Genomic DNA, 144,179 nt, shown 5'->3' on the forward strand with positions numbered 1-144,179 from the left:
ATATCCCGCACTTAGATAGACTTGTGGATGATATCATGTCTCGCACTTATTGTTCAACTTAGAAAGTGTGCCTAATGTACGCCCCCTGTCCTGCTCTCATGCTTGATTGCAGGCGCTTTACTAATAACCACCATATCACACTATTATGCTTACTCTCCCTTATATACCATCATTCAACTAGAACACAGCTGTACTATGACACATTCGGTCCAGCTGTTCTCATAATAACGACCCCACAAACTCCACATCATCCTAATAAAACACAACTACCTGAGCACTTTACGGCTAGCTTAAGCGTCTCCTCAGGCCTAACGCAGACAGAACTCAGTCTGGGTGTCCACCCTCCAGACTGAACACATCCAACTGATCTCCTCCGCACCACACCTACCGCTAAGAAGCAGCTATCATGCAACAACCACACCAGCTGCACATATATCCGGTGCACCCATGCACCATACCACACACTCTCTCTCTCTCTACTGACTGAACTGCGGTTCCCGAGGACGTTCAACCTACCAGCGCTTTGAAATCATACCAGTTGATACATAAGGCACTATATAAATGCCAAATAACATAACATATTATTTCAAAGATTTCAAGAAAAATCAATTCTCTCAAAAGAAGTGTGGTACACTGTCCTGCTCGGGGGCGCAAGCATGAAAATCGGAGCGCACGCGTGCGAAAGCCGTGCAAGCACCCGTTTGTCGATTCATGGAAGGCGCTGGGCATGGCTTGCCTGTGATCTGTGCTGAATCCGCGTGTGGCGCACACTTCATTGCGACATCCTGAAGGCTGTGCGCGAGAGGGCCAGTGAAGGCGCACACAGGCCAGCGCACACACCTAAAAAGGGGGCGGAACACACGGAATGGGGAACAACACGTGAAAATGTGGGCGTTACGGGGGAACTACCGCTGCCAAATCCTTGCAACCCCCACACGCGCGCTAACAACACGTATTCATGGAATCAAACTGGGGAAACCCGTGCACCACAAAAGATGCGCTAATCCGGAAACACATACGCCAGACATAAGCTGACGTAAGCACCGCTACGCAGAATAAAAGTGCGCGCAAACAACAAACAAGCTCATACCGATACAATGAATATACCGTTCCTCGCAGCAGTGGTCGTGGGACACCGCAGGAGGAGGATAGCCGGGCCCTGCATTTTTTTTAACCGGGACCAGCCTTTTTGGGATGCCTAATGACCAGGTCTATGGCAGGTACAGGTTTCCACCCTATATCATCCTAGAACTGGTCGCTGAGTGGGAGGATGACCTCACATCAATCACTCTGTGCTCCAAATTACTGAGCCCCTTGGAAAAGGTGCTCAATGTACTACATTTCTTGGCCACTTAGTCATTTTAGCGGACAAGTGCCATAGTTAGGGGCGTCTCACAGCCCACGCAGTCACGCTGCCTACACCAGGTTTTGGCGATCATGACTGCACGCCCCTCAGTCCGCAGGCACATATACATGCCCAGAACACCCGCAAAAAGGCAGGCCGTGGTCCAGGACTTTTACGGGGTGGCACACTTCCCCAAGTGCTAGGTGCCATTGATTGCACCCATGTGGCTCTATGTCCTCCTAAGGCCACTGAGCACATGTATCGCAACCGCAAGCACGGGCATTCCATCAACATGCAGGTTGTATGGGATGCCAAGAGAATCATCACCTCTGTATATGCCAACTATCCGGAGTCCGCCCATGATAGTTTCATATTCAGAATGTCACCCCTAAACCGGAACCTGGAAGCTAGGAGGAATGGCGACACATGGCTCATTGGTGAGTACAAATGCCTCTGCACATGCATGCATGTCACACACAGAGAAACGGCAAAACCCAACTAATGACAACCATTATCACCTCCCCAAGGGACAGTGCCTACCCTCTGAGCACCTACATGATGACGCCAATATGGAACCCCACCACACCACCCGAGGTAAGATACAACGCAGCCCATATTGCAACCCAGGGCATAGTGGAACGCACATTCGGAGTGCTGAAGTCACGTTTCCACTTCTTTGACCATTCTGGCGGCCAGCTGCTATATGCGCCCCCAGTAGTGAGCAGGATTATTGTGTCAGCATGTGTCCTGCACAACGTTGCAACCCGGCAGGGCGTGCCAGTGGACATGGTGGTACCCCTACATCCCCAACCACATACACGGCCGCTGTGCATGGGAGGGGAAAGGGCACGTGGTGAAGCAGCCCGTACCCAGCTTGTGGCAACATTTTCACCTAAAATCCCACCCCTGCAGAGTGCACACAGGCCTGGCACATGCCAGGTGACAATCGATGATGACTGAGGGACAGTCAACTGTCACAACCATACCACCCTGAGATTGTTTCCCTGGAAGTGCTACATTGTGTGCATCCCTACCTACTTAAACAGAGCCAATGCTGTGTCAGTAAAAGGCACACAATCATGCTGCATGAAGGACTAGCCCTTTGTAAAACACAACACCCAAATACTGGTATGTCACCCAATCCCTCCCAAACCCCATGTCACCCGCCTGAGACACCATGGCATGGCATGCAATGTGAAAGCAACCAAATGAATGCATAACACATGACACAACTGTCACAAAGTGCACCGTCACAAATGGAAACAGTCCACAGACAATTCCCTCTCACATATGAAAAACAAACTGCACACATGAACATATACTTACCAGCATGACAAAACATGAATACAGGACCCAACAGTGGCAATGTCTGACAGTGGCCAATCACAATACTCCAAGTGTGACAACCTAACAAAGCCAGCACATCAACCCCTCCCATCTTCAGTGTGTTGCTGGTAGGTAAATGTGGCAGGGTACTTCATACAACATGAACTGCATCTGCAATGGAGACAGGAAAGGTAAGACATGAAGAAGCTACATGTAAATATGCATAATGAGCAATATTGAAGACAATACACTAATCAACCATGCAGTACATAAATTATCACTAATCCCCACTAGGGGTGTATAAACAGTTTGGACTACAGACTGGCCACACAACTGATGGAAGCCCATTGCCACTGTGTAAGTTACTGTCACACGGTACCACCCTTGTGAGTCCATGGAAAGGGGAAGCAGGAGTGGCATATGTGTTTGGACCCCAAGCCTCAAACACAAACACAAGACAAGCCTGCATGGGCCGAGCTGGAACACACAGTGGATGCCTATGGGTGCCACACAAAGCAACACACTGTAACATGAATGCACAATAGACAAAAAAGAGGGGAACAAAATTAAAAATGCCCATGGGTCGACTGGGGGGGGGGGACCACCCAGGAGGAAGGAGGTGTAGGGTGCACCGCAACACCCACATGCATGCATGGATGTTGAAAAAAAATAAACCCTCCATGGGCTCATGGCCTGCACAGCTAGCCGATCATGGGAGAACTGCCGTCGCTGTTGTCACCCTCTGGTGCTACATGAGAAGGTATGCATGGTATGGGAGGCAGACCACGCAAAGCCCTGGCATGCTCCTCCATGGCAGCAAGCATGCGGGTTTGAAAGGTTTGGTTCTGCAGGATAGTCCGGAGGTCACCATCCAGCACATCAGGGGTAGCACAGAGTTCTGCCTGCAAAGCCTCACGTGATGCACGGATCTCCTCATGGGTTGCCTGGAGCTCAGCTGAGATTGTGCGTGTTAGCTGCTCTAGCTGCTGTTCTGACCATGTACTCTCCGGGACACCTCGAGTGCACCCAGAGTAGATATGAGGGAGGTGTTATCTTCCCTCAGGGCATCCCTGTGGGCCCGTGCCTCTGCAGATATGGCTGTGCGCCGACCTCCCGTTGGTGGCCAACATGTCCTGCCTGTGTGAGCGGCACATGGACCGCGTTGCCTGCTGCTGGAGCTCCACCTGCCTTTCGGGGGGGGAGAATGGAAGTGGCCACCCTATCCACAGCCTGAGCCATTATCTCACAAGATGCCCCCTGTTTTTGTGCAATTGCATACATGGAGTTCTCCCACACAGTATTGCCCGGTAGCGCACGGCCACCGCGTTGCCAGACACGAAACCTGTTGGCCCCAAGGTGATGTGCACCTTGCTGCGCTGGCTCTGCCTGAGGCTGCAGGACTGCATTCCTCCTTTGATCTGCTGCCCCAGGAACAGGAGCAAATATTGCGGAGTGTGACCCTGCATCCGTAACTGCCACAGGCGGGCATTCCAACACTGAATGGGTCATCGAGGGGTCTACCCCCAGTGCAGGTACGTTGGACAGAACAGCATCCCTGCCAGAAACACTCACCTGCAACGGCACATTTGTGTCAATGTCTGATTCAGCACCTGAGCCATAGAGATCCTCAGAGGTGTACCCAGAAATACCCGTGGACAGGATGGTCTGTAGGGCCAATGGATTTTCATGGTGCACCACCTAACGTCCTCCTCCACTGGTGCTTGGTTGGGGCTCTGAGTACTCCTGCCCCTGCACCATCACCTCCTCCTCCACAGCATCCAGTGCCTCATCACCTGCACAAAATGAAAAGAGGAGTCATGAAGCCACGCATGAACAGCATAGCCGACAAACATAGGTATCACAATATACACATCCAATACATTAATCAGACATGTCACGCATGACACTCGGGCATGCATACAGTGGCAATGAAGTGGAAGGGGACCCTGAAAGCAGACAGTGATGACTCCAAAATGGAAAAGCAACACATGTGCTGCATGGTGCATAGCACCTGCATCACACATAAGCCTGTGAGTGGCATGGATCATCCACAAACATGACACATGCCAGCACAGAGATGGAATGTAGCATAGCCATGGCAGAACTGACAAGGACATCCAGACGGGAGTTAATCACTAATGTCCCCCATCCATGTCAAACGAATATCATCAAACATAACATGCAAAAGAGTGGGACAAAACACACGTGTCACACGCTGCAAAAAACGCCAGTGTGTTCAAATACAGTCATGGGAGGCACATGGATACATCAATGGTAGGTCACTTGGACATGACACAAGTCAATTGTCATGTTGAAGGTTCAAACAGGGCTCAGAAGTGAGCGGGTGCAGTACATGCGTAGGTGCGCTGCAGTCAATTAGCCTGATTGATGGAATCATTTGCGTGAAAAGCACACATTTGTTTGCCTTTCTAGGGGAAAATCCCTGTCTGAAGTATGGTGATTTTTTGGGCATAAAGGCACGCAAATCTGTGTTATTCATGCAAATGATTCCATCAATCGGGCAGAATATAGATAAAAAAACTGTAATAACAATGTTGTGGCATGATAGCAGTTTAAGGGCAAGTGCAGTCATCATGTGCAAAGTGTTTGCAGTGGTCAGTAGGGATACAGTGAACCCCAAACCCAAGGGGGGGTGGCTTTGAGGCACTACATGGGTCACATATGGCAGTTATGACTACACAGCCTGACCCTGGCACTCAATCACAACACATCACCCAAGCAACATACACATGGTCTGGACACACCTGCATGGGCACTCACCGGACATTTTCTCAAGATCTGGTAGGTCTCCCACGCCTTGGATCTGATCCTCTGTGATGAACCCACCAGCGATTGCCTCATGTTCTTTGAGTTCATCCTCCTCTGGTGGTGATCCACTGCCAGTCACCAGAGTAGAGGCGTAATTAGAAGCCAGCTTGTTTTTTGCTCATAGTTTGAGGTCATTCCAACGCTTTGAGCAATCATCAGCTTTGAGCTTCAAAAATCCCAAGGAACTAATATGGCCTGCTGTGCACTGCTAGTGGGCCCTACGCTGAACAGCCATAGTGTTGCACCATGCTGTCACATGCATGCCGCAGCCATGTTCCAACACGTAGCCCACAAGTAATTCTAGTTCCACATTGTGCTTCCTTGACATGCTGTAGGTGCGAGCCGTGTCTGGGGTCCCAGCCTGTTCCGCAAGAGCATGCTTCTTCCTCTTGAAGATACTTAAATTAAAACCTACTAAGGACTTGGCTTTTCCTATACCAGCATGTACCGCTATTCGCTTAGCAGCCAACCTCGCCCCTTTTTAAAACATTTTTTTAAACAAATCCCTATCAGAGGGATATGTTCCCTGCTCACTTAAGCGAGCGGTGGTAAAACCGCTATTAAAAAAGCCCAAGTTGGACCCCATAATATTAAAAAATTACCGTCCTGTGGCCAATCTATGCTGGCCTACTAGGATCCTTGAAAAAATTGTCTGTAATCAATTTCAGCAGTTCGTCAACAATAAAGACATCCTGGAGGAACATCAATCGGGATTTCGCCCTAATTATGGGACAGAGACTGCCTTATTGGCAGTCCAGAATGACTTACTAGAAGCTGCGGACAGAGGAAGCAACACAATATTGTTGATGCTCGATTTGTCGGCAGAATTCGACACAATCAACGACAAAATTATACTCCAACGGATTGGAAGTATAGGCAGAGCAGCTAAAGTTGTGGTGGATTGGTTCGATTCCTTCCTACAAGATAGAACTCAGCAGGTGACCCTGGAAGCATTCCTCTCAGAGTTAATACAACTGAGATGTGGAGTCGCCCAGGGCTCAGCGCTGTCACCTCTGATTTTCAACCTATATATTTGACCACTGTTTGACATCCTGAGGAAACACGGTCTGCGTTACCACTCTTACGCTGACGACACGCAGATTTATGTGGAAACAGATAACCTGCCGGAGGCATTTAAAAGGATAGACCGGTGTATGCAGGATGTCAAAAAAATGGATGGCTTGCAACCAGTTACAGCTCAATGCAGCCAAAACGGAAGTAATCCTGTTTCGATCAGAGTATGAAAATAGAGAGGAAGGAATCCACATAACTCCTCAGTTCTTGGGTGAAAACATCCCATTCTCGAGGAAGGTAAAAAATCTTGGTTGCATCTGGCAAGAAAACTTGGCCAGTGAAGCACAAGTTGGGGCAAAAATAAAAGCGGTATATCATGCCCTGCGTCTGCTTAGGAACTTACTTCCGTTTTTAACACCCCAAGATCAGCCAGTGGTGGTGGGAGCCTTGGTAAACGCTCATCTTGACTATTGTAACAGTCTCATGACAGGGATTCCTAGGAAACAAATGTCAAGACTACAAAGGGCCCAGAATGTGGCAGTGAGGTTAACCGCCCACTTGGGCAAAAGAGATCACGTTTCCACATCTCGGAAAGCACTCTACTGGCTGATGGTGGAGGACCGTATTAAATTTAAGGTGGCGTGTCTGGTTTATAAATGTTACCACAAACTTGCACCCAGATACCTGAATACGAGAATCCACCAGTATTACCCTACCAGAGACCTCCTTTCAGGAGACAAACTCCTGCTATGTGTCCCTTGGACAAAATACACTTCTAAAGGTGACAGGAGGTTCTCCGTATTTGGCCCTAAGCTGTGGAATCAACTGCCTGTTGGCATTCGTTCTTGTACAACACTGGCAAAGTTCAGAAAAGAATTAAAAACATTCCTATTCAAATGAACCTAAGTAACTATGGTGACCTCAAGCCCCCACTATTAAATCTATAATATATAGTGAACATCTGCGCTCAAATGCAATTGCTGCTTGGTGCACGTTAGGAACGAATCAAAATCTTAAGAGGTGGTGTGGACCCTGAGTGGATTACGCTGCTCCGATCTGTAGGGGCTGAAGCGCAGGACTGGCCACTGGAAGCAGGCAATGGCACGATGACCAAAGGTCTCACTTCAGGCATTGGCTGCTGGGTGCTGTTGCCAGGACCAAACAGCACAACTGCCTTGGTGTGAGGGGCCGGGACCAACACTGTCCTGGATGGGTGACTCAGAGCCAGGGTGGAGTGAACTGCAGCTGCCCCTGCAGCCTCTTCACCCTGGCTGCTCAGGGCAGCAGATGACATTGCTGCTCCAGATCCACGTGGCCTGGTGACAGCAACTTTCACTGCCACACGTGGCTTGGACTTCGTGACACGGAAGTCGGCCTGTGAGTCATTCCGTGCCTGTTCGGTGACCAATCCGGGCCGGGCTAGCAGGGCCTAAGCTGGGATGGTGTCAGCTGCATCTCCCTGAGCCATTCGGGGGGTGTGGGGGGGGCATAGGTGTCGCTGAATGGTCCTGGACACATTGCCCTCTTGAGCCACCCTGCCCACGTTGCCCACCACTGCCACCTTGGCCACCCTCACCACCCTGCTCATCCTGGACATGTCCCCTACCGCAGACACCTCTTGGAGGTCGGCCACCTTTGCCTCCCTTACCACTTGGTGTCCTCCCAACCATGGCACTGATGTACTTGTGCGAATGGGAGGTGCAGAAAAAAATTGTCCTGGGCAATTGGGGTGAAGCGGGCAGGGTACTAGATGGAATAGGTACCCCTGTGCTCCTGCAAGGCTGTCTGTGACCGCTGGGGTAAAATGACGGATCACGCAACGCTCAGGCACCCCAAAAACAAACGTGCATGCGACCCCTCGGTAGCCCACATGCGTGGAGTAAAGGACCCGCAGTATGCTGTGGCACCCAGAAACACAAAAACGCGTACACGTGGTACACGCAGGCTACAATGACCTCTGAATGGGTACGCGACACACGGGGGCATCCACAGTGGAAAAATGTGTGCGACTCACCGTCTGCCTGGAAAATGAATGGAAAAAACACGTGCGTGTGCGCGTTGGCAACACCCCCGCCAAAAGAAGAATTGAGCTCTGCCGCAGTAAACAAGGAGTATGCACTGCAACCGTTGTGAAGTAATAGCGTGTCAACCCACAAGAAGAACAAGAATCACACGCTTGCTCTCCACAAAAAGCACGTACAAGAAAATGGCATCCCACGCGGACCTTTAACCCCTGCACATAGCAACGCCTATGCGTGCCACGTCACTTACACGCTTACGCGCTAAGATCCTTTCCTCGATTTTCATGCAAACGTGCTGATTTTCACGTGCGGATTCACTCTGCATCAAGCTGGCCACACGACAACACACGGAAGACCACGCTCTTGCCCAGAAGGCCATTTTCCTGCCCCCCAGAGCCCCGAGCAGCCTCCCATGAGCCATCTGCTGCTGCCTGCCTGCTGCCCACGTTCCCTGCTATTTGGTGCCTGCACATCAGCCATCTGCAGGGGTCCAATTGCTGTGACCACCCCTGTTGGAACAGAAGACTCCCGACTGCTGTTCCATCGCTCCACAGCCCAGCCACAGGACCTAGTTGCCCACTCACACCTGCCTCGGGGGTTGCCATGTCGGGGAAAACACCATCTGAGACCACTGGCAACCCCCAGCCAGAGAGGCAGAGGGCTGTCGGCTTCTCAGCCACAGAAATTGGCATCCCGGTGGAGCAAGTCCTGGGGCCTTATGATGCCATCTTCAGATGACCGTGCGCCGACAAGGATAGACGGAAGAGGACTTGGTCGGACATTGGGGTTGCCATCAACACGGAGGGGGTGGCAACCTGCGACTTGAACCACATCCAGAAGCGCTGGGAGGACTTCAGGTCCAGGACCCTCATGAAGGCCCGGCGCCTCTTGCGTGCAGCGGATGCAGGGGGGTGCCAGGTCCAACTTACCATCGACCAGATGAGGGTCCTGGAATGCATCAACCCAGTCCTTCACCACCAGGCCCTAGAGAGGCAGACCCATCAGGAGTCGAGTGGTGAGTGTCTGGGCTGTCCCATTCCACACAGTGCATGTTGAGGTGTGGCAGTAGTGTGCAGCTTGGACATATGTCTGACATGGCCCATGTATGGATGTGTGTGTGGGGGTACATGGCTGTGCTGCATGTGAGTCCAGTCATGTGTGATGCACATCAATGGTGTATGTGTTCCAATGCATGATGCCCAACTGCATGTGGAGATGCACACATGTTTGCATTTCTGTGTATGTACTATGCCATGGTTGGGGTGTGACACATGGATGCTGGTCCCACCTTCATGTACGTGCACAGTGGGCATGTGTGTGACTGTGAGACGCCATGGATGCATGTGTCCCGGACATATTGGTACCTGATTGGCAGGTGTGACATAGTTGCCGACGATTGCACTGTGACAGGTGGTGGAGATGTACACACTGGTGGCGTGTGTGCATGTGATCAGCACTCCCCATGTTGCTTGTGACATCATGCTAACCTTTGGATGTTCATGCAGTTACGTGTGTACGGATGCTGATACCTGCTGCACGATCCCAGTTTATTTGTGCATGTGTGTGGGTTCAAATGACATGAGTGTTGGGGAGTGTGATGCCATCTGTGATGTCTGACACTGACACTCATGTGCAACTGTCGTGTGTAGCAGACCATTGTACGGTGAACTGATGCCTGTGTTCTGTCTCTCCCTGTCTGCAGTGTCGACTGATGACGAGGGCGGAGACGGTGCTGTGGAGTCCAGCGGCAGGGATACCACAGCCAGCTGGAGAGGCAAGGCCCAGCTCTCCTCCCAGGTTCTAATATCTTCCGGGAGTGAGCAGTCTGGTGCCGCGCCCATGGTCCGGGCTGCCGAGGGGAGGTCCAATAGGCCAAGGTTGGAGGTGGACTCCTCGGCAGCAGAAGCGGCAGCTGAGCCCCCACACGGGTGTACTGAGGAAGACGGCACCGAGTCATCCAGGTTGGTGGGGGATGTGGTTGAGGTGGAGGCCGTAACAGCTCCAGGCATGGGGCCTGGAGGGGGTGGTTCCACTGGTGCGGGAGGTGCAGTCCAGGGTCAGGGGCAGGAGGCAGCACAGGTCGCTGCAGAGGTGCCTGTGTGTAATCCTGTGCCTGATCCTGTGACTGCATCATCCCTCACCAGCAGGGATGCCTGTGTCCAGGCCCGTACGCAGGTAGGGGATGCGTTTACATCAACTGGCCGTCCTCTCCCTGTGGACGTGGCAATCCGTGACCATGTGCAGCCTGTCCTAGTCGGTATGGCGTTGCGCACGCGTGGTATTCGGGATGACGTGCATGGTTCTAGGCAGCACAGTGCACGTCATTTCAAATACCTGCTTGGCTGCCTCGACTTGCTAGGACAGGTCACTGGCACAGGATTCATCCGTGTGCTGGACGCTCTTATGACCCCCTCCTCAACTGCATCCCCTGTGTGCCAGTCATCCTCCGTGCCGTCTTCCCGCCTATGTATCACCTGGGCCCCCTCTGGAGCTCCCCCTGAGCCCACGGCCAGGCTGGTGGAGAGCACATCCCTGTCACAGTCGGGAGTCAGGGGTCCAGCAGGGGTGGTCACGCCACCAACTGGACCCCAGCAAATGGAGGATGTGCAGGCATCAGCAAGTAGGGTACATGCACAACGGCGCCAGGGGATTCCATCAGCCCGCAGGCCGTCGTGGTGGCAGAGGAATTTGGCATTGAGGCAGCAGCAGGCTCGGCGTGTGAGGCGTCATCACTCGGGGCCAACAACATCCCGGGGGCAGGGATCGGCCGACGGGCAGGAGTACCCAGGACTGGAAGTGTCTTCCATGTGGCAGCGGTTGGCCCAGCAAATCGATGCAGAGCGGCAGCGGGCGGAGAGGGCACGGCTCACGATGGTCAGGGTGGAGAACTCCATGCACCGGGCATTGAGGCGGGCTGAGAGCTTAGTGGCAACTCGCAGGGACTTGGAGGAGTCCATGGCAACATCCCTGCGAGCCCTCGAGCCCAGGGAACAGGCCCGCCACCAGGACATCGACGTTGAGTTCCATGATGCCCTGGCCCGGAACATCAAGAAGTGAGCCGTCGGACTAGCCCGCCGCCTTTGTGCATAGTTATTTAGGCATAGGTTTCCTTACTTTTTATTTATGATTTGGAGTCCACAGACTTTGCTCCTCCTTTTTGTATATAGTTCTGGTTTTGATAGGATTTGAGATAGGTTTAATGGTTTTTTATGGTTTTCAATTTTGATTTATTTTAATGGACTTTGGCGATGGACGACTTTACAGATTTTGTTTCTTGGATTGTTCTTTTTCCGTGGATTCTCTTTTCTTTTTGGTATTACTTTGATAATTTGTTCATTTGCATGTGTGGTTTTGAATTTGTCATTTTGTTATCTTTTTAATACATTTCACGAATCTTCATTATTGGTGCGGTTACTCATTAGTTTTGTGCATGTGTCACTGTCCATTGCCTCTGTCATGTGTCACCACTGTATGGCACAGTTGGACATGTCTTTGGGTGCATGTGTTTGCTTTATTGAAGGTAAAGGCCTTGTGCTTTTACTGGGGAGTGGGTACAATATGTGGTTGTTTGTTTGGACTGGGGTGCTGCGGTGTGCGGTGGGATTTGGGTTGGCATTTCTGACATGGGACTCTATTCTGACAGCACGTTGAGTGTGGGGGCATGAGTCAGGCCCTGCTGGCAGGTTGCCGTCAATGGGGGTGTGGTGGGAGGAGTCGGGTACCCCGGAATACACGTACCCCGCTCGCGCCAGCGAAATCGCCTGGCCAGCTCACTTGCGTACCCCGGAATACACATACCACGCTCGCGACTGCAAAATCGCGTGAAAAGCTCACTCGCCTACCCCGGAATACAGGTACCCCGCTCCCGCCAGCGAAATCGTGTGGACAGCTCACTCGTGTACCCCAGATTTGCGCACCAGTGTGGTGAGGAGCCACATGCACCCCCTGCAGGCCGCCCATACCACAGGGCCCCCTCAGAACCCCTGACCTTGCCCTGTAGGCAGCCCATCCACCCTAACCATGCCCTGCAGGCAGCCCACACCACAGGGGACCACCCTACACCCCTGGGCATGTCCCGCAGACAGCCCACTCCACATAGGCCCCCCTGTGATGCTGGAAATGCACTGGAGGAACAGGGCCTCCCTGTCCTTGCTCTGTAGTCCTTTTTCATGTGTGTACTGCATTGTTTTCTGCCCAGCAGTCCATGTGGGACATCTGGCAGTGCAGCTCTTCCTGTTTTTGGTTTGGTGTACAGACCCATGGGATACCCTTATGGCACCCATGGGTGGGGGTTCAATCCTGTGCACCTAGTGTATGTTTTTGGGCACCTGTGTGTGGCCCACAGAGCCGTGTATGGGCTGGTGGCAGCTCCATGCTGAATTTGACAGGTGCTCTGAGTATCCTCCATTTTGGGGATACTCAGGCCCTGGCATTGAAATCAGTTGATTCTTGATATGAAACAAGATGGCCCCTGTGGCCTCTTGCTTTCTATTGCCTGTTACCTTGTTTTCCAAAAGTCCTGGGAAGCCCGGACTCTGTCCCTGCCCCCTGACTGGCTTTTGGGTGGAAGTTCCATATATGGTGTTGTTGTGAAGTCCAGGCCAGACTGGTTGGAGCCTTCCCAGTGAATGTATGTTGTGGGTACGCCCTGTGGGTGGGACCTGGGTGAATGGAGTGTGTGACAAATATGCACTTCTTGTTGTGGATGTCTAGTTTCTGGTGTTTGACACAATGGGCCTCATTACGAGGTTGGAGGTAGCCATGGAGCTATTAGCCATGGTGCTACTAGCACCATGGCTACCCCCTTATTGCATTCCCGGTCCGGGTTCTCGGAATAGGGATTTACCGGGTCATTCCAACCTTGGAGGACCCGGTAAGTCCCCATTCTGAGAACCATTCCCCATTCCCATTCGAGCCCCCCTAGGGAATGGGGATGGGGCTAATAACGGGCCCGCTAGCAGCGGGCCCGTCATTGGCTGCCTGGTCCCTTAGCGGCTCCTGCTAAGGGACCTCGTAATGCGACGGTAAGGGGTTAACGGCAACGGCACCCTTACCGTTGCCGTTAACCCCTTACAGCCGACCTCGTAATGAGGCACAATGACTGAGACAGCCCTACCCGAAACTGGTATGAATGCAGTGTGGAGTGTTGAATGTCTGGGTACTTGTCCCAATAAACATAACTTGTTGAGTGTCTGGAGAGAAGTGAATGGCCTGACTGCACTACGCACCTGATTGGCTGCCTGTCTGCATGAATGCCCTTCTGACCGATTGGTTGCCTGAGTGTGACCCAGCAGAATGAATGGGAGATCAGTTAGGCCAAACTACGAAGAGTAACTGGAGTAAAACTGAAGCTTGACCTTGAAGCCCTGCTGGAAGAGAAGAATTGCTGTTGCTCTCCTTCATCAATCTGAAAGCTGCTGTGTCAAGGACTGACCCATAGAGGACCTGGTAAGGCGCCCTCTTCCCGATCGTGCACCAGCTGATCTTTGCCAAAGCTCCCTGGTAGACAGACCTATGACTGGCTGCCAACTGGAGACGGGGACTGCCGCAGAATCACAAGGAGAAGCGCCCGGACACTGTTGTCCGTCGCCGACCGCCATCACCGACCGGAGCCGCCGTGCTCCCTTTGCCTAAGTAACATTTGATCCAAGGACGCTCTCGCCTGCACCATCGACTGCTTTGTCCCGCCGGAGAAAGTCGAGGCCGCCGATGCACCAAGGAGCATCCGGCGGTGGGTTTCCAGCCACCTGACGACCGTAGAGACACCGGACGACAACGCCCTTGCTGGGCCAAAGTTCTTCACAATCTCTTTGCGGCCCTGAACTATCGTCAGCGAGGTGCCCTGCACACCTCTTCCTTGCAAGACACTAACGCTCCGTTATCGAAGAGCACCGCTAGGAACGAAGCTGCCACCTTACCGTTGTCTTCAACCCTTTTTCCCCGTGGGATCTCGACGATCCGTGGCTCCTGCTTTAAAGGGAGCCACTCAAGAAAGATCCGTCGATGACCCGACGACAAACTCTGCTATTCCAGGTACATTGGGATGTAGAACTATTTTAGAAGGAAATAAGACTTCTAGAACAATATGTGGACTGGGCTTGTGATATATCTTTACTTTACAGGTTGCCCAGGTGGGGGGATCTCCACACAGAACTGTGTCTAGTGTTAGGGGCCAGTATTCTGCCAATTGTTCTAACCAACTGCTTTCCTCCTATGTCTATTGTTGGTTACCTCTATTAATTGATTTGTGTGACATTTAACCAGAGTACAGTTGATGCACTTTAATAGAATCTAATAATAATTGTGGTACCACTTAGAACTGTATATATTTGCCAGTGTAGATTCACTAAGCACAAAGTGAGTTATTGTGATTGTATATAACCTTGAACTTAATTATATAAAGACTGTGTATTAACTAAAACAGTGTGTGGACATTCCTTTGTGGGGGCTTGGGGACTACACTATACTTAAGAACCAGCCTGCATCACCTCCTGAGAAGCTAGGCCTTGATTGCTCGACTACGTTACCAATAATAGAGAATCTTGGATGGGGTCCTCTGTGCCTCTCCTCTACCATATAGAGACCTGAAGTACAGACCCCCCCTCCAGTCTTTACACCCCCCCTACACCCCTGACCATGCCTCGCAGCCAACCCATCACCCCTGACCATGACCCGCAGGCAGCCCACACCACAGGGGGGACTTTTTCCACGCAATTTGCCTGATGCGTATTCAAGGGGGTGCATGAGTTTATTTTCACGCATTTTGGCTGCCGCGAGCGGCGTACACGTATTGAAGGGGGTGCGCAGGGAGATTTTCACGCGTTTTGGCTGCCGTGAGCGGGGTACGCGCATTCAAGGGGGTGCACAAGTACATTTTCATGCGTTTTGTCTGCCGCGAGCGGGGTAGCATAGTTTTTCACGCGATTACAGTGTAGGGGGCCTGTAAGCTGGTCCTGGGTTACCACGGCCCTTTGCACCATACTGGGGATTTCTATGGCTTTTTCTTGCGCAAGGGGTGTTTTTGGGGCTGTAACTGGGGCTGCTGGATGTTCGCTGTGCCACGGTTGCAAATGGCTTGGGAAATCCATGAATACGAAGTGCGCCAGAATGCTGTTTGGCGCACACGACTGGTGCACCCTCCCTCTCTGTGCTCCCCGCGTGCTCTACTTCTGCGCTGAATTCTATGAATTACCCCCAATGTGTTAGAATTGCAATTGTCAATTTCCTCTTGATTCTAAGTATAGATCATGTAGAAATGAATAATTGAATGGTCACTTCAAACAGGATGGTTAACTATATTGAACCTTCATTTTAAAGCTGTAATCAAGCATGCAGATGTACTTAGAAGAAACCAGTTTGCATTGAAAGACAACATGTTAGAACTGCAATTGCCAAATGTTCTCTTAATTCTAAGTATAGGTCATGTAGGAATGGACAGTTGAATGGTCACTTCAGACATGATAGTGAAAGTCTACCTTTCCTAACTAGATATTTTGGAGAACAACGATAACTGTTCTTTCCGCTTTTCTATGTTGATCTTTGTTTTAGGTTTTGATTTTAGCATCTTATGTATTGTTTTGTATTTACATTTTGTATACAAACCTCGTTTCAGATATAATTCATAATTGTTTACTTTATCGATGCTGTGTATCACATTATGTAACTTACTATTGAAAGGTTGAAATTGTCAAATCAACCATATCAATAAAAAAAAGAGAGCCATGACACCTTTACGCAATACTCTCCATCCATTAAGAAACAGGTATTACAGATAATGGCTGAATACCTGCAAGACGAATATCTGAAAAGAAAATTGTGTTGTACAGCAGACATTAAGAAAATATATAAGCTCACCTTCACCAATGACACTCCGCCCACTTCCCTGTCCCTCGGCTTGGCTTTATTCCTAAACAATGGATTCGAAAAACCCACCACCCAGTTGCCCATGAGGGACGTACCCCTACACTTGTACCACCAAAACAGGAACAAGGAACGGACGGACAGCCTGGGGCTATCACGGCTGCACATTATATTGAGCATTTTGTGTATGTCCCCTTTTCAAGACAAGAAGTTAACACCATTAAGCTGTCTATCCCTGACATCAGGAAGAACCCCACAGGGTTCTATAAGGAAATGCATTCAGTTTTGGCTTCTTAATTATTTACCTTAAAAGAAATAGATGTGTTATTTCCTGTCTTTTTACCTTCCGATTTATGGAAACAAATCAAACATAAATGATGATGACGCATTTGGTGGCACATGGCCAGAACTCATGGCCGCCTATGTGCAGATAAAAGCAGGTGAGAAACTGCCAGAGAAAATACTAGCATTACATAACGTCATCCTGGCCAATTTTTACGACTTTAGTACCCGAGAAACAGATATGTGACAAATTATCGGCCTTCATGCAAGGAAAAGCTGACGGAGTAACAGAGTATTTTAACAGATTTTAGCAGGTATTTGTTGATTACAGTGGACAAGATTTAAGCATTGAATCAGGGAAAAAGGTTGTTTGTTGAAAAGTTTGTACATGCTCTTTTTTTTCTGAAATTGTCTCAAATCATGATTTGGAGAGTGCCTGGCAAACCAAGATACCATCCGAAATACTACTTATGGCTCAGTACTATGAGAGAAGGGGAGTTGGCCCTTAGGCAGCTAGTTGCAGAGGTAAGAAGTGATGTGTGAGGCGTGCTGGTACAAGCGTCGAGATGTCATGCTGTTGGTGCACACTTGGAAAATCAATATCGAGTGCCAGTGATCAAGGTAGATGCCTGGGTAATGAAAAGGCATACTGGTGCAGGCATCAAAATATCTTGGTGCTAGTGTCCAGCGGTCTATTCAAGATCGAGTGTCTGTGGTCAACTCGTTGTTTGTGATTGTTATTTTATTACTATTTATTGTTGCGGCTTGAATGTGAGACTAAGAAATCAACAACGGGCCGGTGCCTGTGCAGAGGTAAGTTTCGGTTACAATCAAAAGACTGGTGTCTCACGAGGGTTGGGTCTCCCGTGATGTAGACGCAGTGAGTAGTGGCAACTAGCTTGCAGGACCGCTAAGGCTGGTGGTTCCCATGTGTTTAGTGGAAATGGGAGCAGTCTGAAGCAAAAGCTTACCTCTGCAGTCGAGCTGTGTCGGCGACTGATGGAGCTGTTTGATACGCGCGCATGCGTATATAGATCGAATGAGTTAAAGGCGTGCTTAAATGGCGCATGCGTGGAGCGGGTAGTGTTACCGTATCTGCGCATGCTCGTTGTGGGGAACCGGACTAGTAGTCTTTGGGATTGACGGTGAACCTCCAGGGCGTCAGGGAAGGGGCACGTTAAATGTAGTAAGGGTCCATGACGATCAGTCTCAACAACAAATAAATAAGTCAATGAAAAACAAACTGCAGGTTCATACACTTCTTGGTTTGTAGTAACTGGGGTTTCTGAGAAAAACCTTTTCGATAAGTTCAGGTACTTGAAACACAGCATGAAGGAACAGGAAATACTGTTAATACTATAAGTACTTCAAACATAAATTTGCATGTGATTATTGTGGCATACAGGCAACATGTCAAACAATGGTCCAGGGTTTTTTTTTGGACGAACAGATTTGATTCTATAAGTGCTTCAAACGTAAAGTTGCATAAGTTGCATACAGGCAACATGTCAAAAAAGTACATACATTTGCTGGTTCACGATAAAGTAAGTTCTCAGCAAGGCAGAACAATATAGACTTTTCAAAGGGAGCATTGAAAGACAGATGTTTCTGCTAATCAAGGATGGTATGGAGATCTGGTGGTCTGGACAAAACTCAGGTGGGAGCTGTACAAGGCCCTTAGGTGAGGAGACTGAGTCATTTATTAAAGAAAAGGTTCCACTCGATGGATATGTTTAGACCGTTTTTGACAGAGTCAAGGTGGTATATCCATTTCTGCTCAAGTTTTCCAAGTGGCAGATCGTGATCACCTCTGCGGAAAGGGTTGTTTACGATCTGCAAGATGACCCAGAAAATGTCATTATGGCTGTGTTTCTTCTGCTTGAAGCTAGCTACTAGGGGTTTGTCATCGACGAGATTCTTGACACAGGAGCGGTGTTCACAGATTCTTTGTTTAATTTCTCTTTTACATTTACCAATGTAGATCAGGTTGCAGGGACATTTGATGGCATATATTGACCATTTTGTTTTGCAGTTGCTGAAGTTAGGAAATGTCCATCTGGTCTCTTTTAAGTCGATGTGTTTGATGTTTTTGGTTAAGCAGTAAACTGAGCAGTTGCCGCATTTGAAGTTGCCTTTTACGAAGGGGAGATCCCACAGCGTGGTCTGCCTTGTCTTTTCTTTTGTTTTGTCTTCATATGTGTGCACTAGGCGATCTTTTAGATTTCTATTGCGTTTAAATGCAAATCTGGGTCTTTCTGGTTTGAAGACGTCTGTGTTCAATGTATCCCAGTGGCTGAGAATGCTCTTCTTGATACGGTTGCTAAAGGACGTGAAGGTGGTTACGCATGTCATCCTTGTTGTTTGTATTTCTTTGGCTGTTGGAGTGAGGCACTGTTCTCTGTCAGTGTGTTTTACTCTTCTGCGAGCTTGACGTATGACGTGTCCGGGGTAGCCTCATTCTTTAAGACGTATGCTGAGATCGCTACTCGTGGAGTCCTATTCGTTGTTGGTACTGCAGTTTCTTCGTAGTCTGAGGAATTGACCGAAGGGTAGGTTCATCTTTAGGCCTTTAGGGTGGAAGCTGCTGTAGTCCAGAAGGGTGTTCGTGGATGTGGGTTTCCTGTATAGGGTCATGGCTAGACCGTTGTTAGGATCTTTGTAAATGTGAAGATCCAGGAAAGGTATCTTGTTTTGGTTTTGCTCGAAAGTGAATTGGCTACAGGGATTGCGTTTGTTGAGCCAGTCTACAAAAATGAGCAGTTGATCATACGTATCCTTCAAAGTCATAAAGACCTCGTCAATGTATCTACACCAACAACCAATAGAGTTTTTGAAGGGATTGGAGGTATGGTAAATGGAATGTTGTTCAAAAGAGTCCATAAAAAGATTTGCCACGTCTGGGGTGAAAGTTTCCCCCATGCTCGTACCGTGACACTGCTGGTAAAAGGTTTCTTCAAAAATTAAGTGGTTTTCTGTTAATGCTATCCTTGTGCATTCTAGCAGAAAACAGGTGGGTGGGTCTAGGTGGGTTCTTTTATCTAAGTAGTTTGCCAAGACTTCTATACATTCCATTTGTGGAACGCTAGTGTAGAGTGACTCTACGTCAAGGGTCACTAATAAATCATTGCTGTCCACAGTTAGGGTTCTTAGCTTTTTTATCATTGCAGTAGTGTCTTGCATGTAAGATGGCATACGACTGATGAAAGGTCTTAAGAAATGATCGATGTAGATCGATAAAGGTTCTAATATTGAGCCGATCCCTGCTACTATCGGTCGACCTGGTGGGTTCTCTGCGATTTTGTGTATTTTTGGGAGCAGGTAGAAGGCTGGAATAATCGGATGATGGTTTACCAGGAATGCCTTTTCATCGTCGTCTATCCAACCCTCTTGCCAGGCATGGCACATTAGGCTTTCGATTTCGGCCAGTAGTCTGGTGGTTGGATTGGCAGGAATTTGTCTGTAAAACTTTGTGTTGGACAGTTGTCTGGTCACTTCGTTGTTATAGAGGAGGCGACTCCAGAGGACAATGCCTCCCCCTTTATCAACTGGTTTGATCAGGAAGTTGTGTTCTCCTTCTAGTGATTTTAGTGCCTCGCGTTGTGATTTAGTAAGATTGTCTTTGTAGTGGATGGTATTAGATCTAAACATTTCTCGCATCTCAAGTAAAATGCGATTTTCAAAACTGAGGATCTCCGGACATACCATCGATGACAGAAGTGTAAAGGATGACAGAGGTTTTAGACCTGTTGTTTCTGGTGGATCTTTTTCCGGCTGTCCTTGAAGAAATAGCGGAGGCGGATGGTTCTGAAAAATTTCCTAAGTTCTACTTCTGTGCTGAACTGGTCGGGTTTTGTGTTTGGTATAAAGCTAAGACCTTTACTGAGAAGATTGATTTTGTCGGGCGATAAGATGTGATCGCTGAGATTGAAAATTGGAATTACCATGTTTGCGTTGGTGGGACCCATTGTCGGGTGAGCATTTGGTGGGGCCCTTGGTGTTTCGGCCGTCCGCGCTTGCTTCGCCCTTGAAAAAACTGCTGCTGTGGTTGGTTGGTTCCTTGGTTTGCCCTTGCTTGTCCACTTGTTGTAGAATCGTAGTCGCTGCTGTGAGAGCTGTTTGAGAAAGTTACGAATTTCTTGTTCCTTCTTGGGTTTCGTCTATTATTAGATGTTGTTTGGTTTAGTTGGTCGTAGAAACCGGGTACTAAGTAAGGATAGGTTTTCTCTTCTTTATAGTTTTTTATATCGTTTTGTAATTTCCAAAGTTTTTTATCAATTGTGAATTTTTTTAATTTGGCTATCTCTTCTATTTTCTCCAGGTGGGTTTTGATTTCTGTAATTACGCAGTCTGTTTTGATTTTGTCTTCAAGGGTTTTTAATTCTTCTTGTTGGTTCTTACTTTCCTCGTCTGCTGTCTCGATCACTAAGATAATCCAGTCATGTGAACATTTGTTACCGACTCTGCTGAATTTCTTCATGAACCGGGGGTTATCAAGGAAGACTTGTGGGATGTTCTTGACCTGTAAACCATCGGGTATCACGCCGGCTTTTAGATATTCGAGCATCAGTTGGCCATGAGACTCTGTCCGGATTAGTTTTTTCTTTTTCTGTAGTAGGATGTCTAGATCATTTGGGCCAGGATTGTTGGCTGGTCCTGTTGGTGTTGTAGTAATACCCAAAAGTGATGGGGTGTCTAACAGTTTTTTATAGAGTTCGTCAGAAAAACAAAAGATATTAACATTCTCCATTGAGTGCTATTTGATAAATAGATAAGCCCAACAACCAAAGGGTTGTCCAAAGGGGTGTATAAGGTAAGGCAAGGAACCCTCTTTTTTTATAAGGGGGCTTGACTCCAGAGGGTAAGGCGAAAGTTTTGAGAAAGGAGTGGAGTCAGCAGCTACCCTGGTCATTGACGCTTTGGTAGGATTCTTTTTTGGGAGGCAGTGGAGCTAAATTAGCACATATCTATTAGCTCTTAACATAAACACAAAGAAGTTAGATTCTTATTCAAACATAAAAGGTTGAGATTTATTAAATTTTCAAGAGTAAAAAAACCTTTTCAAGAGTAAAAAAGCGAAATATGCCATCCTTGGCACAGAAAAATATATTTTTTACACAAGGTTATGCAATGATTGTGCATATAGGTGGGTTAGTACATCAATAGTGACTGTAATTACATATACTGCTAGTGTTGCGGTAGTACGTAAAAATTGTCGACACACAGAGTTCAGGTGTTTCTAGTTCGGTGAGTAGATGGAGCGGCCAGCGGTTGAGAATGTGGAACCTGCTGGTGGATGCACCGGACTGTCTTCAGGACTGGGGGAGCTTTTGAGCACAGAGGTGCTTGTTAAGTGCCAGGCACCTGAAATTGGTGAGACAAAGGATGGAGTGTTATAGGGAAAGATTTTAAAAACAAGGGGTATTCGGAGAGAGACACTGCAGAAAAAAAGGAACCTACCTAGGGTAGTTGGAGCGTCATGGCTAGCATGGTTTGTTATGGGCCAGAATCTGGGTAAGTTGCTGGCGATTAGTTGAGTCGGAATCAACTAATCGCCAGCCACTTACCAAATCCTGAGCTGGTTGTCTCCCCTAGCTAAGGCGACTAGTGGCACCTGTGGGGAACACGGGCACGGGTTCTCCATCAGTTGGCATATTCTGTGCCACATCTTCCACCCAAGCAACAGCATACCCGGGCGTTCTTTCATTTCGAGTCTAGGCACCCAGATAATCTCCTTTAGGTAATACTGGGTGCAGTCCTGCCCAAACAGCCTAGATTCAGGAGTTTCTTCATCAGAGAGCCATTTGGTTACATATTGCAACTGACTAGCTACATAATAGGCCTCAAAGTTCGGCAGCTTGATGCCCCCTCTATCATGGAAGTTCTGTAGCTTCCATAGCGCCACTCTATTGCGAGTGCCGTGCCATAGGAAGTCCCTGCACATGCTGTTCAGTTTGACAAAAAACTTTTTGGGTATCAAGTATGGTATATTACTGAAGAAATGTAACAGCCAAGGCAGGACCACCATTTTGAGCATCGCCCCCCGTTCCATCATCGCCAGCGGCAGCTTCTCCCAAAACTTCATATTTGTGCGGATTTCTTTCACAGCCACCTCGGTGTTATGCAAGTGTTCCCTCTCCACTGTATGATATACATCTATTCCGAGGTAGCGGAAGGAATCAGCCGCCCAAGGTACGGACAACACTGGCAACCGTTCCAGAGAGGCTCCTATGTAGCTCCCCAATGGGAACATGCTCGATTTTGGGGGGTTCACCGCTATGCCGGACAGTTCTGCATACTTTTCCATGACCTCTAGAATATACTGAAGATTTTCTTCCGGATATTTCAAATACAGTAGTAAATCGTCAGCATACAAGGATATTAGGCGTTTCTCTCCCCCTGCTTCAATACCGACCATGTCATATTGTTGTCTGAGGTACACTGCCAGGGGCTCTAGGGCTAGAATGTATAACATCGGAGACCAGGGGCACCCTTGTCTGGTGCCTCTACTGAGTTGCCACCTCTCAGATATCACTGATCCTGTGCGTGCTCTGGCCAGTGGTTCACTGTACAATAATTTTGCCCATCTAACATAACCCGGCCCCATCCCGTATTCTTCCAGGGCCGCCAGCAATCATGGCCACCTCACTGAATCAAAAGCTTTGACTGCATCTAGGGACACCACCGCCATTTCCCCATCGCTCCTGTTTCCCTCTTCAATCACCCGGTGGAGTCGCCTGTGGTTGTGGGTTATATTTCTGTTGGGGACATAACCTGTCTGATCCGGGTGTATCAGTTTGCTGATAACCCTTTACAGCCTATTGGCCAGGACCGCCGTCAAGATCTTGCTGTCCTGGTTCAACATTGACAACGGCCTATAGGAGCCGCAGCTATGCCCTGGCTTGCTGGGCTTAGGGAGCGGCAAAATGAGTGCTTCTCTGAGCGATTCCGGTAGCCGACCCTTCTCAAAAGACTCATTGAGCATCTCTAGCATAGGGGGGAGTACTTCCACTTTATATATTTTGTAAAACTCACCAGGGAATCCGTCCGTGCCCGGGGTCTTGCAGGTGGGCAGCTGCTTCACCACCTCCTCTAATTCCTCTAAGGTAATCGGTGCGTCCAGCTCCTCCCTTTCTTCATCACTAATCTTAGGTAATTCCATGTCTTTTAGTGTTTCTCTAATCTCCTCCCGATTGTCCCCTCCTCTGTCCTCATATAATGTTCTATAATAGTCCAAGAATACCTCGTTGATTCCTTCCTGGGTGTCAACCACCTCCCCGTCTTCTCTAGTTATTGTCCTAATCAGGGGCCTGGGGGTTTCGCTCTTATATAACCACGCCAACAAGCGGCCAGTTTTATCCCCACCTGCATGTTGCCTCTCGACATACTTCTTGTAGTTAAGGTTGCAGAGCCTTTCCCAAAGCTCTGCGCACCTCTGCTGCAACTCGATTACAAGTTCCGCGTCCCCTCCTGCCCTGTTGCTTTCACGGTCCAGTCTCTCTTCCGCTTCCTCTAGTTCCGTTAGGACCCCACCCTGTAGGCCTTTCGACTTAGCAATAGCAGCACCCCGCAACACCACCTTAAAGGCTTCCCAGAGTGTGCACGCTGAATCTACGCTGCCTGTGTTTACCGGACACCCTTTTTATTAAACTGTGATGTAGTTTCATCTCTACCATGGAATGCAGCTTGTCAAGATGCTTTTGAAATGCTCAAAACTGCTTTGTATTCTGCTCCAGTATTGGGCAAATTATACTAAGGAATGTGTGTTATTTGTGCATGAAAAAGATGGTTGTGCTTTGGTAGCATTAAAGCAGGAACATGGGGGAAAGAGCAGCTATTTTCATTCCACGTTGCGCCCTGTTGCATGCGCTTTGCCACAATGGGCCTCATTACGAGTCGGCCGTGCCGGAATCCGGTGATTCCGTGATGACGGTTACTCCACTTCCGCGACCGCAAGGTTGCGGAAAGAAGGGATGATTACGGCACTTGGGTCGCGTGCAACACACCGAGGCGGAAACGGAGTCACCGCCGTCATGTAAACACCCACGCACATGGACTTTACGCCACAGAAAACGGTGCTAAACCCGTGTCTGCCCCCGCCGACACGGAAACACCGGAAGCGGAAACAGCATGACCGCGGGAAAAAAATGGAAATAGAGGGGCGGCCATTATATAAATCACAATCCACGGCCATCCTCAGACACCACAGGTCAGATTACCTCCCTGAGACTGACAACTCATCGAATGGCATCAAGGATACCAGCACGCAGACAGCGTAAGCTGCGCTTTAGTGAGGCTGGGCTCACAGTTCTGGTGGACCACATTGTTGAGCATCCGGAAATGCTCTTTAGTGCAGATCAGCGGCGCGCTACTCAGCAACGGCGCAAGGAGGTGTGGGCGGAGGCAGCATGCAAGTGCACAGCGGTCGGTGTGACCACATGCTCTGTGAAGGACTGCCATAAGAGGTGGGAGGACCTCAGGCTCCGGGTGCGCAACCTCATGACTGCACACCGCCAACACAGCACTGGCACTGGTGGAGGTCCTGCATCCCCTCTCAAGTTGCAACCGTGGGAGGAGAGCTGCAGCAGTGTCATGCACCTCGAAGGCATCCACGGCATAGGAGAGGCAGAGGCAGGAGTGAGCCCACCTGCACATGCTGGTAAGTGCACATAGTACAAAGCCATAAGTGTGAATGGGAGAGACCCAATGGACCCACTCACAATGCCCCCCCCCCAACAGGGCAGGAGTGACCCAATAGACCCACTCACAATGCCCCCCCCAACAGGGCAGGAGTGACCCAATGAACCCACTCACAATGCCCCCCCCCCCCAAACAGGGCAGGAGTGACCCAATGGACCCACTGACTGGCCAGATGACAAGTAACACATCCCCAAAGCATGAACCCTGGGAATGCACACAGTGCGTGCCTGAGTGGAAGCAGACCAACACACACCTGAGTGCATCAATAGTCACAAGTGTGTACATGCAAGTGGTAATGGATTATCATGTTGGATGCATGTGATGGACACATCTAGTAACATCACACCCTCTGTATCCCCACAGTCGAGACAAGTGACAGCGATGGCCAAGAGGCAACGTAGCGGCCACCTGCACACGCCCAACTTAGCACTTCTGCCCAGGAGGATGATGCTAGCTGCTCCAGCACACAAGCACCGGCTGCATCAGCCACACCGGCTACATCAGGCACACCGGCTACATCAGGCACACCGGCTACATCAGCCACACCGGCTACATCAGGCACACCAGCATACGCCACCATCCCCATGCAGGCACCCACCCTAGCCCCGGATGATGAATCGCAGCCCATCTGCACAGCTGAGGAGGCTGCATCAAGTGATGGAAGTGTCCCGGCCATACAGGCCGAAGCAGTACAACAGGGTGAGGGGGACAACATGGATGAGGTGTCACCCATCCATGGCCTACAGTTCAGCAACCAAGAACTGCGCTCCCCAACTCCCGCCATGGCTGAGCTCAGTACACGCTTGCAGCACTTTGAGCAACAACAGGCCACCCTGACGCAGCTGGTGGAATGTCAGCTGGAGGAGGCCAGGCTGCAGCGTGAGATCAATGCTACGTCGGTGCGGCGGCTCTCCAGGTCGATTGGACGATTTGCGGCCACCATTGTCACCCTGGCACGCCATGTCAGGGAAGGGAACAGTGTGCAATCCAGCATTGCTCAGTCAATGTTGGTAGCCCAGCAGGCATTTCAAGGGCACTTGCCCACAGTCACACTGACAGTCACCTCAGCCAGCACCACCCCATCCAGCTCTGCCACTGCCAGGACACGGAGGCGTTCTAGTCAGGTGACTGGAGCCGCCAGCAAGGACACGGCACTGCATAAGCGCCCCCGCAAATAGCGGCATGTGGGGATGCCAGTCAACATGAAATTTGGAGACACCATGGGTGTAGGGGGGTGTGTACGTTTGGGCGGTGGGTGGGCACGGGTGTACAGCTTACTACCCAATGCACTTTCTTACCTGGTTTATCTAAAATACAACACCTTTGAAAAGTACCATAATGAGTGGACATCTCTCATTTCATATGCAGTACAATTAAATGGTATTTCCGGTCCTACATTTTTATTGTCCCTATGGGTCGGCCATGTGTTTTTAAACATTAATCAGTCGATCGTAGTAAAATTTGCTATGGACCCTACCCGACCTTTCGTCCACTAAACAAACGATAAATCTCACTTTTACATAAATAGACAATTATCTCCATATTTATGGTTCTCTAGGGCTGCAAAGCACGCGGACAATATACAAAGATGGAGTGTAAAATTCAAGTTCTCAGGGATGGCTTTACACAGAATGTTGCAAAGTAAGAATGTATGCACGTTCACAGTGAAAGTCAGCTGCTTCGATTTATTGCTCGCGGGCCGGAGTGGCCCACGACTAGCAGTATAAGGTTCTATTGTTTGCTGACCTTGACAGACAGGCACAGTGCCTAAAGACTTCTTTTGAAGGAGGGGTGCAATAACGTAAGAGATGATAAGGTGAAATTTCAGAAACGAGACCGATTTTCATGTTTGTTCACTAAAAGAAAGATCGTTGGCACAGACGGAGTGGTATTTAGGGACTGCATTACACCGAGACAATGGAAAATGCAAATCTAATGTAAGTAACCCTATAGAAGATTTTATACCGGAATATATTAAAAATAGCGTAGCGTTAAAGGACGGTTAAGTTGTACTTGTTCGTTCAATGTGGCATTTTGTACCACGCACTATCAACGCCGAAGTGCTCCCCTGGCGCCCAGGCGGCTCTGAAAAAGGCGGAGGAGAGGGTGTGTCTTAGTGGGAATAACATAACATACTCCGTTACACTCTCCTCACTAGCAAATAGTTTCAGGCCCAATAAATAAAATGAATAATTTTAATGAAGATCGGCTGGAGAGACTAATTTATGTTTTTAATACAGGTACATCCTTCCATTCTGCCAATGCCATAATTTCCAGACCCCGGCCGACGGGTTCTTCAGCTGCCAGGTGCAGCTCCATGTCAACAACTTCACCACCCTGACCATTTTATGGGACGATCGGCAAGGACCAATATGCCCTTACGCGGTACTAGCGGCTAGAAGCAACATCCCAACCGTTACGGTGGTGTAGTGCCTCGCTGTTGGAACAGCCTTGCGATTATCAGTGCAACCATAGTGCTTCTTTTATCGTAAAAAACAACACCCTGTGTACCGCAAAGGAACAGCGCGTGACTCAAGATGAACTTTTGCGGATCGAGAGCAAAGACAAATGCGAATCGCTGAATATTCTCTAAACATTTGATGTCAAATAAATGTACTTTACCAATTGTACAATCTTGCTGTTTGCTTTTAAACCGCAGTTTCATATTCCAAATCGTGGCGCGCTGTGTTGTGAGATGATCTGTGTTGTTTTACGGGTTCTGTGTGAAGTCGCGTAGAAGTCGACTGGGCGCGTTTGGCTACGCAGCCCAGTAACGTCACGGAGAGAGGCGGGGAATATGAATGCTTTGTTGATGTCAGGCTCAGGGGTGGGGGATATGATTTAGTGCCGCAAAAGCAGGTCAGCCAGGGCGATGGGGCAAGTGATAGGATTATCACATAGTGTTGGCGCACATCAGCCTGATTTATCGTTTGTTTAGTGGACGAAAAGTCGGGTAAGGTCCATATGAACATTTTCTACGAACGACAGATCCATCCCTGAAAACACATGGCCGACCCATAGGGCCAATTACAATTTGGTCACGGAAATACCCTTTATTCATTTAGTGGCATCACCATATCCCTGAAATGCTGTGGATGGGCTGTCTCTCAAAAGTAAATGCGAATCAGTGCATCCCGTGCTCGTTGTCCATCTAGTGGACCCCCAGGAGGTGGTTGTGCCATCCCACCCCCATTCCCATACCCGTCTCCATCACCATCTTCATCATCTCCATCTGGGGGCATTGGAATGTTCCTGCGCTGGCACAGATTGTGCAGCATGGCACAAACAAGCGTAATTTTACCCGTCTTCACTGGGGTGTACAGCAGTGATCCGCCATATCTGCTTAAACAGCGGAACCGGGCCTTCAGTAGTCCAAATGTCCTCTCAATCATGCCACGTGTGCGGACATGTGCCCTGTTCTACGCATCCTCATGCCTGTTCCTTGGCCTCCGTACAGGCGTCATCAGCCATGGCGTGAGTGCATATCCGGAATCTCCTACATGGGATGTAAATGTGGGAGACATGTCAGTGTTGGTAGTATCATGTCTTCATCAGATGCATTGCAATCTTATGTCATTGGTCATTCATGCGTATGTGTCATGCAGTGTTTTCACAGATGGGTGTTAATCTTCTATGGCCATCATAGTGGGGGTTGGCAGCTGGACATTGACCAATGCATTGGTGTGCATGTGGCTTGTGAGTATGGCATTGTGCAGTGATGTGCACACATGGCAGGGTCACTCCAGAGTGATGATATAGTAGATGCAGGATGTCTCATGTACAGCCATCATGTGCATTGTGAGTGCTGCGTTGCATATTATGGGGGGGGTTTGCTGTGGCTCCAGGTGTGTGTGCCAGCGGGAGTTCAGGCTGTGTATGTCAGGTGGCAGGGTGTGTACGGCCACACTGTGGCTACCTGTCATGTGTTGCTTTGTGAAGTTTGGGTTCTGCTGTCTATTCAGTGGATGGGCGGGGGGGATGCATGTACAGTCACAGCAGCCCACTCACGTAGCTCATTGCCCTGGTCACACACCCACACCCCACTTACACAGGTCCGGAGCATTGGCAGCTGTACTCACCCAATAGCCATGTACTTTGTCCAGCATAGCGTTCCCCGTACCGTGGCAATGTTGAATTCCGCAGTACCATTGAGTCATGGGTTGACCCCGGGAAACGTGCGCAGCAATGTGTAATCACTTGCGTCGCATCACATACCATCTGTACATTCAGTGAGTGGTACTGTTTCCTATTGCGGAACACCATTTCAATTGCACGTGGTACTGTCAGCTCAATGTGAAGGCAGTCAACTGCACCTATGCAATTTGGCATGCCTGCTATGGCATGGAAGGTAATCACCAATTGGTGGCAATCACCTGGGGGAGGGTACGGGGTAGGGCAATCTGTTCAGACACATGGCGCAACAGGGCATCCAGTACCTGAACCAGGATTATTGAGAAACAGGGTTGTGATAGGCCGTGCAGCTCACCGACTGTGTGTTGATAGGTACCGGTGCCAAGAAAGTGCAGTACAGACACGACCTTCAGGGGGGGGGGTGGCGGTGGGGGTGTCTATTTGGCTGCTGATGTCGTCCTCTATCACGCCAGTGATGTACAGGATTGTTGGACGGTCCAGCCGGTATAATGTGTGGATCTGTCCTGGGGTGAGGTTCCAGGGTGAGGCCCTGATGCGTGGTATTGCAGGCTGCCTGCGGGGTGCTGCCGGCTGGACAATGGTGTTTGCCATGGGTACAGGGTTAGCTGGTTTGCCGCCTGCGCCTCCTACGCCTCCGCCTCCTCCTCTGCAACATTACTGTCATCATGTGCAGTGCTGCCTGTTGGTTGAGTAGGCCCAGTCCCAATGCTACTAGAGCTACTGCCTGCATGGTTCTGTTTTGAGTGGGGCTGGGTGTGGCCCTTTTGTACGCACCCAGTGGACTGCTGGGTCCAGCTGGGCTGATTTGGTGCACCTGTGGCCTGATTCAGGACACCAGGCACAGTTTAACGTCATGTTCGCTGTGGCGGCGGTACCGCCACCGTGACCACAGTTTTACCGCCATTTTCTTGTCAGTGTTTCCATGTCCGCGCTAGTTGTGATGCTCGCAGTGTTTCGAATTGGCGACAACGGAGGAGTTTCCGTGCAGGCGGATTTACGGGAGCTTTAACTCTGCGGTGGCGGTTGGAGGTGGTGCTATTTCCAGGTTCGCAGGTCATGATTAGGCGGATGCGGAACCTGTGCCGGTATGATTATACCGGCTGCGTTAATTCTGGACCGGAGCACTTGTAGTGAGGCCCAATGTCTTAAAGCAGTGGCTGCTGCCACTGCCTCAGTAAAACAAAGCGAATGTATGGTTTTGGGTCATTCCTTAAGTCATGGTGCCTCGCTCAATAAATGTACTATTGAACAGAACGTAAACCCAACATCTCGCATCTGCTTGCCTCACTAGATACAAACTCATTTTGTTTGCACCACACATCAAAATTAGGCGATGTAATACCTTAAACCCGGCTGAACTATTACCTCCTCTAGAGCAGAGTAGCCTTCCTGATACCAATCATGATTGCATCTATATCACCGGAAAAGAAACAAAAGGGAGAATCAATTTGACTGACGCACCTCTGCCATCCCCAGGTGGAGAAATATATTGTGCGGTTCTTGCTTTAAACTCCCAGACGGCACATCTACTGCTGCCTATGCAATCACCACACTAGATACAGTGGTTGAAACTAGAAGAATTCCTTACAACTCTGCCCAAGCAGCATAAATAAATGCCCTAACCCGAGCTTGTGAGAGATCCCAAGGGCTGAAAGCAAATATTTACACTGTCAGTAGGTACGCCTTTGGTGTAGCTCACAACTTTGGAAAACTATGGGCCGAAAGGGGATTTTTAACATCACATGGCAACAAGATTCAGCGGTTCCATGTGTTAAAATCGTGGCAAAAATGGCAGTCAACACAAAATATCGCTGCAAAAAGGCTGTGGTTTTCCTGCCGCAATCCATGTAAAAGATTTGGGGGACACCCCCGTAACCCCTGGACCCATTATATCATTTAAGAGGAGTGGGGGACACCACCGCATCCCCCGCTCCCCTTAACAGGTCAAACCACAGCATTTTTGCAGCGATTATTTTTTTTGTTCAGGTGACATTTTTGCACTGATTTTATCATTGCATACCGATTCAGCATGGCCCCTTGATGGTACAGCTGTTATAGCCACTGGCCTTGCCTAAACAGCTGGTGATAATGAAATGCGCAGCCCACTAGAGAATCACTGAAAATATAGGGAAAGGCAATGCATTTGCAGACCGAATTGCCAAACAAGCAGCCATGGACTTGGTCTGGAATGTACTTATTCGGACCTGCTAGATCGGTCGCTGAAACTGGGATGATGGAAGAGGGCATTAGCAGTGTAAAAGAGATTCAAGCCAAGGCCACAGCTGAAGAGATTAAAAACTGGGGATCGGCACCAGCCCGACCAGATGAGGAAAGTTATTGGGTTGACCATGACAAACTGAGATGGATGTTACCTAATACATATGTACAAGCTGTAGTCACCATAGCCCAGCCCACATGAGCCCCAAAGGCATCTGTAAACACCTGTATGGAGGAACTCCAACAGACCTAAAATAGCTGAACGTCTGGTTCAAAACTGCATAGTTTGTTTACAACATAACATTGGGAAAGGGACCCCAGCACCTAGGAGCAGCTTTAGTCCACTTTGCATGCCCTTCGCGGTAATACACTTTGATTTCATTGAGATGGAAAGATGTCAGAATGGTAAATATGTCTTAGTGGTAGTATGTGCATTTAGAAAATGGGTTGAAGCTTTCCCTCTGAAAGATAACACTGCAATGTTCACTGCAAAAGTAATGCTAAAAGAGTACTTTCCCTGTTTTGGCTTACCAGGATGATCTGGTCAGACAATGATCCCCATTTCACAGCCTCTGTCATCCAACACGTGTGTGAAGCGTTACAAATAAAAAAGAAAATGTCACTCTGTGAATCACCCGGATCAATTAAGACACACAATTGTACTTTGAAGAATAAGTTGGCAAAAATATGTGCACACAGCAAGGTAAAAATGGTCTGAAGCCCTACCAATGGCCTTAATGTCTAAGAACAACAGCCCAATTGAAAACAGCTGTCATAATCCCTGCCCCTCATGTCCCCAGCCCTCCAAGATGTCAGGCTGGAGCCAAGCCACGATCACCTACTTGGCCCTCAAGGGCCTCTCCATCCCTCCAAAGACCCACTTGGAGTCAGACATGGCGCTTGTGGCACCAGACTCACTCACTCCCATAGGATAACATTGGGGATTGGACTTGTAGTGCATTGATGGGGACAAGATGGATGCCCCCACATATTTCTGTTCCCAGAACTGCATGTGCAGTCTAGTCTTTTGGGTGTGGTTCAGCCCAGAGACACCTGAGATACCCAGAGACTTTTTAAGCCACGCCCAGGCTGAGAAACATGCTTTGTGTTTTCTGCACCCGCAGCGTGACACTCAACGTGTTCGGATCGGTCTCCAACAGGCCTGCATCTTTCATCTGCGCTTAGCTCCTGCAAGAACACCGTTAGGAACAGCCTTACCTTGCGGTGCTTCTGCCCATCAGTCATCGCTCCTTCTATTCTATGTTCTTCGGCGGTGTCATTCCCATTCCGGCACGCCGCTTCCTAAGGAAAAGGGAAAAGAACAGAAAAAAGGCATTAGTAAGCATTCAGCAAATCTTCGCTTATTTTTAAAGACTGTACGAGCTTCAAACGCTTACCTGAATCCCAGCCGCTCTGGGGGAACTCTGTCTCCGGAACTTCTCATCCATCTGCAAGAGGGAAAACACACTCCAGGTTAGCGTGGAAACATCTAGAGGCGCTGCATACCGCGCTTACTCACTGCATTTCTTCTTCATAACCGGCATCCACGCTGAAAACGTCGCAGCACCTAAAAGACACAGAAAAAGAATTCAGTTCAATACAAATACGAAAGGGTCGTATCACGCATTGCGCTCTCACTCACCTTCAGCGCTACTCATCTCAGCAGCACGTTGCCATCCCCGGACGCCGGCCATCATCTAAGGAAGGAAAGGAACGAAGTTAGAGAACTGTTCAAAAGACTCATTATACTTACCTGTCGGCCTCTTGCCAGTGAAGTAACTAGGCAGCAACGAGCCCGCTTCAATCAACGCACCCCTGCGCTGAAAGCAGGACGGAGCGCAAACTTTCCAAGAAAACAAGGTGAGCTGTGGATCAAAGGGATGGTTTGGTCTCTGGGGTAGAAGGGGTTCTAGCACACAGAAACAATAGGGAGTTAAACTCTACCAATCCTGTGTTTCAGGCCCAGTCTCCAGTCGAGTAGACTCCAGGGAAGGGTTCAAGTTCGTAAGAGGTCAGAACAGGCTGAGTGACGTCCCTGTGGATACCAGGTGAGCGTTACAAAAGGTCTGTCCCGGTATGAGATTGTGCTGGGGGATACCTGCCCATGTGTGGAACGTACCTTGGCCAAAGAAATTGGTAGAGATTGAGTACCCATTATTGGTGGATTATCATAAACAGTTGACTCAAAACTTGCATTCAATTCGCCAACAGGTGCAAGAAGCATTGCCTGGTCGATATGTGGGTGCTGGCCACACTATTTGGCCTGGACACTTCGTACTTGTTAAAGACTTCCAGCGAAAATCCAGCCTTGAACCTCGATGGAAAGGAGCCCAAGTTTTACTGGCCACCCAAACTGCTGTGCGCATGAAAGGAAAGAAGCATTGGATACACACAGCACATCTAAAATGAGTACTCTTGATTTTGCCCTATGACAGATGAGTAAAGGAGGGGTAGGTGATTCTGAACACAAATACATCCCTCAGTACATACCCTTCAGTGACGGAAAATACACTGATCCTGATTTTAAGCAGCCAGAACATTCACCTCCTCCAGATACCGACAAACTGTTTGAGGATCACTCCGTGCCCAGGGTGTCCAGATATCATCTTTGACCATGGAAATAGGTGGGGAATGACTTCTTGAAGGTAGGAAAGAGTGGTATTTAGAGCTACACCCACAAGAAACCAACAATATTCCCTCCATACCACCCAAAGATGCCTGGAGATAGAGGGAGAGGGGCAGGGAAAAGAAGACTCCAAGGTAGGCCACGTGGTCAGGTGCCACCCATGGATGAATTTATAGAGCCTGTATTATTGAGGCTTCTTAATGGATGCAGAAGTGAGGAAATGGAAAGGTTTATTAATGGAATGACCGGGTGAAGACGAGAAAAATATGTATTAATTGGTCTTGTGACATGCGTCGTGATCATATTGATGACTGTTTTATGGTTTATTGAGAGCTCACACACACTTAGATTACTGTTGCCCACAGCCAGCTCAACTACTATGTCTTCTTCCTATGTACACGCACACACCCTTCGTCCCCTTGCTCTTTAACACCGAGAGGGGTATCTCAATAACACATTCATACATTCATACATTCATAAGTATAATGAATGATACTCGTGCAATACTGAACAAAAGCAATTGTTGGGTGTTTTCCCACCTTCCACAACATGGGGGCAAGGGGTTAGGATGATATATATATATATATATATATCGCCTCCCCTTGTCTACTGCTTGCTATGCATCCTTTAGGGCCTTGTTTTTTGGTAAATGGAATGACTGTACCACAGGTAACTTTGATGGGACAAATATGAATGATTTTGATCAACAGGTGCTACTACCTTTGGGATGCTCAGTGTTTGCTAACCAAAGCACTACAAACAATGTCTCTACAAATTGAACAGGAAGGAATTCTAGGCCATACCAATCAATGATATCTTTCCAAATGGCTCCAGTGGGTATACGGAAGCGATACCTCCAGCATATACAATTAACAATATTCCTGCCACAGCACCCTTTTTTTCTGAGTAAATAAAGATGTAGGTACCTGAGTACATTTGACAAATGCATAAATACTACGGTTTTAGTGAATGAAACAAGGCCCTTGCATAGCTGGTGGGGCCCCATTTATTTTGCCTGTGGGAAGCAAGCATACCCATGGTTACCCAAAGATTGGAAGGGAGCATGTTACTTAGGAATACTGTTACCAGCGGTTTATTTAGCAACCACCTCAGAAATCTTAAAATGCTACCCTGGGAGGGATTTGGAGGATGATGTAGCCCTGGCCAAGTGTTAGGGGATGTGTCAAAGGCGATAATACCTTTTTGGGGCCCAGCAATAAACTCCCGAGACATGGTTGGCACGACTGTTGGAGAGAACTATTAATGAGACGACCGATATACTATCCAATATCACATTAGAACAAAGGGCAATTCGGTTAGTTACACTTCAGAACAGGATGGTACTAGACACTGATAGCTGAAAGATGACGAGTTTGCAAAATGGTGGGGTCATCTTGCTGCGTTTACTACCTGACTCCTCCCCCACAGTGTTTCAGGACATTAAAAGGTTGAACACATTAAGGGCTGAAATTCATACCTATGAAGGCAGCTGGGACACTGGGACTTGGGCTTGGAATTTGCTTACCACTTGGGGTTGGAAAATACACTGTTCTTGCCTTGATTGCTGGCGTCATTCTCTGCTGCTGTTGCTGCATACAGTGCTTACCTGCGTTGGGATCAATGCTATGCCAGTGTTGTTCCAGGGCTCTGGAACACCTACAACCTGAACGCTTGCCACCTGTGAATATGACTAATGCCCTCATTATGCAGGATATGGAGCTACAGAAATGTATCGAACTTGATTTACAAAACTATGATGACAGATTAACAAAATGTATTAGCTTAGGCTGAACGGAGGGTTTGTGAAATTGTATATATTCAGCCTTGGGCCTTGAACAGCCAGGACCAAATAAGATGAGATGTAATGGATCCCTTCCCGTTTGTAGATGCTAATTGCGTGGATCTCAGAATGTATGTGCTAATGATTGATGACACAGAAGATGTTCTGTACATACCAGGTAAGGGTTATTCTAAATAAGCTACTGTTACGCTCTCCTGGTATCCACGGGGACGCCACCCAGCCGTAGGGATTCTGGTATCCTTCTCTGCGGTTCCCAGGTGTGACCAGTGGGGAAGTTCTGCCTGGAACACAGGTGGTCAATGTTCAAGACTGAGCAACTGGGGTAAGCAGCCCCCCACCACTCCATCTGCCCGCAGCCCCTCTGGACCTCTCCTCACCTTGTTGTTAATTCAGGTGTGCTCTCCGTCCTGCCTTCTTGGCAGGGGCACGTTATCCCTTGTGGGCGATGCGATCTAGTTACTTCACTGATGCCGGTCCGCTTTGAGTCTTTCAGGTAGGTCTTATTGCTGTTGTATATGTTGTTATTCTTGCATGCCTTTCTTGGTTTAATAAATGTCTTTTTCTCTTCCTTAGGTGCGCGGAAGTCCAATGTGATGCATTGGCTGAATTGGGTCTCGCCGCTAAATGATGGCGCATAAAGAGTGCTATGATGCGGTAAGTAGGCGCTATGTGCAGCGCTATGATGCCTTGCCTTTGCTAAGCTGTTGTCTTTTCTTTCCCATAGATCGCGGTGCTCACCTGGTGTATGAAATCCTGAGGCGATGCTGGTCGAGGGGCGACTTGCGAGGTAAGCTTTTCGGCACAATTCGTTATGTTGTAAAAGTGTCTAATGTCTTGTTTCTTCCTTTTTTGCAGATCCGTCGGTCCGGGAGACGCGCTGATCCTGGGATGCTGTTCGCAGAAGCTGTGGGCTGCTAACGATGAAAATTACAGATAAGCTGCTGCTAACGATGTCCTCTTGTCTCTTTACAGATGCTGTTCTTCCGAGGTTGGCGGGTACAGCTGAACACGATGAGCGTCACGTTGCAGGATTGCAAAGTAACGCGAAGCGTGTTATCCAAGTCGGGTGTGGTTTAAATAGCTTCAAGAAAGTAGTCCAGGTAAAGTAGTTCCTAGGCTACCACACCCAAAACACTATACTGCATAGCTTGGTTCCAAGGAGCCAAGCTATGTGGATGCCTCCATGTTGGCTGCCACTTGAAATAAAGTAGTTCCCTAGACACAAGTCTTTATTAAGTATGAGCCTGGCGCCAAAGGCGCCAGGACTGACCCCAAGAGGGCCTAGGCAAAGGATGCCTAAGTTTGTTGGAGACCCGAGCCAAGACCCCTCCTGGCCCATGGGCTTGCCAGGGGGGTTTCTGGATGTGGGTCGTGACATCTACAGATGCAGAGTAACCTTCAGTCGTGCAAACAAAGATAAGGGGAGTGGGAACGTCTCCTCGCTTTGGGAACAGCCTGTTAACTTGTAAGGTTACAGTGTGTAAGCATCGAACTGCTGACAAATGTATGTTTTTCTCAGAAAATCTATACGTAGCAGACAGCCATAAACTGTCTGGCAAATGACAACCTCAGCAAGCTAATACATGTAAAAGACAAGGTTCCCTTTCTGTAAATTGCTAACTTCACTATGATTATGGTTGAACATGGGTTTGCTTTATGGTATGACCTCCTACTGCAGGCAATGAATTCTGAATGTTTTCCTTTTTATTAAGCTGTGATGTAGTTTGATCCCTACCATGGAATGCAGCTTGTCAAGATGCTTTTGATATGCTCAAAACTGCTTTGTGTTCTGTTCCAGTATTGGGCACACTAAATTATTCCAAGGAATGTGTGTTATTTGTGTTATTTGTGCATGAAAAAGATTGTTGTGCTTTGGTAGCATTAATGCAGGAACATGGGGGAAAGAGCAGCTATTTTCCTTCCACGTTGCACCCTGTTGCATGCGCTTTGCCACAATGTCTTAAAGCAGTGGCTGCTGCCAATGACTCAGTAAAACAAAGCAAATGCATGGTTTTGGGTCATTCCTTAAGTCATGATGCCTTGCTCAATAAATGTACTATTGAACAGAACGCAAACCCAACATCTTGCATCTGCTCGCCTCACTAGATACAAACTCATTTTTTTGCACCACACATCAAAATTAGGCGAAGTAATACCTTAAACCCGGCTGAACTATTACCTCCTCTAGAGGAGAGTAGCTTTCCTGATACCAATCATGATTGCATATTTATCACCGGAAAAGAAACAAAAGGGAGAATCAATTTGACTGGCGCATCTCTGCCATCACCAGATCGAGAAATATATTGTGGTGGTTCTTGCTTTAAACTCCTGCATAGGCAGCACATCTACTGCTACCTATGCAATCACCACACTAGATACAGTGGTTGAAACTAGAAGAATTCCTTACAACTCTGCCTAAGCAGCAGAAATAAATGCCCTAACCCAAACTTGTGAGAGATCCCAAGGGCTGAAAGTAAATTTTTACACTGTCAGTCAGTACGCCTTTGGTGTAGATCAGAACTTTGGGAAACTATGGGCCGAAACAGGATTTTTAACATCACATGGCACCAAGATTCAGTGGTTCCATGTGTTAAAATCGCAGCAAAAATGGCTGTCAACACAAAATATTGCGGCAAAAAGGCTGTGATTTTGCCACTGCAATCCATGTAAAAAATGCGGGGGACACTCCCACAACCCCTGGACCCATTATACCATTTAAAGGGAGTGGGGGACACCACCGCATCCCCCTCTCCCCTTAAATGGTGTAATGGGTTATACCTTTAACAGGTTAAACCACAGCGTTTTTGCAGCAATTTTTTTGTTCAGGTGACATTTTTTCCACAATTTTATCATTGCATACCGATTCAGCATGGTACAGCAGTTATAGTCACTGGCCTTGCTTAAACGGCTGGTGATAATGAAATGCTCAGCCCACCAGAGAATCACTGACAATATTGGGAAAGGCAATGCATTTGCAGACCGAATTGCCAAACAAGCAGCCACAGACTTGGTCTGGAATGTACCTATTCGGATCTGCTAGATCGGTCGCTGAGACTAGGAAGATGGAAGAGGGCATTAGCAGTGTAAAAGAGATTCAAGCCTAGGCCACAGCTGAAGAGATCAAAGGCTGGGGATCGGCACCAGCCCGACTAGATGAGGAAAGTTGTTGGGTTGACCATGACAAACCGAGATGGATGTTACCTAATACACATGTATAACCTGTAGTCACCATAGCCCAGCCCACATGAGCCCCAAAGGTATCTGTAAACACCTGTATGGAGAAACTCCAACATACCCAAAATAGCTGAACGTCGGGTTCAAAACTGCATAGTTTGTTTACAGCATAACATTGGGAGAGGGACCCCAGTACCTAGGGGCAGCTTTAGTCCACTTTGCACGCCCTTCGCGGTAATACACTTTGATTTCGTTGAGATGGAAAGATGTCAGAAAGGTAAATATGTCCTAGTGGTAGTATGTGCATTTAGCAAATGGTTTGAAGCTTACCCTCTGAAAGATAACACTGCAATGTCCACTGCAAAAGAAAATGCTAAATGAGTACTTTCCCTGTTTTGGCTTACCAGAGGTTATCTGGTCAGACAATGGTCCCTATCTTACAGCCTCTGTCATCCAACAGGTGTGTGAAGCATTACAAATAAATAAGGAAATGTCACTCTGTGAATAACCCCATTCGGCCGGATAAGTTAAGACACAAAACTGTACTTTGAAGAATAAGTTGGCAAAAATGTGTGCACACAGCAAGCTAAAATGGCCCGAAGCCCTACCATTGGCCTTAATGTCTAAGAATAACAGCCCAATCGAAAACAGGTCTGTCCCGGTATGAGATTGTGATGGGGGATACCTGCCCATGTGTGGAACGTACCTTGGCCAAAGAAATTGTCAGAGATTGAGTACCCATTATTGGTCGATTATTATAAACAGTTGGCTCAAAACTTGCATTTAATTCGCCAACAGGTGCAAGAAGCATTGCCTGGTCGATACGTGGGTGCTGGCCACACTATTTGGCCTGGACACTTCGTACTTGTTAAACACTTCCAGCGAAAATCCAGCCTTGAACCTCGATGGAAAGGAGCCCAAGTTTTACTGGCCACCCAAACTGCTGTGCGCATGAAAGGAAAGAAGCATTGGATACACACAGCACATTTAAAACGAGTACCCTTGATTTTGCCCTATGACAGATGAGTAAAGGAGGAGTAGGTGATTCTGAACACAATTACATCCCTCAGTACGTACCCTTCAGTGACGGAAAATACACTGATCCTGATTTTAAGCAGCCAGAACATTCACCTCCTCCAGATACCGACAAACTGTTTGAGGATCACTCCGTGCCCAGGGTGTCCAGATATCATCTTTGACCATGGAAATAGGCGGGGAATTACTTCTTGAAGGTAGGAAAGAGTGGTATTTAGAGCTACACCCACAAGAAACCAACAGTATTCCCTCCATACCACCCAAAGATGCCTGGAGATAGAGGGAGAGGGGCAGGGAAAAGAAGACTCCAAGGTAGGCCACGTGGTCGGGTGCCACCCATGGATGAACTTATAGAGCCTGTATTATTGAGGCTTCTTAATGGATGCAGAAGTGAGGAAATGGAAAGGTTTATTAATGGAATGACCAGGTGAAGAAGAGAAAATATGTATTAATTGGTCTTGTGGCATGCGTCAAGATCATATTGATGACTGTTTGATGGTTTCTCGAGAGCTCACACCCACTCAGATTACTGTTGCCCACAGCCAGCTCAACTACTAGGTCTTCTTCCTATGTACACGCACACACCCTTCGTCCCCTTGCTCTTCAACACCGAGAGGGGTATCTCAATAACACATTCATACATTCATAAGTATAATGAATGATACTCGTGCGATACTGACCAAAAGCAATTTTTGGGTGTTTTCCCACCTTCCACAACATGGGGTCAAGGGGTTAGGATGATTATATATCCCCTCCCCTTGTCTACTGCTTGCTATGCATCCTTTAGGGCCTTGTTTTTTGGTAAATGGAATGACTGTACCACAGGTAACCTTGATGGGACAAATATGAATGATTACGATTTTGATCAACAGGTGCTACTACCTTTGGGAAGCTCGGTGTTTGCTAACCAACGCACTACAAACACTGCCTCTACAAATTGAACAGGGAGGAATTCTAGGCCATACCAATCAATGATATCTTTCCAAATGGCTCCAGTGGGTATAGGGAGGCAATACCTCCAGCATACACAATTAACAATATTCCTGCCATAGCACCCTTTTTTTCTGAGTAAAGAAGGATGTAGGTACATGAGTACATTTGACAAATGCATAAATACTACGGTTTTAGTGAATGAAACAAGGCCCTTGCATATCTGGGGGGGGCATTTATTTTGTCTGTGGGAAGCAAGCATACCCATGGTTACCCAAAGATTGGAAGGGAGCATGTTACTTAGAAATACTGTTACCGGCGGTTTATTTAGCAACCACTTCAGAAATCTTAAAACGCTAGCCTAGGAGGGATTTGGAGGATGATGTAGCGCTGGACAAGTGTTAGGGGATGTGTCAAAGGCGATAATACCTTTTTGGGGCCCAGCAATAAACTCCCGGGACTTTAGGAGTTTGGCACGACTGTTGGAGAGAACTATTAATGAGACGACCGATGTTCTATCCAATATGACATTAGAACAAAGGGCAATTCGGTTAGTTACACTTCAGAACAGGATGGTAGTAGACACTGCTAGCTGAAAGATGACGAGTTTGGAAAATGATGGGGTCATCTTGCTACGTTTACTACCTGACTCCTCACCCACAGTGTTTCAGGACATTAAAAGGTTGTTCACCTTAAGGGCTGAAATTCATACCTATGAAGGCAGCTGGGACATTGGGACTTGGGCTTAGAATTTGCTTACCACTTGGGGTTGGAAAATATTCTGTTCTTGCCTTAATTGCTGGTGTCATTCTCTGCTGCATTTTGCTGCATACAGTGCTTATCTACGTTGGGATCAATGCTATGCCAGTGTTGTTCCAGGGCTCTGGAACACCTACAACCTGAAAGCTTGCCATCTGTGAATATGACTAATGCCCTCATTATGCAGGATATGGAGCTACAGAAATGTATCAAACTTGATTTACAAAACTATGATGACATATTAACAAAATGTATTAGCTTAGGCTGAAAGGAGGGTTTGTGAAATTGTATATATTCAGCCTTGGGCCTTGAACAGCCGGGACCAAATAAGATGAGATGTAATGGATGCCTTCCCGTTTGTAGATGCTAATTGCGTGGGTCTCAGATTGTATGTGCTAATGATTGATGACACAGGAGATGTTCTGTACATATCAGGAAAGGGTTATTCTAAATAATGTACAGATGCAGAGTAACCTTCAGTCGTGCAAACAAAGATAAGGGGAGTGGGAATGTCGCCTCGCTTTGGGAACAGCCTGTTATCTTGTAAGGTTACAGTGTGTAAGCATCGAACTGCTGACAAATGTATGTTTTTCTCAGAAAATCTATACGTAGCAGTCAGCCATAAACTGTCTGGCAAATGACAACCTCAGCAAGTTAATATGTGTAAAAGACCAGGTTCCCTTTCTGTAAATTGCTCACTTCACTACGACTATGGTTGTGGTTGAACATGGGTTCACTTTAGCTTATAAACCTGTTTGTATTTTACTCTGTGTCTGATGGTCTTATTTTTTTTTGCAGTTATCAGTTTTGGTCTTACACAGGGGCTGAGATTGCTGGAGAATTGTTTTTTCCCCTGTATGATCCCTGTTTTATGGAAAAATGAAGACAGTAAACTTCGCCCCATGGCTGAGTCTTCAGTTTTTGCATTGGGGAGTTTTGATGGTCCTAGGATACTCTGCTAATTCAGGACATTGTTATTGCAAATCCCCAATTCCTCAGGTGTATGTCAGGTGCCTTCTTTTTTGGGTGCAAAAAAGTGGCATTCCTGCTCGTAATTTAGAGGGTACTATATATCCCTTGTCTAGACTCTAACGTCTTTATTTCTACAATTCGTCTATCTTTGTGTTTCAGGAAATACATTCCACCATGCGGTAGAAGTTGATCTGGGAGCAGCATGATCTTGCAATCAAAGGGCCTGTCTGGAGGCAAAGGGAGGTCCTCTGGCTCAGAAAATATCCTGTATACGGAAACCTCTGTATGAATCAGGAACGTTTTGGGTGGAACACATTTGTTGAATGGGCCTAATAGGACGGTTGTCTTCCTGTGAGCTTTTGAGCATCACAAGAGTCTATGTATTACAGGTATACTGTTTGCAGCAGGTGTGGGTACAGATAGTGGTACAAAAGACCAATTGAGATTCCCAAATATTGTGTGGATTAGGATGAAGCGACCAGAGTCCTACAGCTATAGTGTTGGCTAGGTATACCAGAGGTACTGGGGTTCACAGTACGAGCTCAACGTTCAAGCTCCCAGGGCCCAACAAACCCTCCCCAGTACACAGATGGAGGACTCACCCAAGGGCAAGCCTTTATTACTCAAACAGGCAAGGATCATACAGGACTATGAGAATCTCCTGAAATCACCGCTTCTGAGCCCGTGCTGCGCAGTATTGTTCACTTACCATGTAACAACATGGGACTCTTCCCCAAAAACACCTATGAGGGTACAGGATTGGGTAGTTGGGGTGGTAGTGCTTCTAGACAGCACCTATAGAAATTATTCTATTGGGGGGCGCTGTTAAGCAGCCTGAAAATGGCCGCCTAGTCGAGGAGCTCCGTGTGGCAGGGACCCAAATCCGCCATCATCAGCGGGAACCTGCATTTATCCTCAACACTACGCCGGCCCTGGTTACCGCCGAAATCGTGCTGAACACCCTGCTGCTTTTTCGGCCCGAATCGGGCATTGTAAGTGCCGCTGGGCTGCATCTGAATTTTTGGCCTGTATCCCTTAGTGCGCCTCGGTGCTGCTGGGTCCCGGGATGGACCCGCCCTCAGGCGAGATCCGGCGACTTGGCCGCGGCGCATGTGTGCAGCGCTTGCGGTCACCTACACTGGCAAGAGGAGGCGCAGTTGGCCTCTGGCTACATCTGCGCATCGGGGCCTTCCCGCCCCTGATCCTGCTGCCCCAGAGGACAAGAGCGACATCCGGACTGGTGCCTGCCGTGCCCCCCCCTGCTTTGCCATCTCGATGCCGCGGCTCCCGAGCGGGCCGCTGGACCCGACGGCCTGCCAGCTGACATCCGGAAGCCCCGGAGCACTTTCTGCGGGAGGCGGCCTGCCGCGGCAGCCCAGGTGAGGAGTCGGGCTGGGCGGAGGCTCACCCCATTAGTGTGTGTTGCATCCTCGTCTCGGGACATTTCCTACGGGGACAGGCGCCTCTCCCTCTGGCCTGCCTGCGCGGCCCTGAGCCTTGAGCCTGGCTGGCCACGGGGGCCTGGGACATTTGTGTGCACACTGAGCCATCGGCTCCCTTCAGCTGTCCTGCCGCGCAATGGGGGTTCCAATCACCGCTTCTCCCCACACTCATCTTGAACTGCACTGGGGGGCACTACTTCATGCTGGGGGCCTCAGCCCTGATCACACATCAACGCCATGCTTTACGGCGGCCCTCCTGCCTACCCCATCGGGCCTAATTCCGTGCTGGCAGCGTTCTGCAGTGGCCCCCGCCTGCCCCTGTACCTCCCGTGTTGGTCTTCAGTGCTGCCCACAGCTCTCATCTGGTTCACACACAGGCCCAGTGGCTATCTAGACCACGATTATTCTGAAGGCATCGCGGTCCACTGCTACCCCCGCTTGATCTCACTGAACTGCGCCGCCTGTGGATTGGGCCCCGCCACTGTGTTCCGGCGCCCCATATTAAATCGGGTCTGACCAATCGGGTCACCCCTCAACATACGTGCGATGCCCAATAAATCCAGGGGATCACACAAGGTGGGCGCCATGGACAGATTTCCGAGGGTCGCCCCGCTCCCCGATCAGGGCGCCGCAGCACCCGTCCACGAAGATCCTCACTCTGAGGCCCCCCTTGGAACAACGGCTCCGTATCTCACTACTATGATGGAGTCGATGGCCAAGAACTTTGCATCGTTCCACGAACAAATGGACGATATCAATGCCAACGTTGCCTCTCTAAAGTCCCAGGTCGATCAGGCGGGAATGCGGATTACTGAGGCAGAAAACAGAATTGGGGCTAACAAAGACCAGCTTCACACCCTACTGGATGCCGTGGCCACCCTGACCCGTGACATTAAGGCTGTGAAGTCAAAGTGCGACGACCTTGAGTCCCGCTCGCGCAGAAACAACCTGCGCATTATTGGGGTCCCCGAGAATGCCCTGATGGGGCGCATGGAACTGGCCGTCAAGAACCTGCTTAAGGACCTACTGGGGAACCCCGCTTTATCCCCCTTCTTTACAGTCGAGCGAGCCCATCGGGCCCTGTCCCCGCATCCCAGGCCGGGTGATTTCCCCAGACCTATCATCGCCAGGATTCTCAACTATAGGGATCGGGACCTCATCTTACGCCTGTCATGCGAGAAAGGTGACCTACGCCTTGACTCTAACACCATCCAGATATTCCCTGACTTCTCTGTTGGGGTGCAACAGGAGAGACGTCAATTTTTGGGAGTCAAGAAACTGTTACGAGAGCACAATGTCCGTATGCCATCCTCTTCCCAGCCAGACTTAAAATTACTTTTAAAGAGAAGCTGTTCTTTTTCACGGTTCCCGAGGAAGCTGTCAAATTCATAGAGTCACAGATACCACTGCCTAATCTCAACGACAACCCCGTGGTCGATGACTGAATGCAGATCATTCCAAATCTTGGTTACTTGGCTGTCATTGCTTGCTTTTTCATGTGTTGATAGTAATGCAGCCCTTCGAGCTCACTTGTAATTGCACATCGAATACCGGTGTAGATTACTTATGTATGGTTCACCGTTTGGGCCTGGGGTGGCTCCCCACCGTGCATACCGGCCGACCACTACTGCATGCTCCATTCATTGATTATTGTCACTCGTGCTACTATGGTCCAACCCGGGGTGTAGTGTGCAATGGGCCGTCACCCTCCGGCTGGCTTAACCCCCTTTCTGTTGCTTATTCGGACCTGACTTGCATGGGCCAGGTGTGCTGTGTATGCATATGAGTCACTTAAGATGCCGCTGGTAACCCAATGTTCTTCCTATTGTATTAAGTGTCCACCACACGGCAACGGTGCACCCCACTGCGATTGCAATGTTTAATTCTGTTAATTTGAAGTTGGGTATTGGCCCCGGTTGGGTCGATGAGATTGCGGACCCCTGTTGGGCACCGCCTCTTGTCCTCTTTCTTGTGGGACATGTTGGTAATCATGGGTGGGGGGAGAGGGTAATGAAAAAAGGCAGAGGTGGATTGGCAGACCACAGTGCATCGGGGGGGGGGGGGGCCTACGAGGGCGACTTCCGCCCTGGATTCACTTTACGACCACAGTGGTGGGATGTTACTTAAATCACTGACATGCCTGTAACGTTGATATCCTGGAATGTGCGAGGCCTGAGCAATTACACCAAGGCTCGTAAAATTATGGCATACGCCAACAGACATGGTTGTAAAATACTGCTCCTGCAGGAGACTCACTCAATGGGCCCTCTGATCAAGAGTATTGCACCAGCATGGGGACCACATAGGTTTTTCACCTCATACTCCACGCGCGCTAGAGGGGTAGTAACGATGATCCATAAATCACTTAAGTTTGCTCTCCACAAGAGCTATATAGACCCCGAGAGGAGATATACTGTGTTACATTGCGCCATAGCCAACAGGGATTATTTGCTGGTGAATACCTACGGCCCCAATGTTGACTCTCCCGATTTTGTTGACTAGGTGGCATCCATACTGCTGGGATACGTCTGGGTGCAGATCATTTGGGGGGTGGGACATGAACTTTATATTGGATACTGGGATGTATAGGACCGGCATAGCCCCTAGGTCCCTGTCTGGCGCAGCGTGCAGATTGTTTTCCCGCATTGTGACACTTGACATTCATGACGCATGGAGGGCACTACATCCGCAAGCACGCGAGTTTACTTATTACTCTTCCGTTCACGACAGTTCCTCCCGGATCGACCTTGTCCTGTTGTTCGGCCCCATGCTGGGAAAGGTAGTGGAAACGCGGGTACTCGAACACACACTGTCTGATCACTCACCGGACCTGTTAACCCTGGAATTAGGGATACCTGCCCACCCTAGTCACACATGGCGATTCAAATCAGCCCCCCTGCAGGATATTGTATTCAAGGCGGACATCCTCGCCGACATTCAGACTTATTTTGAACACAATCTGCCCCAGTCAACCACCCTGGGGATCCGCTGGGACGCCTTCAAAGCCTTTATCAGGGGTGCGTCCATTTCTAGGGAGTCTGGTGTCCTCAAAACTATAAGAGCCGCCCTGTCCCGCACCGAAACTAAATTACGGACTGGGAACAATTCCAGCCGGCTTCGATTGACCCAAGTGTCCTCTCCCAGATCAGTGAGGAACTCAAAACCTTCAATGAACATGCCACTAGGAAAGTTCAGTACTTCAGCCGCCCACAAGCTGCACGTAAATACGGCGAGGGTGATCGACCCGGCAAAACACTGGCCGCATTGGTAAGGGGGCAGTGGGGCCAATCTCAGATAACCTGTGTCAAGGAAAGCCAAGGGGTAATATAGTGGTCCGACCAGCAAATCCTTGAAGTCTTTACAGGCTTCTACTCCGAACTATACGCCCAGCCCCCAGAACATAGCGACTCCCGGATGCGGGAACTCCTGGAGCAGATTCCTACCACATGTGTCTCCCCTGCCACTAGAGACCAATTAGATTCCCCCATTACCTTGAACGAAATAGTTGAGGCCATATCTAGTCTCCCTAAAGGAAAGGCACCGGGGGATGACGGGCTAACAGCTGAATTTTATCAGGAGCACGTGGCAATATTGGCCCCTGAACTGCTCGGGGTGTGGAATGAATCACTCGTGCTAGGATCTCTTCCCCCGACACTACGAGAGGCTGTCATCACGGTTCTTCTCAAGCCTGGTAAGCCCAGCAATGAATGCAGGTCCTACCGGCCCCTTTCGTTGATGAATTTGGATACTAAAATTTTCGCCAGGGTGATCGCCAACCGCTTCCTGCCTGTCATGTTCTATATGGTGCATGATGGCCAATCAAGCTTTGTGCCCGGGAGATCTACGTCCCATAATATCAGGAGGCTTCTTAACATCATGGCGCGAATCAATAAGGGGGTGAGTGCGGTTGCGGTCACCTTGGATGCCCAGAAGGCTTTTGACATGGTGTTTTGGAAGTACATGTGGCTCGTCCTTGAGACCATGGGCATAGGACCCAGGATGATTGCATACATCAAGTTACTATATACTTCCACGGTGGCCAGGGTCCGTGTCCACTCGCAAACCTCCGGTCTGATCCCTCTCTTCAGAGGCACCCGTCAGGGATGCCCGTTCTCCCCTATCTTGTTTGCCTTGGCTATCGAGCCCAGGGCGGACTATGTCAGGGAGCGCCACTCGCGTAAAGGGATACGGCTACAGGATACCCCCGAAATTATTTCACTATACGCGGATGACGTGCTGCTGTTTGTCACAGACCCCAATAACCACCTTGACCCAATCCTGCGCGGCATCACCCGCATCGGGACATACTCCGGTTTCATGATTAATTACACCAAGTCTGAACTCTTCCCTCTCACGAGCTCAACAGCGCGCCCTGCCACCGAGTACCCGCTTCGATTCCCAGGATTAAATACCTGGGAATCCGGGTGTCCCTGACCAAATACACCCTCCTGGCTGACAACTACTTGGCCGTGGCTGAACAGGCTGCAGCCAAGATAATGCGCTGGCGCCCTCTCCCACGTTCTCTGGCAGGGAGACTTTCACTGGTAAAAATGATATTACTTCCTAAACTGCTGTATGTATTCACTAATGTACCTATCTGGCCTGGCAAGAAATACTTTGCAGACTGTGTGCTCAGTTTCTTTGGCACTCAGGGGCCGTGCAGAAAATATGGCTTGCTATGATGCTACCCTACGACAAAGGTGGTTTCACTGCCCCTAACATGCTGCAGTACTGGACTGCTGCGCAGTCACAGTTTGCCTCCTACTGGTACCCCGGTTCCTCCCCGCGCCCCCATGTCAAGCATGACCCTTGCGGCATCTGGCACCAACATGATGTCTTTAATACTACATCGACGATACGAGCCGGACTCGGCCATTGACCCGGTCCGATCCACGGTGCATGCCTGGGGGCGGATATTTGCTAGGGGGGCTGAGGAACACCCATATTACAAGTGGCTTCCCGCCTGGCGCTTCCCTGGGCTGGAACCCACAAACGACACAGCCCTGGCCAGACACTGGCAGTCCCTGGGATACCTGGCCCTAACTGACTTCTACCCAGACGGGCAGTTTATAACACCACAGACCTGGAGGCCCGGCCACTCAGGGTCACCATTGGAACTTCTACAATTTTATAGACTCCGGGCTGCTTTCCGTAGTGCCTGGCCTGAGTTTCTCAATGAACCCCCGACTCCCCTGGGATTTCCTACATCGCCATCTCGGGAGGGACCCGCGGGGTGGTGTCCGCACTATACAAACTCCTCCTAACTACTGCCCCACCACAACTCTTTGGGGCCCGGTGCGACTGGGCATCCGAACTGGAGTTGGAACTCACCGACCAACGTTGGACGAAAAGGTGCTCCCACACTAACAGAGTCTCCTTGAACTTCCGCTACCACACCATTCAGTACAAACGGTTGAACAGGTTGTACTATACCCCACGCAGGGTGTCCAGGTTTGCTGGCTCTGTCCCGAGGCTTTGCCCTCGCTGCAGGGCAGAGGATGTGGGCTATCTCCATATGTTCTGGGGCTGTCCGAGGCTAGCTACATTCTGGGGCGAGATCCTGAAAACACTGTCAGAAATCTGTGACACTGTTATTGAGCCTGACCCGCTGGGGGTTCTGTTCAGGGTGTGGGGGACCGAGGGAGCCAGAGGTGCTGCTAAATTGTTAAATGTGAGCTGCATAATTGCTAAGAAGTGTGTGCTGCAGAGCTGGAAGTCCTCTTCCCCCCCCACATTTCAGAAATGGATGAACTTATTAACATGGTCTCGAAACTGTGAGGAGTACCTCACTACCCTCCCTTCCCACTCACGGCCTAAAAACATCTGGTCCCTCTTCAACACTTATCTCAACAGTCTAGATGCATCCTCTTCCGAGGACAACTCATCTCGATCATCGTTATAATCTGCTACAGCTTTGGTCGCTTTGTGATGCTTTGTTTCTGACTGTCTTTATACTACCGTTCATATGTACCACTGTACTCAGTTGAAAAATGTATTGTCATTTTTTTGCTGCTCTGATGTATGTGTAAGCTATTCCCCTCTGCCAACAAAAATAAAAGTTAAAAAAAAAAAGAAATTATTCTGTTGGCCCTCACATGTCAGGTGGCTTGCCTGACCCTTCCCCAAAAACGATCTATTACATTGTTGCAAGGTCACAGGATTACCATTGGCCCATGCCCTCTACCATCCACCCCTGGGTTTGTGTTCCCTGATTGGCTGGAGCTGATCTCCTCAGGCCTGGGACCCAACTATGTTCTCAGCGCTCAGTGTACCTTCTCATGGTGATGAGAAAGACTGTGTTCTCAATGTAACAGTCAATATTACCACTTTTGCCTTTGAGAGTGCCCGCAGGGTTGCAACGTTATTAAAGAATCCATGATTCACGTTGTATCTGTTTTGCTGGGAACTGCTCATCTTCCCACCGCAGGTGACTGACCATTGTCTGGCTCGGCCACGCCACCTGGTTGAGGACCACAAAATCGAGCTCTCTAGTATGCCATTTGTGAGGATTTATGCTAGTATTTTGCAGGTTGCTCTTTGTCCGAGGCCCAGGAATGTTCCGCTCATCACTGACTTTGGCTGCAAGCCCTGGCCTGCTGCTTCATGCAGCCTAATTCTGCTTTTCTTCGCCTCTCGTCCCGAGGTCCGTGGCCTCATGTAACCTCACTACAGTTATACTGTGATCCCTACATATCTACACGTACTATATTTCTTATAGGTTAGTAGTATTTGGCTCTTCCAGGCTTCTTATATGACCCTGTAGTTCCATAGGGTTAGTTGCTATAAGCGTCTGCAAGCTTGCTCTGCATCTCTTCATTGCCTTGCATTCTATGGTTCTGCGCTTGGATAATGAGAAAATCAATAAAGGCTTTCAACAGTATGTATATGTATCTGTCCTCTATCTACAGAACTGTGTACGCATGCTCTTCGTATGTGCCCGGGTGTGTCTGTGTAACTTCGTGCATGGGTGCGAGTTTGCTTCATGACTAAATTTACTATGTCGTCGTGTCACTAATGATGTCAGCACAACAGATTTCCGTTATTAGTAAATCTGACCCAGTGAGGTGTTTGGATCCATGATCAGTGTTGTGGCTCCTGTATCCATAAAGATGTTGACTGGATAAGGTTTGAATGGTTGCTGAGAGAATATCTGTTCGCATATGTGGATGCCACTGGCCCTCCTGGGGGCTGTCCAAACAGTGAGTTGCATCTTGCATTCTTGACTCTTCGGGCCGACATGTTTATGGGGGTGAGGAGAGGCATTCCAAGTACCCTCTCTTCAATAGGGTAGGTCAGGTTTTTGAAATTTCCGGCTATAAGCTCCTGATGTCCATTGATTTGAAGAAGTAATGGCTCAGTGTATTTCATGGGACAAGAAGCTAACGTGACCCCTCAATGACCGCCACCAAAGTGGCTGTACTCTTGTTGATCAAGGGAACAGATGCTGTAGTGGCTAGGGTTTGATCCATAATATTGCTGGATGTGCCGGTATCCACTAGAACCAAAGTGGAGATTGTCCTCCACTTCCATGCAATCCAGACTTCGGAAACCGGCAGTATGGCTGCAGGCATGGATTCAACACGAATGGGAACCATCCGGTGAGTTCGACTGGATTGGGAGTTGGATGTGCTGTAGCCTTCCCTAACATCAAGCCAAATTGTTTCCCGTCCAGTTTTGGAGGCAATGGTGGACAGGCACTCAATAGTGCACTTTTCCCCTGCAGTAAGAACAGCTGGTAGCATTTCTTCTCTGCATCTGGCAATGGACAAAACAAGACTTGTTTGTCTAAACTGGGGTGAATGGGCCGTTAGTCTGTTATGAATTTGTGAAAGTTTGAAAATCCTTCAGCCATCAATATGACCTGTGTAAAGTGTTTCTTGGCAAAGCATCTTTCATTTTCAATGCATAGTTATGCCCATGCATCTGGCATGCTTTGTAGGCTTACACATTTCTAAAGTTATTTGTTTCATGTTTTAATAAGATAAACCTTTTGTTATCGGTGGGGGCGGGGGATGAAATACTTGTGTTGGTAAGTTGTAACTTAATGACCTGCGCCCCAAAGCCTTACTTTGTTAAAGAGACAATATAATTTAATGCAATAGCTGAGTACACATTGTATATGAGGGTTTTGTTCCCAGTTATCAACATCCACCTTGAGGAGTTTTAGTGCTAAAAAGTACTGGATACCTGCACTCTAATTCAATCCCTCTATAATTGAGTTACTTCTGGGCTCTTGGTTTGGTGTACAACTTCAAGAGTGGCTACTGCCTCTCTGGTCTGGGGGGGCAGAGGGGGCTGACTCCTTCCTCGTTTTTATGCACCGCTGTGCAGGCCCTTTTCCTATCTCGCCTGAACGGTAGAAATGCCATGGTCCGAGAATTGTCAGCCTCCTGCATGGTACCTTTTTCTCAAATTCCCCTTGGTACTTCACAATTGGACATATCAGCCAGTACCTTTGCTTAGTGGTCTAATGCATCCTATGTTGGGATTTGTGTTTGACCTCATGGTCACAGGTTTGAATCCATGCAGTTCTGCTCAGCCCTAATAAACGTGTTACTTGTGGATCGCACCAAGAGGTGTTACCTGGGGGTCCGAATGTGCACTCTACAAATAGATCTCCTATGAAATAAATTGAAGAAGGCAGCATTAGGAGGAATTGGTCTGATCCATCAAAATGGAAACATTGTGTGTGTTACTATGTTTTGGCCGGCTCACATTCTAATCAACCGCTGAGAAGGGATGAGCAAGGAGATGATCATGTCTAAAAAAAAAAAAAAAAAAAGTGTTTCCGTGGAAAATAGACGACCAAATTAAGCAAAAAAACTGGAAGTGAGCCATCCAGATGAGCCATCGGCTAGTGTCAACAACTGTTTTATACACTCAGTTTGCTTTGAGGTTCTTCAGGCGTTTATACCAAATATTCTGCAAGTTCAAAAGAAGCCTTTTTAACATCTCGCCCCACAATTCTTTGATCGTTTGAGAGTTCTTGTTAAGCATGGATTTTATGAATTGTCCTCTGGTCACTTTGATTATTGCAAAGATCTTTTTTGTTCTGTTCCTGAAACTTAATGTAGTGCCAATGTGTCCCTAGACAACGCTAGTTGAGACCCTTCTGACAGTACCCCACAATTAGCTTACAATTTTGAAAAACTGAAATTGAGGTGTTGAACAAGTTGAAGTAATAATAAGATGCTTGTAAGAAGGGCGATTTATTTTTATTAGCAATGCTTTTAATCTGACTTAAAAGCTACGTTTTCATTCAATACAGGCATTGTTAATTTATTATTAACCCACATGGAAATTATTGGGAAGTAGAAAAGAAATGAAATATGCCAATACCCTTTTCGGAAAGTGCTTGAGCATTTCTACTCATAGGGATCTCGTGGATATGTTGATAATTGCAATTGTTAGTTATGTTTGACATACACATGGTGATATTTTATTTTTGCTCTTGTACTTTTGTCCATCTAGTTTCATTCAGTTAGCAGGTTCTCCTCGTTCCAAATGCCAAAGGCAGAAACATGTCCACAAATCTAATGTATTTCATACATGACAGAAGCTTTCATGAACATGTTTTGCCTGTCTGCTCGTCAAATCCTTCCTTGTGACACCCTGTTTTCATTCCAGTATCCGAATCACGGAATGGTTAGGTCTCCGCAGCTGTGGTGGGAATACATATCAGATGAACCCCAGTACATGCCAGATGAAGTGATGGCAATATTTCATACCCTACTGTAATGCTAGTGTGAAAAATGCGAGCCAGAATAACATGGAATCGATGCGCAGCCTTTTGAATACGCATCTTCCATCACAGTAATAAAGTCTGTGTTTCGGCAGGCCTCACAGAATGAGCAAGTAGCAGCAAAAACAGGGCAAGGTCACGTAAATATTATTCGAGGGGACTGACCGAGGAGAATAGTTATTGTATTGTCCATTGAAGGAGAAATACAGAAAGGGAGTCAGAGCACACTGCAGGTGCATGATAAGGGGTCTGGGAATGAATGCGAGAGAGAGAGGGGTGCTGGATTTTTTGAGCTTCTAACTGGATTATTCCACCCTCTGTCCCTTCGACTTGTGATCTACTCTTCGGCCGAGAGCAGAACGCAATTGAAAAGGGCAGGGAAATGCCCCCATAAAGGAGATAGCATTGTATGGAGAAAGTTAGTTGGAACTTGAACCCCGGCTGATGCAGTCTCGCTGAAAGGGAGGACGCTCCGCTTCAGACCCCGTCAGACGGAGTGATCTCTTTGCCTACCTGCTAAGGGACTAAGCAGTGTTGTTGGTGGCCAAGATAAAGTTTTCTTCTGCCTCATGCATGATGGTGATGTAACCTATATTCAAATTTTCATATATCTAAGTGTGTGTTTGTTTATTGGTATCTATACATATATGATATAAATAAAGTGCCTATAATGAGCCAATTATTTTATAATCTTATATGAAGTATGTGTGTTTTTCTTTCTGCTAGATTGAGTCCAATTACTTGTTTTTGCTGAAGCGTCCGGGGAGACATTAGTGTTGTCCCCACAAGGCCAAACAGACGCAAAACACCTACTGACCATGAGGCGGGCGGGCACACGATCTCTAGGTTGTACCAGGCACTACAAGACAGCGAGACCCAACCCTCAACTACAGGTCAAAGAGAAATGGGAGAGAGATATAGGCGAGCAGGTGGAAAAGGTGGAATCGTCCAGGATTTGCTTATGGTTAATAAAATGTCCAGGAATGCTAGATTTAAGCGAATAAAATTCTCATTTATCTTGCCCCCCTTCCCCAGAAATAACATGAGGTAAGCCCAAATAACTAATGCCCTGGATTCCAACAGGCATGCCGGGGTTAAGGCACATGGTCTGGGAGTACCCTGTGATTCGAAGATTCTGGCAAAGGGTCAAATCAATGACCTTGTGAGGGAGCGGTTGGAATGTACTACTAAAGTGTGTGTGTTGTGTATGTTCCCAGGAGGGAAAAAGCAGAAATGTAAAAAGAAAATGGCTGGCTTCTTGGTCCTTTTGGCAATGGCCATATCTTGGAAATGCCCGAAGGGGCCCATACCTTGCAGAGATGGGTAATTGCAGAGAAACAGATTCTGCAGAATCAGTGGAGTGGTGAGGAGGGCAACGATATAGTAATGGACTGGGGAATGCTCCTAAATGAACCAACGTCCTCTCTGGATGATAAGCCACCATGAACCTGAACACATGCATCTGTATACCAATGAGATATGTATAAATGGGTTGGAAATACAAGGAGGCAACACTGTGGAACTTTTGTGAGAATGTGGGATGGGACATTAGCCATGTGGAATGCCAACAATGTTATGATGGTGCAGGAAGTGGGGATCGGTCCGTGCTCCGGGGGTGGGCCCAGGGGGTTGGGATGTTACTTATTGTTTGATTTGTCTCTTATTCTTGCGTAAAGTAGAATAAGCCTATGTGAATCAGTATCCTTGCCACCGGATTCATGTACAAAATCTGACACATTTACTTATTTCATAAATCTTCATGCTCGTAATGGTAATAATCCTTTAGTGATCGCACTTCTGTAAGAAGTGCTTGGTAATGGATGTTTCCTATTACCAACTTTATTACTCACAATATGGTGCTCTGTTTATCAGGGGGGGGGGGAAGGTTTCTGAAAGGGCAGGGCTGATTTGACCCTACCTGGGTATGGAACCCATTGCTCTTTGTATCGTCCTGTTCCCAAGACTAGCTTATTACACATGTGTTGTCCTCCCAGCTACCTGGTCACTCTGTATCTAAAACGGATCACTGTTTTGGGCACCTCTATTTTCGTTTCCGTATGATATCATGATGGAACATTTCATAAATCTTATGCATCTTATCAACTGTTTACCACGTTGCACTTATTACTTCTGTGCATCTTCGCCAGCTTTGTCAGAGTGCTCTACAACCCATTCATGGGAAGATAAAAAATGGTTCCTATTTTGGCATGGTTATCCAGCTTAAGCAGCTTGCACTGACGTGCTTGCACTGTATTATTTTTCCGCAACAAAGACAATCGCTTTCCCCATTTCTCTTGATTAGAGTTTCTTCAAGTTGTGTCTCCAGCAACTCTTTGTACCATGCCGAAACATCTCTGCATAGCCTGTGGGTTGTACAGATTATACAAATATTATAGTCTACTGCTTTAGCCCAAACTTTCTTCTCAGGATATACCTTATCGCTCCATCTGTAAATGCTCCATATGTTCAGTTTAATGAATAGCAGCAACTTGGTGTTCCCTGAACTATCTTGTCATAAAGAGTTTTTAGTGCCTCTGCTTCCATTGGATCACATAGTGCATCCCTAAATATGTCATGACTACCTGCAATTGCAGTTGTATGGGATATTGATATCTTCCTTTATTTCATAACACCCTTTTTACAAGTGGCTTGAGATTGTGATTCTCTATACTTTTTGCTGACTTGAATTGGTTTTGATGCTTTCAGCCCTGGGTGTTTCCCTGGCAACCCTTGTTGTTTCTGTCTTCATATTTGGGGAGAAGAAAGGTTCCAAACGTTCTGGCAGCCATTTTGATTTCCTCATTGAAAGCGAGTAAGAGCATCGCTGGGTGAAATTGCCAAAAGCCCAAGTGATTGTAGGTAATGGGGCATTTCTTAACTTAATTTCCCGAGATATTTAATGACGATTTGTCACATATCATCGACTAGGCTACTTCTTGTCAGTTTCAGCAGGCAAGGATCCAATAAATGTAGTCTACGAAAATGTTCTGCCTGGCCCCAATATTCGGTTCAAAGTGGAAAGGTTGTATGGCTAAAAACCCATAAAAGACCTTTGTTATGGAGAATCAAAATAAGGGTGCAGGTTCCGTAATCGTAAGGCTTCTATTGCCGATTGATAGCCAGACATTCTTGTTCCACTGTATCATATTTGGTTTCTCTGAGAAATACCTTCCAGCAGAGGTATAGAATGTTTTTTCCCGTGTCCATTACCTGCAATACCAATCCCCCTAGACCAACTCTTGGGTGCATCTTTTTGCAACAGAAATTTACTAGAAACATAAACAGTGGAGGGGTGTGTATACCCTCGCGTAGATCATGTAAATCATGGCTAGATGCATTGTCCCATTTTGTTTTTTCTTAGCGCGTACCTCAGTAATGGAACTACCTCGGGATTTGGCAATTTGGTATAAATTGCTGCTAGCAAACCACTAAACAAAAAATGAAAATCGGGTCTTTTGCAATTTTCAGACCGGGATCATTAGAACAGCTTGCACTTTGGGATTTGCTGTATAATGGAGTCATTTTCTACATGATGACTAAGTGATGTACTGCAGTTCATTCTCAGGCATTTAGTTGGGCTAGCGCAAATCTCCTCTTTTTCTGAGTATTGCAAAATAAGCATGGATGATGCAGAAATGTATCACAGTCTGGAATGTGAATGGCTGTATCATCTAAATATACCCTATGTATTTTTGGAGATGGCAACAAGTGATCCATGAGTCTCTGGACGGTGCCTAGAACCATGTGAAGACTAAAGGCGAGTACTGTGAGTAATATAATGCACAGTTGTCTTGTCTAGTGCCCTTCTGGTGGCCTTGCTGCATGTTGCCCTGTAAGGAAAGGAGGTTTGTAGGGGTTGTTATTGGGATACAGAGAGAGGCACATACAAAACCTGTGATATTGATGGGTTCAAGCCTGAAGTATTTGGCTCCTAGTGCCCGTATGGTGCTCGGAGTATGACCGACACACTTGGGTTGTATTTTCCTGGTGGCCTACAGCAATGCCAATCTAGGTTTGCTGCTTATGTTGCAATGTGTGATAGAGCAAAGTCCTACCTCTATTAATGATGCATTAAACTGAAAGACATGAGGTTTCAGTGTGTGGTGGATTTGTGTGTGTATGGTGTAAGGTAGTAGGACATTTTAGCCTGGAAGAAGAGGTACATGTAATGGTGATAAATGGATATGGTGCAGGTTGATTCCATCACTACACGCCATATACTACACAAACAAATGTCTAGAACAACTGAATGATACTACCACTTATACCAAACTGGACGGTGACCCTCCCCACGAAATCAAGTCGTTAATAGAAACATCACTGAACAGTGCATATGACAATGAGTGGATCAGTGAGAAAACAAGCCAATTTCTCATTAACAAACACCCCATAATGCTAGTGTTTTATGGCTTACCCAAAATTGACAAGGACAGCAGGACTCCACCCCTCAGACCCATAGTGGCGGGCACTGAGAGTATATTCGACCCGTTAGACATCTATGTGGATCGCCTACTACAACCTCTAGTTCAGAATATCTCTACATACCTCAAAGATACAACTGACTTCCTGAACTACCTTAAGGACATTTCAGTACTAAACTCTGATTGCCTCATCTTCAGCATGGACGTGTGTATTCTATATAGCTCCATACCACATGACGAGGGGATAAATGCAGTTCTGTGGCTCCGCTCCAATTCTGTAAAAATAAAAGTTAATCCAGAATTGATCATAGAACTGATAGGTCTGATATTACACAACAGCTTCTTTCGCCTCCAAGGCAAATACTTCAGCCAAATATCTGGAACATCTGTGGGGTCAGCAATGGCCCCCATCTTCGCCAATACCTACATGTACATATTTGAATTAGTCCATGTCTTGAACAGCCCATTCTGGTCATGCAAAATCATCATGTGGAAGCGTTTTATAGATGATATTTTTGGCATATGGTGCGGAGCAAGAGAAGCATTAGACCTATTTCTAACATATTTGAACTCAGTACACTCTAAGATTATATTCACAATGGAGATTGGAGAACCCTCGATGCACTTCCTAGAGGTGAAACTCGAAATCGATGAAGGCAACATTAAGACAACCATCTATCACAAACCAATGGATGCGAACAACCTGTTACCCTTCACTAGCTTTCACCCCAAACCTATGCTTAAAAGTCTTCCCTACAGTCAAATGCTAAGATTAAATAGAATTATCTTGGATCCAGCAGGCCTTGACGTAGAATGTTCACAACTAATTGACCGATTTGAATCAAGGGGATATGCCAGTAACATACTGGAGGAGGCCAGGAGAAGAACTGATAATATATCTAAAGAACACCTTTTGATGCTGAAAGTTAAAGATAAGACCACTCCTCTTTTATATATCTCTAAATTCTCCCATCAGAGCTTTCTGATCAGTAAATCAATCCGAAAGAATTGGAGTATACTCCACAATGACCCAAATCTACAGAAACTTTTTCCGAAAGCGCTGATGATGCCATTTAAAAGAGGACGCAATCTAAAAGATAGGTTGGTCAAAGCAGAAAGACCAGCCAAAGACAGACAATCACTGTTAACAACTCTGAAAAAGGGACCTTTCCCTTGCCTAAACTGTATAAATTGCAACAAGGACGACACTATTTCGCATCCCCAGACTGGTAAACAAATAAAGATCAGGGATTTTGCAACTTGCCTCTCCTCAGGCGTTATACACTCCTTGAAATGCCAGTGTGGCAAACTATATATAGGTCAAACCACCAGGCCTGTTAAGGAGCGACTCTCTGAACATAAATCAACTATCAGGTGCAAGAATTTGAGATCACTGGTTGCTAGACACTTCATGGAACATCAACACAACATTGCTCAGCTAAAATTTCAAGTTGTGGAGGTCGTAAAACTACCACAAAGGGGTGGGAACTATACTGCCCTATTGTCTCAAAGAGAAAACATATTGGATCAATTTGTTAGACACAATACATCCAATGGGCCTCAATGAGGAATTTTCATTAAATTGCTTCATCTAACATTTCTACATAATTATGTGACCCGTTTAAAACAAGACATGTATGTTGAATAGTATTATTCTTCTCAACACTGTAAATAAGTTGTCATTTTATGTATGCAACAACCGTATATTTTGAACATTTAATTTTGTGTAACAGTGTTTTTTCTCAGTATGCACCGTTAGGCCATTGATCAGTCATATTACTCTCCTAAAAATCATCATATTTAACCAACTGCCTGAAGTTGATGTAGACTGCTATATATGTTCCGTTCACCATTTGGATTCGATTTACTTCATCTACATTATCTCTCTAACTATATCTCACTGCGATTGTGATATCTGGTTACACACTTTCTCTAAAACTATCTGCTGTTTGTTTTCTAGGTTTCTTTTCTAGTCTGAGCACTTACTCTTCTTACTCGTTGGCTCTTCTATTGCTGAACCATATAGTTCCACTCTAAGATGGCCGCCACCATAGTTGGCTCTCTCTCCACAGTCCTTCCTTTATGTCATGAGAATGTTTTCTTTGACTTCGTTTACGAGGTGGGCACAAGAGGATGCCCGTTCTCCGAATAACGTTTGGTCTCCTAGGATACGGATGCCACTTGTCCTTGAGCATGGAGCGTACTGCACCGATGCAGTCATTCCAAAGGTACGTGATGTTTTTACCTTTTATCCCATTCGATTTAGAACTTTCTGTCCAGCTAGACAGCCCTGTTCAATACGTTCCCTCATTTCTTTTCAGTTAGCACTTCTTGAACATAGACCACTGGCCCACAGTGCAGTTCCACGCAGATTTTTGAGTTTTCCTGCCGATTTAGGTACATTTTACCTTTACATCCGGTACTTGCCGACCACTGCTCTGGCGTTCTGATATGAGCCATCTAATGCTCATTGATATCATATGTGGTCACTTTCCACCATGTACTTCAGCTACCTTTTCTATTTTATTTTATCAGCAGTGTCAACGTTTGTTGCACACACCGCTGCGCTGGACACTATTGTACCTTGATGACATCATTCTCTCAAGGAGATGGCCGCCTCTCTGAATACATTCCACACCCACTGATTACGACAGGGGTTTTCAGGCACAATACTCAATTCGCAGTATCTCTAATTCGGGTAAGTTGAAAAGAGCCCAATTGTGCCATCTGTTTAATATGCCACGAAATGTCCTTCATTCATGCAGTTACTTTGCCGCCTACTACCAAAGGTCTAATACTTATCCACTTTTCTTCTTTAAACAGTACATGAAGGCAGTCCACCATTTTTTGACTCACTGTGGGTCAGTGCAACCTTTTCCAAACTATGACATGATATGGCATTTATAACGACGGGTACACCTGTCTAGGGGACCACGAGTAACACTCACTGTCAATGGTGAGCCACATTCCCTTGCAGCTAGCACCTTGCAATATACTTACGTAACTCCCTTGAAGTCAGTACTTTGACATAAACTTACGTTGTCTCCAGAACCACCTTTGCCACATCTGGCTACCTCTTATTTACACCATGGTGACCAGGGTTATATCTACCTTTCTTGTTCTTTATCATTCCATTATATACCATCTCACATCATATAGCTGTAGCACAGCCATGATATCTTTCTTCAGTGTATTTTCAATTTAAACGATTGTTCATCTGTTTGTACATAATGATTAATACCTTACTGGTTTTCTGGGTCCCGCTAGCATGTGTCTTATCTCAAGTATTACAGCTACTTTGAATGTCGAAGTTTACGATTTCTTTACTCTTGCCATCAACTGATTTATTAACCTTAGTGATCGGACTAATGACAGTGTTCATTTAATTTTCTTTTCCTTTCATCTATGTGATTCAACAACAGTTCAATTAGGCTCTAGAAGAAGAAGGTCCACCTCGAAACGCGTCGGCCTTGAATATTGGACAAATTGATGTGCTTTTTGCTTCTACGCGTGTTTTGGATTAAATCAACTATATTTGTTGTCTTAAAAACTACCTGTTGATGCGTAATATTTGACGAAGCATTTCGATTTTGAATCACAAGTTATACCATTACTGTCTGCTTTGAATTTACTAACCACCTTTCTGGTGACCTTAAAAAGTGTGCAGGTGACGGGAGGACCCCAACTTTGGGTCCTTTTCCTTTTTCGTTGATACAATAGTGTTTTGTGCCATAACCTTAGTTCCTTCTCTGCACCTTAAAACAGTTAAAACCATGCTTCTGGTTTTTGTAAAACTATACCCTTAGAACATATACCAGCGGTGTGCACCCATGCTTGTCCCTTTCCTCTGATTCCATCAGGGGTGCATGTAGCTTGACCTGAATGATTCAGTTCTCTAGCAGTCATTTGCTGTTAAGCTGCTTGGGAGTTAGCGATATCCTGTTATATATGATTTGAGAGCATGCTCCTTAGTGTTGAATCTTCTGCAAGTGCATGTCATTGGTTGCTGTTTTTGTGCTAGTTAAATGTTCGTTAAATAGGCTGGTTATTGTTTTCTGACGTACTGATGGTCTTCTGTGTGCAGGCGGTGGGCATCCCAGAGTTTGGTTGAGGAGTAGAAAGAAGCAAGATCTTCTGTGATGTTTCCGATTGAAGCTTTGGACACACTACTAAGGCATTGTTTCTTGTCCAGGTGCTCGCAAAAAATAGTAGGTGCGGTTGGTGATGCACAATTGTGAAGTAAATCCTCAGTTTGAATGGGAGCCATTGCAGTGTTTGGAGGTCTTAGTTGATGTTCGTGGCTCTTGTATTTCGGCCTGTTTGTGGCCTTTTGAGTAAACACTTCTGGGGCCCAACGTATAGGCTGTTAACGGAATCTGGTATTGATTACTGGTGCGATAACCGGCATGGTTCTGTTTACGAATGTCAAGACCCGATGCGCCTGATCGTTCACATATGGGAAAAAATAAATTCCTACACTGGCTTGAACCTGTTGTTCCAGGGTAATCTTGATGTCCCATCACAAATGTTACTCCTATGTCCTGTCCCCTTTCCTCCATACTGTATGGGCGTCCCTCGCTAGGGACGGTAGACAGAAACTTTTTCACCAGAAAAAAATTTCTTTGCCCTTAAATTTAGAGGCGTGCGTTGGTGCGGCCCTGGGAGCATGTGCTCCCCTGACTCCCCAGTCCTCTTTTCCGCATCGACAGGAATGAACCGCTTTCACCAGCGCTCCTGGGTTTGGCTTCGGCCTTGTAATTCCACACGCTCTTACCCGGATACAGTTTTTTTCTCTTTTGTCTTTTAGTCCTTAATCAGGTACTCGATCCTCTGGTGCCACTCTCCTCCCCGGCGCAATTCCACATCCTTGGGCTTCAGCAGATGTCAAGCCTGCGAGGGGCTCTTCCCCATGTCTGACCCCCACGGTCTTTGCCTCTGCTGCCTTGGCTCCGACCACAGCTGGGAAGGTTGTACCACGTGCAACGCGCTTACACCACGCACTCTGAAGAGCAGGTTAGCTCGGTTGAGAGAGCTCTTCGAATGATCGCCTCCAGAGGTGTTGAAATTCGTCAGACACAAGTCAAGGCTCAAGGTAGGGCCACTCTTTTCATCCACACCTCACAAGGACGACTTCTTTCCTCGTAAATGCCAGAGCGGGAGGAACTGTCCAGGTTCTAACACCAGCACAGGTTCCCGAGGCTGTTTCAGCTACCGGTTGCCAGGCCAAGGGGTCGCTAGATCCTGCCGGTGAGGTCGCTGAGGGACCGCAAGTTTCTTTTACCGGGTGGCCACCCCAGGGGCTGCACCCTACTACCGGACAAATGTCTGAGGGGGCGCCTGTATGCAGCACTACCGGCGACCCAGCTGAGTGCACAACGCCTACCAGGCCACATCCTGAGGTGCAGGGTAGGCCTCAAGCTCCACTGCCAAGAGTCCAGGAGGAGGCTTGGCCCAGCGCGGCAAGCTGGCCGCTCGTCCAACGCCACCCCCTTTCATGGAGCAGGCGGGAGAATGAGTTTTGCGGTGGGACTGGTCTTCGCCAGCTACGTGGACAACAGCATATCCTTCAGTGTTGCATGCCAGATACACCAGGCAGACGGCAAGGCAGAGCACGCCCAGGCCTCAGCAACCTCTGGGCCCCGCTCCTATGTCCACACCACCTAGTGCCCCACCGGCCTGTGAGGACAGTTTATTTTGAGAAATTCCTCATGCTTATGAGATCCCCTCAGATGGGAGCCATCCTTCGGGATGTGATCAGGGACATTCTACTTCCGGTCCCGCCATCAGCGCCCACAGTCATTCCTCCTATGGCTCCAGACCCAGCTGCCGACGCCGGGCCCCACGGTACCGGCATCTCTGCCTCCGGCAGCTCAGGCGGTTCCATGGCCAGCCTCCACAGCAGCCTCCGGCTCCGGTCAGCACACCTCAGCCTTCAGCACCCAGTACTCCTCCGCCTGCTCCAGACCAGCAGGACACCCTGGCGGACACCAATGAGGAGGAGGACCCAGACACTCTGGGCCTCATTATGAGGTGGCCGGTAAGGGATTACTTACCAGGTGTTAAGGAAGGACCCGCACAGGGATACCGGGGTCAATAACGGTACCGTAATTTGCGGTACCATTATTGCCGCCTTCCCCCTTCCCATTGAGCCCTATGGGGGCTCAAATGGGAATGGGGAATTGCTCTGGTGAATGGGGAATTACCGGTCCCGCCGACCTCGGAATGGACCGGTAATTGCTCCATCCACCAGACCGGAGTCGGAATGATTTTGGAGGCAGCCATGGCGCTAATAGCGCCATGGCTACCTCCAACCTCGTAATGACCCCCTCTGTCTTCGGCCAAGGCATTCCATGAACGGGTCACAGGTCTGGCCGAGTACTTGGGGCTGCCACAACCCGAGGTCAAACAACCAGAGGCGGGGTCCTGGCCGAGGTCCTCACTCTATGCTCTATGGCTAAAACGGGGATTCCGATGCATAAGGACGGGGTCAATAACAGTACCGCAATTTGCGGTACCATTATTGCCGCCTTCCCATTGAGCCCTATGGGGGCTCAAATGGGAATGGGGAATGGCTCTGGTAAATGGGGAATTACCGGTCCTACCGACCTCGGAATGGACCGGTAATTGCTCCATCCACTAGACTGGAGTCGGAATGATTTTGGAGGCAGCCATGGTGCTAATAAAAAAAAAGATGGTTACCCCAACGCTTATTGCGGAGACACTGTGCAAGGGAGATTGGATGTGCTCCCTGGATCTGAAGGACGCATACCTACACGTCCCAATTTGGCAGCCTTATTGGTACTTCCTGAGGTTCAGGATCATGGGATTTAATTTCCAATACAAGGTTTTACCATTTGGCTTCGATTCAGCCCCCAGGGTCTTTACCAGACTTATGAATGTAGTGGCGGCCCTTTTTGGGGCACCGTGTCTATCCATACCTAGAAGACTGGCTCGTCGGGGTGTGAGCCCCGGAGGTGGTCCATCACACCTCCTCTGCCCTCATGAATGCGCTACATGAATTGGGATTCTCCTTCAGTCTCAAGAAGTCACAGCTGGAGCCGACGCAGAGTCTAGCATTCCTGGGTTTCATATGGGATACAACCCGCGAGAGAGATTTTCCCTCGGAGGAAAAAATCACAGCCATCAAGAAGGCCATGAGTCATTTTCTCAGCAGAGAGGTGACATCAGCTCGGTGGTAACAGCACCTACTGGGTATTATGGCTTCATCTCTTCTGGCAGTGCCTTACACAAGGCTCAAAATGGGAGGTTTGCAGTTGTACTTCGCAGCCTCATGGAGTCAGGAGCGGGGTTCCCAGGCGGAACTCGTCAGCCTTCCTCCCTGTCTCCACCAGGACCTCGTCTGGAGCACGGACTGCAACTTGAGGATAGGCAGACCTTTCCGACAACCAGCTCCGGAGGTTAGCATCACCACGGACTCTTCCTTGGAGGGCTGGGGAGCTACCCTAGACAACCACAGCATACAGAGTGTGGTCTCTTCAGGAACAAAAGGCCCATATCAACTGGCTAGAGCTGAAGGCCATCTGGCTAGCTCTCAAAGCCTTGCTGCCGCTCATCAGCGGCAAGATGATACTCATTCAAACGGACCACTCCACCAGCATGTATTACATCAACAAGCAGGGTGGCACCTGGTCTCCTCCTCTATGCACCCTGGCGGTCAGCATTTGGGAATGAGCTCTGGTGAATGATGTACACTTGACGGTGATCCACCTCCCGGGGGAGTCAAACCTGGAGGCAGACAGGCTCAGCAGGTTGGGTGTGGACAATTACGAATGGAAATTGAACGATCAGGTCCTTCAGGGGATCTTTGACAGATGGGGTCATCCACAGGTGATCTCTTTGCTGCCTGGTACAACAGGAAGCGCCCTCAGTTCGCATCCTGACAGTGCCTGGGCTCTCTGGGTGATGCATTACAGATACAGCAGAACAGCATGAACGCATATGCCTCCCCTCCCACTCCCCTGGTACACAGGGTGATCTGCAGGATGAGGGAGTCCCGGCACCTCAGTATCATTCTGGTAGCTCCTTGGTGGCCGGCAGGGCCATGGTTCTCGGAGCTGCTCAGCCTGTCAGACCAGCCTCTGATGCACTTTCCACTAGTTCCAGCTAATCTATTGTCACAGCAGGGGGGCATGGTCATCCACCCAGCCCCACAGAAGTTATCCCTCGCAGCGTGGTTCCTGAACAGGTCACATTAAAGCATCTGTGTCTTTCGCAGGCTAACCTAGACATCATGCAGGATGCTAGGAGCGATGCTACTAGGAGCCAGTACAAAAGCAAGTGGACTAGGTTTTGCCACTGGGCGGAGTCTAAGGAGGTTGATCCTCTTACTTGCACATTGGACGATGTGCTATCCTTCTCTGCACACCTCGCACACTAGTGGATGCAATTAGACACTAGCCGCACCTATTTGGCGGCCATCGGAGCCTACCGGAACTTGAGGAGGAAGTTTTCTCGTCCTCCAACCCAGTGGTTAAGACATTTGGCGGGCCTCACCAGGCTCTACACACCTATCAAGAAGCCACACCCCATGTGGCACATAGTGTTGGACGCCTTGGCGCATATACCCTTTGAGCCAATGGCATCCACGGACAGCGGCCTAGTCACCATTAAGACAGCCCTGTTGGTGGGTCTTACAACTGCACGCCGGGTCAGCGAAATTCAAGCTCTGGTGGCTTTGGAGCCTTACACTACCTTTCATAGGGACAAGGTGTTCCTCAGAACGCTTCCTGCGTTCTTGCCTAAAGTAGTCTCTTTGTTCCACCTAAATGAGGAGATTGTGCTACCTACTTTCTTTGCGGCCCCGAAGGACGATGTTCAGAGGGTACTGCAATGTCTAGATGTTAGGTGCTCTCTAAAATTCTACCTGGACAGAACCAAGAGCTTCCGCAAATCTGAGGCTCTCTTTGTCACCTTTGGGGGTCAAAGCCAGGATATCAGGCTTCTAAGGCCTCCATAGCAAGGTGGATGGTTTCGGCCATTAAGGAGGCCTATGAGGGGCAGCACAAACCACTTCCAGCAAATATGTATGTCCACGCTATCAGAGCCAAGGCCACGATAGTCGCATTCCAGAGGCACGTGCCATGGCAGGTCATCAGCAAGGCGGCCACGTGGGCCACTCCTTCGGTCTTCTGCAAGCACTACTGTTTGGATGCCGGCTCCAGGTCAGATGCGGCATTCGGGCAGACAGTATTAACAAACTTGTTTTCTTAAGGATGGTTACCTCTCCACCCTGGGGTTACATTCAGTTGTAATCGCCCATACAGTATAGAGGAAAGGGGACATAGGGGTAATTTACCAGCTACTCACCGTAGTGCCTAACGTATTCCCAGTCCATAATCCCCTTTCCTCCATACGTCCCACTATCCTCCCCCCTATTAAAACTGGCGTCATTAGGCAATGGTAATATTGTCGATGCGTTAATGGGGACTGAGGAGTGGTGCCAGTGGGCGGAGTCAGGGGAGCGCATGCTCCCAGTGCTGTGCCTCTAAATTGAAAGGGAAGAAGATTTTTTTTCTGGTGAAAAAGGTTCTGTCTCCCGTCCCAAGCGAGGGATGCCCATACAGTATGGAAGAAAAGGGACTATGGACTAGGAGTACGTTAGTCACTACACTATATAGCTTATCATTTCTGAAGGCTGTCGCAGCTACAGGGTAATTTCCAATTTTTTCAGGCCATTGGCTAAGTGCGAAATTTGAAGGTATGGTCCTGCATGTTTAGAACTCTGTTATGGTAGGATGGAGTTTGTCATTTTTTAATACTACAGGAGTATATGTGCATGAGACTTGTAGATGAGGTGGCTGACATCTGTGTAAAACATGGCGGCCTAACTGAATTTCCAGGAGAAGGATAATTTCAATGTTGAACAGCACAGGTGAGAGACTGGATCCTTTGGGTACTCCTGCATGTCCTGTTGTGGGGACTGGACCTGAAAGGGGCTGTGTCTTTCTTTCCTCCTTACTTTGAGAAAAGAGTATAGAGTAGTTCCTTTTTGATCCAATGTAATGTAATCTTTCCAGTAGCGTCTCATAGCTCATACTGTTGAAAGGGCCAGAAATGTTTAGTAGATTGAGTGTATTAGGCCTATTGGCATCTGCATTGTTTTATTTAGGGTGTTCCATATTGAGCATAGAATGGATTCTGTTCTTCTCATTGGTCTGAATCTGTATTATGACTCATGGATGAGGTTATTTTCAACATATTCCCAGAGCTACTAATAGTTGAATTATTCAAATTTGTCTGTGGATGTTGTGTTTGAAATTGTTAATTTGTCTGGTTGTTCAGTTTTTTAGGAGAGGTTTTACAAAGGCGTTTATGAATCCCTGAGGACGACTCTTTGCTTAATGGAGGCATTGACGAGGCCTAGAAAGGTGGCCGCTAGTTGGCCGTTATTTGGAGTTGCTTTGTTGTAACTTTGTAGAGAAGTGGGGGTGGTAGCACACACTGTCGGATTGGTAGTGCTGACCGTGGCGAACAGTGACGTGGGTGGGGAACTGCTGAAAAAATCTGAAAAATCTGATACATTTTGTATAGGACATTTGTTTGTATAGATTTCCTTGGTTTGTTTCCCTTGTTGGCAGTGGTAGAGTTGGTCCTTTCCTGTCCAGGTGACCTTGGAACTGAAGAATTCTGTTGCTGAAGTACAAGGTCTTGAGATGGTGGTGTTGCTGTGTCACAAGCTGCAGGGATTTTGAATTTGTGGGTGATTTTGAAACATGCTGGCTTTTTTGAGTGTTCTAGTGGCCTTTTTTTCTAGATTGTTTAAATCTAAAAAAAATGTAAATGTTCAATGTTAGGCTAGTTTAACAACAATAGTTAGGTTAATTATTATATTTATTGATCCTGGACCAAGCTTTGGGAAGCAATGGAGTGCTTTACAATCATAGGGGGAGAACCCAGTGAGGGAGGCAGATATGGTAATGGGGAGATAACCCGGGAGGAGGAGGGCATGCAATTTGGCAGCATGTGGTCTACAAGCAACCAGGTGAGGAAACAACAGGGAGCAGATAACCCAGTCTCTGGTAAGGTGGGATGGGTGTGCAGTAGGAAGATAATGTCCTCTCCATATTGTCGCCACCCTTGGGTTTTCTTCTTTTGAATAGGTCGTTTGTGCGCAAACAATTTAGTGACTTGTTTCTTCTGTATAAATGCAAAGTGAGTTTAAGGGCCCATTCTGTCACCAGCCTGGTTATACACATATTTATGTTAAGTAGGTCATCCAAGGTTCCCATCTGGCATTTGATTTTGGTTTGCCAATTGGAGGCTTCGAGTTCTTCTAGAATGGTATCAGCTGAACCTCTCCTCAAATTAGGAGCAGCATTTGTTGATTTAACAAAACGTGGAACTTTGGTGAAGTTGCTAACTGGTGTGAGAGGTGGTCTCCCCAAGGTAAGAGGATTTGGGTGCATACAGAGGTGAAATGCTCATTTCACAAGACGTCATTCTGAGTGTCCAGCTGTGTGAATCAGTCCTTTTTACCAGTTGTTTGATGTGTAAGGCCCTAAGGTTTGTGGAGCCTGACTTTCTAGATGCATTATGCTAATTTTGTGGCTAGTTATTAAAGTTTCCCCAGTACGTTAAGGTGATCGTGATCTAATGAAACATTGGCAACTGGCAGACCCACTGTCTACAAAATATGGGTTAGATGATGAGGAAGGTTTGAGTGGATGTGTATGAGGTGGAGCACAGAGGAGTGATATGAAATATGTAATGTTGACCATGTGTTTATTTTTATCATTGATAGTCTTTAAGAAGAAGTGCACTGCTGCATCGTCCTCGCTTGGCTTTTAGTATGCAAATTGAATTTTGTAGTCTGTGGCGATGGCTTAGTATATAACCACTGAGCAGTCCTCTGAGAGTCGGGTTTCTGTGCTGAACAGGTCTGTTAGGTCCTCACAGCAGAACTCGCAGCTGTCGGGAATGTTTGGCTATAGAATGATGATGACAGATCTTTAACCAATGACTCCTTCGACTCATGGATCAATGACTCACTAACTCTGCTCACCCCCTTGCGACCCTTTTCCTCACGCCTCAAACCATTTCCAAAATGGTTTACCCCTGAACTGAAGAATGCTAAAAAACTAAACCACTCCATGGAACGCAAATGGCGAACAGAAAAAAACACTCTCAGCAGATCCACTTTCGCCTTGCACCATCACAACTACAAAGCAGAAATACGGAAATCCAAAAAAGCCCACTACAACAATCGGATCCTCAACTGTGAAAACCGCAGCAAAGAATTCCACAGAATCGTATCCAAATTCATCAAACCCACTTGCCCAATCCACCCCATCACAATCACTCTGCAACTCGCTTTCCCTCCACTTCCATACCACTGCTCTCGACAGAACGACTTCCCTTAACAAACTGTCCCTCCTCTCTCTGCCACAAATACCGACCAACCCAACAACTACCCTGCCCCAACCCCCACCTTACCCACCTTTGACACCTTCAAACCAACCTTCTGGTTCACCCCTGCACCCCTGCCCGCCTCAGTCCTCAAAGAAATATTCTCGTCCACCTGCGCAGGACAGCATGCAAGAACCATCCTAAATGACTCCCTTAGCTCTGGAATCTTTCCCGATGCTGTCAAAATTGCCCATGTCAAGCTGCTTCTTAAAAAACCATCCCTTGACCCCAAAGGTTACTGTTCCAGCTCGAAAACCAGATTCCTGGCAAAACTCATCGACTGGACAGCATACTCCCAACTAAAAGCCTTTGTGGAATCCAACAACCCCCTTGACCCCGCCCAATCTGGCTTCAGACCTCGACATGGAACCAAAACCATTCTAGCCTCAATCTGGGACGACCTTAAGATCACTGTAGACTCTGCAGGATGTGCTGCACTAATTCTCCTTGCCCTGTCTGCAGCCTTCGACACGATTAACCACTCAATCCTCTTTGACTGACTCCACTCCCTAGAAATCTGTAGAACCACTCTCAAATGGATTGCCTCCTTCCTCAACAACAGGAAACAAAAAACCCTCCTCTCCCCTTTTCACTAAAACCAAAATCATGATGTGCGGCAACACTGAGCTTCTACCTCGTCCACTCCCTTGGCCCCCCTCCTCCTTCCATGGGCCTTCCTCCCACCCCCTCCATCACAGTAAAAAACCTTGATTGCACTATGGACTCTGGTCTAACCCTCTCCTGACAGATCAACAATGTCTCCAAATCTTGTCACTACCACCTCAAAATTCTCAGGCGCATTTTCTACTACCTCTCCTTCCCAAACCGACTTATCGCTGTTATGGCTATTGTAATGACGGGACTGCACTATGCCAACTCCCTTTACCTAGGAGTCCCAGCATACCACCTTAACAAACTCCAAAGAGCGCAAAACGCTGCTGCTAAAATGCTCCTCGCCCTGGGTCCTAGAGACCACACCTCTCCGGCCCTTAGAACCCTTCACTGGCTCCCAGCTGGACGAACGGCCACCTTCAAGACCCTGTGCATCACCCATCGTGCAGTGCATGAGACCGGTCCTCTATACCTGCAAGACAAGTTAAAACCTTCCCGCCCACCCCGCACCTTAAGATCAAGCTCTGCCCTCCTTTTAGTGATCCCAAACACTAACTCCGTCAGGATCAGAGGACCCTCTTTATCAACATTGGCCCGACTCTGTGGAACTCGCTTCCACCAAACATCCGACATACCCAAGACAACATGACATTCTGCAAATTACAAAAAACATGGCTCTTTCCATAACGCCAACACCAACCTTAAAGCTATGGCGGCACTTGTTACATCTCAATGACTAAATTCACAATGGGACTCTCTGCCATGTCTCCAATGACCACACCCTCTGATCCGGATATAGACAACCGTTTATGAACACTGAACAAATGACCTCTGATCCTACCCACAGGATTTGATTGATGGAATGGATGCTGAGAATGGATGAAATGACAGAGGTAACGGACTGATGAAATTAATCAATGAAATAGATGGTATGGATGGACAGAAGCGTTAGAAGTATGGAACGACGGATGGAATGATCGGATAGAATAGCTGACAAGGATAGAATGAATAGAACGGATGGACACATGTGAGATGAATAGCAAGGATGGAATGAATGACCTGGATGAATGGGAAATGAATGGAAAGTACGTACATATGTCTATTGAATGGATGAAATAGTGAGAATAGATGAAACTAATGGACTGGATGGCTGGATGGAAAGGATGGATTGAATGGATGATAGAATGATGGATGGATGGATGGATGGATGGATGGATGGATGGATGGAATAGACGGAATAGAATAGTTGGAATAGATGGGGAAAGTATGCAAGGGATGGGTTGGAAGGGATGAGTGGAAGGGACAGATGGGAATTGATAGATGGAAGGAAGGGAATTGGACAGATGGATCGAAGGGAATTGGATGGATCGAAGGGAATTGGATGGATGGATGGGGACGGATGGGGATGGATGGATGGGAACGGATGGATGGATGGACGGAAGGGAATAAATGGATGGATGGCGATGGATGGACGGACGGACGGAAAGGAATGGATGGATGGGAGAAGGAAGGAAGGAAGGAAGGAAGGAAGGGAATAGGTGGATGGAAGGGAACGGATGGATGGAAGGGAACGGATGAATGGGGAATGGGTGGATGGATGGAAGGGAACGGATAGATGGGAATGGATAGATGGATGGAAGGGAACGGATGGATGGGAATGGATAAATCGATCGATGGGAATGAATAGATAGATGGATGGGAATTGATGGAGGGAAGGGGATGGATGGATGGATGGATGGATGGATGGATGGGAAGGGAATGGATGGATGGGAAGGGAATGGATGGATGGGATGGGAAGGGAATGGATGGATGGATGGATGGATGGATGGGAAGGGAATGGATGGGAATTGATGGAAGAGGATGGATGGACGGACGGGAATGGATGGACAGATGGATGAATGGAAGGAGATAGAAGGAATGGATGGGGGAACGGATGGATGGAGGGGAACGGATGGATGGAGGGGAACGGATGGATTGAGGGCAATGGATGAATGGAATAGATGGATGGGAATAGATGGATGGAAGGAAGGAAATGGATGGATTGAAGGGAATGGATGGATGGATGGAAGGAAGGAAAGGGATGGATGGGAATGGACGAATGGAGGGGGATGGATGGATGGAAGGAAGTAAGGGGATGGATGGATGGGTTGGATGGGAATGGATGGACGGATGGAAGGGAATGGATGAATGGAAGGGGATGGATGGATGGATGGATGGTAGGAAGGGAGTGGATGGACAGATGGATGAATGGAAGGAGATAGAAGGAATGGATGGAAGGGGAGCGGATGGATGGAGGAGAAAGGATGGCTGGACGGACGGACGGACGGTAGGAAGGGAATGGATGGATGAATGGAAGGAGATAGGGGGAACGGATGGATGGATGGAGGGGAACAGATGGATGGAGAAGAAAGGATGGATGGAAGGGAATGGATGGAGGGCAATGGATGGATGCAAGGGAATGGAAAGGAATGGATTGAGGGCAATGGATGGATGGAAGGGGATGGATTGATGGATGGATGGAAGGAAATGGATGGATGGGGATGGAAGGAAATAGATGGATTGAAGGGAATGGATGGAAATGGATGGATGGAAGGAAAGGGATGGATGGGAATGGACGAATGGAGGGGGATGGATGGATGGAAGGAAGGGGATGGATGGGAATGGATGGATGGATGGAAGGGAATGGATGGACGGATGGAAGGGAATGGATAGATGGATGGATGGAAGTGGATGAATGGATGGGTGGGAGGGGATGGATGGATGGACAGATGGATGGGATAGAATGGATGGATGGGAATGGATAGATGGCAAGCATTGAATGGATGGAAGGAATAGATGAATGGATGGATGGAAGGATGGAAGAGATGAACAGAAGGAAGAGATGAATGGATGGGATGGATGGATAAATGGATGGACGGGATGGATAGGATGGACGGAATGGATAAAATGGAAGAATCAGATGAAATGCATGGAGGGAATGGATAAGATTGACGGAATAGATAAATGAAATTGATGGAATCAATGGAAAGGATGGGATGGATGGACGCATGTGGAATAATTAGATGGAACGGAGGCCATGGATGGAAGCAGAATTAATGGAATGCATGTACATGGAATTGACGGATAGAATATGCGGAATGAAATGAATGGATGAAATTGATGAAAGGATCGGACAGAATGGAAGAGATAGAACTGATCGAAGTGATAGAAGGCATAGATGGATGTGGCAAACAGATGGAATCAGTAGATGAAGAAATCAAAGAAACAGATGAATGCATTGAATGAATTGATAAATTGAATGAATAAATGAAGAAAAGGAAGAAATTGATTAATGCATCCATGGAATGGATGTTTGCCGGAATAAACTGCTGAAGACATAAAGAAACGTTTGGATGCAGTGATGGAATGGAAGGATGGATCAGAACGACTGTACAGAACGAATGGAATGGATGAAATTTCCCCAACCCTGTCCCCATGTGCCCCCCACCCATATGTCTCTGTGTACCCTACTCCCCATGCAGTTGTTGAACATCCCTATGTCCCACCCTATCACTATCACTATAATCCCACCCCACTCTGTATGTCCCTGTGTCGCTGCACTCCATGCCTCCGATCCCTGTGATGTCGATATGTATCCCAATCTATCACCCACCCCTCTCTTTACCATATATGCCCACCATGCCCATGTGACACTGTTGTACTCTGCTTTCTTATCCCCCACGCTGTTATATATCCGTATGCCCCCCCCCTCTCACCATAACACCAACCCAATGTCACTTTGTGTCCACGCCCTGATTTGTTCTCTGCCATCCTGTTCTCGTGCCTGGTCTTGGGCACTTTTAAATGAACCACCACTCTTATCACATCACTACGCCTACTTTCTTCTATACACCATCACTCAACTAGAACACAGCTATACCCCTGATTAATTCGGCCTAGCTGTTCACAAACAAACACTACCCCATGAACACCTCATCACCCTATAAAACGCAGCTATCCCATGACATTCCGGCCTAGCTGCTCACATAAGCGTCCTCCTGGCCTAACACAGCCAAACCCAGTCTGGATGTCCATCCACCAGACTGCAAACACATACAACTAATATCCTCTACACCTCATCTAATGCTAGGATGCAGCTAACATCCAACAAATACACCGGCTGCGCACATAACTGGTGCACCCACGCACCCAATGATGCCATCTATCTCTACTGACCTAAAAGGCGGTTCCGGGGGGCGTTCAACCGATTAGCGCTTTGAGGTCATACCAATGTTATATTGAGTGCTATATAAATGCCAAGTAACATAACATAACATGTATCTGGTTCTGAATTTATAATTTATTTGACTGATCTTTGTTGAGAGAAATTGCTTACATTGTTCCCCTCTATAGAGGGATGGGCTTCCACAGACTGTGTTGTGATCGGCTTTGAAAAGTCTGAATACGTTTGTGGGGTTTGCTTGGTCCTCTTGGGTCCATTGAAGACTGACCCTATAATCACGAAACACCCTCCCATTAATGTGCTCACTTCTGGAGGGAGAGGTTCGTGGTGGTTTGGTGTGGGTTGGAGGTCCATGGGGTTAGATGAGGGTATTTGATGACTGGTATTTCTTTAGCCTTGTAGCTGCTATGCATTGAGTTGATGACATGCAGGGAGGCTGGGTTGCTTTTTACCTATGTAGAAGTTGTTTGGTGAGATATCTTCAGATGAAGGGTGTCTGGTGTTTTGGGGAGGTTTATTGGGCTGACAATACTGTTTCTTGCCGATTTTGTTGGCCTCTTTAAGGATGTCACTTAAGCATTCCTGTCCATCTCCTGCTCGAACCCTACTGTCTGTGTCCTTTTGGCATGATGTAGACTTGCTGCCGAGTGGACCAGTATGAATAATGGGCATCCTGTAGAACTAACTGTTATGGTCTTGGGGCTTGGTGGTGTTTACTTACCTTTGGGGCCTGTCTGTTGAATATGGCCTATGTTCGTGGGAGAATATTCACTACATGCATGTTTTCAGTGCCGAACATTCATCACCAAGAAATTCACCTACAGTATATCATTTTAAATAAAGAACAGATACTAAGTTTGGGAAAGGGGCTGATGTTTTGGGGTGGGGGTTCACCCTGCATTTTGCTGCTGTTATGAATTTTAAAACTGAAAATTCCAAATACGAAACATTTGGAGATGAAATACTTGGGGTTAAATACACTTGAAACTTGGGGGCGGTGTGACAGGGGAGTGTAATTCTGTAATTAATCAAATAACTATTAATATGGGGAAAGCAAGGAGCTGGACACAGCAAGGCAATACATATTCTAGTGGTGCAACAATCTAGTTATTTCTTTTATTTTTTAATGAAAATGAATCTAGCAGTGCAACAATTAATCTGGGGTGACCAAGGAGCCAAGTTTCGTTGGACAGAAATTAATATAGCTGTGTTACAATGAGACGAGTTGTTGGGTAGATTTTCCTTTTTCAGTTAAATCCCGCATCATTTCTGCTGGACTGTTGGATTTTTTGACTAATTTTCCTGAGTGAGTGGGAACCTTTTTCCATGCTCTCATTGTTTTACTCTTTTTAATCCTTTTGAATGGAGTCATGCTTTCCTCTATCTTTTGTGGCATCTAAATTGTATTATTGTAGTACACAGCACTTGCTGTGCAGTGTTGCTGGGGGGGTCCTTGAGCTTCCCTTTTTATTTTACCTGTGCTAACACGTTACCAGGGCAGGGGAACACTTTTTGACATGCCTGTATTTTATTTTGCTGGATCAGCGCACCCCGCGTTAAGTGGAATGCTGAGGGGAAACATTGTTTCCCTTTTCTAGCATTTCCAGTAACTTTTAGTTTACTGTTCCAAGTTCATCTGACAGGCTGGTGGCTGTGTACCTTTTTGCATGGCTTTTTGTGGACTTTTGTCGCAGGCTGCTTTTGCAACTGCGCTAAGGGACACAAGGGTCAGTCACAATTTGCTTAAAATGGTGGCTGTACTTTAATCCCTGTTCTTGATGACTTGGTCTTTCTTGAGCCTTCTTCTACGTGCCTAGGTGGGAGAGGTCTTGATGGGTTTTTTGTCGTTGGTGGTTTCCCTAGGAAGACCGCCAAGACAGAGTGCCTGAAAGGACTGCAAGTGGGGGACGTAACTGAAACTCCCCTTGTCTTTGTTCTGCAGTTTGCCTGCCTTGGACCAGTTTGTGCTGGGAGGCAGGCTGTCCCAATTGGACAGCCATCCCCCAAGTTTGAATGAATGCATGTCTGGTGATTGGTGGGTTCAGCCAGTTTTTCTGCATCAAGGACGAGGGTCCTGGAGCAGAAACTCTGAGTCAATCACTGGAACAGAAGATCTGAAGGACATTTGCAGCCACTTCCAGCGACCACCAGATCTGGCTGAGTTACCGCTGAATTCCTGACTTCAACTTCTATGTGACAGGGAACCCCGAAGAGGCTGGCGTCCTCCCTTGGACTGGTGGGCTTAACCAGTCCCATAACGAACTGCGTTTTGCGCCATTCCTTAGATGAGCTGCGACCGCCACGGCCAGCAATTAGTCAATGCCGGGGTCCTGTGCCACTTTGCAATGTCTTCTGAAGCGTGGTTTCATCTGAAACTTGGTAGGCATCCTTCTGGACCTCTTGTAACTGGATATCACTCCTGAAAGTGCCTTCAGAAGAGAGGAGGACTGAGAAAGGGCACCATCTCCCCTGCACAACAACTATCCTTCAATCAAGCCTTGAAAGAGGCACCAATGAGCCAGTGCTGTGAAGATCTGCTGGGCTTCCAACTGCTAGAGGGCAACCACTGGATCCTTCTCCAGTTCTTTTCTTCAGTTGCTAAGACCAAGAATCCTGAACTGGGGTCTGCTGTCGCCTCTCCCTCGGGGCTGTCCTGCTGAACTTGCTTCTTCGTGTATAAGGTATTGTTCAGCCTCTAATACTTAGCTAAGGCCTGCTTTGTTGTTCCTGTGCTTTGAAGGGTTGCAGTTAAATTGTTACTTTGCTACCTCTCCCATACCTGCCTTGAGCTACATTGGGGTGGACAACCCTTTGTGCTCTGTCTTGCCTTAAGACACTGGTCTTTGGGGCAATTCGGCAAGGGAGCCTTCTCCACTGCTTGTTTCTTTGTTTGTTTATTGATTTGTAGGGCACACCGAACCCAAAGGTAACTGGGCGCAACATGGTACATGATTACTTAAGACTTAGGTTACACAATAAAATAGTTACAATAGCAAGACGGATATCAAGCAAGGTGGTGGCACAAGGGGTACATAAATTGCATATATACAGGTATGTACATTGAAGTTAGGATTCAGTATGGATCATATGTCATTGGAACGCAGCCAGCTCAGAGTATTACGCCAAAAGCTATGGTAGCATTGGCCAGCTCTAAGTGCTAGAGGTAGTGTGTTCCAGGACTGGGTAGCTTACACCGGGAAGCTGCTTGCTCTGGATTTTTCTAGTTTATATCTAGGTATTTCCAGGCAAACGGCGTTAGCCGATCTAGCCGGCACGGTAGATGTCCTCCTGACCAATCTCTCAGTTAGGTATGGCGGTGCTGTGTTATTCAGACATTTGTATGTCAAGGAGGCTGCTTTAATTAACATTCTATCGTTAATCTTTAACCAATGGCGTTCCCTTCTGATTTGGGAGACATGTTCACTGATGGGGATGTTCAGGGCAGTTCTTAGGGCATTATTTTGAAGGATTTGGATTTTTTCCAGTATATATTTGTTTGCCTCTAGGTATAGGGCATTGCAGTAATCCAATTTTGACATAATGAGTGCGTTGGCAAGGATAATGCAACTGGCTTTGGATAAGAATGGTCTGGGAGTAGATGACACCATGGAGTTTAGAATCAGTGTGGAGTCAAGGTAAAAACCTAAGGTTTTAACTTCCTTAGCTACCTTGAGGATGTTTCCGTCTATGTTGAAAGCGGAATAATTAGGGTTACGTTTTTTTAAGCTAGAGGCTGAGCCCAGAATTAAGATTTCTGTTTTGTCGTAATTCAGGCAGAGGCCATGGGATGCCATCCATGCCTGAATGAGGAGGTATATTTTATTTACCATAGCAGTATCATTGTCAAAATTGCCCAAAAGGGGCATAAGGATCTGGGTGTCATCTGCGTAGTCTGTGTAGGTGACACCCAGTCTGTCCAATTTGTCGAATAGGGGCTCGGTAAATATATTACACATAGTTGGTGATCCGCACGAACCTTGTGGAACGCTGCATGTAGTCTGGATAGGGTCAACTGAAGCCGAGGTGGAGACTTGCATAGTTCTATTGTCAAGGAAGGAATGAACCCATTGTCATGATGCCCGCTCCCGGGGAGCCGGTTCAAGCCTTACGTCCCCGAAAGCAGACATCCAGTCCCCAAGGAAGGACCCAGCAACCCCATATAGGGGCCCTTTGGACAGTGTCCTGGCGCCTATGGCGCCAGGCTCATAAAAGACATCAGTCCTGGCGCCATAGGCGCCAGGCTCATTATGGGAGTGCTTGGGTGCACTTACCTGATACAGACCATGCTGCAGGATCCCGGCCTCCTTGAGGCCTGAAAGGAACTACTTTACCTGTGGGACTAATTTACCATCCGGGCGTGGTCGGGGAGGGATACATACCTGATTGGAGGAAGGATACATACCTGGAACTTCTTCCAAGGCTATTTAAACCCCACCCGAACAACCACACGTGCTTCGCGTTGTTCTGCATCTAGCAGCTGGATGCTCACCGTGTCTGCTCCTGCATCCTGACTTCTGCCAGCATCCTGGATCACCTGCAAAGGAAGAGAAGAAGAGAACAGAAGAAGGAAAAGTCCTTACCTTCTAAATCCGCATCCCGGAGACATCTCGCCGACAATCCTGAAAAGGAAAACTTTTATTTAAAAGCTCATCGCGTCGATCGCTGCAGCGCCGCATTCCACTCACCTTTTCAGGGCGCCTCCATGTTCAGCAGCGATCATCCGGATTCGCAGTCACGCCCCAGCGCCTAGGGAGAAAAAGACCAGAACAAAAGGTGAGAGAGAGAAGGGAATAAGGAAAGCTAAATCTCCATGTTAAGACTTACCAGTTGATTCATTCCCTATTCATTTCAGGTCCGCGCCGCATCCTGGCATTTCCGGACCCCGGCCCCTAAGGGGAAAAAGAGACATCAGCGTTAATGAGCGAATGAAAAGACATTACCAAAAAACGCTCATTAAAGACTTACCTGATTTCTACAAGGATTTCACCTCTCATCTCGGGTCGGTGCCTGTTCCCCGGCATTCCGTACCCCGGCCCCTATAGGGAAAAAGACACTAGCATTAGTACATTAATGCATGGACACAAGGGGAACCTCTTATCAAAAAACTTACCTGGAAGCCAAGCAAGTTTGGTTCTCACCAATCCGAAAATCCAGTGAAGTAACTGGATACCAAAGCGCCCCTGCATCTGAAGCAGGGTGGAGAGCTCGTCCTTCCAGACCCTAAGGTGAGACGCTACGAGGAATCACAGAAGAGTTTCGAGGAGGGTGAGAGGGGAAAGTGGGAGGCCGATTGCATTACCCCGCAGACAGTTAATCCCCTATATTCGCCTACAGAAGGATACTTCTGCGAGCCAGACAAGCCAGATTTGGGGGCCCGGTCCAGTCCGTCTTCTGAACCCTGCGCATCACCTTAGAAGAGGTCACAGCAGCGCGAACCAGGCCAGAGCCTCCGTGGGAGTCAGGTGAGCGTTACACCCATGCTATTGCATCCATCGAAAAGTGAGTTGCCGTGGCCAGGTGTTTGCACAGGACTTTGTGATCCACCAGGTCAAAGGCCGCTGATAGGTCCAGGAGGAGTAGTATGGCAGTCTTCCCTTGATCCCCAAGCTCATCAATTTGTGTTTTTAGGTTGATTAGTGCTGTTTCCGTGCCATGTTGTGGCCTAAATCTGGATTGGTAGGAGCCTAGAAGGTGATTAGTTTCCATGTAGTTCTGGATTTGCAAGTACGCAACAGTAGTGGAGTAACCCCCCTTTCATCAACTGACAGCTCTTGACCACGCCCTAACCGGATGTCCCGCCCCTTGGGGTGTCCATGGCAACGCATGTCCCGCCTTAGCGGATGTCCCTGTGCTGTAGTGACGTCATGTGTTGTGTTGAGGGGCGTGGTGGTGTAGGAAAGGGCGTTTCCCGGGGGGGGGGTGATGTCGTGGGTGATGTAATATTTTGGGGGCTAGGCGTGGTCCAGCAGGGATGGTGACATCACGGGCGTGTCCCTGATTTTTTTTTTTGTAAGGCCTAACCTAACAGTGATGTCATGGCTTGTGTTTAGGGCGTGTTGGCGTAGATAAGGGTGTTTCCCGGTGGTGATGCCGTGGGTGATGTAATATTTTGGGGGCTAGGCGTGTCCCAGCAGGGATGGTGACATCGCGCGCGTGTCCCTGATTTTTTTTGTAAGGCCTAACCTAACAGTGATGTCATGGCTTGTGTTTAGGGCGTGTTGGCGTAGATAAGGGTGTTTCCCGGTGGTGATGTCGTGCATGAGGTAATATTTTGGGGGCTAGGCGTGGTCCAGCAGGGATGGTGACATCACAGGCGTGTTCCTGAAGTTTTTTCTAAGGCCTAAACTAACATTGACGTCATGCATTGTGATGTGGTTGTGCAGGTGTAGATAAGGGTGTTTCCCGGTGGTGATGTCGTGGATGAGGTAATATTTTGGGGGCTAGGCGTGGTCCAGCAGGGATGATGACATCCCTCTGGGGTCAAGGTCCAGGGCTTTGATGAGATGATGTAGGTATGAAGTTGTGATGTCAGGGGGCAGGCCGGGGGGCGTTGTGGGGGTGATGTAGTTGTGGGTCCGCCCCTAGGGGTGGAGTATGGTGTATATATACAGAAGGAGCTCTGGAGAGAGGTAGACGGCGCTCTTGGAGTCTGCGCTAGTATGCATGGTCTGACCCTATGTTTAGGTGGGCTATGGATCTTTTTTAATTGATAAATATTTTTCCAAAACCTGTAAGTTTAGGTATAGGTGTGTGTGTGGCTGTGTGTTTGGGTGTGTGTCTGTGTGTGTTTGGGGTGTGTGGCTGTGAGTGTGTGTGTGTGTGTGTGCTTAGAAAATAAGAAAAGTTTAACAGTTATAAATGTTGAGCTGTGTTGTGGTAAAATCTGGTGCAAAAAAAAAAGCTTTGGTTTTTTATGGATGAATCATCCAGGCAATGTAGAGTTAACTGGAGTCTTTAAAGAAGCTTTGTGACGTTGAGGGAACGATCAATATTTCGGTCGCACTCTGATGTGTAGCATTGGCTCATGTTTGTAAAACAATTATTACTTTCGTTTTGTATGGAGCATGGAGTTTTAAGCCGTGTCATTGTATGTATTTGTAGAGTGTACCTGTACCATTTAGAAAAGGCCATGTCCGCAGATCTAAGAGGTTAGGGTCCTGTCTCTGACGATATACGTTTCTATGTAAATTGATATAAAGTGGGCAGACTAGCTAAACATTAAACAGTCTAGGTTATAAATATACCGGTAACAGGAAAGCTGCCTTTTCATTTACACTTTTGCGCCTGAAGTCATGGAGTTTGGAAACTAAGTAAGTGCATTTTTTTTTGTTTTTTGTTAATGTTTAAAAAATGATGCAAGGTGTATAATTATTGATTCCTTTTATTTAGAGATACAAAGCACCGTCCTTTTACGATGAATTTGACTGTCAAAAAATATTAGGCAAGGGTATGTGTATTTTGTTTTATAAGTGTAGAATTAATGTTATACTTGGAAAAAGGTTAAATTGTTTGAAAAAGAGTCCCGTTAATAAAACAAAAGGCAATGTAAACGTAGGAGGTTCTGCAAAACCAAAAGAATTGTATTTAGGGTTTGTGTATGAGGCTAATAAAGCTATACTGTGTGTTTTATTTATAATAGATACGACTAAAGATGAGAACATAGGCGCTTTACAAGGTAATCTGGATGCTTAAAACTTGTTTGTTGTTTGCCGCTCTGTGCAGTATATATGTGTAGGTAATCTCTAATAATGATTAGTTACATACGCGGTGGAGAGCGAAGGACTTTGAGTTTTTGAAAGGTTTCAGGCAGCCATTGTTTTAATCTTGTGAATTTGAGAGTTTTAAATGCAGGGTGGACAGACGATTATTTGAGCCTATTCAAATAAAATACATTTTTATTCTAGAAATGAATGGAAAAAAAAGAAAACAGCGGCCACATGCTATTTTAGATAAAATAAAGATGTGTCAGATGCGTATGGGACTCGTGCAATGTAAAAAAAAAAAGGAGCTGTATTTGACTAGCCAATCTATAATATTGATTTTTTCTCTGACCAGGACACCGTGGATAAATATTGAACAGCAGTGTATAAATGGACATGGCCATCGTAACTTTTTAAAATGAATCATTTGGGTTACAAGTTAATGGCTTTTATGAAAATGATGTGTTTAGTTAAAACAGTAATACAAGCAGGAATTTTAACATATCTTATAAGTGGAGGGTGCATCCTCCACTTATAAGACATGTTCTTCAATGGCTTTTATGAAAAATATGTGTTTAGTTTAAAGCTGTAATAGAAACATGAAGTTTTAAAGTGGAGGGTGCAACCTTTAAACGGTATTTTGAGTTTGTATTTGGTTGTGGTGCGTTTGTTACACTGTGTAAAGACACGAGGCGGCTTATGTATTTAGACACGTGTGTTTTGTAAATGATATTTTAGAGTGTTTTTTATTTGAACACCTGAAGTCTTAGGATATTAGGGTTCAAGGTGTAATCACATATGAATTAAAAATGTATGCTTTTGTATTAACATTATAGTAGACCGTGTCTATGGGAAAAAGGCTTCCCGAAAGAGGAAGCATGTAAATGCTGCAAATTCTAAACTTGTGAAAGACACACCGGCGTGTACGAAAGGTAATCCAATTAATTTTAATTTTAGTGGTGTGTGTTTGTGTGTGTGTTTGGCTGCAGTATGTAAGGATTAATGTTATAATGTTTTTATATAGATTTACAATTGTTGGGAAAAGCAGAACATGTTGAGGGTCAGCCGAAAAGGAAGCGCTTAGAGGTGGATACGCATGGTACGTGGTTTATGTTTGCTTAGCAGCTTTAAGGCTTATTATAGTTTATTTTTTTTATTTTTTATGGGTTTTGTATGCTTTAGAAGGATACAATTATTAGGATTTATGAGCTTCTTTGGTTATAAGGAATCACACTTATGTTTTAGTTTTGTAAACATGTATCTGATTATGTTATGGTCAATTTTTTTTTAGGGTCTAGTGTTGTGAAGAAGTCTAAAGGATTAGCACATGGTACCTCTGGATGGCAGGCCGCCGATCGTGTGAAAAAAACAGGCCAGACCTTAGAGCATTTTAAGGGGATTTTGAAAAGGACCTATTCAGGGGACAGCACGCAGGGTATGTTATTTATGCTTGCTAGCTTTATAGATTAAAGGTTTATAAAGGTATCTAGGGCATATATTATTATAAGTGATTATGTGATTTCATTGTTTTAAAAGGAAGCATGTATTAGGTTATAGGATGGTGTATGTTTATAAGGAATAGGCTTTTGCTTCGAGTTTGTAATGTTGTTTTAAATATGTTTATTTTTAGGGTCTAGTGTTACGCTTACGCCCTTTGCGGTCCAACCAACGACTCGTGTAAAGAAAACAGGTCAGCCCTACACAGAACACTTTAGCACAACAAGCGAGGGGGGTTATCAGGAGTGTTTTGGGCTCCAAAAATGTTTAAAGAACTCTAAACTAAGTTTGATAAAAGATGTACGGTTTACAGGGGTTCAACCTGTTTTAAATGTGACTAACTCTGAAGCTGTGGAAGATCAAAGTATTCAGGTAACTCCGGCTGATCCCCCTCAGGCCCGGTCTGTTAGCTGTGATAAAAAAACAAGGTCCCGTGTAAAGGTTATACCACCTATAGACCCATCAGCTAATAGATCGCAGCTGGAGAGTATAGGTTGTGGTGAGATTACCCCGTCTAATGTGCTTTCATCTTTAAAGGTAGTAGCCCCTTTAGACCCAATACAGGCCGTCGTTGGGGCACGGTCTCCTGATTATGGATACTGTACACCGCCCCATACCTATTCACCCACAATCCCCAGCAGTGAGAGGTATGTTGATATTCCCCAAAATTTAGAACCAGCGTTGGTGGTACCAGGTGTACCAATAGCCCCTGATTCTGAAAATGTTATAATAATTATAGACTCCCCTATAAAAGAACCTCTTGGAGATTTTCCTGCTTTAGACCCAATACAGGATACCACTAGGCAACGGTCTCTGAATTGTGGAGATTATTCAATACCCCATACGTGTTTACGTACAAGCCCCAACAGTGAACGGTGTGCTGATATTTTCCAGAATTTCAAACAGGTCCCTTTGGTACCAGATATACCAACAGCCCGTGCTTCTGAACCTGTTATACTAATTATAGACTCACCTGTAAAAGAGCCTATTGTAAATCCCCCTATAAAAGAGCCTATTATAGTTAACTCAGACTCCCACATAAAATTAGCTTGTGAAGAATTTGTATATGCCTCTGTTATTTGTAGGTTAAATGACCGCCCTAAGCCGTTAGATCTTTCAAGCACAGGGCCAAATGGCATAAACAAACGGGTGTGTGCAGTGAACAATTTTCACAAGCTTGATAATAAACCGTTGTCTCCCCGACATACCTCTAAACATGTTAACACATCAGCCGCCCGGGTGACGGTTCCCTGTTATAAAAGGGGTGACACTGCTAAGCGGTTATTTGAGGTAGATGTATTAAATAGTAAAAAAGGAAAACATCTACCAGGTATACAGAAGAAAGTAAACTTAGGCTGCCAGAGGTATAGATTAAAGCAAAAGGGTACTAAAAAAGCTTTGATACACGTCGAGGTGTTTGTAAGGCCAATAGACAGATGTACCCGGGTAATACCCGTTTTTTTATGGAGGCTTTTGAAGACGCTACCTTAAAACCTTACGGTTACCTCTTGGTGGATCTGAAAACAAACACTTTAGAAGACTACAGATTGAGGACTGGTGTTTTCCCTCCTGATATACCCATGGTTTACGTACAAAAGACGTCTAGAAACCCACAGTGAAAAACAATCTTTCCTCATTAGCGACGACGACCAGCTACCATGATGGCCCGTATACGTAGGAATTTTGCTCTTCTTAAAATGCTAGTAGCTCCACCCCAACAACGGAAGGCCATTTTGTGCTCAGCCTCTGATGATCTAGTATCGGCTATAGCAGAGATTGCCTTCAACACTATAAAAGGTAATGTTCCGTTATCCACCCGGCAACTAGGCATTTTAAAAAAGAAAAAAACCCTCCTTTAAAAGCTGAGTAACAAGAGGTCGTCTATAAAAACCAAAAGAAAGCTTCTAAAACAATCTGGGGGTTTTATAGGGGCACTCCTAGGTTTGGCATTGCCTCTAATTACTAGGCTTTTAGGGGGTGGTTAATGGAGCATGCCCAAAAGATGTATTTGGTTGACAAACGTCAGTTGGAGGGTATAAGTACCCCGAAGCGGGAAGAAGCAGATATCCGAAAATCAGCCACTTTAAGGCTTGACTCTGAAATGCAAGAGGTTTTAAAGCGGCATGATTTATCAGACTATGATAAAGTGGGGCTCTATTCAACTATTCTACAAAAATACTTAACATACTTTAGACAGGTCGAAAATGAGAAAAATAAACTGATTTTGTACATGCCCCCCCGAAGACCCTGCAATTAGCTCAAAACCCTCCCTATCAACCTTTGCCCCGGATCCTATTTTAATGGAGGTTTTGGACACTATTGACCCACGTTATCGGAAAAATGCAGAGCTTTTGATGAACAAAATGGGAAGTGAAAAAAACGTGGCAACATGGAACAACAAGGGAGAATTTATCTATAAAGGAACAGTTGTTAAAGGATCAAATGTTCACGATTTAGTTCGCAGCATTACCAACCCTCAGGCTTTTGGAAGACACACAAAACCTCGAGCTTGGGACCTGTTTATGCAAGCAGCTGCCGATGTGAACCTGCCCGCAACCTTAATTGGAAATATGGGACATCGCGAACTGTTGGAAAATTTAAAAGACTCTGAGATCAAACCTTTAACACCAGCTATTGAATCATCTGAAATGTCAATAAAAAAAGAAAAAAAATTAAAGCCAGTAAACGAGCCTCTTGGTTTAACGTGTAACTTCTTTTTTTTTTTCTTTAACCGTTGTAAAATATGTATATACATGTATATCTTTTTTTTTTACTATTATTACTTTTCCAGTCTGCAAAAAAAAATAATAAGTTCATTGCAATAAAAATATTATTCATACTTTCAAATGCGTTATCTCTAATCACTTTGATCATGTCTAACAAGTTTATAAAATATTAAATAAATGAAAAAATAAGACAAAAGACTGTTTCAATTAAAAAGAAAATGTGTTTATTTATATGTGTACACAATTTAAGGTTTAGTAATAAGAGTACATTTTTGCCAACGATCAAAAACATTTACAGGAGATCTCCGAAAGCTGTTCTTATTCACAAAAGCAGTAACCATGACATCATTTTGCCAGAGGTCCAGTGAATAGGTCTGCATAACCCTTATCAGCGAGTGTTTCTCAGACATGTTAGATACAAATTAAAATGAGTGCTGGCCACACGTGATGTCTTCAGGATGTTGCACAGGTGTTTTATTATAATGTATAATGGGTGCTATATCCTTCACATAGTCCAGGATAGCGCCTCTGTATATGGGGTGGCTTGGGAAACACCCCTGGCTGTCAAAGACTGTTATTGTATTCTTTTTTATAAACATACCTATCCAATGGGTGCCTTCCTGATCTTGGGGATCGGTGTTCGCCACAAGACAGCCCCGGCTAATTCAAACGGCATAGCCCTTCGAAAGAGGCTTCTAAAAATACTTCCGAAACCCGCACCATACGTAACGGGTGCCCCTTGAAAGTAAGGTTCATTGCCATAACCAGCTTGTCGGCGGTAATTTTCCCTATAAACGTACGGCTCCCCATAGTTTGTCATAAATACCATGTTTTTTAATAGTCTTTTTCTCGCCTAGGAGGGAGGTGTAGTTTCACTAGGACCTTCCCATATTTAAATGACACCAACTCCCCCTGATCATCCCTTATCTGTATATTGATGGTGTCAAAATGACTCTTAGAAACCGGTATATAATCAGGTTTAATATATTGTAGATTAACAATGCCATTATTTTCACCTTTCACCTGGGCTGTTCTCATTAGCGGGGCGTAGGAGTCACCGACCCTTTGATATTCTACTATATCACGGTAGATCATAAGACTGTAAAATCCCCCATCAATATCAGCACGTGTTTTGTCCAAATCTTTAGTACTTTTTACATGTTGAACAGTTCCCAAAACACGAAAAAGTTTCCCAGTACATATAAACTCGGTGGTAAGATCCGTCGATTTTAGAAATACTTTTCTCTGCACCTTATCCAGAAACAATTGTATATCAGAATAGCGTTCAATGTTTGCGAGACTTTTATTGATAGCCTCTAACAAAACTTGTATACTGCTGTAAAATCCATGAGGAAAACCGACGTGTAACAGTTCAATAGGACCTTCACGTTTGATGGTAAATTTGGCCTCTCTTCTAGACACAGTGTCCCAGGTATTGAATCTCCATTAGACCCGCTTCCCACAATCCTTGTAAATCAACGGGTTTAGCCATTTTAACACAATAATTTGATATTTCATTGTTTGGGAATGTATCGTGAGAAGCGTTACTGGGTAAGGTGATATAAAATCCACTGCTTTCCATCTTCTCAGGGAGTGCCTTTGCTTTGTAGATCCTTTAGAGATGAAGCGCTAACCCAACTGTTAAATTTCTCAGGCCACCCTGTCCATTTTACCAGACTTTGTTTTTTATTTCCTTTACCTTTACTCTGAAGAATGTTCTCAACCCTATAAAAGCGTTGGGGCTCATTGGTGACCTTCTGTAACTCTTCGGTATAAAAATTACCACTCACCATCATAATCAACCAGCTGATAGATGTAAACCCCCTCTTTCACAATTACTTTGGTCACTATAAATATTTCATCCGTAAATGATTGCTGATACCCCTTTGTAAAGACACCTTTAAGCTTAGAAACTCGGACATGGTCCCCCACGCGAAAGGATGGTTTCTTGACCTTCTTCATTACCATGTCAGCGTACAAGTTTTTCCAAACAGTTAGAGAATTTTCAGACGTTACAGAATTTGGAGTCATTTTTATAGAGCGATGATAGCTATGGTTGTACGCCTCTATGAAACGTTGTAATACGTCCACATAACGATGTGTATTCTTTGCTGTAAAATATCGCCAAATCTTAGATTTTAAGGTTCTATTAAAGCACTCAACAACAGCCGCCTTAACTTCGTTATACGTTACAAAATAATACACGTTATGTTGCTTTAAAAGATTTTGGAAGGGTCTATTTAAAAACTCCTTACCAGCATCTGTTTGTAATTTTACAGGCACCCAGCCTTTGCTAAAAACATGTTTAAAAGCTGCCGTCACTCTTGATCCAGTCTTATCCTTCAAAACGTCGACAAAGGCGTATTTTGATAAAATATCAATAACCGTCAAGATGTACTGCGCCCTGTCGTTCTGCTTCCCATAGGTCCGCATATCTACTATATCACCCTGCCATTGTTCGTCTATTTGGGAAACTACTGTTCTTCTTCTGTTAAAACGTTTTCTAGCATTTTTATGAAGACTATATGCCTCTTCACCAGATAACCATTCCTTAACAGCTCCGCGTGAGATAGGTTTCTTGTCATGTTGTAGTTTTTTATAAAGAGCATCAACACCTCCATAACTGCCAACACCGCTTTTATCATAATAGCTTTCATGCATGCTTCAATAAGAGATGTTCACCGCTGAAACACTTCAAAAAATAAACAAAGGCATAATGGGTGAAAGATGATTTTATTACAACTCTTATACATATAGCGTCTGGCACAACGTGACCCTTTTTGATATTTTTTCTGCAGCCTTACAAATAGCATTATACAAAACTCCCCGTTCCCCCCGCATATAACTCTGTATACATAAAACACTTGAGGCATTTAAAAGTTCATACAATTCGCGGTCCTGTAAAACATATCCTTTAATGCTAAAGTAATGTTCATACAATTGCTCCAACAGCTGATGTAACACCTCTCTACGGTGTAAATATAAAGAACCCACATCATATTTGTACAAATGCCAGTATTCATCCAATACCGGGAGCCATGTGTTGGTACATATGTTACCTATACACATCAAACTTTTACAAAATGGCTCTGGTCGGGGGGTAGGTATCTGTAGATATTTCAGGGTATCTGGGGCAATTTCCGATATCCGCTCTTTCAGCATAGCGTATAACAGTTTTTTCACACATACACGACCCGGTTTCAGTTTACGATCCACACGCCTTGCTGGCCCTTCAGAAATCTTATCCTAGAAACAAATATACACATATAAGAAACAAAACTCTGTATATTTCTCCTCTCTTTAAAACAGTTTACGGCGTGCTACACAAGGCTTCAGGGGATTCCCAAAAGTGTATAGGTCACAAAAATCTTTATCCATTAAACGGTCTACCCTGTTTCTAAAACGCACAGGACCAGTCATGTGTAAAGATCTCAATTTTTTCTCGGGATTGCAGCAATGGTATATTTCTATCCATGTTTTAGATAGAATACTCTCCATACTAGCATGTACACGCATGCCCATGCCTTTATATACAGCTTTAAGCAGCTGAAAACCTTTATATGAATTCAACAGAAAACATATCCGACGTATTGCTCTAGCGTGATAATTCAGAAGTAAACAGTCATGAGCATCCTGTTGCGGGTCATCGCTTTTATGTCCATAACACCAGCGGTAATAATCACGCTTCAAACACACTTTCACTACACAGGCCGCAAAAGCCTGAACAGCTGAGGTTTCCAAAAAAGTCATAGCTTCCTCTTCTTCTTCATCAGAACTTTCAAAGCGCTTTAAACAAACACACTTCTTACACATATTACGGGCTTGTGTTGCTGGACTTTCGATCATTTTTGAACAGCACACACAGTAAAAATTGACGGTATTAAATGAAGACCGCTGACATTCAGTACCGTCAACTTTATCTGCCGTTTTCTGCAATTCAAAAAAGAAAGAAATGTAACTCTTCAATACATATATATTTTTTTTAACACATAGTTCACACACACACACACACACACACACACCTTTTCCTACATACCAATTTGCACAGAACAGGTCCCTCCGCCTCCATAGCAACAGCTGCATCCATAGACAAACCGGCCTCCACAGCATCAGCTGTCTCCATAAACAGCCTATCTTCATCGGCGCTTGTTTCCAACTCCAGGGTCATGGCTACCTCTGGAAACAGCTCGTCCAAAACCCCCAGATCCGCATACAAAGGCTCTTCAAAAGTCTTCATAGATTCGTCCATAGCCTTCAGATCGGCCTCTGTATAGTCTGCATCCATTATACCAGCCTCTACACCATCAGCATCTTTAAAGGGATAATAATCAGGAGGTGTCATATCACCCAGATTCATTAAAAAAATGCCCTGGCTCAACTCATCCTCATACGCCATTCCACTATAAGTGGGACATTGCGATTCCTCATCAGCTACAGGAATTATTGTTGTCGGACTTCTAGGACTATCAGCCTTTTCAGCAGTGTTGCTGACGTCTTCCCCTCCTGTATTCTTAGAGTAGTAGCTGTAACGCTTCATGATTCAGGGGTATTGTAAGCATTATGCAAATAGTACAGTCAGACTCCAAGAGCGCCGTCTACCTCTCTCCAGAGCTCCTTCTGTATATATACACCATACTCCACCCCTAGGGGAGGACCCACAACTACATCACCCCCACAACGCCCCCCGGCCTGCCCCCTGACATCACAACTTCATACCTACATCATCTTATCAAAGCCCTGGACCTTGACCCCAGAGGGATGTCATCATCCCTGCTGGACCACGCCTAGCCCCCAAAATATTACCTCATCCACGACATCACCACCGGGAAACACCCTTATCTACACCTGCACAACCACATCGCAATGTATGACGTCAATGTTAGTTTAGGCCTTAAAAAAAACTTCAGGAACACGCCCGTGATGTCACCATCCCTGCTGGACCACGCCTAGCCCCCAAAATATTACCTCATGCATGACATCACCACCGGGAAACACCCTTATCTACGCCAACACGCCCTAAACACAAGCCATGACATCACTGTTAGGTTAGGTCTTACAAAACAAATCAGGGACACGCCCGTGATGTCACCATCCCTGCTGGGACACGCCTAGCCCCCAAAATATTACATCACCCACGACATCACCCCCCCGGGAAACGCACTTTCCTACACCACCACGCTCCTCAACACAACGCATGACGTCACTATTGGGTTAGGCCTTAGGGGAAACTTCAGGGACACACCTGTGATGTCACCACACCTGCTGGACCACGCCTAGCCCCCAAAATATTACATCACCCACGACATCACCCCCGGGAAACGCCCTTTCCTACACCACCACGCCCCTCAACACAACACATGACGTCACTACAGCACAGGGACATCCGCTAAGGCGGGACATGCGTTGCCATGGACACCCCAAGGGGCGGGACATCCGGTTAGGGCGTGGTTAAGACCTGTCAGTTGATGAAAGGGGGGTTACTCCACTACTCGCAACCCTGTCGATGATTTTAAGGAGGAAGGGCACTCTAGTAATAGACCTGTAATTTGTTGGGACGGACAGGTCCCGAGTTATGTTTTTGTGGCAGAGGGGGAGTACCCATGACTATTTAAGGTTGCTTGGGACAGTGTTGGTCGAAAATGAGGCATTAATGAGTTTCGTGATGAACAGCGCTAAGTCTCTAGCCGCATCTTTTATTATTTGAGATGGGCAATTGTCGCTCTGGCAGTTAGAACAAATTATTTTATGTTTGAAAACCTTCTGTTTCCAGGATGGAATCTTTGGTAAAGCTAAATGGTTCAGTACAAAGAGGTTTTCTTTTTTGGCAATCTTAGTTTGAAGAGTGGTTATTTTATTTGTTAGGGCATTCCGGATACTAGGGCACCATAGTTTATCCTCAGAAGCAATGTCTGGAGGAGTACTGGGAGATTCCAGTTCCCAGAGGATCAAAAAAAGTTCCTTAGTATTAGAGCTAGCATTGGAAATTCTTACATTATGGAAGTCTTTTATTAGTGCTAATGATTTCCTTTTTATAAGTGTTAGCAAAGTGGGTCAGTTGTAACTTATTTTCATCTGATTGGGTGTGGCGCCATATGGATTCTAGTTTTCTTTTCTGTAGTCTGAGGTTTTTGAGGTGAGTTGTAAAGCAGGTATTGAGGTGTGTAAGTTGTTTACTTTTGCGCAATTTAAATGGTGCAATGGAATCTAGAGCTTCCGACATGGCATTGTTGTACACTTCAACCAGGAGGATAGGGTCAGAATTACTAGGGAGAGAGTTAAGAGAAAGGAGAATATGAGGGAGAAGTTTGTCTGGCGTAATATCTTTTTTTGCTCCTAATTGGAAGGGGAGGTGCCATAATTGTATCCTAAGATGATTGTTTGTCGAGAGTTAACGAGAATTCAATCAGGTGATGGTCAGTCCATAATTGCAGGGTTATTTTGGTAATGGAAGTATCGCAAATCAATTCAGCCACCCAGTCAAGGGTCCCGCCTTTGAAATGAGTTGGTGCAGTGACCTTTTGGGCCAGTCTGTTTTCTGATAGAATAATGGCTAGTGCCTGTGCATTGTTTATCCTCAGGATCGTTAAATCCAAGATTATAATCTCACAATATTGATATTTGCGAGGAGTCTTTTGTGTTGTTATCAATGAGGCTAGATAGGTCCTCTTTCGAAAGTGTTGATGGTCCCTGGAGGTCTATATAGCAGATAAATGGTTAGTGTGCAGCACTTAGAGATAGACATTTTAGCAATAAGACATTCGCAGGATTTGAGAGGCGGTGGAGGTAGGAGTCTTATCGCAAGGTTAGCTTTAGCTATGATGGCTAGTCCACCTCCTCTGGCGTTAGGTCTGTCTAATATAAGTATTTGGTAGTTGTCGGGGATTGCAAGCGAGAGGGCTGGACCAGCTGCGTCGTTCAGCCATGATTCAGTGACAGCTAGAAAGTCAAGGTTATCTGTAGATAACGGGTCTGCTATTTCCATGGCATGTGCCACTAGAGATCTTGCATTAATTAATGCTCCAGAAATAGTAGTTGTATTTTTTATCTCCTGAAGTCTGGCGAGGACAGGTTTAGGTTGATTGGACATTTTAAGTCGTTTGGATATTTTAGGTTTGATAGGAGTGTGAGAGGCGAAGTTCATGGTTTTGGTCAAGGCCTCAGAGTCACGCCTGAAGGCCGATTTGCGGCACAATATATTTTTAATGTGGCTTGGGATGAGGTAGTCTGGCTAGGAGTATATTATTTCTGTCCGGTAAAGGGCAGGGTAGGTACCTGGTAGCGGGCCTTGTTATGACTGTAGTAATCTCATAGATCAATGGTAGAATCAGCAGAAGGAGTGGCATTAGAGTGATGCTAGGGAACATAGTTTGTGACTTGAGAGTAGGGTTCTGCAACATGTGCTAGTCAGACATGGTAGAGGCGTGGGGTGGGTGGACTAGTCGTACGTGCAGCCTATTCAGGGATGGTCATGGTCTATTTCGGCACAAGTATAGGCTATTCAGGCATTGCTAAATAAGCTATTCAGGCATAGACATGGGCTACTCAGGCATAAACATAGGCTATGCATAGGCTATTCATGTATAGGCATGTGCTGTTTCATAAGTGTGTAGACCATTCAGACAGAGGCTGAGTATGTAGAGGCATACACTTCATCAGATGTGGGGCTGGGCTGTTTGTTTACATACAATGACATACAGGTAAGACACCGGCATAGATTAATAAGCAGCGTTGTTATGTGCGGCACGGTAGGCAGAACAACAGGGCCATATTGTGGTGCAGCGCGACCTGATGATGTCAAAGAGTCAAGCGATCTGTGTGTACCAGGAATAATTGAGGGGAACGGTACGTCACGAGCACATAGGAGCTGTAGCATGGATAGGGTCGTACTTTAGGTTCAACTGTGATGTTGCCAGATAGGCTCCTGGAAGTGTGAAAGGCAGTGAACAAAACCTGCATAGGGTGGGGAAGTGATCATGAGAGTATAACGTCTTGTGATCATGGGATTCTAAGCAGTTAGCGCAGGATGGATCGTTGTAAGTGAGGGTAACACAAGGGAGTCCTTAGGATCGCAAGATTACTCACGGCAAGGGCAGATGGCAGCTGGCTGATGCAGGCGATGTCTTGCAATGCTTACCTGCTTTTTCTTCCTCAGCCCTTGGCCACTGGACCCCCAGTGGCCCACTTGACTTTTTGAGACTTGCATAAGATAGGGTTGGACTTCCTAAGATTGACAAAGCAGGCGTTAACTAAAGTTACACAAGTTGGTCTAAAGTGTGCATACTTGTTTCAGAGGTTTCTGCTACTTTTTGTGTTACCTTACAAATGTTCTAAAGTATTTTATCCTTTGGAAATTGCAAGTATTCTGTGAATATATTACTGTGTGATAGTACTTACCATACTTGAATTTTGTACCCCTTTGAGTATATGAAATAAATGCTTATTTTGTTATACAACTTCTACTGTGTGTTTCCTTGAAATGAGTGTATGCTCGGAGTTCTGTGTGCCTCACTACAGCAGCCCGCCCTCTTAGACTAAGCATGGCTGCTCAGCCATTGCTACCAAACCTTTGGGTAGTTCAGGCTAAACCTAAGGGGTGGAATCCTGTTCACCAAGTGTCCAGACTAGACTTTAAAAAAAAAAAAGCCTAAGGCAAGTGCTACAAGAGTGAATATAGAGCTGCAGAAGTTAGCCTGTGGCAGTCGTGAAGCAACATATAACTGGATAACAATCTAGTGATCTGAGCATTAGTCTAGTCATGCAACATGTATCTGAGATAACCGCAGAGAGAGATAAAGATGGACCAATTACTTTAAAGGTGTAACTATGAGATGATTGATTAATTAATGCAAAGGAATAGTCTAGCTATACAATCAATTGAGCTGTGCCACAATCTATTGATGCGGAAAATAACAAATCTTGATTATGCAAAAAACAAATTGGCTATGCCACAGTTAATATGGCAATGGAATAATTAGATATGCAAGGATTTGTTTGAAAATGCAATAATTAATCTTGCTCGGCAACCGTTCACGGAGCTATGCAGCAATTAATTTGGTGGTGAGAAATGAATGTAACTATGGAGCAATTAATCTAGTTATGTAAACAATTCACCCAGCTATGGAAACAATCATACTGTTTAACAATGATTCTACCTAAACAACAGAAAGAAAGAACAGTGGTGGGGGAAATAATTGAGCTAAGAAAGAAATATTGCTACCTAGTTGGTTGGAAAAGGCCATTGTCTCTTTATTGGAGTAAAGTTCTACTAGCCAGTGTGTCTTAGATGAATGGTACTATTTTGTGCTGACACACATTTTCAATAGGTTTATTGCTATGTGGCATTGGACAGGCATGATCTTGGAAGATATTGTTGCCCTTTCCAAAATCAATGCTGATCCTCCAGGTTTTAGCTAGTTCTACATGCCAAATCTATCAATGGGTTGACCATTTACTGTAGGGTTGTCCTGAAGGGCAGAATCATGTTCGTCCTTTTCTGGTCACTGTGCAGGTTCTCAATATGGAACAGTCAATTCCCGATGTTGTGGTGAATTCCACTGAGCACACTCGGGCAGTGTCTTCCATGAGCAGAAGTGCACTTGGTTCCATGTTGGCTGCCACCAGAAGAGATTGAGAGTGTGGGGGAAAGGGAGGGGGCTTATGAGCGATTTCTCATCTGAGTGGAGACCGTCGATATAGCAGATGGCATAGGCAAATGTTCTTGTCGCAAATGGGGATGTGGGGGTCAATGTGTCACTGGTCTCCCCCATTGCCACCCTTCCAAGGTGACAGCCTCACAATGCATGTTCGCCTCCACCCTTTCAGTCACCAGCAACAAGCGCTGGCTCCTCCTACTACACCTCTGACTGAAGTATAAGCAGGACTGGAGGTAATAAGGAGAGGCTTTTATAGAACTTCTTCCTTCTCATCGCAGTCACCTGAAGTGCAGGATGCTTGACCACAGCTCTTAGTGCGCTGGCCAGTCTACAGGTGATTGGTCCTGTGACCCTGTGATGGGATTGCAGGGAATGTGGCTGTGATGACCAATATATCACATATGGACAAGTGATATCATGCTGACATTAATCCATGTGGACCTTGACACACAAGTATATTATGACACTGCCCTTTTGAACTACTATCATGGATATGTTGCAAGTCAGGCAGTTATGGGTGAGACAGTGCATGACACAGTGCCATGTACCGCAGACCATGATGGTAGAAATCTAGCTCAAAGAGCGAAAACGTTATGCACTCCTAATCAGCTGCTCTGAATTACAAGGCACTTTATTTTGAAATGTTATTTTAACAGATGTGCTGCCATCTTTTCTTCATAGGTAGGCAGTACTACTGTGAACCGCCATCAAATTTCTTAGCACATCTGTGGCATACTCCAAATAATACACACTGCTTCGTATCAAGTGTATCTGGAAAATGCCCTGGCTCAATACAGTATTCATACAAATATAGTAACAATAGTCTGTTAGTGTTGTCTGCAGGTTCTACTTGGAAAAAGAGCTCATTTTTATGGATGTCTGAAACATTTAGCAGCCTTATTTCAGTCAATATTTCTATCAAATGTCATTTAATAGGATCACCTACAATTCACAAATCAATTTGATTTTGTGATGCCTTGTTTCAATCATTTAATAATATTGAATTCATCCTTTTATTCTTTATATATCCTTTGTCTTCCTTGCAAAATCTATGATAAATCAATGACATTGGTCCTCATTCCGAGTTTGGAGGTAAGTACCGTCCCTTACCGGCACAGCGCAAATAGCATGTCCAAGCTGGCAGCAGTCCGCTAAAAGCGGACTATTACGAGTTCGCGGGCACGAGCTTTGCGCCATGCCGGTAAGGGACCTAGCGTCATGCCGCAAAAGGGCTTGAAAAAACCCCTACCGGCATGAATCGTACCGTAGACAACACTACCGCCATAGTCCAAGGCAGCATTAGCAGTGACTGTAAATAGCGGCCACCGTAATTAGCGGTCACCGCTATTTACAGTCACCGTTAAATTGCGGAACCGGAAATAGCGTAATCGCACAGGAACGGGATGGAGCACGGCGGCCATCTTTAAAAACACAATCCATTGCCATCCTCACCTCACCTGGCACACTGGTGATTGACCGGAAAGTTCCTACAACCACCCAGGAATGCCCAAAGCACCAAAAAAGAGATCTGCCCGCCACTGAAAGGAGTGGTTCAGCCAAGATGAGCTACAAATGCTCGTGGACACCCTACACGAGCATGCTGGGACTGTGTTTAGCAGCAACATGAGGAGGGAGGCTGTGCTGCGAAAGAAGGAAATCTGGGCACTAGTATGCCAGAAGGTGAGCGCAGTGGGCAACACCCACCGCACCGTCAAGGATTGCCGCAAAAGGTGGGATGACCTGCGGCTGAGGTTGCAGAACATCCTTTCTGCCAACCGTGCCCAGGCCTTGGAGACCGGAGGTGGACCAGGATCTCCAATCAAGCTCACACCTTGGAGGGAGACATGTGCGGGCATGATAGGGGCCGAATCCATAGAAGGGGTCGGAGAAATGGAGTGTGGTGCCACGTCATCCGCTGATGGAGGTGAGTGTCCAAAGTAAAAACTGAAAATCCAATTGTGATGAAAGTCACTGCTAACGTCTTGCCAAACAGTGACGCCATGGTCGGCCACACACACACCCCCTGTAAATAATGCTGAAGCAAGTGAGACCCAAGCCAGTGCCTGGTGCAAGGCCGTAACGTACATGACACATACCACTAAAAGCTGCAAATTCAATGAAGCACACAGGGTCCTAGATGTAAACAGGGTGCATGTTAGACAGCACAGTACCTGGCCAACATGAGTGACACAGACATATGCCTGCATTTACCACTCATGTATGGAATGACGTGCCGTTCCCTACACAAATGCCGATTACCCACAATTGTGTGTGTGCGCAATGTATGTATGCTGGCTATCCAAACATCACTCATGCCGTCCCTCTCTTTCACCCCCACAGGCAGTGAGCATGCCAGTGAGGACCAGGACAGCAACCGTCCCTCCACTTCCAGGGGCCAAGGCAGGGGCCGGCGTGTCCCAGTGAGGAAGCCACCACTGGTACAAATACCACCAGCACCAGCAAGGCCCGTGGCAGGCGCACCAACCCCACCCCTCCCTGCACTGCCTGCAGACACCTGCCCAATGCCACGGTCAGAGGAGTCCAGTGTGGCTGGGGAGATGGCAGCCACGGCCCCCCTCCCAGTAGAGGACAGCCCCAATGACATCTGGGGCACTATTGAGGACGAACCTGTAGAAGTAGTCCACACCCCTGCAGTTTTGTCTACCCCCCAGGTATCCTTCAGTGACTCTGGTGATGACAACATACCAGAGCAGTCTGTCATGAACAGACTCAGGGACATGGCAGTCCCGTTTACAGTCCCGTGGATGATGCGCCCGCAGGACATGGCAGCCAGATCCCCAGCAGGGCCACTGGTTCAGCCACAGCAGCACAGCGGGCTGACCAGCTCTCTGCCCTTATATTGGAATTTGTGCAGGACAGTTGGCAGGCCAGGAAGGAGTGGCGTGCAGATTTGAGGGCACTGGGCCAGACCATAACGGAAACACTAACCGCCTCTGCGAGGTGCTTGGCCGCACAGTGGATGCTTTGGAGGCTGCTCCTACCCGCCAACAGCCTCAGCATGAGGACACACCGTCCACGAGCAACTCCACTGAGACCAGCCCGCTCCGTCAGTCGCTCCGTGCACAGCGCCAACGGGACATGCCTCCCCCTGGCTCCGGGAGTGCAGAGTAACTGTACTGGCAGCCTCATCTGGGCTACCTGGACCCTATGGGACTAGTATGGGGTTGTTGTGGTGGGATGGGGAGAGGGCGTGTGGGGGAGTTTTGGGAGGGGGGGTGATGGTGGTGGAGGGTTTGTTAATCACGTTCATATTTTCACTTACAATACACCGGTTGTGTTACAAAAAAATAACCAGAGTGGACATTCGTCATTGTGCATGTCATTTATTCTAGCACAGTGCATAGTGTACATGTATCCCCACACCCAGTGCCCTATGTACTAACATGATGTCACCCTCTTCTGGCTTGTGTGTCCGAAATATTGTGTAATCACTGACTGCCGCACAGCACGTCCCTCCTGTGCATCGGCACCGTGATGAGGTCCTGCCACATCTTCCTCCTCCCCTTCATCATCATCAGGTGGTAGCGGCAGGGTCACGTTCCGGCGGATGCACATATTGTGCAGCATTACACATGCCATGGTGATCTTGGCCACCTTCTCATGGTTGTAGAGGAGTGCCCCACCCGACCGACTGAGGCAGCAAAATCGTGCCTTCAACAGGCCAAAGGTCTGCTCAATTACCACACGTGTACGGGTATGGGAATGATTGTAGTCCTCCTCGTGCCTGTTCTGTGGGTTTCGGACAGGGGTCAGGAGCCACGGCTTCAAGGGATAGCCACCATCACCTGCATGAGAGGGAAATGAAGGTAAATGTTCACACATTCATGTTGGACAACTGTACTAGTCTCACATGGCTGCAGGTAATGTACCTGGATGCATTGACCCCATTTCTGGTCCCGCTATGTGTCCTGTGCAATGGATTTATGGTGTGGGTTGCATCTTCAGGATGGTTCATGGTGTGCACTGACATCTTGTTGCATGTGCATCGTATATGCATACAGTTGTGTCGGGGTAAATTCACTGATGAGTGGTGCATGTGTTGTGGGATGTGGGCTCGTTGCCTGTTAGTCATGTAGTGATAGGTGTCGCCTTACTTCATCACTATGGTATTTGGTTGTCATGTACTGTTTCAGTTGCTTTGGGGCACAGTGTTTGGTGATGTGCACATTGTGCACTGACGTCAACATTCCCACCCAGGTGTAGTATGCACCCCCCCCCATTCCCACCCAGGTGGAGTATGCACCCCCTCCCAATCCCACCCAGGCGGAGTATGCACCCCCCATTTTCCCCCGGGTGGAGTATGCAGCCACCCACCTCACAACCCTGATGCACTGCCATGGACCAGTCAAGCAGCTCACCAAGCAGCCAGGCACGTTGTCCGGCATGTCGCTCCATGTAGAGTGGTAAGCGTGGTAGCGTTCAGTTCGGCAGGACCAAAGAGTCATGAGTTGATCCGGGATATCTGCCACAGCAATGTGTGATGAGCTTGCTGGCGTTGCATACCATCTGCACATTGATGGAGTGGTATTGCTTGCGGTTGCGATACACCACCTCCATGCCATGCGGGACCACCAACTCCACGTGGGTGCAGTCGAGGGCACCCACACAATTTGGCAGGCCTGCCAGTGCATGGAAGGCAACTGTCATGATGCCTACCCCCGGGCATCCGGATCGAGTCCATCTGCCCGGGAGCAGGCATCCAGATACTCATTAAAACCCCAACAGCCCCGGCTGGGGGCTGTTTGGATTCAGTCCTGGCGCCTTAGGCACCAGGCTCAGCATAGAAATCAGTCCTGGCGCCTTAGGCGCCAGGCTCATAGACTTTACTTACCTTATGCAGACCATGCTGCAAATTAGTCTAAGCCAACGTGAGGCCTGCATGGGACTATTTTATTACAGGGACTATTTTTTACTCAGGTGTGGTTCTGGGGAACTTCTTACCTGGGACTACTTTGCAGGCTATTTAAACCACGCCTGAATAGCAGCTCATGCTTCGTGTTATTCTGCATCCAGCAGCGTAATGCTCACCGTGTCTGCAAGTCAGCATCCAGTCTTCTGCCACGCCCGCCTCGAATCCGGAGCTCCTAGACAAAAGGAAAAGAAAGCAGAAGAGGTTAGATCACGGACATCATTTGATTCCTTACCTGATTCCGGACCCAGCACATCTCCGAGCCTGGAAAGGACATTATTTCAGCATGCGTTGCTTCGCCAGCAGCAGCGCCGCGTTATACTCACCAGTCCACCGCATCTTTCAACTCTGCGCTGCCTCCATCATTTTCTTCGTCGAAACCCAGCACCTGGGGGGAAAACAAAAGGAATAACAAGGTGAGCCGAGAAAACCGACAAAGACAATGGGCCTCATTATAACTCAGGCGGTCCGGAAATAACGGTGGCGGTAAACCCGCCGCCACCGTTGTTTCCGGACCGCCTGATCCCGACTCCTGCAGGCGGGAGGTGATGTTCCCGCCAGGTCTGACCTGGCGGGTTTAACACCGCCTGCCTGCAGGCGGCCGAGGAAACACCGGCAGCATTACGAGATGCTGCCGGTGTTTCCATGATCCCCATTCCCATCGAGTCCCATAGGACTCGATGGGAATGGGGATTAACACCATTCCGCCTCCGTGATTCCCAGAAAACCGGGGTTGTAATGCCCCGGTAATTCCGGGAATCACGGAGGCGGAATGGTAATACGAGTCAGACGGTAACCAGGCGGTTTTACCGCCGCGGTTACCGCCGGACTCGTAATGAGGCCCAAACTCTTTGCCACCATAGGCTTACCAGCTTTACCACTGGAGGTATTATCCTTTAATTCGCCACATCTTTCTATGCCACACCTATAAAGAGAGAGAAAACAGCAAGTTAAACTCATGCAACTTTTACCGGACAGTGTTTGGTAATACAGACTCTTACCTGAACGCCATCAGCTGCCTCCAGGCAATATTCTTTTGGACCCAGCTGCAACCTAACGAGGGAATGGAACAAGAGTGAACATTGGACATATTGAACTCTTTGAACTTTATAGACACTGGAGTCAATATTCCTCCGGAACTCCTCCAGTACCTTCAAACCAGTGAAGTAACTGGTATCTACACGCCCCTGCATGCCATGCAGGATGGAGAGCTCATCATTTAAAAACATAAGGTGAGGTTACCAAGAGGGGATATCGGAGGTGATTAGTGGGGAGAACAAGAACAGTTGGGGGGCCATCACTGAAGTCCACGGGTGGCTGAATCCCTTTCTCCACTTGCAGGAGAATACTTCTACGAGTCCAGCAGACAAGATTAGGCAGGCCAGTCCAGACTGTCATCTCTTCACTATGCATCACGTTGGTGGAGACCGCAGCTGTCCGGGTCCGATCGACACCCCTGTGGGAACCAGGTGAGCGTAACAGAACACAAAGATTATCTACAAATCCCCACCCGGGCGTAATGGAGACCTCAGAAACCGACCAACTAGCCCAATTGTTAGGAGAACTTGGGGCAGAAGTGCACTCCGCACGCCAAGAAACTAATGCCCTCAGGAGAGGACTGATTGTGTCAAAGGAGCGCACTGATGATCTTGCCAGACAACTGCTGCAAAACCAAGCCGGGCAAACACCACTACCTGGACTTGGGGGGAATTCAACCCCCATTTCATCGAGCATCCCTGTGCAAGTGGTTCTACCAGGGAGCATTCCTTTAGCTCCACCCGAACGCTTTGCTGGGGACCCGAAAAGGTTTGCCGTGTTCATGAACCAATGCCACCTGCACTTTTTATGCAGACCAGGAGCTTTTCCAAACGACCAAGCCAAAGTAGCCTTTGTACGGTCATACCTTAGTGGCAGCGCAGCGGATTGGTCAATTCCATTAGTCAACCAGGATGACCCTCTTCTTCGGGATTTTCAGGGTTTTCAATTGAGCATGGAAAGACTATTCGCCAGACATTCACAGGGACAGGCCCTGGATAACAAACTTCTATCCCTACGACAAGGAAAACAGGACCTGCTAACTTATATCGCAACCTTCAATAGGTTGGTGGTGGAAACCGGATGGCCAGAGGTAAAGCGAATTACATTATTTCATCGTGGAATTTGGGGTGAACTCAAAGATGTTTTGGCCCAAGTTGGGAAACCACCTCAGGATTGCGCAGAATATATAGACTTAGTGGTCCAGCTACACCACCGACTTCAGAATAGAAAAGCTGATCGAGCTAAGTTCGAGAATCCGGTATTGGTTAAACCCAATGTTACCAAAGGAACAGATGCATCAGAACCAATGCAGATCGAGGGGGTTAAGGGACCCTTAACTCAAAAAGAAAGAGAAAGGAGACGACAGATGCAGTTGTGTCTGTCTGTACTGTGGGGCCTCAGGACATTTTCTATGGGATTGCCCTATAAAACCATCCAAGAAAGTAGTCGGAGTTGCTGATAGAAATCAAACACAGCCTGATTCGGGAAACAATCACGCCCGACAAGTGTAGAGGTCCGCTTGCCGAGCTTAAAGAAGGACACTCAGACCTCGCACCTAATCATACCAATGGTCCTTATTGATCCAAAGCAGCCATCACGTATGCACGCAGTTAGGGCATACATTGATAGCAGGGCCGTAGGAAACTATGTGGACCACGAATTGGCTTCTAGGATGAATCTACCTCTCTGCAAAAAGACCACTTCGGATGTTATCACCACAGTCGATGGAACTGAAATTGCCTCTGGGCCTGTAACTCATTCCACCACAGAGATGACCCTGTTGGGTCAAGATGGGCATCGAGAGACTATTGTGTTTGACTTAATCAAAGCCCTGCAGTTCCAAATAATACTGGGGATACCTTGGTTGGAAACACATAATCCTTGTATTGATTGGCGAGAGAAGAGAGTAACCTTCCCGGAGTGTGCGCACACCTGTTACTCGGAAAAAACCTTGAACAAAAGCCTGGCCACAGTCGCTAATCCAGTCATGCAGTTACCTCAGGAATATCAAGAATTCCAGGATGTTTTCCAAAAAGAACAAGCAAACACCTTACCACCTCATAGATCATACGATTGTCAAATCGACCTCATACCCGGTGCGCAACCTCCATGCAGTAGGATCTACGCCCTTACGGAACCCGAAAACCGTCACCTACGACAATACTTGGACCAATACCTTGCTAATGGCATCATTCCTCCATCTAAGTCCCCCGCATCTTCAGCTTTATTCTTCGTGCCCAAAAAGGAAGATGACCTCAGAACGTGCATAGACTACCGCGCATTAAACCAGATCACGGTGAAGAACCGATACCCATTGCCTCTGATCCCCGAACTACTAGACCAAGTAGAGGATGCTTGCATCTACATTAAATTAGATCTCCGAGGGGCATATCATCTGGTACGTGTAAAGAAGGGCAACGAATGGAAGACCGCTTTTTGCACCAGTACGGATTATTCGAATATCAGGTGATGCCCTTCGGGTTGTGCAATGCACCAGCAGCCTTCCAGTAATTTATGAACGATGTCCTTCGTGAACTCATTGACGTCTGTGTTGTCGTATACATAGACGATTTTCTAGTGTACTCCTCCTCAGAATCAGACCATGTTAAGCACGTTCGTGCAGTCCTTGAGAAACTACGCCAGCACAAGTTATATGCAAAATTGGAAAAATGTGTTTTTCATGCTACAGAAGTTGAATTCCTTGGATTTATCCTGACTCCAAAAGGAGTCCGGATGGACTCTCGAAAGGTGGATGCAATTCTCAAGTGGCCATCACGCAGTTCAGTTAAAGGGGACTAAAGCATGCTTGGATTTGCTCATTTTTACCGCAGATTTATTCCTGACTTCTCATATGTTGTACACCCCATCACAGCACTTTTGCGAAAAAACAAACACTTCTTGTGGACCGAAGAGGCTGAAAAAGCCTTCCAAGAACTGAAATTGAAATTCACGTCGGCACCTGTCTTAAAGCATCCACGCCCCGAGCTCCCATACATAGTTGAAACCGATGCATCCAGTTTAGCCATGGGGGCTGTCCTGTCCCAGAAGGATCCGGAAACCGGTCAACTTCATCCAGTAGCATTTTGGTCCAGAAAATTCTCGGCCCCTGAATTAAACTATGCGGTTACCGATAAAGAGTTGTTAGCCATCAAATCTGCCTTCAAGTCTTGGCGGCAACATCTTCTTGGTGCCAGGCATACCATTACTGTAATCACTGATCACAGGAACTTGCAGTATTTAAAAACAGCCAAGGCACAATCATTGCGTCAACTTCAATGGGCCTTATTCCTTGCCGAATTCGATTTCGTGATCACTTATCGACCAGGTTGTAAGAATGGTAAGGCAGACGCTTTATCCCGAATTGGGATGGGAGAAGCATATTTGAACCCAGAACCGGTGCCTATAATTCCTGAACAAAGAATTCTTGGGATAACTAATCTACAGACCTTAGAAGATAGTCATTTAAAGATCCAACAACTTTTCGATTCAGCAGCCCTGCAGGACTGGGTTAAAAAGGGCCCAGATTATTAAGTTGTCAATTACCTACCTTACTATCAAAGGCGTCTATTTCTACCACACGAGGAACTACAAGAACAATTCATCTCCAATTACCATGAAGCTCTGATGGAAGGGCACCCAGGTATTGCAAAAACTGAAGCTAAAATTAAAAGACAATTCTGGTGGCCCACCTGGCGAAAAGATGTACAGTCATTTGTACTGTCTTGTGGCATCATCTGCGCCCAGAACAAAAGTCAAAAGAAGAAACCAGCTGGTCTTTTACAACCTTTAGATATTCCACCCACACCATGGCACACTTTGTCTTTAGACTTTATTACAGATCTACCGCTATGTAATGGATTCAACACCATTCTAGTTATTGTGGATCTTTTTTCCAATATGGCCCACTTTATTCCTTTAAAAGGATTACCTTCATCTTCAATCTTGGCCAAGGAATTTCTCGAAAATATTGTTCGAATACATGGATTTCCTTCCGTATTGATCTCTGACCGAGGTAGTCAGTTAATTTCGCAATTTTGGCAGAAGTGTTGTCAATTGGCACAAATCGACGTAAGGTTATCAACCAGTCAACATCCCCAAACCGATGGTCAGACGAAGAGAACCAACCAGACTCTTGAACAATACGTTGTATGCTCCACCAAACCGAAAGTAATTGGAAGGCTATTTTATGGATTTCTGAATATGCATACAATAACTCTGTACATTGAGGAAAAGGACAAAGCCCCTTTTATACCATATATGGACATCATCCTCGAACCTCAGAACTCGATTTGCCCCAGCATTTAGAAATGCCGGCAGTAACTCATCTGCATTCTACTATTACACAAGCTTTTAAAGAGGCAACAAAACATTTGAAACAAGCAAAAGAGAAATGAAAGAAAAATGCTGATCAACATAGAAGTGGGACCCCACCATATCGAATCGGAGACCAAGTTTGGCTGGCTACAAGACATATACCTCTGAAAGGAACTCAGACTTTTAATCCTAGATATTTGGGACCTTACACCATTAAGGCCATTAACAACCCGGTGGCTGTCATGATGCCTACCCCCGGAGCACCAGGCCAGGCCCAGCACCCCCGGGAGCAGGCATCACGCCCCCTGGTAAAAGCCCAGCGGCTCTTTATAGGGGCTCTTGGGACTCTGTCCTGGCGCCGTTGGCGCCAGGCTCATAAAGGGAAGTGTTTGGTGCACTTACTTGAAGCAGACCATGCTGCACACTCACCTGATGCAAATCATGCTGCATGAAAATCCAAGCCAAATAAGGCTTAGGAGGGACTATTTTTCTGAAGGAACTATTTTGTTACTTGGGTGGGGCTGTGGAAGAATACTCACCTGGAACTTCTTCCAAGGCTATTTAAGCCATACCCGGACAGCCACACGTGCTTCGCGTTGTTCTGCATCGCAGCAGCTGAACGCTCACCATGTCTGCTCCTGCACCTGGACTCCAGCCACGCCCGCCTCGAACCTGGAACACCTGTAAGGGAATAAGAAGAGAAAGGTGAAAACCAAGAACTATTTCAACCTTCTTACCTGCATCCGGAATCTTCACGCCAGCATTCCTGAAGGAAGACTTCCATTTAAAAGCACTGCGTTGCTCGCTGCAGCGCCGCGCTTCACTCACCTGTTCCCGAGACGCCGCACGGCTCCATCGCGGCTCTCAGTGCCGGTCGCCACATCCCTGCACCGCACCTAAGGGAGAGAAGAAGAGACAAAAGGTGAGCAAGGGAACACAAGAGGAAAGCAAATTTTCAGCCATATTACTTACCGGCTATTCTTGGTGAATCATTCCACATCTCGGGTCGGCGCCACATTTCTGGCAGGTACCGCACCCCGGCCCCTATGGGGAAAGGACCAAAGACATTACTGGGGAATTATAAAGACATTTAGAGGGGTCGCCCTCATCACTGACTCACCTCATTTACCCCGGCAATTTAACCCCTCAACGCATCGCCTTTGTTCTGCACCTGAAATAAAGGACAGAAAAAGACAGCATGAAAGGAGGCTCACACTTGAACTTTTGCATCTTCATACTTACGGCGCATCGCTCAGTAAAGTCAAGTGGATTTGCCAACGCCATTCTAAAACCAGTGAAGTAACTGGACAAACGCGCGCCCCTGCACCAGAAGCAGGATGGAGAGTTCATCCTTCCAAACCATGAGGTGAGCTTAAACCGGGGGTTTTGGAGGAAGTCAGAGGTGAACGAAGGGGGAAAAGGGGAGCAAGCACATTATTCAGCAGACAGTTAATCCCCTTTCTCATCTGCAGAAGGATATTCCTACGGGCCAGACAAGCAAGATTTGGGGGTCCAGTTCAATCGGTGGTCTGAATTCTGCGCATCACGCTTGAAGAGGCCACAGCAACCCAGACCAGACCAGCGCCTCCGTGGGAGCCAGGTGAGCGTTACAGAACGCAAAGCCTTCCTACAAATTCCCACCCAGGCGCTATGGAAACTTCCGAGACTGACCAGTTGGCCCAACTACTGGGGGAATTAAGGCCGAAGTACACGCCGCTCATCAAGAGACTAATGCTCTCAGGAGGGAAGTGATTGTAACAAAGGAAAGAGCTGATGACCTGGCTAGACAGCTTTTGCAAGGTCAAGCAGGACAAACTCCTTTACCCGGTTCCGGAGGGAACCCTGCTCCTGTGCTTTCCAGTCACCCGGTGCAGATTAATCTACCTGGAAACATGCCGCTGGCCCCACCCGAACGCTTTGCTGGGGACCCCAAACGATTTGCCGTATTCATGAATCAGTGTCGTTTGCATTTCCTGTGCAGACCTGGGGCCTTCCCTAATGACCAGACCAAGGTAGCCTTTGCATTGTCATATCTCAGCGGCAGTGTTGCCGATTGGTCAGTTCCACTGGTAACTCAAGATGACCCGATTCTTCGTGATTTTCAAAGATTTCAAGCAAACATGGAAAGGTTATTTGCTCGTCGCTCCCAGGGGCAGGCTCTAGATGACGAACTTCTATCTCTGCGACAGGGCAATCAAGACCTCCATTCCTACATTGCAACCTTTAATAGACTAATTGTGGAAACTGGGTGGCCAGAGGATAAAAGAATCACGTTATTTCATCGAGGTCCACGCGGAGAACTTAAAGATGTCCTGGCCCAAGTTGTAAATCCGCCCCAATAGTGCTCTGAATATATAGACTTAGTGGTCCAATTGGATCACAGACTGCAAAACAGAAAAGCTGATCGGTCCAAGTTTGAGACCCGGGTGTTAGTCAAGACCCACGCTAACCTCAAGGGGGCTGAAGCCTCAGAGCCAATGCAAATCAGAGGAGTTAAAGGACCTTTAACGCAAAAGGAACTTGAAAGAAGATGACAGATGCACTTATGTCTTTATTGTGGATCCTCTGGACACTTTCTACGAGATTGCCCGGCAAGGCCGCCCAGGAAGGTTTGTTTGTTTGTTTGTTTGTTTATTTGGTATAGCGCAGAACCAAACCCGAAGGGGTAGCTGGGCGCAAACAGTACAAGATTACTTAAGAACTTAGTTACAGGAGAAATACAGTTTATGCAGTTCGCAGTTAAATCAAGAAAAGTGCAGTTTATACAGTTCACGTTAGATCAAAGGTAAGTATAGAAGGAAAGCAGAAGGAAGGTAGGAAGGAAGGAAGGTAGGAAAGCAGAAGGTGGTAGGAGCTGCTGAAAAAATCCATGAAACCTCTGTATCGGGAAACGACCCCGCCCGCCAAGCGTAGGGGTCCGCTTGCTGAGCTTGAAAATGAACTCTCAGACCTCACATTTCACTGTGCCAATGGTCCTCGTAGATCCGGAACAGCCTAAGCGGTTGCATGCAATAAAGGCATACATCGATAGTGGGGCTAAAGGAAACTATGTGGATCGTGATTTGGTCTCCAGGATTAACCTCCCCCTGCGTCCTAAAACCAGCAAAGATGTCATCACCACAGTCGATGGAACCGAAATTGCCTCGGGACCGGTAACACATTCCACAGCTGAGGTAACACTTGTAGGTCCGGACGGCCATCGGGAGGCAGTTGTGTTTGATGTAATCAAGGCTCCACAGTTTCAGGTTATACTCGGAATCCCTTGGTTAGAGACACATAATCCTCGAATTGATTGGCGAGCGAAGAGAATAACCTTTCCGGAGTGTGCACGAACCTGCTACCCAGAAAATCTGAAGGTCAGTCTAGCATCAGTAACCTCTGTCTCCATGCAACTACCTCCGGAATACCAAGACTTGCAGGACGTCTTCCAAAAGGAAAAGGCCAACACGTTACCTCCTCACAGATCGTACGATTGCCAAATCGATCTGGTGCCCGGTGCACAACCGCCTTGTAGCATGATTTATGCCCTTACTGAGCCGGAGAATCTGCATTTGAGACAATGTTTAGATCAATACCTAGCCAATGGTTTCATTCGCCCGTCAAAATCTCCGGCATCCTCGGCTTTGTTCTTCGTGCCAAAAAAAGAAGGCGACCTTAGAACTTGTATCGATTACCGCGCATTGAACCAGATAACTCTTAAAAATCGTTACCCTCTGCCTTTGATCCCTGAACTCCTTGACCAGGTGAAGGACGCTTGCATATACACCAAGTTAGATCTCCGGGGGGCTTATCATCTGGTACGAGTTAAAGAAGGCGACAAATGGAAAACGGCCTTCCGTACAAAATATGGACTATTCGAATACCAGGTGATGCCTTACGGGTTGTGCAACGCGCCTGCTGCCTTCCAATTCTTCATGAACGATGTCCTTCGGGAACTCATCGATGTCTGTGTTGTCATGTATATCGATGACATTCTGGTGTACTCCTCTTCGGAATCTGATCACAGAAAACATGTCAGGGCCGTACTTGAGAAATTGCGCCAGCACAAACTGTTTGCAAAGCTGGAAAAATGCGTTTTCCATACCACCGATGTTGAATTTCTTGGATTTATCCTGAAACCTAAAGGGGTCCGAATGGACTCACGGAAAGTGGATGCCATCCTCAAATGGCCATCACCTAGTTCGGTGAAAGGGGTCCAAAGCATGCTTGGTTTTGCCAATTTTTATCGCAGGCTTATCCCAGAATTTTCACGGGTGGTGCAACCCACCACTACACTCTTGCGGAAGAATAAACGTTTTGAATGGACCGAGGAAGCTGAACAGGCTTTTCAGGAATTAAAAGCTAAATTTACGTCCGCACCTATTTTGAAACATCCGCGTCCTGATCTCCCATATATAGTCGAAACCGATGCATCCAGCTTAGCCATGGGAGCTGTCCTGTCTCGGAGAGACCCCGAAACCAACCAACTGCACCCCGTAGCATTTTGGTCCAGAAAGTTCTCGCCGCCGGAGATAAATTATGCAATCATCGATAAGGAATTATTAGCCATTAAGTGCGCCTTTAAGGCTTGGCGGCATTATCTTCTTGGCAGCAGGCATACCATCACCGTGATCACTGATCACCGAAATTTACAATATTTAAAAACTGCCAAGGCTCAGTCTTCACGACAGCTCCGATGGGCTTTATTCTTTGCTGAGTTCGATTTTGTAATCACCTACCGTCCTGGCTGTAAGAATGGCAAAGCGGACGCGCTATCTCGAATTAGAATGGGAGAAATGGACACAAACTCAGAACCTGTGCCGATAATTCCCGAACAAAGAATCTTGGGGATAACCACTTTACAAACCCTTGAAGACATTCAAGCACGGGTAAAACTATTCCTGGACTCTTCAGCCTTGCAGGATTGGATCAAAAGGGGGTCTGCCTTTTCAATCAACGATGGCTTACCTTACTTCCAAGGACGTTTATTTTTGCCAGAAAAGGAATTGCAAGAACTGGTTATTTCCCGTCATCACGATACTCTGATGGAAGGACATCCTGGCATTGCCAAAACAGAGGAAAAAATTAAGCGACAATTCTGGTGGCCGTCCTGGAGAAAGGATATTAAATCTTTCGTGATGTCTTGTGGAGTTTGCGCCCAAAACAAAGGTCAAAAAACAAAATCCGCCGGTCTTCTTCAACCCTTAGACATTCCACCAGCACCTTGGCACACCTTGTCACTAGATTTTATCACGGACCTGCCCTCTTGTAATGGATACGATACTATTCTGGTTGTGGTGGATTTATTTTCCAAGATGGCCCATTTTATTACGTTGAAAGGATTACCTTCAGCTTTTGTTCTTGCCAAGGAATTTCTCGAAAATGTCATCCGTCTGCATGGATTCCAGTCCATACTAATCTCCGATCGGGGAAGCCAGTTCATTTCTCGTTTTTGGAAAAAGTGTTGTCAACTGGCACAAATCAACGTAAGACTCTCAACCAGTCACCACCCACAGACCGATGGTCAGACGGAGAGAACAAACCAGACCCTTGAACAATATCTACGATGTATGTTGCACTAATCGGAGGGTAATTGGAAGGACATTTTATGGGTGGCTGAATATGCATACAATAACTCGATACACTCTGGAACTGGTCAGAGCCCCTTTTATACCCTATATGGACATCACCCTCGTACTTCAGACCTGGACTCACCTTTGAGCCTCGAAATGCCCGCAGTCGACCATTTGAATTCTACGATTACTCAAGTCTTCAAGGATGCTACTGCACACTTACAACATGCGAAAGAGAAATACAAAAAGAATGCGGATCTGCATCGCAAGGAGGCGCCTCCGTACCAAATAGGGGATCAAGTATGGTTGGCTACCAAACACTTATCACTCAAGGGACCTCGGACTTTTAATCCAAGGTATTTAGGCCCTTACTCGATCAAAGCTATAATTAACCCAGTGGCAGTCAAGCTAGATCTACCAGCTAACATGCGGATTCATCCCGTCTTTCATGTGTCGCTTTTGAAACCAGTGCAACCAGGAACCAGATTAATAAAGCCACCAGAACCAATCCAGATAGATCGGGAGCCTGAATTCGAGGTGAAGAACATTTTGGACTCTAAGATTTCAAAATCAAAACTTTTCTATCTAATTGACTGGAAGGGATACGGGCCTCAGGAAAGATCTTGGGAACCCAGCGACCATGTACATGCACCTCGGCTAGTAAAAAGGTTCCATCGGAATTTCCTGAACAAACCGAAACCTCCTGGGGAAAAGGCCTTGGGAGGGACCTTGGGGGGGGAGTGCTCTCATGATGCCTACCCCCGGAGCACCAGGCCAGGCCCAGCACCCCCGGGAGCAGGCATCACGCCCCTAGGTAAAAGGTCAGCGGCCCTTTATAGGGGCTCTTTGGACTCTGTCCTGGCGCCGTTGGCGCCAGGCTCATGTTGGACATCAGTCCTGGCGCCATAGGCGCCAGGCTCATAAAGGGAAGTGTTTGGTGCACTTACCTGAAGCAGACCATGCTGCACACTCACCTGATGCAGATCATGCTGCATGAAGATCCAAGCCAAATAAGGCTTAGGAAGTACTATTTTTCTGAAGGAACTATTTTGTTACTTGGGTGGGGCTGTGGAAGAATACTCACCCGGAACTTCTTCCAAGGCTATTTAAGCCACACCTGGACAGCCACACGTGCCTCGCGTTGTTCTGCATCCCAGCAGCTGAACGCTCACCGTGTCTGCTCCTGCACCTGGACTCCAGCCACGCCCGCCTCGAACCTGGAACACCTGTAAGGGAATAAGAAGAGAAAGGTGAAAACCAAGAACTATTTCAACCTTCTTACCTGCATCTGGAATCTTCACGCCAGCATTCCTGAAGGAAGACTTCCATTTAAAAGCACCGCGTTGCTCGCTGCAGCGCCGCGCTTCACTCACCTGTTCCCGAGACGCCGCCCGGCTCCATCGCGGCTCTCAGTGCCGGTCGCCACATCCCTGCACCGCACCTAAGGGAGAGAAGAAGAGACAAAAGGTGAGCAAGGGAACACAAGAGGAAAGCCGGATTTTCAGCCATATTACTTACCGGCTATTCTTGGTGAATCATTCCACATCTCGGGTCGGCGCCACATTTCTGGCAGGTACCGCACCCCGGCCCCCATGGGGAAAGGACAAAAGACATTACTGGGGAATTATAAAGACATTTAGAGGGGTTGCCCTCATCACTGACTCACCTGATTTACCCCGGCAATTTAACCCCTCAACGCATCGCCTTTGTTCTGCACCTGAAATAAAGGACAGAAAAAGACAGCATAAAAGGAGGCTCACACTTGAACTTTTGCATCTTCATACTTACGGCGCATCGCTCAGTAAAGTCAAGTGGATTTGCCAACGCCATTCTAAAACCAGTGAAGTAACTGGACAAACGCGCGCCCCTGCACCAGAAGCAGGATGGAGAGTTCATCCTTCCAAACCATAAGGTGAGCTTAAACGCTTGAAGAGGCCACAGCAACCCAGACCAGACCATCGCCTCCGTGGGAGCCAGGTGAGCGTTACAGTGGGCCGTCAAATTAGAATTACCCTCTAATATGCGGATTCATCCTGTCTTTCATGTTTCACTTCTAAAACCAGTTCAACCCGGGACAAGATTAACCAAACCACCTGTCCCCATCCTAATAGATGGAGAACCTGAATTTGAGGTAAAAAAAACATCCTGGACTCTAAAATGGTTAAATCAAGACTTTTTTATTTAATCGACTGGAAGGGTTGCGGACCACAAGAAAGGTCATGGGAACCTAGTGACCACGTTCATGCTCCTCGATTGGTGAAAAAATTCCATCGGGGCTTCCCAGACAAGCCAGGGCCAAGGGGAAGAACAACTTTAGGAGGGGCCTTGGGGGTGAGTGCTGTCATGATGCCTACCACCAGGTATCTGGATCGAGTCCATCAGCCGTGGGAGCAGGCATCCAGATACTCATTAAAACCCCAACAGCCACGGCTGGGGGCTGTTTGGATTCAGTCCTGGCGCCTTAGGCACCAGGCTCATCATAGAAATCAGTCTTGGCGTCATAGGCGCCAGGCTCATAGACTTTACTTAACTTATGCAGACCATGCTGCAAATGAGTCCAAGCCAACGTGAGGCCTGGATGGGACTATTTTATTACAGGGACTATTTTTTACTCAGGTGTGGTTCTGGGGAACTTCTTACCTGGGACTACTTTGCAGGCTATTTAAACCGCGCCCGAACAGCAGCTCATGCTTCGTGTTATTCTGCATCCAGCAGCGTAATGCTCACCGTGTCTGCAAGTCAGCATCCAGTCTTCTGCCACGCCCGCCTCGAATCCGGAGCTCCTAGACAAAAGGAAAAGAAAGCAGAAGAGGTTAGATCACGGACATTATTTGATTCCGGACCCAGCACATTTCCGAGCCTGGAAAGGACATTATTTCAACATGCGTCACTTCGCCAGCAGCAACGCCGCGTTATACTCACCAGTCCACCGCATCTTTCAACTCGGTGCTGCCTCCATCATTTTCTTTGTCGAAACCCAGCACCTGGGGGGAAAACAAAAGGAATAACAAGGTGAGCCGAGAAAACCGACAAAGACAATCTCTTTGCCACCATAGGCTTACCTGCTTTACCACCGGAGGTATTATCCTTTAATTCACCGCATCTTTCTATGTCGCACCTATAAAGGGAGAGAAAACAGAAAGTTAAACTCATGCAACTTTTACTGGACAGTGTTTGGTAATACAGACTCTTACCTGAACGCCATCAGCTGCCTCCAGGCAATATTCTTTTGGACCCAGCTGCAACCTAACGAGGGAATGGAACAAGAGTGAACATCGGACATATTGAACTCTTTTTGAACTTTATAGACACTGGAGTCAATATTCCTCCGGAACTCCTCCAGTATCTTCAAACCAGTGAAGTAACTGATATCTACGCGCCCCTGCATGCCATGCAGGATGGAGAGCTCATCATTTAAAAACATAAGGTGAGGTTACCAAGAGGGGATATCGGAGGTGATTAGTGGGGAGAACGAGAACAGTTGGGGGGAGGGGGGGGGGCATCACTAAAGTCCACAGGTGGCTAAATCCCTTTCTCCACTTGCACGATACTACTTCTACGAGTCCAGCAGACAAGATTAGGCGGGCCAGTCCAGACTATCATCTCTTCACTACACATCACGTTGGTGGTGACCGCAGCTGTCCGGGTCCAATCGACGCCCCTCTGGGAACCAGGTGAGCGTAACAGCAACTTTTGTATCGAATATCTCCTGGGGAGTCCGTGGTAGGGATATGTGGTCCCTTGTGTTCTTGAGGAGGGCATCCAGTACTTGGTTCAGTATCCGGGAAAATAAGGGTTGTGATATGCCATGCATGTGCCCCACTGTGTGCTGGTAGGTGCCTGTGGCAAGGAAGTGGAGCACAGACACTACCTTCAGTAGAGGGGGGGTGGCAGTGCGTATTTCTATGAGGCTGACAATGTCGTCATGTATCAGGTCCACTATGGTGGTGATGGTGTCACGGTCAAGCCGGTACAGGGTGTGGATCTGCTCAGGGGTTAGGTTGAATGGAATGGCTCTGATGCAAGGGATTGGGGGCTGCCAGGGTGGTAAGGGTGGCTGCACTGGTGGGGCATGCTGGGCCTGTCTCACCCTCCTTCTCCTCCTGCGTCTCCTCTGTGGTGGTGGTGGTGGTGGCGGCTGTTGTTGTTGTTGAGGCATTGCAAGCAGGGCCTCCAGCTCCAGTAATGCTACTACTATTGGTATCATCTTGGTGTGGCATGGGGTGTGGTCTGTGGGTGTGCTCCTTTTGTACTGGCCCTGACTCCATTGCCTCCACCTGTGCTGATTTTGTGCACCTGTGGCACTTGGAAACACTGCTCAGGGTTCTTTACGCCTGGTCGGCGATGCCGGTATTTACACCATGCCGGTATGCAATTTTTCGGCCTTCAGGAGGCCGTTATTTGCATGTCCGCCTCACTTGTGATCATCTCCGGTTTACGGCATGCCGCTAATGCCGGCATGGTGTGTCGCGTGCGCGCGCCCAGACCGATATTAACGGCATCGTACTTTACGATGCCGTTAATAGCGGTCTGGTTGGTCGGAATAGCCCGTAGTGGTAAGCGATGCTGGTAATCCTTTACAAGCATCGTTTTTACCTTACCTCCAAACTCGGAATGAGGGCCATTGTCTATATAGACAGATTAAATAAAACAGTGCACAGTGCTTATTCATCCATTCTAAGCAATATATGTGTTGAGAGGCAGATTAATGCAGATTAATGTATGCAAGCTCAAGTAGAAATTAACATGTGACTGTTTAGCAGTGCTGTTACTTGGTTTTCGTCATCTTTCAGACATAGGTAGACACATTACACATGAAGCAAATATGCACTCACCATGAAGATATTCAGACATTGGGTCCAACTCCAATTAGACATGAAGAATGTTACCTGTACTCAATAGACACATAATCAGTCTATACGCTGAAACGCAAGATGCATAAGAATACACATAAAGCTTGCTTAAAGCAGAAACCCAGCAGCAAGGAGGGGCCAGCATCGAAGAAGCCTCGAGGCTGCAGGGAGATTCGACTCGCTGAATTGGCTGAAAATACAGATCCGAGCAGGCCAGATAGTAGCCACAAAACTCCTGCCAAGGTTACGGTATAAAAGGGAGGTTTGGACTAACACGAAGAGAACAGAAAATAATAATTCCCAAGCATAAGGCACATTTCTCTTGGATTAAGTAAAGAAACAAACAGCCCTTGAAGACCATGTGCTCATTAATTAAGACTTAATATTGGAAGGAGAGTAGCTTAAAAAAATCTCTAGTGGACAGGAAGGGCAAAGGCATCCACATTAATATGGTCTAAAATCCCAGTAATAGACTAGCAGAATAAACCAAAACAGGGTCTCCTCACACGTGACACCTAGTTGGGGAACAGTTGCTATTCATTAGCTCCAGACAGATAAACTGAGGCCTTCACTCCCCTCGAATTCTCAGAAAAAAGCTAACTGTCCTTGCTTGTGGCCAATGAAATCAGAGATGGTGTCTTATAATTGGGAAAGCAACACCTTGGTGCCGCTCCCCCTACCACCATTGTTGATCAGGTGCTGATGACTTGCCAAATAGTCAAGGTTGGTACAACCACTGCCAACTAATCCTATTACTCAAATTATGCTGTTTTGCAACTGTTGCATTAGGCAATAGTTCATCGTTGTGATTATGTATTTGTACTTGTAATCATGTTAAAGGTGGTCTCAGGTGGATCCACCAGATAAAGTGTAACCAATGAAAATACCAACACATGTACATTGGCAGTTGTGACGTATTTCTTGCTTTTAAACTGTTGTCAGGCCCAAAGATTATGAGGGCGTGGAGATGTTTTGTGTTTGCTGCTGCCCCTGTTTTATATGGATTGTAATAAAACAGGTCTTTGTCAATTAGCTTGACTCTAACGTTATTGGGCATGTGATTTCCCAGCCTGTCTGTTCTGCTTGAGACTGGGTATTTCCACACCACCATTACATATGGTAGCGGCTCGGATGGTTGAAGACCAGGCCCTCGGATTTCGATGCCACCACTGCGAGCCTGAGGACTGACTCATGGAGACCAGAAAATCCTGTGTGAACTGAGGCGGTTGTCAGGAACCCCATTGGAGGGAAAGTCCTAAATCGAGCCCCGCGTGGCGCCCCACAGGGCAAATGTGTAGTGGGTGATTGAGGGAGGATTGATAACGAAGTCCTACGGCAATCCATGGATGTAAGTATGTATCAAATTGACAAACAAACTATTTACATCATGCACAAGGCCATGTGGACCCGAGGGCACCATTGAAGTCAAAACTTGTTAGACCAAATAGAAACCACTAAAAAGTGGTTTAACTCCATGCTAGTAGAGCTAAAGAAAGAAAAAAGGACGAGAGAGGGCAGATGGCAGAAGAAACCCTTGCATGCCAATAAGGAAAGCTGGAGAGAAATTGAGAAGATTTACAAAAGGGCATTTGCGAAGCAAAAAATGACTTTAATGAACAGATTAGGTCAGCTGCCAACTCCACCAGTAAATTATTCGAAATTCTAAAATCTATCGAGAAATCAAAAGTATTGTTGTCTATGTAAACACCGTCCCAGGAAGATTGTGACAAGGTACAGACGGCATTCTCAAATAAAAAATTATAAAGGCTAGGGAATTGATAATAGACACACAAACAGCAACTAAGGCCCAGATTGATCCGCCCACCATGATTAAACCACTGAATCACCAGGAAAGTTTTAATTTCTACAACGTCACAATTGAAGACATGGTTAAATCGATGTCCTCAATGAAACCAACATCATGTGCCGAAAACGTTCTCCCTCTGTAAATGCTTGTGGAGAACATAGACATCTTTGGCCCCCCCCCCTCGGTCACTAAGACTGTCAATGCATCTTTCCATGATATAGTAGTGCCAACAAGCATTAAAACAGTAACAATCACACCCCTTGTGAAGAAACCAGAGCTAGAAGGAGACAGCTTGAGACCATTAATAATTTGTAATTTCATACTCAAGGTGATGGATAAGATTGCCACTGCTCAATTGCAATCCTATGTTGAAGCAAATTATATCTTGCATAATCGACAGTCAGGATTCTTAGTGGTTCTCAGCGCGGAAACAGCAATGCTGGATTTGCAAATGCTTATGTTGAGCATTATAGATAAGGGCAACGCAAGTCTACTCATACTCCTTGATCGAAGTGCCGTATTCGTACCGCTCCAATGGGCACTGAAGAAGGTGGCCAATTGTTCCAAAGAAGCCATCAGCTGGTTGGCATCTTTCCTAACAGATAGGAACTCTAAGGTTCACTGGGGTGATACATTCTCCCAGGAGACCTCCATAGTCTGGTGTCCCTTAGGGTGCCAGTTTATCACTGCTCCTGTTGAATCTTTACCTCAGATTCTTCTGCGTAGATTTAGATAGCATTGTTGCAAATTTCACCAACTACGCAGATGATACCCAGTTGGTGGCAGAATTGAGTGGTAGCTACCCGTAGGTTAGCGCCAAAGTGATGGCACTATATAATACAATCAAAACATGGATGGACAACAACTGGATGTCCCTTAACGACAGCAAAACAGAGCTGATGGTCTTCGGCTCTCACCAAGCTCGGGCCAAGCTGTCTCCACAATATGAGTCGTTTTACATCAATGACTCCCCTATACAGGTAGTAGGCAAAGTGGAAACATTGGGGATGTTTGTAGAAGTCTCTATGATTGCAGAAGCACAGGTTATATCCCTGAGCAAGAACTATTCGTACTACCTCCGGCTCCTCAAAGCAATCCAACACTATTTGAGTCAGGGAACCTGCGCGACCATCACCAGAGCCACCACACTATCCCAGCTTGACTATGGAAATGCACTATTATTAGGAGAAAATAAGTGGTTCATAGCAAAATGCCAAGTGATCCAGAACAATGCAGTTAGAATTGTGAAAAGGAAAACTAGGAAAGAACACATTATGATATGATATTTATAACACGCTTAATACCCAGAGGTTTCAAAGCGCGGACCCGGGGATCGAACATGTGTTGCCCCGTGTCGTCTTGCTTCCAAGGCGAACACGTTGCCCCTGAGTTATCCTACCGAGACATAATGAACGACAGAGTAGCTTTGAACTTGCTGTCTGTGGAAGACAGGATTCTGTTCAAATCTATGACCCTAATGCACAGATGTCTGCACGGGAAAGCCACAGTGTACCTCAAGGAAAAGATCACTCGCTACGTGCCGGGGCGAGCCCTGAGATTGGAAGCCCTGGGCCAGATCATTGTTACACCCCATAAGCGGTCCAAAGGCATGGGCAAAGCCTTCCCAGTAATGGCAGCAACCAAATGGAATAACTTACCTCTACAACTAAGACTTGAGTCGAAATACACTGTCTTCAGAATTCATTTTAAACTTACCTTCCTGCAAGCCTCGCCGAGGGTAGAGGGCAGGAGCCCCCCCTCCCATCCCTGAAGCTGCCCACGCACACGGAGTGCATGCAGCACCATCGCCGAAGGGCCTGCCTGACCCTGTCTCTAAAGGTGCCTGACTCCCGCATGCCGGGCGCCGCGCGGCACGAAAGCGAGGCTGATCCTCGCTTGATGCAGTTTAAACCTGCATCCATCCGCCGGTAGGCGGAACCGCCGGTGGCCAGCACTAAGGCCACACAAAGGCCTGTTCCTGCGCCTGTTACGCGCACAGGAGCGCGGCGTGGCCACCCCCCCTGCACAATTTTTCCACTCTCCAACCGATAGACTACCACCCGGACAATGAAAACGTACTGTAAGTACATGCTAGCACCGGAGACACTACTGTATGCTTATAATCCTAACCGATTCTATTGAAATGTGCTCCCAGTCTCTAACACTGGTCGTCTACAGACCATATAGGCTGCTGTATTGTGCCCTTTGGTCGCCTACAGACCATTTAGACTGCTGTATTGTGCCCTTTGGTCGTCTACAGACCATTTAGACTGCTGTATTGTGCCCTTTGGTCGCCTACAGACCATTTAGACTGCTGTATTGTGCCCTTTGGTCGTCTACAGACCATCTAGACTGTTGTATTGTGCCCTTTGGTCGTCTACAGACCATCTAGACTGTTGTATTGTGCCCTTTGGTCGTCTACAGACCTTCTAGATTGATGTATTGTGCCCTCTGGTCGTCTACAGACCATCTAGACTGCTGTATTGTGCCCTTTGGTCGTCTACAGACCAAATTAGACTGCTGTATTGTGCCCTTTGGTCGCCTACAGACCATTAGACTGCTGTATTGTGCCCCTTGGTCGCCTACAGACCTTCTAGATTGATGTATTGTGCCCTCTGGTCATCTACAGACCACCTAGACTGCTGTATTGTGCCCTTTGGTCGTCTACAGACCATTTAGACTGCTGTATTGTGCCCTTTGGTCGTCTACAGACCATTTAGACTGCTGTATTGTGCCCTTTGGTTGCCTACAGACCATTTAGACTGCTGTATTGTGCCCTTTGGTCGTCTACAGACCATCTAGACTGTTGTATTGTGCCCTTTGGTCGTCTACAGACCATCTAGACTGTTGTATTGTGCCCTTTGGTCGTCTACAGACCTTCTAGATTGATGTATTGTGCCCTCTGGTCGTCTACAGACCATCTAGACTGTTGTATTGTGCCCTTTGGTCGTCTACAGACCATCTAGACTGTTGTATTGTGCCCTTTGGTCGTCTACAGACCTTCTAGATTGATGTATTGTGCCCTCTGGTCGTCTACAGACCATCTAGACTGCTGTATTGTGCCCTTTGGTCGTCTACAGACCAAATTAGACTGCTGTATTGTGCCCTTTGGTCGCCTACAGACCATTTAGACTGCTGTATTGTGCCCTTTGGTCGCCTACAGACCATTAGACTGCTGTATTGTGCCCCTTGGTCGCCTACAGACCACTTTGAGGAGCTAGCGCGGCACCTTATGGTCGCAGCTCGCCCTGACACTAATCCAATATGCAAATTTGGTTGCCCCTCATCATGTTCCCGTTTTGCATTCTCCCCAGCCTCACACCCTGCTTGGGCCACTACTACCGGCCCCATAATAACGGTCTCAGCAAGCCGGCATGCCCCCGGCATCACCCTATCCCTTGTCCTACACCATTCCTTCCCTCTACTCCCCCATTCCCAAATAACGCAAGTCTCACCCCCAGGACCTATCAGAATACAAGCTCACACGTATTGCCCATCTCAGAGTCACCTCACCACAGCCATACTGAAAAATTCTCTAACCCCGTGATAGGTGTAGCAAGACACTTCCGATTAAGGTCTCGTACCTTCAACCACCCCAACCCAGTCAAATATGAACACACACCTCCCAAACAAACTAGGCCCAGAGCTCTTCCCCCTCATCAAAACCATACTCCTAGCCAGAAACCCAACACTACTTCCAAACCAGCTCCAGACACCCCCAACAAATCACTATCCACCTTCAAAGGAGCGCTCATCAATGCCCGCTCCTTAGGGGCACATGCTATAGGAGTGCACGACCTCATTATGGAATCACAGCTCGACATACTAGTAATCACAGAGTCCTGGCTCCATCAAGCATCAGGTCCCCTACTAACTCTGGCAATCCCACCCGACTACACCATATTTAGAACAGATAGGACCCACTCACAAGGAGGAGGTGTCGCTATTATAGCCAAGACTAAATTACAGCTTAGATCATGTCCCATCGAAAGTATAGAAGGGTATGAAACACTACTCGTAAAATTTCCCATAAATGCTAAAACTACTATTAATTTAATAGTAATTTATAGAGCACCTAGCCCTAACAACCACCCAGAGACTGAAATTCCGTTGCTATTAGCTCCACTAATAAAACCTAGCTCGAAATACATCATCCTGGGTGACCTCAACCTAGGTTTCAATGATAGCCAAGATGCCAAAGCAGAATCACTTCATTCCGCCCTGAAGGACATGGGTTTCAGCCAACTAGTTAATGCACCCACACATATCAAAGGCAGGACCCTTGACTGGATCCTCTCCCTTAATACACCCATAACCATTGACGCCATCTCCCCTCTCACTTGGTCCGATCACCATAATATTGTATTTACTATCAATCCCTCCGAACCCATACAAAAGAAACCTAAAACCATGATTACCTATGAAACTAGAAACGCCTGCAAACTCACGCCAGAAAACCTCACGCCTCCTCTTTCAAAAATCCTAGATTCCACCTCGATCACTAGTGACAACCCCTGTCTCCTAGCTGACATATATCACAACTGCCTCACTGAAACCATTAATGCCATAGCACCGCTCACCACCAAGGCAAAACGCTCAGACAAGCGATCTAGCTTCTGGTTCAATGAGGATCTTATCGCCCTCAGAAGAACCAAACGCGCGCGTGAACATACCTACAGAAAGCATCCTACTGCAGAGGCAGAAAAAGCCTACCAAGAAATAAACAAAACCTATAAAACAGCTACTATTACTTATAAATCTAATGCGTACAACAATAGGATCAACAATGCCACCTCAGACACCAAGGAATTATTTGCCATTTTAAAAGAATTGGAAAACCCCACCCCAGCCATAAACCCAACCATCCCCAGCAAGGAATGGTGCACCACTATTCAAGACGCACTAACAGCCAAAATTGAACTACTCCAAATAAAAATCACATCTAAAAAACAATCACTAGCCTATAAACCTGCCCTCCTTAATCTAAATCGACCACACCAGGAATTCACCAGCTCCCCATTCCAGTTCACACCAGTATCCCAAAACGTAGTGTTTGACACCATCGCCAAACTCAAAGCCTCCAATTGCAGAGGCGATTCTGTCCCCGCATCAGTAGTCAAATCCTGTGCCCACACCCTCACCCCTATTATCACCAACTTCGTGAACGCTTCCTTCAATGCCAACCTAGTACCAGCTAGCATCAAAGAAGCCTGGGTCACCCCTCTCCTGAAAAAACCTACCCTAGACCCTACGGTGCCCACTAATTACAGGCCAATAACAACTGTCCCATTTCTCCTCAAAATATTGGACAAACTAGCATACAACCAAGTCCAAACTCACCTCGAACAAAACCACCTCCTTGGCACGAGGCAATCAGGTTTCCGCCCCAACCATAGCACAGAAACGGCGCTCCTTGACTTAAAAATCCAGATGGATACCATCAGAGACTCAGGAAAACTCTGCATCCTCCTCCTACTCGATCTCTCCGCAGCGTTTGATTTAGTAGACCATAATAAACTGTGTGCCACACTAGCGAAAGACTTTAACTTCTCCACCGAAGCTACTACCTGGATCAAATCTTTTCTTGCTGACCGCACCTCCAGGGTCGCCATAGGTAAAGAAGCCGCCAACCCAATCATAGTACCCATTGGTGTCCCCCAAGGGTCCTGTCTCTCACCAACATTATACAATGCATACACTAAACTCCTCTTCTCAGCGCTAGACGACATGGGTGTCATCTACACCAACTTTGCAGATGACACCCAGATCCTCATCCCTTTATCGGGAGATTACACTGAAGACACCGACACTATCAATAAAATATATGCCATAATCCAAAATTGGATGGCACTAAACAGCCTCTGCCTCAATGATGAGAAGACTGAGGTTCTCATTGTGGGCTCCCAATCCAAAATAGAAGCCTTACACCCTGATTACTCATCCATCAACATTGATGGCACAAACATATCAGTACTCAAACAAGTCAAAACACTAGGTGTCTACCTTGATGCCAACCTCACCATGACCAAGCACATTAACGCCCTTTCCTCCTCTACTTCCTACACCGCTAAACTTATTGCTCTCAGTCGCCAATTCTTGACACCCACTAACTGTATCACGCTGGCAAGAGCTTTAATCTTATCCAGACTCGACTACTGCAACGTACTCTACCTGGGCACCTCAAAAGCCAATCTAAACAAACTACAGCTTATTCAGAATAAAGCCCTTCGGGCGGCCCTTGGAATAAGGAAGTCAGATCATATCTCAAATATTAGAAGAAACCATCACTGGCTCCCCATCAAAGCCAGGGTCACATTCAAAGCCCTGTGCGTCACATACAAATGCATCCACTCATGTGTCCCCATCTACCTCAACCACGCCATCACCAAAAAAGTATCAAAGAGAACCCTCAGATCTAACAGTCAACTACTCCTAGCCATCCCCCGATACAAGACTACCAAGGCAGGAGGCAGTAGTTTCCAATATCTCGCACCCACATATTGGAACACTCTTCCCCTCCCCATCAAAAATGAGCAAACGTTCGCAGGCTTCAAGAAATCTCTGAAAACGTGGCTATTTAACCAAGACTAAAAGCCTCTTCCATGCTTCAGGAAATATCACTGTATTTAAGCCCTGCATTTAAAGTTTTCATGTATGATTATTTTGTATTCACATGCACTGCGCCCGACTGGCAATTTCCAAGAAATGTTTTAACTAAGCTGTCTGTAACATCGCCGTGGTACCTAAGGGTTTGGGCGAGTAACAAATGCAATAAATAAATAAAAATAAATAAATAAGTGAAACCTGTCCTGATAGCATATGTTATTTTAGGTAGCGCTCATATCATGTTTCTTGTTATATGTCCCGTCTTACAGTAAGTTTACTGTTTGTGTCTCAGTGTTGGCGCACTGATGCCTGTGGGCTATCAGTGCGGTACAAGTAAATAAATAAAATAAAAAGGTGGTGGGAGGGATTTGTTTGCGTTATATTGGGGAAGAGTGATAAATAATTTATTTATGAGAGGAAACCTATAGCCAGGGTTATGAAAGGTGGTGTCTTAAACCCTGAGACGTGGTATTAAGTTATTAAGAAGTTACAGATTACCTGCGACAAAGTCACGGAAGAGGGTGCCACACCCCATTGGGGTAGTATTAAGAGATAAGAGGATACCTTGTCAGAGTAAGGCAGGAAAACCGCCTTAGGAGTTTGATGTGTTGTATTATTCTGGGGGTCCACCCAAATGTGCAGTAATTGCTGGCACCCGCAGGAGGGTGAAAAGTGGTTTAAGTTGTAAAAATTAGGCTTTGTGGATAAGTGGTTAACATCATAGAGCACGTGTAGCTTTGGTCTGGACTCAAAGGACTGAGTACTGAGCATAGGCAGTGTTTGTGGTGTGTACCCAAACAGTTGTAATCGAGAGGCTGGGAAAGAGGCGTAGAAAGTGTTGCAAATAGAGGAAAGTATTGTTGATTTAAATATTGTGAATAGATAGTAAAATTAGAATTGTTTATTGAGGTCTAGTAAGTATCGTCAGTGAAGAGCGTGACGTGCCATCATTGGAGTCCCTCCCATTATCCATGTGTGTAAATCCCTTCTGAGATATAAAACTAAAATGTGTGTATATATCAATCTGAATGGGCAAGGGGCACAGCAGGCAAAATGTTTATGGCCCGGCCCCGGGAGGGTAATCAGTGCTGCAACACATGACAACATTTTTTACATGCTGCGTATAAAGGGAAAGAAGTTGGCCGTTTCAAAGTTATGGAAGAAGTTTGGGGACCAGGTGGAGGATAAACCACTGAAAGAGTGGATGCTTAAGCAACACAAAGGAGAGGGCACGACACCCACAGCTCCTCCTCTTCCTCCTGTCAGACCAAGGACAGGGGTTCTATCCATTGAAGGAATTAAAATCAGTGGCTTGATACACTCACCCCACACATGCGCCACCCTCTTACAGTAATGAAGTTGCTATAAATGGAGCCAAGTTAAATTGTCAAGTCAAACAAGTTTATTCGGATGTATAAAAACACCCATTAAACGACAAAATACACATTATAGCACAAATCCAGGTTACAATTTCAAGAATCCATCAAACACAAGAAAAACAATCACAACACATAAAAGGAAATGCAATCTTTGCACCATAACCAGATACCATAGATCAGAAGATATTGGGAGGGGTAAAAGAGTCAACCCCAAGGACCCCATTGCGTTACACATAGTCCCTTAACTAGACCAAATGGTCACAAGACTAATTGTCCGCCCTTGACACTCGGACACAACCCCCCACAGGCCTTTTTCCCAGAGGTGTACAGTTGGCTCCCGACAGGACATTACTATGTGTGACAGTTCCAGGTGGAGCAATGGCTCCCAAAAAGGGGCACGAGCTAATTGCGATCCCACTATACGGGGCCCGCACATAACCCTCAGATCTTCTCAGGACTTCCCTGACCATTTGACCATTCCTGAAGACCATTTTAACAGAGTCAGAGGGGTTTATACCCTCACCAGCCAATCTGACGCACCCCACCATCGCTTCCCTGGTCACAAAGGGACAGTTCCCAATAGTACGTAGCCAGTGGAGACATTTGTTAGAGAGGGCATCCCTTGGTTCTCGCCTGCCCAAAGGCAACTTAGGTACCCCATGAGGGAAAACTGTAGCAGTTCTTTTCCCCCCATGTTCAGGACTCTTGGAGCTGCGCACCCTTGAACAGAAGCCACGTACTCCAATCCCTCCCTCCCTAGGAGGATTGGTTGTCAGGGCGCTTGGGGGACTCTTCCCCAGCACAGTTGGTTCGGTGCTCCCAGTGGGGTGGCCCCTCTCAGCGTTAGGGTGCATCAGCTGGTCATCCCAAGTAGGGCTCATTGATGCGTTGGCGGTCCTTTCACAGGGTGAAGTATTTAAAGGTTGCTGTGGGGGGTTGGGTCCCTTACCAACTGGGGGCATGCTGGAAGGCTCCCCCAGCGAGTCCGCTCCACCCTTCCCCTCCCCTCTCATTCCCCGGGCATCAATCAGTACCATAAGCAGTTTCTTAATGATTGCAATTTCAGAGAGCACTTGTGCGCAGGAGCAACAACCAACAGTATGCACCTCTTTCTGTGGTGGAGCAGAGGTGGAATGGCTGCCGTGGGTGATGGACTTGAGAGCCCTGAAGGGGGTTAGATGAGAAAAGGAGCACGACCCTGAGATTGATGCTAGTAAGGTCTCGCTTCATGAGCTACAAATGGGACTGGGCGGGAGGTTATCTTCAGTTGCTCCAGTAGTTTCAGTGCCCGATAGATCCAGAGTGGTAGCAACAGTGGCTGGGGGTGAACAGGCGAAAATAGGACCCGAGGTAGATGGAAGAACAGGGGGCAGATGTGGGCTTACAATGGGCGAACTGGGTTGGGGGGTGACAGAAACAGCAGGTGCCAGGGATGCGAGAGGGTGGGCTGACACATCGCAGACCCCCACTATGCCTGTGCCAGAGGCAAGGCTTCAGAATTCCCAGTATCGGTGGGCAAAGATTCTTGACAGACAGTGTTCTAATTTCTGACTTGGGAGGGTTCCTTTGCAGCTCTGCATTGGGAGGTTAGCCAGATTACTGGAAGGCCCCCCCCCTCCCGCATTTGGTTCCTGTGGTGGGTGCTTTCATGCACTCCACGGTAGAGATAGGCCCTCGGTATGCAGGGTCAGTATCAGAGCATAAGGAGGCCGAGGTATGGGGTTTTGCTTTGGGCTTAGTTTTATCAGTTGCACCCTGTTGGCTTCTTATCTTGACAACCAGGAGCTTTCTTGCTAGGGTATGCTCAGGGGCTTTGGAAAAGGACTCGGAGGACTCATAACAGAACGTGGGCGGGGTAGATGACAGAGAGCCAGCCGGTTTCCTGGCCAGTTTCCTTGGCGCAGCATGGCCCCTAAAGGACCTCAGGGACTTTATTAGGGACATAACGAAGCCCCCAGAACTGACCAGTAGGGAACTGAGCTGAAGTCCCGAGTCTGACCCCCAGCAGGTTTTCACGGGCTCTACGTCGTTAGGGAAGTGGGCACAAGCAGTCCCAGGGCAAAACACTCGTCTGCACTTACTTTTCCTTGTCGCCCCCGTCCGATAGCCAACACAAGAAGTGCCTCCCTCCACGGACGCCGAACACCAGCGGCGCCAAACACCGCGCCCTTGCCCCGCCACGGGCTTCACTGCTGCGGGGCTTGTGACGGCGCAATATGTCAAGGGGCCGTGGCCTCCGACAGGAAGTGGAACGTCCCTCCAGCGACCCGGCACCAGCGGCACCAAACACCGCGCCCTTGCCCCGCCAAAAGGCAGTGTCTAGTGTCTAGGCATGAAGAGAATAGCAAGCGCTGCAAACTATAGCCAAAGCTAACCGAAAGAAGAAGGGATGCAAAGACAGAAAAACAGCCAGAATGATAAGGAGGAGACAGTGATCAGTCCGCATGGGTGGGAGGGCAGATATAACATACATTGGATGGAAGGAATATAGATGATCCTAAAGACAAAGAAGGGAGTTAGAAGAGAAAGAGAATGGGCTGAGATGATGGAGGAAGGGAAAGAAAACAGAGAAAACAAAGAAAAGGTGAAGAAACAACAGGAAAAAAAGGAGAAAGAGAGAAGACACGGAAAGAGCAAGAAATCAAAAGGAAGAAATGGAACAGCAAAAGGAACAGAGGAGAAGAGAAAGGGAAATAGAAGATGAAAGAGAGACAGATAGAGCAGAGCCGAGAAAGAGAGTGAAAATAAGTTCAAAGGATCGTTAAGGAACACATACTTTGAGGGAAATTGAAAAGTAGGGAACATGAACGGGAAAGAGAAAGGAGTTTAGAGAGGCGCTTTAAAGAAATGGAGGAGATAATTAAAAAAAATCATACTCTCCCAGACGAAGCGGAAGGGGCAGCAATACAGAGAAGAGTTGGTAACCCATATAAAAGCAGGAGGGACAGCAGTGTTATCTCTAAGGTCAAAAAGAGTGTAATGGGATCTCTACAGAACTGAGTTTATTGGAGAAAAAAACACTGAAGGGAATATACGGGACAAGCCTTCTAAAACAATTAGATTTTGAGGACAGTGAAGATGAAGGAAGTGATAAACTGTGGCACAATATGTTCAGATGATGCTAGGTATGAAAGTGAAAATGAGGAAGCGGAGGGAGCTGCGCAAGGCCGATCCATCGGTGTGATCGCAAAGAGACAGAGTGGACCAATTTAGAAGAAGCAGAGGGGGAAATGCCCAAACCTGTATCATACCCAAAGCGTCCAAAGGACAATTGCAGATTTAAGGAGAGACAACACCATATACAAATAGGTTGAGGATGCCACCAGGACAAAAGAAAGCGAGCATGACGGGCGCCTTCACAAGAACGAAAGGCACAACTGAACTAGAATATAATGCTGAATTAATGCAGTTCCTGTTGTTAGAAAAGAAAAATAGGTGTGGGACTACAATATATACCACAGCCACAAATGGACAAAGATCATTTGAGATGTAGGTTGCCAACTTTGTCATCGGTGGCAGGAAAATTGATTTATGAGCTAGAGAGAATGACGTTGGGGATAAATTTGGCAGCGGGTAACATAACACGTTTGCTCACTGCCACCATTGGGTAGAGAGCTGACGACATTTGGGTGGAGGAAACAGACGAGGTTGCTATCATATTAGGTCCAGTGACAATTCTGATAGAGTAAGTGCATAGAATAAAGTAAGGGGAGGAGATAGGAAAAGGGAGAAGGGAAAGGAGGAGAGAACAGAGAGTAAGCAGTCAAAAAGAGTGGAGAAGCAAGAGTGGAGAGCGAATTCAATTGCAGAAGTCAGTAGTAACACATAATGTTGCAAGCCAGGATACAAGATGAAGATGGGAACAGCATGAGTCAGGACCACCATGAGTACAAGATGCAAAGGAAGTCCAGCATGAGAGTTGAGAAAGAGTGACGCACCGTGAATGAATGAAGTCCATAAAAGTCAAAGCCAGCATTGGCCACCAGACGGTGATGGTGAAACCAGAATGTATCAGGACAGACTCCTGCAGAAGTAGGCTGGAGGAGGTTGAGGGGGAGCAGGGTAGAAGAATCAAGCAAAACAGGCAACACCTGTTTAATGATTGCAGGGCAGATGTATATAGGGCAGTCAGATTACAATATCCTGATATGTCAGACATAAGTGCCATTATGACATGCAAGATGCCTGATCTCGAAGACCTCATTGCTTACATTCAAAAGAGTCAAGGGTGAGGGCGTCTTGAGATTCAAGAACCATGGGACAAAACTATAGCTATTTTTCTTTACCATATATTGTGTCAGGGATTATCTGAGCCAGTGCAGAGGCTATTGAAGAAGTTAGTGGGAATGGAAGTGAAGCCATGGCCAGAGATTCAATTGACTATAGTCCATCATTGTTGATTATTGCAAGAGAAGGCCAGAAAGAGGTTTGAGGAAAGAAGGCTAGAAGAAGCAAAGGCAGAAAAAGCTGTCGAAGTTTACGGTAGAAGGAGCTTTGTTGACAAGTGGAGAGGAAGTGGTTACACACGACACAAAGCAGGTACCGCCAATGGCTGGAGGGGGTTTTGCATGTAGGGGGTAATATAATTGTCCACAAGGGAGAGGGATTGCACTGAGAAGAAGAGAGGTTGGATTTAATTATTGGCCATGAGGGAGAGGGGTTGGATTTCAAGCTCCACAAGGAGGAGGATTTAATGGGGGACAGCCTAGAATCGGAGGACCACCCCAGCAGTGTTGGACCTGTGGGAAAATGGGGTACATTGTTCAAGTATGCAGAAGCAAGGGAAGGATACAACTGAGCTGGCAAGACGCAAAAGGGGAGGAACGGCATATCCTCCATCATGCAATGCAGAACCACTCAAATACTATGCCCACGATCACACACAGTATCAGACATATGCAGCGCAAATACAACCTGCACAACTACTACCCATAAAAACACAGCAAATACCCATACAGACACAGCAAGACCAGATGCAAAAGCAAGCATCAGTACAACAGAATACCCTGGCCACTTGGAACGAAGGTGCAGGAGAACAGACACCTACACCCAGAATAGGGAGTGTGACTGTAGTGGGAGGGAACCTTTTCACCGGGACAGGGATGAACCTATACCCACAAAAGGAATGCCCACAGACTGACTTGATGTGTTCAATCCTATCTTCTACACCAGGTGCACAAGAGGAGCCACAGGTCAGCTTGACCATAAGTGACAAAACATTTTCATTTCTTCTAGATACAGGGGTGACCAGGTCCTGTGTTAGGGAGGGGAGAGACCCAATGTCTGACATTCCCATGAATGCAGAAGGCTTTTCTGGGGCTACCAATTTGGTTCCAATTACTGATTAGTTGCCTATCACTATAGGAGAACATGATCATTCCATGCCATGGTTATGCTCCTGTCAAACACTGGTCAAAATAATGGGGAGGGATATGAGCAGGCTTAACATGGCCATACCATTTAGTGACCAGGGGATTGTGTGCTCCACTTAAGGGATTCATCACATGAATGCACAGGAATTTTTATCAGTATTTTTGGACCAGAAAGTACAGTGGGGTGTGCTCATGGATCCCAAGGTATTTCAGTATGGGGTACACATCTTACTGGCATGGCTTCCTGGGTTAAGGGACAACATATTGTGACTACCTGCAGAATTTTTATTCATACCAGAAGTTCCTATGGATGAGGTGGAACGGACATGCGTTCCTGCTAGAATTAAAAGAGGTTATAGTGATAGAGAAGAGGGTGATTATTCATGGAACTGATGATGAAGATAAAGCATAGAAAGCAGTGATCACCCTAGACAAAGGCCACAGACTGACTACTTGACAGATGAAGCTGTTCATAGATGATGAGTCAGATAATGAGGTGTTATTCTTCAAAAGCCTCACCTATTGCATGGGAATTAAGGGCAGGGAAGTGTCATGGAAAATGGCATTGATAAAAAAAAGACACATTTTCCCAAGATATCCTATGTCAAAAGAAGCAAATGAGGGTATTTATGAGACAGTCTCGCGTTAGTGCAAAAGGGTATATTAGTGCCATCAGAGGTCCCATGTAACACAGCAGTGTACCCAATGAAAAAATAGATGGAGGGTTGTGGAGATTTATTTAGGATTTATGCCCCCTAAATAATATTGTCGAAGCAGAATATCCGTTGGTTCCAAATCCAGCTAAAATAGTGTGTAATATCCCATCCAAAGCATTCTTTTCAATCCCGTTTCAGGAAGTGTCACAAGACCTGATTTAATTTTTGAATAGAAATAAAAAGTGGAAGCACACTTGTTTACCTCATAGGCACTGTGAGTCCCTCTCAATATTCAACAGGGTCCTCCAGATGGACCTGGAAAAAGTGAATCTTGACAGTACAGTGATTCAGTATGGAGATGACATTCTGTTGTGTAGTGAAACAGAACAGTGCAGAAAAGACTCACTACTGTTGATGACAGTTTTGGCAGACCAGGGCTACAAAGTAGATAAATAGAAATTACAATAGTGTCAGGAGGAGGTCTCAAGAGAGCAGAAAATTGACTGAGGAAAGAGCAGAAGCGATCATGAAAACACCTCAGCCAAAGACAATGGGCCTCATTATGAGTCCGCTGTGCTGCAATCCGGTGATTCTGTGACGACGGTGACAGCGTTTCTGCGACCACAAGGTTTCAGAATGAACTGCCGATTACGGCACATGGGTCACGCACAACATACCAATGCGGAAACGGTGTCACCTCCGTCACGTAAACACCCACGTACACGGACATTACACCACAGAAACGGTGCAAAACCCATGTCCGTCCCCGCCGTCACGGACACAGAATCACCGGAAGCGGAAATACCATGACCGCGAGAAAAAAAACGGAAATAGAGAGGCGGCCATTATATAAAGCACAATCCACTGCCATCCTCAGACACCACAGGTCAGAACACCTCCCTTAGACTGAGAACACATCTAACACCATCATGGCAGCCAGGATCCCAGCATGCAGACAGCAAAAGCATCGCTTCAGTGAGGTTGAGCTCACAGTAATGGTGGAGCACATTGTCGAGCATACGGAAATACTCTTTAGCGCAGACAAGTGGCGCGCTACCCAGCAACGTCGCAAGGAGGTGTGGGCGGAGGCAGCATGCAAGTGCACAGCGGTCGGTGTGACCACACACACTGTGAAGGACTGCCATAAGAGGTGGGATGACCTCAGGCTCCGGGTGCGCAACCTCATCGCTGCACCCCCCCCAACACAGCACCGGCACCGGTGGAGGGCCTGCATCCCCTCACAAGTTGCAATCGTGGGAGGAGTGCTTCAGCAGTGTCCTGCACCTCGAGGGCATCCACGGCATCGGAGACGCAGAAGCAGGTTGGAGCCCACCTGCAGATGCCGGTAAGTGCACAAAGTACAAAGCCATAAGTGTGAATGCACCCCAGGAGTGACCCAATGGACCCACTCACACCCCCCCCCCCAGCCACGGCAGGAGTGACCCAATGGACCCACTCACCCCCCCCAGCCAGGGCAGGAGTGACCCAATGGACCCACACACACCCCCCCCCCAGCCAGGGCAGGAGCGACCCAATGGACCCACTGGCTACCCACATGACAAGTAACACATCCCCAATGCATAACCCCTGCATCAATAGTCACAAGTGTGTACATGCAAGTGGTCATGGATCGTTCAGTTTGATGCATGTGATGGACACATCAAGTAACATCACACAACTAACAGCATGTCCTATGTATCCCCACAACCGTGTCAAGTGACAGTGACGTTGGCCAAGAGGCCACCCAGCGGCTGTTATGCTCACCTGGTTCCCACAGGGGCGTTGATCGAACCCAGACAGCAGCGGCCTCCACAAACGTGAAGCGTAGGGCGAAGATGGCTGTCTGGATGGACCCGCCTAGTCTCGTGTGCTTGACTCGTAGGAATATTCTCCTGTAGATGGAGAAAGGGATTTAGTCCCGTGGATTTGAGTGCAGACCCCTCCCCACTGCTCCCGCTCTCCACTCTGGCCACCTCCGATATTCCCACTTAGTGTCCTCACCTTATGTTTTTAATGGAGGAGCTCTCCATCCTGCGTGGCTTGCAGGGGTGCGTAGATACCAGTTACTTCACTGGTTTGGGGTATTGGAGTTCTGGAAGATTATTGACTCCGGAGTTTACCAAGTTTAAAGAGTTCAATATGTTTAATGCTCACTCTTGTACCCCTTGGTGCTTTTGCAGCAACAAATACTGTCTGGAGGTTGTTGGTGGCGTTCAGGTAAGAGTCTGTATTACCCAACACTATCCGGTAAAGTTGCGTGTATTTAACTTGTTGTTTTGTCCTTCTTTCATAGATGTGGCGTAAGAAGATGCGGCGTATTAAAGGATAATGCCTCCGGTGGTAAATCAGGTAAGCCTTGTGGTAAAATGATTGTCTTTGTAGTCTCTAGGCTCACCTCGCTATTCCTTTGTCTTTTTCCCCCAGGTGTTGAGGATCGCCGAAGAAAATGATGGAGGCAGCGCCGATTCGAAGATGCTGTGGACTGGTGAGAATGGAGCGGCGCTGCAGCTGCGAAGCGAAGCGTATCGAAGTATGTCCCTTCATGCTCGGAATGGTTTAAGATCCTGAATCAGGTAAGGAATCAGATTAATGTCCGTAACCTCTTCTCCTTCTTTCCCCTTTCTTCTAGGAGCTCCGGATGCGAGGCGGGCGTGGCAGAAGACCAGATGCAGGTTCGCAGGCACGGTGAGCGTTACGCTGCAGAATAGCGCAAAGCGTGTGTTGTAGATCGGGTGTGGTTTAAATAGCCTCAAAAGTAGTCCCAGGTAAGAAGTCCCTAGAACCACACCCGAGTGAAAAATAGTCCTTGAAGAAAAATAGTCCCTTCCAGGTTCACGTTGGCCTGGATGCACGTGCAGCATGGTCTGCCTGAGGTAAGTGATGACTATGAGCCTGGCGCCTTAGGCGCCAGGACTGATTTCTACTATGAGCCTGGCGCCTAAGGCGCCAGGACTGAACCCAGATAGCCCTAGCCGGGGCTTCTGAGGTTTTACAAAATGTCTGGGTGCCTGCTTCAGGGGCGGATGGGCTTAGTCCAGATGCCCGGGGGTAGGCATCATGACAGCACTCCCCCCCAAAGTCCCTCCTAAGGTCGTTCTTCCTCTGGGCACTGGTTTGTCTGGCAAGTTCCGATGGAATTTCTTTACTAACCGGGGTGCATGGACGTGGTCACTGGGTTCCCATGACCTTTCCTGCGGTCCATAACCTTTCCAATCGATTAAATAAAAAAGTTTAGATTTAACCATTTTAGAGTCTAGGATATTTTTCACCTCGAATTCAGGTTCTCCATCTACTAGGATGGGGTCAGGTGGTTTGGTTAATCTTGTTCCGGGTTGAACTGGTTTTGGAAGTGAAACATGGAAGACGGGATGGATCCGCATATTAGAGGGTAATTCTAATTTAACTGCTATCGGATTGATGATGTTTTTAATGGTATAAGGTCCCAAATATAAAGGATTAAAAGTTCGAGTCCCTTTTAGAGGTATGTGTCTGGTAGCCAGCCATACTTGATCTCCAATCTGGTATTGGGGAGTGTCACTCCTATGCTGATCTGCATTTTTCTTGTATCTCTCTTTTGCTTGTTTCAAATGTTCAGTTGCTTCTTTAAAGGCTTGAGTAATAGTAGAGTGCAGATGGGTCACTGCCGGCATTTCCAAGTGCTGAGATGAATCAAGTTCTGAGGTTCGGGGATGATGACCATATATGGTATAAAAGGGGCTTTGTCCAGTTCCAGAATGTACTGAGTTATTGTATGCGTATTCAGCAATCCATAATATATCCTTCCAATTGCCTTCGGTCTGGTGTAACATGCAACGTAGGTATTGTTGAAGAGTCTGGTTGGTCCTCTCCGTCTGACCATCGGTCTGGGGATGGTGACTAGTAGATAACCTTACGTCGATTTGTGCTAGTTGACAACATTTCTTCCAGAATTGCGAAATGAATTGACTACCTCGATCAGAAACCAATACAGAAGGAAATCCATGTATTCGAACAATGTTTTCGAGAAATTCCTTGGCCAAAATTGAAGCGGAAGGTAATCCCTTTAAAGGAATAAAGTGAGACATCTTGGAAAAAAGGTCAACAATAATTAGAATGGTGTTAAACCCATTACATGGAGGTAGATCGGTAATAAAGTCTAGGGACAAAGTGTGCCATGGTGCAGGTGGAACATCCAAAGGTTGTAAAAGGCCGGCTGGTTTTTTCTTCTGACTTTTGTTTTGGGCGCAAATACCACAAGACAGCACAAATGACTTTACGTCTTTTCGCCAGGTGGGCCACCAGAATTGTCTTTTAACTTTAGCTTCAGTCTTGGCAATACCTGGGCGTCCTTCCATCAGAGCATCAGGGTAATTGGAGATTACTAGTTCTTGTAGTTCTTTGTGTGGGAGAAATAGACGCCCTTGATAGTAAGGTAACTTATTGATGACTGAATAATCTGGGCCCTTTTCCACCCAGTCCTGCAGGGCTGCTGGATCGAAAAGTTGTTGGATCTTTGAATGAATATCTTCCAAAGTCTGTAGAGTAGTTATGCCAAGGATTCTTTATCCTGGAATTATAGGCACTGGTTCTGGGTTTGAAAAGGCTTCTCCCATCCCTATTCGGGATAAAGCATCTGCCTTACCATTCTTGCAACCTGGTCGATAAGTAATCACGAAGTCGAATTCGGCGAAGAACAATGCCCATCGAAGTTGATGGGATGATTGGGCCTTGGCTGTCTTTAAATACTGCAGGTTCCTGTGATCGGTGATTACAGTAATGGTGTGCCTAGCACCGAGAAGGTAATGTCGCCAAGCCTTGAAGGCGGAATTTGATGGCTAACAACTCTTTATCGGTAACCGCATAATTTAACTCGGGCCGAAAACTTTCTGGACCAAAAGGCTACAGGATGAAGTTGACCAGTTTCGGGATCCTTCTGGGACAGGACAGCTCCCATGGCTAAACTGGATGCATCGGTTTCGACTATCTATGGGAGCTCAGGGCGTGGATGCTTCAAAATAGGTGCTGACGTGAATTTCAACTTCAGCTCTTGGAAGGCCTTTTTCGGCCTCTTCGGTCCACAAGAAGCGTTTGTTTTTTCGCAAAAGTGCGATGATGGAGTGTACGGCCTGTGAGAAGTCTGGAATAAATCTACGGTAGAAATTGGCAAATCCAAGCATGCTTTGTTCTCCTTTAACTGAATTGGGTGAAGGCCACTTGAGAATTGCATTGACTTTTCGAGAGTCCATTCGGACTCCTTTTGGAATCAGGATAAATCCCAGGAATTCAACTTCAGTAGTATGAAAAACACATTTTTCCAGTTTTGCATATAACTTGTGCTGACGTAGTTTCTGAAGGACTGCACGAACGTGCTTAACATGATCTGATTCTGAGGAAGAGTACACTAGAATATCGTCGATGTATACGACGACACAGACGTCGATGAGTTCACAAAGGACATCGTTCATAAAATACTGGCAGGCTGCTGGTGCATTGCACAACCCGAAGGGCATCACCTGATATTCGAACAATCCGTATTTGGTACGAAAGGCAGTCTTCCATTCGTCGCCTTTCTTTACACGTACCAAATGATATGCCCCTCTGAGATCTAATTTAGTGTAGATGCAAGCATCCTTTACTTGGTCCAGTAACTCGGGGATCAAAGGCAATGGGTATCGGTTCTTCACAGTAATCTGATTTAACGCGCGGTAGTCCATACATATTCTAAGGTCGCCTTCCTTTTTAGGTACAAAGAACAAAGCTGAGGAAGCAGGGGACTTGGATGGACGAATGAAGGCATTAGCTGTCATGATGCCCGCTCCCGGGGAGCCGGTTCAAGCCCGGCGTCCCCGAAAGCGGACATCCAGTCCCCAAGGAAGGACCCAGCAACCCCATATAGGGGCCCTTTGGACAGTGTCCTGGCGCCTATGGCGCCAGGCTCATAAAAGACATCAGTCCTGGCGCCATAGGCGCCAGGCTTATTTATGGGAATGCTTGGGTGCACTTACCTGATGCAGACCATGCTGCAGGATCCCGGCCTCCTTGAGGCCTGAAAGGAACTACTTTACCTGTGGGACTAATTTACCATCTGGGCGTGGTCGGGGAAGGATACATACCTGATTGGAGGAAGGATACATACCTGGAACTTCTTCCAAGGCTATTTAAACCCCACCCGAACAGCCACACGTGCTTCGCGTTGTTCTGCATCTAGCAGCTGTACGCTCACCGTGTCTGCTCCTGCATCCTGACTTCTGCCACGCCTGCCTGCATCCTGGATCACCTGCAAAGGAAGAGAAGAGGAGAACCGAAGAAGGAAAAGTCCTTACCTGCTAAATTCCGCATCCCGGAGACATCTCGCCGACAATCCTGAAAAGGAAGACTTTAATTTAAAAGCTCATCGCGTCGATCGCTGCAGCGCCGCATTCCACTCACCTTTACAGGGCGCCTCCATGTTCAGCAGCGATCATCCGGATTCGCAGTCACGCCCCAGCGCCTAGGGAGAAAAACACCAGAACAAAAGGTGAGAGAGAGAAGGGAATAAGGAAAGCTAAATCTCCATGTTAAGACTTACCTGTTGATTCATTCCCTCTTCATTTCGGGTCCGCGCCGCATCCTGGCATTTCCGGACCCCGGCCCCTAAGGGGAAAAAGAGTCATCAGCGTTAATGAGTGAATGAAAAGACATTACCAAAAAACGCTCACTAAAGACTTACCTGATTTCAACAAGGATTTCACCTCTCATCTCGGGTCGGTGCCTGTTCCCTGGCATTCCGTACCCCGGCCCCTATGGGGAAAAAGACACTAGCATTAGTACATTAATGCATGGACACAAGGGGAACCTCTTATCAAAAAACTTACCTGGAAGCCAAGCAAGTTTGGTTCTCACCAATCCGAAAATCCAGTGAAGTAACTGGATACCAACGCGTCCCTGCATCAGAAGCAGGATGGAGAGCTCGTCCTTCCAGACCCTAAGGTGAGACGCTACGAGAAATCACAGAAGGGTTTCAAGGAGGGTTAGAGGGGAAAGTGGGAGGCCGATTGCATTACCCCGCAGACAGTTAATCCCCTATTTTCGCCTACAGAAGGATACTTCTGCGAGCCAGACAAGCCAGATTTGGGGGCCCGGTCCAGTCTGTCTTCCGAACCCTGCGCATCACCTTAGAAGAGGTCACAGCAGCGCGAACCAGGCCTGTGCCTCCGTGGGAGTCAGGTGAGCGTACCAGAACGCGAAGACTTCCTACAAATTCCCACCCAGGCGCTATGGAAAGTTCTGAGACTGATCAGTTGGCCCAATTACTGGGTGTAACGCTCACCTGATTCTCGCAGAGGCGCCGGTCTTGACTGGGCGACTACCGTATCTTCAAAGGTGATGTGTAGCACCCGGTTGGCTCTTTGGGCTGGACCTCTGTGCACTGTATGCCTGACGTGTAGAGTAAGATGTCTGCAGATAGAAAATATGGGGTTAATGAACTGGGGTTATTGGGGTGTCCCTATCTCTTTCCTCTTCTCCTCTCCTGTAGACTCCCAAAGGTTAACGCTCTCACCTTAGGTAAGTGAATGCCGAGCTCTCCATCTGCCTCGGGGCAGGGTGCTGTAACCAGTTTCTTCACTGGATAGGTAGCGCAGGCCTCTTGACTTCAGAGGACTGCTGTCCGTCGTTTACTGCACGAACGGTAAGTTTCGAGTCATTCAAATGTCTTTAAAGTCTTTAGTAATGATGTCTCTTGTTTTGCAGGGTTCCGGCGATGGCGGATGACGGGCTGAAGTGAGTTGAAGACGGAGCCCGTGTGATGAATAGAAGCGCCTGGAAGCACGTAAGTAAGCGCTTGTTGCCTGCTTCACTATGCGCTCTAACTGTCTTTTTATTTTGCAGGTACGAGTTCGGAGCGGCTGCAGGGTGCCGGAATACCCACTGGATTAGATGTGGAAAGGAGTAATGGCACGTGAGTATTAAAGTTCCCCAATGTCTTTAAACGCACCTTGTTTTGTCTTTCAGATGCCGGAATGCAGTGTGAAGACCTCCGGAGCGCACGAAGAGTAGGTAAGCCTTTGCCTTTCAGATGCCGGAATGCTAACCTGTTCTTTCTTGTCTTTATAGGTGTTGCTGAAGACTGGATTCAGGATGGTAAGCCTTTGCCTTTCATATGCCGGAATGCTAACCTGTTCTTTCTTGTCTTTATAGGTGTTGCTGAAGACTGGATTCAGGATGGTAAGCCTTTTTCCTTAGGCCCAGGACCGGCTGCAGAAGACACGATGAGCGTTCTGCTGCAGAGGTTGCAGAATAACGCAAAGCAAGATTCATCCACCGGGTGTGGTTTAAATAGCCTCCTGTAGTGCTTAGGTGTCTCCTTCCACAGCCACGCCTAAGTAAGAAAAGAGTTCCTGGTAAGAAAAGAGTTCCTGCCTTCCAGAAGAGTTCCAGTGTTCTGAATCTAGGGAGTGGCTCCAGCCCCACCCAACAGGAAAAGTAGTTCCAAACAGAAGAGGATCAGAGGCTCAACTGGCAGGCAAGTAAGCAGCATGGTCTGCTGAAGGTAAGTCCACCCAAACATTATGAGCCCGGCGCTTCCAGCGCTGGGACTGGGCATATTTATGAGCCTGGTGCCACTGGCGCCAGGACTGGGTCCAAAAGGTCCCAATTGGGACTGGTTGGCACTCGGAACCTGGGTTATGGATCTGCTTCCAAGGGAGTTGGGAAAACCCTGACCTTTTGGAAGCAGAGATCATGACACTGGGTGAATTACAGGCCGAAGTACATGCCGCTCGTCAAGAGACTAATGCCCTCAGGAGGGATTTAATAATATCTAAGGAAAGAACTGATGACCTGGCCAGACAGCTTTTGCAAGGTCAAGCTGGGCAAACTCCTCTACCCGGTTCCGGAGGAAACCCCACTCCTGTGGTTTCCAGTAACCCTGTGCAGATTAATCTACCTGGAAACATGCCGCTGGCCCCACCCGAACGCTTTGCTGGGGACCCCAAACGATTCGCCCTATTCATGAATCAGTGTCGTTTGCACTTCCTATGCAGACCTGGGGCCTTCCCTAATGATCAGACCAAGGTAGCCTTTGTATTGTCATATCTCAGCGGCTGCGCTGCCGATTGGTCAGTTCCACTGGTTACTCAAGATGACCCGATTCTCCGTGATTTTCAAAGGTTTCAAGCAAGCATGGAAAGGTTATTTGCTCGACACTCTCAGGGCCAGGCTCTGGATGACGAACTTCTATCCCTGCGACAGGGCAATCAGGACCTCCTATCCTATATTGCAACCTTTAATAGACTAATTGTGGAAACGGGATGGCCAGAGGATAAAAGAGTCACGTTGTTTTATCGAGGCCTTCGCGGAGAACTTAAAGATGTCTTGGCCCAAGTTGTAAATCCACCCAAGAATGCACAGAGTATATAGACTTAGTGGTCCAATTGGATCACAGACTTCAAAACAGAAAAGCAGATCGGTCCAGGTTTGAGACCCGGGTGTCGGTCAAGACCCATGCTAATCACAAGGGAGTTGATGTCTCTGAGCCTATGCAAATTGGAGGGGATAAAGGACCCTTAACTCAAAAGGAACGTGAAAGGAGGCGGCAGTTAAAATGATGTCTTTATTGTGGGAATTCTGGACACTTTCTACGAGATTGCCCGGCAAAACCGCCCGAAAGGCAGTAGGAGCCGCTGATGAAAACCATGAAGACACTGTTTCGGGAAATGACTCCGCCCGACAAGTGTAGGGGTCCGCTTGCCGAGCTTGAAAACTAACTCTCAGACCTCGCATTTCATTGTGCCAATAGTTCTCGTAGATCCAGAACAGCCTAAGCGGTTGCATGCAATAAAGGCATACATCGATAGTGGGGCTATTGGAAACTATGTGGATCGTGAATTGGTCGCTAGGATTAACCTCACTCTCCGCCCTAAAACCAGCAAAGATGTCATCACCACAGTTGATGGAACTGAAATTGCCTCTGGGCCGGTAACACATTCCACTACTGAGGTGACTCTTATTGGTCCCGACGGCCATCGGGAGGGTGTTGTGTTTGATGTAATCAAGGCTCCACAGTTTCAGGTTATTCTTGGAATCCCTTGGTTAGAGACACATAATCCTCGAATTGATTGGCGAGCTAAGAGAATAACCTTCCCGGATTGTACACAAACCTGCTACCCAGAAAACCTGAAGATTAATCTAGCATCTGTAACCTCTGCCTCCATGCAACTACCTCTGGAATAC

Source organism: Ambystoma mexicanum, chromosome 4p (genome assembly GCF_040938575.1).
Source record: "Ambystoma mexicanum isolate Mex_15411 chromosome 4p, UKY_AmexF1_1, whole genome shotgun sequence".
Taxonomy (NCBI): domain Eukaryota; kingdom Metazoa; phylum Chordata; class Amphibia; order Caudata; family Ambystomatidae; genus Ambystoma; species Ambystoma mexicanum.